The sequence below is a fragment of the Callorhinchus milii genome, unplaced genomic scaffold (assembly GCF_018977255.1).
Source record: "Callorhinchus milii isolate IMCB2004 unplaced genomic scaffold, IMCB_Cmil_1.0 Scaffold2, whole genome shotgun sequence".
NCBI lineage: Eukaryota > Metazoa > Chordata > Chondrichthyes > Chimaeriformes > Callorhinchidae > Callorhinchus > Callorhinchus milii.
In genome coordinates this window covers 115814798-115958976 of record NW_024704743.1, presented here as the reverse complement: position 1 = coordinate 115958976, position 144179 = coordinate 115814798, and the positions used below count along the sequence as shown (strand labels likewise).

Genomic DNA, 144179 nt, shown 5'->3' with positions numbered 1-144179 from the left:
TGTTGGGCCAAATGGCCTCCTGTTCTATAATACTGGCTTACCTTCCCTGTAATATTGACAGACTTGAGAAAGAGAAACCTTATCCACGGTACTTGCAAAGATGACTGTTGCTTTAAAAACAAAACCTAAATTAAGCCCATGTTACAATGGTGCTGTAGCAATATACCATCAGTGTTAGAAGAGCCTAAAGAAACATAAAACATTGATGGGGAGAGTGATGAAATGTGGCGACAGACAGTGATGATTACATTGATTGTTGTCTCTTGCGGCAACATTTCCACAACAATAAATTTCAGTCCTTAAGAAACACGATTAGGGTTAACAGTCGAGACCGGGTTCAAAGCTAATTTTATTAAAAAAAACTGGGGCTAGGGACTTTGGCAGAGGTTAGCCATAGATTTAAACGTTCGGTAATTTGGTCCAGGTTAGCCATCCTTTCCTCCTCCAAGGCTGGTCTCAAGACCTTTCTCTTTGACTGTGCCTTCAGCTCCCCTCTCGACTCTCTACCCCCTCCTCACCCCTTCCCTCCCCTCGCCCTGACCATTTCCCCCCTGCTCGGCTCCTGACCCAACTGTCCAGCGCCTTGGGACGTCGTCCCGACGTGAAAGGCGCTCTATAAATGGAATCTTGTTGTCGTTGTTGTTGTTAAAGGTTTTGGGTTAGGTTTTAACAGAACAGGCTTTTACCTAAGGGGGCTCTTTCAACATTTTATGAATTTAGTTGATAGTACTCTCAACAACATGTAATGCTTTCATATTGGAGAACATGTCAAAGTGCTTCACAGAGACAGAATGGGAGAATAGGCAGGGGATCCATTTTCGATTCTGGGTCAAACAATTGCAAGTTCCTGCCTTTCATTGGGACTTGAACTCGCAGTCTAGGCTGACACTCCAGGGCAGTGCTCTGCACAGTTACACATTAAACTGAGGTCCCATCTGGCTGTTTAACAGATGGGCGCTGAAGAAGATCCCATGGCGCATTTTAAAAAGAGGAGGGAGTTTCTCCCAGAGACCTGACCTCTAGATTAATTGGTCATTTACCTCATTCCTGAATATGGGATCTCACTGTGCGCATAATGGCTTCTGTGTTTATTAAGCTGCTGATAATAGAGGTTACTATAAGATTAATTCACCATATATTTTGTGTGTGAATGGATCTTACGCTACAGAAAACTGGAAGTACACATGACATCAACAATTGTAAAATGTGTTTTGAGACATTTCAACGTGGCATGCGGGATCTCGCTCCCTCTGTTTAATTTTCCCCTCCTATCTTGGGAGGAGGAGGTACTGAGGTTTGTTCAGACTCCCCTCTGTGATACATGCCTGACATTGGTAGCTCACTGGATAGAGGTAGAGGGTGGGTTGTCTGCAATCTACATCAAAAGGCAGAATGTATTAATAATAATAATAATAATAATAATAATAATAATAATAATAATAATAATAATAATAATAATAATAATAATCCTTGCATTTGATATAGCGCCTTATCACATCTTTGGGATGTCTCAAAGCACTTCACACAATATACTGTAAATTACATTGACTATAATAATAATAATCCTTGCATTTGATATAGTGCTTTTCACGTCGGGAGGTCGTTCCAAAGCGCTTCACAGAACACACTGTAAAGTGAATTGACTGTATATTTGTGGGCGAACGCGGCAGCCAATTGCGCACAGCAGTGCCCCACAAACAGTCGTGGATTGAGTGACCAAATTATCATTATTATTATTTTTGGAAAAGATTATTATCCCCGGAAAAGCGATCCGTCAATCTACTAATAACCGGGTTCTTAATTACTGGTAGGTAAACATAGGCGCAAGCGAGTAAGGAAACTTGCCCAACATTTATTCTGCGTATTACTGCCTGCACTTGGAACTCACTTTATTCCCCCGTCCCCCCCTTCCTCTTCACTACCAATCAATATGCTCTCCTGGGCTCCAGCACTGTGGTGCTCAGAGCAATTCTAAGCTACTAATAACTTGCTGTCGTGTACAGAGAAAGAGCTGGGAGAATTTCAAAGGAGACCTTAAGCGGATTCTGGAAGGTCTTTTATGACTTCTTCCTGCCACAATGTCAGAGCACTAAGAGCTTCCCCACCCAAAAAAGAAATGCAGTTTCCAGAGAATGAGTGTGCTGAATTGTAATTTTAATCTGCCTGGTTCAATGGAGGTTCAATGAAATTCAAAGCCATTCATTTGGACTGGAACCTTTATCTGAGGAAGAATTCTTTTAATGAGGTGTGCAGGTGCAAGGCAAGTAGTTGTTGGTTTTATGTATTGTCTCAAAGTTCACTTATATAACCTGCAAATTCCCTTCAGTGCCAGTCAGCCTGACAGTCCAAGTCACACACCCACAGGTGAAAAGCCTTGGTGGCTGCATGTAATTGAAGCCCCGGGGGGGGGGGTTTAGGAAGCCCCCACCCGAGAGGATGGGGAGGCATTGAGGTGAATTATAGCCCCCCCCTCCCACCACTTACAATTACTGTCATTGTTGAGATCTGCTAACACAGCACTAGGGATCATACAATTATAACAATAATATATAATAATCCTTGTATTTGATATAGAGTCTTATTACATCATTAAGACGTCTCAAAGTGCTTCATAGTATATACTGTAAAGTGAGTTGATTGTATATTGTGTGGGCGAAACGCAGCAGCTAATTGCACACAGCAGTGTCCCACAAACAGTGTGGAATGAGTGACCACATTTTTTTTAAGGGATTATTACCTCTGGAAGGCAATCTGCCAATCAACTAACAATTGGGTTCCTACTTAATGTTAGGTAAACAGAAGAGTGTGGAGTAAGGAAACTTGCCTATCCTGCCTGGGGATCGAACCTGGGTCCTCTCGCTTGCGAGGCGATTGCTCCAACCAATATGCTACAGGACTCCAAAGAGGACTCCAGTTATAATAAAATATGCACCCAACTGCAGCTTTGGCTGAGATCTGATAACTCAACACAAACTGGGATTTGAACCCGGGGGCTTTCCTGGACCTTTTGGCTCACATCCCTCAGTAAGTGGTACATTTATCCACTAACCCCTCACTGCTCCATTCTGAGAATCCGCAGTTTAACAATCAGTCATTTCCTTTGGACCTTAGACTGTGTTTCACTGCGAGTCACTCGTAGAAATGATGAATGGGAGAGTGCAGTCAGTCCTCCCATGTATGTAATATACAAGTAAATCCATTCATAAAGTTTATCGGCGTTCATTCATTACTGTTAACTTGATGATTATTTCAATATTAATGACATTTTGTGGCATGTGTTAATTATACATGCAGGCTAACCCCCATCACTAACAACTTCATCTCAACCCTCGGCGCTATATACGGTCTCCACGGAGATATGTTAATTAAAGAAGCGCATCTGCACAGGAAACAGCAGTCTTATTTCCACCTGAATATTCCTTGAGGAGTGCGTTTCCTGAATAAATTAGATATGGTTTACCTCTTGTGGTTAGATGGGTCCTGCCGACAGCTGTATTTTGGGGATTTTCCATAATTTATTACAACGACTTTAGCTTGGCTCAGTGGGTAGCACTCTTGCCTCTGATTCGGAAGACAGGGACTTCAAGCCCATGTCAGGACTTTGAAGTCACATAGTCTAAACTGACACTCCAGTGCAATGCTGGGGGTGTGCTGCATTGTCAGAGGCATCGAGCTTTAGATGAGACGTTAAATTGAGGTCCTGTTTGCCGCATCAGGTGGATGCTAAAGATTCCCTGGCACTATTTGAAAAGAGAAGAGTTTCTCTTTCTGTCCCAGCGAACAATCCCCCAGATAAAATTGATCATTCACTTCATGGCTATTGGTGGGACATTGCTGCACAAGTTGGCTTCCGGGTTTGACTACAAAATATACAGTCACTGCAGTTCACAATAAATCCTTTTGGGATGTCCTCCTCATGTGAATGACGCAAAATACAATCCAATAATGATTGGAATTATTATATTATTATTATTGTGATCTCAGGTTTGAGTTGATCTGAGCCAGAACAATAGTTGTGGATAAAGAGGGAGGAAGGAGTGAAGGGCTGCAATTAACTCAGTGTTCGCATCCCCCATTAGAGAGTAGCGAAATCCCAGTTTCTGCTCCTGATCAATAGCCACTGAACACCATCCTCGACATGACCTATCCCTTCGTTGCAATCTCCTCCAACCTTGTTCTTCTGCCTCTACCTTCTGCTCTTCTATTGCTTGTTCCTCATTTCCTCATCTCATCATTAGTGGCTGAGCCTTTCGCCATTAATCTCCACATTTCCCCCAGCCCTCCACTCTTTGTGAAAGTGCCTTTGGTCAACAGTTTCCCCTTCCTTTCAACAACGCAATTTTTAGATGATTGCCCTTTGTGAAAGGTATCAGGAGATATTCCTTCACACAGAAGGTTGTGAAGATGTGGAACATTCTGCCCAGAAAGCTATAGAATGGGCAGCCTCAAGGGCCTGAATGCCTCTTTCCTTATGTTCCTAAGTACAAGTTGCTGTTGACCACACGTGCAGTGGTCAGATGGGGACAAAATCTTGTTACTTTTAGCAATAAGCATGTGATGGAGACTCTACTGTCTAGGCTCACCCAGGAGGAATGATCCAGTGGACAAGGAACCAGAGGACAGCAGGACCCCTCGGGAAACCTTAATCCACTGTGAGTTAGCAACAGTAGAGAAAATTGGAGAAAAAGAAGAGGAAAAGTCTAGTTCAATTCCCTACGGAAAAAGTCAATTTGCATGAATCCATATGCAATAACACCAACACCTATTCGAACTTGACTCATATTTCAATCTCTATCCTGTAAGCTACAGCTGGCTGCTCACTCAGCCCGGCTGAACCCATTCTTGTTCACGCACATCTGCTTAGATGATACGAATCAGAACGCAGACACTGTGACCCATCCTGGGGAGAATTTTAATATTGTTTTCAGAGGCAGTGGTAGCATAACAGCAATTGTTAACCCTGATTCTAACAGGAATAATTAACGTGTCTGGTAAGAAGCTATCCTCTTTAGAGCTAGTGTTAGCAATAATTCACTACAGTTAGTATTCATGCCAGTGGTAATAGGAAACACTACAGTGATTATAATAATAATCTTTGCATTTGATATAATGCCTTATCACGTCAACAAGACATTTCAAAGCGCTTCACAGAAAATACTGTAAAGTGAATTGACTGTATATTTTGTGGATAAATGCAGCAGCCAATTGCGCACAGCAGTGTCCCACAAACAGTCATGGATTGAGTGACCAAATTATTTGTATTTATTTTGAAGGAATTATTACCCCCAGAAAAGCAATCTGCCAATCAACTAACAACTGGGTTCTTACTTAATGCTAGCAAAAATGGAGGCTTGTGGAATAAGGAAACTTGCCCAAGTCAACCCAGGTCCTCTCGCTTGCGAAGTGAGTGCTCTAAACACTGAGTCCCAGGAATCCACCATTAATGATTCACCATTAATACTGGCATGAATAATAATAATCCTTGCATTTGATATAGCGCGTTTCACGTCTTCTAGACGTCCCAAAGCGCTTCACAGAATATACTGTAAAGTGAATTGACTGTATATTTGTGGGCGAATGCAGCAGCCAATTGCGCACAGCAATGTCCCACAAACAGTCGTGGATTGAAAATGACCAATTTATTATTGTTTTTGGTTTTGGAGGGATTATTATTAGGCGTGTGGAGTAAGGAAACTTGCCCAAGGTTTCGCCCTGCCTGGAATTGAACTCAGGTCTCTCACTTGCAAAGCGAGTGCTTCTAACCACTGAGCTACAGGAATACTACCTGTAGTGAATACTTACTAGCTTATATTCACTTAACAGTGTTAATTGAATCGTGAATCACTAGAGCCACTATTAGTACCAGTGTCAATAGTAAATCACTAAAGCTAGTATTAATGTCAATGCTAATGGTGAATGAATGCAGCTTCTATTAGTGCCAGTATTAATAGTGATTTTTAATCCTAGTGTTTTTTTCTCTCCCATTTTCTCCCCTCTTCATTGCCTACTGGACTCATTTGACTTGTTACAGTTCCTGTGATACCAAATGACCATTCTCCAAGTGTGAATAATTGACAGCGAGTATTGCCAGGCTATTGCCAATACTGGGAAGAGTATTGTCTAACAGACATCAAAGCTAAACCTGATGTTGCCCCTCACAAGAGGACAGTAAGCAACATAGTTTTAGCTTTAAGACTATTGTTTTAAAAAGAACTGCCTGAAAATGGCTTCAAAAGTGAGACTGAATTGAAGAATTTTCCAAGATTCTTCTTAATCTTAAAATGTTAAGTTAAAGACCTTAAGGATAAGACCATGAGAAATTTGGAGGTTTGTATCTACACTTGTAGGGAGTTGGGAAAACGGTTGGGGGTTGGTTAGTGGAAACAATTGAGAACAGGAATTCTGGCTAATTTTCCCTACCAAAGCTACTGGGACCATTTAGGATGACTCCCACCCCTCGATTATTGTGGGATTGTTTAACAATGATGCTTAACACCAATAGTCAATTTTACCACGGATTACAGCGAATAGGGTAACAGGGATATGTTTGATTATATCAGTGAATGACCAATTTTATTTGAGGGATTATTCACCGGGACACCAGGAGAAACATTTTTCTCTTTCTAACATTTTTGCCATGAAATTTGCAGTGTCCACCTAAACAGGCAGCCATTGGTATAATACCTCACCTGAAGGAAGGTACATCCAACAATGAGGGTTGTTAGGTTGTGGACTGTCTATGATTGGACATATTGTTGTAATGTGGCAGGAACCACATTATATCAACAACAATTTGCATTTATATAGCACCCTTCACCATATGTAGCATCTCGGAGCATTTAAAAAGGAATTGGAAAAGAAAAGGAATAAATATTATATCAGAAAAGGAGAAATAATAAAAGCGTGTGGGCGAGGGAAAGCAGGAGAATAGGACTAAACAGATGACTCTGTTCGCCAACAAGTATGGACACGATGGGCCGAATGACCTCCTTTGCTTGGCAGACTGAAGAAGGAAAACCCTTACACAGGTTATTTACAAACATGACAATTTCTTCCAAAACAAAAACTAAATTAAGCCAATGTTACAATGGTGCTGAAGCAATATAACATCACTGTTAAAAGAGCCTCAAGAAAGATATAAAACATTGATGGGGAGAGTGATGAAATGTGCTGACAGACGGTGATGATTACATTGATTGGTGTCTCCTGTGGCAACATTTCCACAATAATAAACTTCTGTCCTTAAGAAACAAGATTCAAGGTAATTTAGACAAAAGCTTTTTTTGTTGTTATTTATTTCAAATTTTAAAACAATCATTTCTCTCCTCAGTAATGTTTTTGTTTTGTTCTATTTGTCCCAGATGGCATCCTCCAGCAGAACCATTAGTTTCTTGCATAAATATGTTACTGATGCTTTTAACCCATGGTACTCAACACACACATTCAGATTGTCAACTGAGCCTGGCTGATGCCTTTATCAGCTGAGCTATTGGTGTCTTTCCTATTGTGGAATATGTTGATACACAATAAATATTTTGATGTACATCATTAATAGTAGGTGCACTCTCCAGCCATCCCAAAATATTTCATTAATAATAAATAACAATCCTTATATTTGATATGGATCCTTTTACATCAGAAGGTTGTCTCAAAGCACTTCACAGGATATTACTGTAAAGTGTAGTGACTGTATATTTTGTTAGCAAATGTGCAAGCCAGTTTAGGCACAGCAAACTGTATTGAAGTAAGTGAATTATCAATTTTAACTAGAAACTTGTTGGGTGGGACACTGGGAGAAACTCTCTTCAAATGATATTTTGGAAACTTTAACATCCATCTGAACGGGCAGTCGAGACTTCTTATTCGAAAGAAGACACCCCTAGCACTGCATTGAAGTACTAGACTAAATGAGTTCAAAGTCCTGACATGGAGCTTGAACCCACAACCTTTTGACTCAGAGGCGAGAGTGTTCCAATTGAAATAGGTTGACACACAATGATTGTGAAAGAAGGGGAAATGCTACTACAGTACATTATTTGTCTTTGGATTATGTTATGTCATGTCATATCCCAAAGGTGGCACTGTTTAAAATTATATTGCTGTGAATCTTTGTATAAATTCTATCACATTGGCTAGCTTACATCAGTGGTGCAGGAATCATTTTTCTTGCACCAGTGAAAGAAAAGTATCATGAACCCCATGCTGTCCTCAGCTGGTAAAGGCACTATCTTGTCAGATCTCAGTCAGAGTGAGAATAGAGGTACGTACCACTGACAAAGTTACAAGATTAGTTTGGTTTTGCTTTTTACATGAGATCAATGACACAGACTCAATCATCCTTCCTGGTACCCTATTCCAGTCACTAATTACCTAATAAGTAAATAAAATCTTCCTGGTATCATGGCAGTGCTGGGGAACGCTGCACTGTCAGAGGTGGGTCTGAGCTGGGAAGATTGTTTGCGGTAGGAACAAGGCTGGATGATCTGAATGGCATACTCTTTTTCATCTATTTTTCTTGCGTTGTTATAAGAAAAGGTCAATGTATTTACTGACCCTCTTTGCAGTGAATGGTATAAAATAGTCAGTTCTGCAGGGAGCGCCTTAAACCTGCCGAGTTATTGTCAATTCTGTAACATAGTGGTTACCGTGCTTTACTCGCCTCGCAAGCAAGAGGACCCGGGTTCAATTCCCAGGCAGGGCAAAACCTTAGGCAAATTCTCTTACTTCACATCTGTAGCTCCACTGAGCTACAGCACTTCCTACAGTGGAGTCCTGTAGCTCAGTGGTTAGAGCGCTCGCCTTGCAAGCGAGACACTTGGGTTCTATTCCAGGCAGGGCAAAACCTTGGGTAAGTTTCCTTACTCCACACGCCTAATAATAATCCCTCCAAAAAACAATAATAAATCGGTCATTTTCAATCCACGACTGTTTGTGGGACACTGCTGTGCGCAATTGGCTGCCATGTTTCGCCCACAAATATATGGTCAATTCACTTTACAGTTTATTCTGTGAAGCGCTTTGAGACGTCGGGAAGACGTGCAAAGCGCTATATCAATTGCAAGGATTATTATTATTATTATCTATGTTGACCTAGTGATATGTAGGAACCCAGTTGTTCATCGATTGGTGAATCGATTTCTGGGGTTAATAATCGCTTAAAAAAAAATTGGATCACGCAATCCACTACTGTTTGTGGAATACTGCTGCGCGCAATTGGCTGTTGTTTTTCGCCCACAAAATACAATCAATCCGCTTTACAGTATATCCTGTGTTGCGCTTTGAGATGTGTCGAAGATATGATAAGGTGCTATATCAAATGCAAGGATTATTATTAAATAAATAAATATTATAATTTTCACAGTTTCATGGGAACCCAAGTCCTTGATTCCTCTTTGATGTGGCTCCACTTGAAAGTTAGTGCTGTGGTTTGGTCACTCTGGCAGGATTATGGCTGCAAAGAATAACATTAAATTGGATTCCATGCCTTTTGACCCAAACCTTATTTATTCCAAACAAACGCAGGGTATCTATGGAGGATTGATTCAGCATTCTGGGCTGAGTTAATTACTTACTGGTGAAATTGCAGTTCTTGTGCTCCCATATGTGAAAAATAACTCGAAACAGAAAGATCCTAGCCTGCTGTTATTAAAAGCACACTGCAAAGCTGTTCAGAGTTACCTCAATCTCTTAGTTCATTTTAGGAGGAGTTGAGGGTTTATTATTTAAAGATGGAGTACTGTAGCATATTGATTAGAGCATTCGCCTCGCAAACAAGAGGACTCGGGTTCGATTCCCAGGCAGGGGGAAACCTTAGACAAATATCCTTACTCTACATGCCTCTGTTTAAAGCAGTAAATAAGATCCCGGTTAGTCGACTGGTGGATCACTTTTCCGGAGATAATTAACCCTTCAAAAAAAAAAATAATAACAATAATACGTTGATCACTCAATCCACAACTTTTTGTGGGCCACTGCTGTGTATAATTGGCTGCCGCGTTTCGCCCACAAATTATACAGTCAATTCACTTTACAGTATATTCTGCATATATTGAGTCTCATGGATGTGATATGAAATGCAAGGATTATTATTATTAAAGATGGCAGAGGCCTGAATTCCCTTGGATCTTAGTTAATTCCATTTGCTTAACATTTAAGATTGAGGAGGATTTAGGAAAACTCTGAAAATCACTCTTAATTCAGAAACTGGTTATCCACAATATATTTTTTGTTTACTGCAGATGAACAGCTTGCAATTAGGAATGAATTTACAAATTTTCTAAATTCCTGCACAATCCTAAATTTTACGGCCTAAGTTTATGAGAAGATTTGAGGCTTGTGCTTTTAACATAATACAATAAACTCCTAATAAATCAACCCTGGCTTAACTTATCACTACTACTTAAGTGATCATTGCTGTCAATATCCCGGCAACATTTATTTATGCATTCATACATATGTCTAACTCGCCACTCCTGATAATTCATCACTGGGCTCTTGGCATGGTCGAAGAGGAGGGTCTTGAGGCGGGACTTGAAGGAGGCTAAGGAGGGGATGAGGTGGAGTGACTGGGGGATTGAATTCCAGAGGTTGGGTGCAGAGCGGCTGAAGGCTCTCCCACCAATGGTGGGGCGGGTGGGTTGGTGGAGCAGGCCGGAGCCGGCTGAGCGGAGGGAGTGGACAAGTTGGTAGGGGTTTCGGAGGTCGCAGGGGTAGGGTGGGGCGAGGCCATGGAGGGCTTTGTAGGTGAGGACCAGGATCTTGAACTGGATCCTCTGAAGGATAGAGAGCCAATGGAGTCGGGCGAGAGCGGGGGAGATGGGGTCATGGAGTTTGGTGCAGGAGAGGACATGGGCTGCAGAGTTCTGGATTACCTGCAGCCTGTGGAGAGAGGAGGTGGGAAGGCCGACAAGCAGCGCGTTTGCATTGTCAAGCCTGGAGGTGATGAAGGCATGAACAAGAGTTTGAGCGGCCTGAGGGGTGAGATAGTGGCGGAATCGGGCAATATTACGGAGGTGAGGGAAGGCAGAGCGGGTCATGGCTTAGATGTGGGAAAGAAAAGACAGTTGAGGGTCGAACAAGACACCTAGGTTCCTGACTGGCTTGGTGAGTTGTAGTGTGCAACCATGGAGGTCAGAAAGGCAAAGCAGATTTAACTGCTTCATGCAGACGTGTGAATATGGGGCAACAAATTGCCCAAGGATGCAATGGAGGCGAATAATGTTGACAAATATAATTAGATATGTTTATGATAGCAGTGAGATGCAAATGGGAAGCGAACAGATAACAGGAAATGACTGCAACAGTCTTGTACACTCCTTTGATCTCTGCAGACACTGTTTCGAACAGAAGTGATGTAATGGTGCATCTATAAACCTTAGATTAAACTACTCATATTTTCAGACACATTGAGGTCCAACATTTCTCATAATCTCAGCTTCAACACAATTGCCTTCAATTTTAAAATAAAGTCAAATTATTGGGAAATCCATAAACTTGGTCTCAGTCAGGTTTTCTGCCATTCTTTTTTTAAAAAAGCTGGCTTCCAAATCAACACCGAATTTAAAATGTTTCCAAAATTATGATGGGCTCAAGACTCCGACTCTGAGAAATGTTGAGACCCAGTAGTTTTCCTCAGATGGAAAAAACAAAAATAAATGCGTAGCCTGTTCTCATGGGGAATGTGATATGTGGTGTCTGGTCACTTAGTGCGAGGCTCTGAGTGAGATCAGTGTAAAGCTAATCACGGCATCAGCCGATCATGGGAATGGCACAAGCTGCTCGTGAGAGTGTGAAGCATCTGCTTATATCAGCCACTGTGCCCTTCTCTCTGTAACACTTCCAGATTCCCTTCACCTTTTTTCTCTCTCTATTTTCAAAGCTCTTAAAAACCTGTCTCTTTAGTGCCTTTCGTCAACACCATAAACGTCCCCTTCTTTCCTCCTTGCCCTGTGATTTCTATCACCTTTGTGAACTGTCTCAAGACATGCATTTGATGCAATGTTAACCCAAGGTGCTGTCTGCCTGTTCAGGTGGACGTTAAGGACTCACAGTACTATTAGAAAAAAGAGAAAGAGTTTCTCACAGCGTCCTGGCCAACAACCCCCTCCCCCATAGTAAATTGGTCATTCACTTTGTAGTTGTTTATGAAACACTGCTATACGCAAACTGGTTGCTGCTCTCATTTACAAACACACAGTTACCGTGGTTTAAAGTAAAATCCTGTGGAAGCACGTTGAGACATTTTAACGTTGTGTTACGGCATTATAGCAAACGCGAGGATTATTATTATAAGTGCAAGTTATTATATCCTGGAAGCACTTTGTGAAGCGGGAGAGGAAATCAGACCCACTTTAGCTAAATAAAGTTTATTAAATTTAAGCAAGTGTGTTTCAAGTTTATTCCATGTTGTTTAATGTTTATACATGCCGTAACTTAGAATCAGTTTCCTAGGGTTTAATGCTGCTGAGATCCAGGGGGTTTGGTTTGTCAGGGTAGCAGCGTATATGCAATTGCAGACAGACCCAATCAGTTGTCCCTGGGAAACCTCATTGCTTCTGCTTCCTCATGTTCCACAGCTGTAACGTTCATGTTGAATTCTCCGTCCTATTGTACTGTACTGTAGTAGGCTAGGAAAAACTATCAAAACTGATGAGTGGAACAAAACCGAAACTGCTTCTTATTTATTGGCCTCAGAGCGTCTCAGATAATCAAAGAGCGATTCCAGACCTTCATCCAGCAGCTGGGGCAGCGGCTTGGCCAGAGGGTTACCCTTGACGTGCAGCCCCGTGTCCAGCGAGTGGCAGGCCACTCTCACCAAGTCGGTCAACATGGGGAGCGTCACAGGAAGAGATTCAATATCGTTGTGGTTCACGTTCAGCAGCTTAAGGGACCGTAACAAAGAGATGGATTTAGGCAGATATTGGAGTCTGTTCTCCTCCGCAATGAACACGCTGACCCGTTCCAGCTGCCCCACACTTTCTGAGATGCTCCTGATTTTGTTGTGACCCACATCTAGGAAGACTAGTCTCTTTAGTCCGTAGATACAGGGGGGAAATTGAATAAATTGGTTGTTGCTTAGGTTGAGCTTTTCCAGCCTGTTCAGCTCCTCCAGACTCTCAGGGAGAGATGAAATCAAATTGTTCGACAGGCTTAATACCTGGAGTTTCTTGCAGCAGCTCAGCTCCACCGGTACTTCCTTCAGACAGTTCCAGCCTGCAAATAAGACCTTAAGCTTCTTCAGCGATCCAATCTCCTTGGGCAGAACAGCCAATTGGTTTCCCAGTAGGTTTAGAACAACCAAGTTCTGAAGGGTTTCAATGCCGGGCGTGATAGTGATGAGACAATTATGTGACACATTGAGTTTCTCTACCTCAGTTACCGCCCAGATCATTTTAGGGATTTCTGTCATGTCCATCATTGCTAACCCTAGTGAGAGGCATCCATAAACCATCTTCAATTGGCTCCTTATCTCAGCAACCAAAAACAACGCTTCATTCTCCGAAGGCTTTGTTCCTTTCTTTATTGATTTTCTCAGGTTTTCCCTTGAAACCTTCCTTGACACGCAAATCCCCATCTGTATCGATCTGCACAGATTTCCTCTTAAATCCTTTTCAGTTTTACGGCAACCTCTCTTTGGATTGACCTGTAAAATTAACATTGACAGAGTCATCTGTGAAATAATGAAGTGAGGTTTAGGTAAGGCAGAATAATTATCACTGTCCAGCTAACAGAGCTGCGTTCACTGGTATTTGGTGAAAATTTTAGAACCATAGAAAGTTACAGCACAGAAGGTGATCCATCATGGCTGTGCTGGTTCTCTGAAACAATAATCCATTAACTCTCATTCTCTCTTGCCTTTCCCTGCCCTCCCCCCCACCCCACCACATACTCTTTTATATTTCTCCCTTTCAAATACTTATCTAATTGCCTCTGAAAAGCTAATATTCTATTTCAACCATCATTCTAGGGTAAGGTGTTCCATGTCCTAACATAATTATACTTGCATTTGGTATGGCGTCTGTCTTTCATGCCTCAAAGCACTTCGCATGGTTTACTGTGTAGTAAGTGTAGTAACTGGATACTTTGTAGGCAAACGCAGCAGCCAATTTCCATGCAGCGGTGACCATCATAGAGCTATAAAGTGAATCATTAACTTTATTTGAGGAACAGACGGGACCCCAGTTTAACATGGGACGTCCTCCCGAAGTGAAAGGCGCTCTATAAATGGAATCTTGTTGCTGTTGTTGTTGAAGGACTGCGTAACTAACAATGCAACTCTTTTCTCAGTTGGGTCACTGTGGCTGTGATATTGTTGAGAAAAGAGAGGGCGGGAATAAGATTAAAGAATTGTCGTAGACTTCGTGGCAGTACAGCCTACCTCTGTCCTATGTTCTCATGAACAGCAAAACTCACTTCATTTCCCTCTCTTAAAAGTGAAAAAGCATGTTTCTGGTGATCAATAGCCTCCCTGCTATAAGTTTCACCAAGTTTTTGCAGCATATTTTGAATCATTTTGGTCGAGTTGCCTAGTATATCACTAAAGGAAGATCTTCCCTCTGTTGATCAGTCTCTGCAGTGGATTACTTTCCAGTTCTCGTGTGCGTGTATTTGTATTGTGTAACAATGTGTTCACCAATCTCTCCTTGTTTATGTGAAGTTTAGCTGTTTGGACTGCATTGCTCAGTGAGGATGAAGTGGAATGCTTGAATTGCCAATCTCTGGTCAACCTCTTGAAGTTTTCAGCAGTAAACTTCAGATCATTCAAGTTTCAGCCTGAAAAACACATGGTTAGCATTTCTTACTGCATTCTGTGTAGCAGTGTCATGTAGCAGTATGTGTCTTTGTAATGTGGATAGGGTATCAGTCTGGCTCAGTTGAGAGCACTCTCGTTAGAGTCAGAAAGTTGTGAGTTGAAACCCCACATTGGGGCTTTGAGCTCAAAGACTTTGAGTCTAGTCTCTGTGATTCTACATAAAATTATTATCACTATTATTATTTCTATATAAAATTAGATTTTTTAAAGACAAAAGTGACAAAACATTCTAGTTTATTGACAAACTGTTTTGTCCAAAGACTCAAATCAGTGTTAAAAAAAGAACAATTTTCCATCCAGTAATACTTCCCTTAAAGGTTTTGACTCCAGTTGAGTTTGGTTTCAAAGAGTGTTTGATATCTATCTACTTAGCACTTTATCCATGTGGCAGCTTTTCATGCATGTGTCTGGACAGTGAGTGCAGTGACGAGCATTGAGATGTTATCCTACGTGAATCATGCAATGCAAGTGTACATTGTATAAGGTTTGTAGGTGTCATCTTAACTCAGTTGGTAGCACTTTTGCCTCTGAATCAGAAGGTTGTGGGTTCAATGTTCCACATGGAGACTTTGAGCTTACAGTCTCGGCTGAGACTCTGGTGCGCACAGCAGTGTCCCACAAACCTTCGTGGATAAAAATTACTATTTTTTTTTGAAGGAATTATTATCTCCCGGAAAAACAATCCGCCAATCACCTAACAACCTGGTTTCTACTTACTGCTAGTTAAACAGAGGTGTGTAGACTAAGGAAACTTGCCCAACATTTCGCCCTACCAGGAATCGAACCCAGGTTTCTCGCTTGCAAGGTGAGTGCTCTAACCACTGAGCTCCAGGACTATATAGAGATTGTCATCACCTCTAGAGATGAGATATTTGAGAGGGGACCTGATAAAAGTATTTAAAAATATGAAAGGGTTTGATAAGGTGCACATAAATAAGTTGTTGGTGAGTTCGTAATAAGGAGGTGTAAATATAAAAAGAGCAAGTAGAGTTTAGGAGGAATTTCCTTATACAGGAGAATGGCCTGAATATGGAACTCGCTGCCAGAATCTGTGGTTGAAGCAGAAAGTGTCAATGCAGTTAAGAGGGGGAGAAGGGAATAGAGGGATATGATACAGGTTAGAGAGAGTTTATTAGGATGGGTGGAGGCTCATGTGGAGTATAAACACCAGCACAGATTATTTGAGCCAAATTACACTCTACGTAATTCTATTTGGATGTTAAATCAAGGTCTCATCTGCTTGTTCATGGTAGACATTTAAGATCTAATGGCACTATTTGAAAAGAGAAGGCAATTTCTCCTGATGGCTTGGAAACAGATAAAATTGGTCATTCACTTCATGGCTATTCATGCGATTTTGCTGTGCACAAATTGTCTGCCACTACGCTTGCCTACAAATACACAGTGACTATGTTTGAAACGTTTTGACAATGTGTCTTTTTATATCTAGCATTTCTTATGTTCTTATCAAATGTAAGAATTATTATATATTAGGTTGTTGTCGTGCAGGCTTTTCAACCCCGGAAGGTGAGCCCAATCCTGTCCCCAATTTCTTTCCACACACCACTCATGTACTTTCCAACAGGAGTTGCTGGACAGAGATCAGGAACAGGATCACCTGTTTGATCATTTTCCTCCTTTGACCACCGCATTGAGGCCAACTGTAGCACCATCCCACCAACAATTTAGTTCCATTAGCTTAGATCAGCTAACTCTCACCACAGACCTGAGTGAGACACTGCAGCTCTCTTTGCAGTCCATTTACAGTCACAAGTGCCTTTATCCATTGGAAAAATTTAACTGTGTTTAAAAGTATCGGCTGCAATTTAGTAGAACCGGTTTTATTAATAAGACAGAGTACTTACAACCAAGAAAGTCAAGGTGTCTTGTTCAACTCCATTCAGCTGCAGAGAGTGCCACAAAGTTCCCTTGAGCACAGCCAAGAGCTACTTAAAGTGATAAGTGTATTTCAGCTCACAGCTGCCTCTGTCACTTTTACTTTTTATTAGACTGACGTGTGGCCTGTAAACTGATCGCTCAGATTACAAATGTTTTTGGCTTGCTTTAATATCGCCTTTCATTTTCAATTAGATGAACAGGTCTCGCAAGGGATGGCCCTCAACCTCCCGACTTCTTTTTTTAAGTTACAAAACCGAACCGTATCCTGTTAGGCTTCAGTCTGACTCTTTTAAATGTCAGGAGACAAACTGGAAAACTTTGTCTGTGATTTTACACTTCTTTAATGCTCCACTAATGTCCTGTCTCACTCACCTCTCCTCTCCTCTTCTATCCTCTCCTAAAGGTGATGGACTTTGTTCATATTGTACATGATTTATAATAATAATACTTGTATTTGATTATAGGATTTTATCACAGCCAAGATGTTGCAAAGTGCTTCAAAAGATTTTTCCTGTAAAGTGTGTGTATATAGGCGAACGTGGCAGCCAATTCTCGTACAGCAACAATCCACAAACAGCCATGAAGTGAATGATCAATTATATCTGGGGGGATTGTTGAAGCAGAAAATCTTCTCTTTTTGAATAGATCCATAGGATCTTTAACGTCCACCTGAACAGCCAGAAGGAACCTCAGTTTAAAATTTTGTGTGAATGACAGCAGCTGCAACAGTACAGTATTCTCCCAGAACTGCAATGGAGCGACAGCCTAGACTGACGAGGAGGCCGTTTAGCCCAACACGCCAACATGCCTGTGACATAAATCTTTCACGTGCTGAGGTACTGATGGGTTCAAAAGTACGGCCAGTAGTGGAATTAACTGCTCTGTTTAACTGCGTAAGCCTGGGACAACAAGGTGTGGCCAGAAAAGACCATCTTATTCTGTTACACTGAAATTTTAAAAAAGGAACCCGGGGTCAGAGGAACCAAAGTTATTTGTATTTTATGTTCAACAGTTAATTTACTTAATAAGGCAGAAAGACATATAAGCATTCTTTAGCACCCAAGGACTGATTCTGATTAAAACAGTACAGGACCAATATATCAACAATTAACAAGACAATTATGATCAATACACTTCTTTCTTCTGAACCGATTAACTCTTCATGGCACATCATTCTAACGTTTTCCCATAACATGTTAGTTGGAATCATGCTAACTACCCTATAACACATGTCGCTTCTACAATTCAGCTCAATTTAATGAGGTAGGCTTATATTTCAATAAGTCATTTTGATACTGACTAATAAGCATAAGCAACTTTCACTCAATCAAAATAATTAATTTATAATCGAGATTGTCATTCCACAGCTTGACACAATAATAATAATATAATCCTTGCATTTGGTATAGCGCCTTATCACATCAGAGGTTTGTCTCAAAGCCCTTCACAGGAATAACTGTGAAATGGAGTGACTGTGTATTTTGTAGGAAAATGTCCCACAAACAACCATGAAACAAATGACCAATTTTATTTGGGGGATCATTGGCCAGGGCACTGGGATAAATTCCCTTCTCTTTTCGAATTGAGCCATGGGATCTTTAAGGTCCATCTGAACAGGCAGGTGGGATCTTGGTTTAACACCTCATTCAAAGCTAACTAGTTGACAAGCATAAGAATTCCTAACTGAACTAAAACTATTTTAAACAATAATCTGTTTCTGATCACAGCAGTATGGCTCCACAGATGCCCTGTGGTACCCCATCAAGGTTGCCATTATTTGTGTGTAAGCCTTGACAGTGAGTGTGAGCAGGTTATTCTGTTATGAGGTTTGGACTCACTTCACAGCCGAACTTCATCATGATCTCATTTGTTTTGAGGGGAGGGGAAAAGAGGTCATGATCTCCATACAAGGATCAGGAGCAATAACCCTGGATGCTTTCTTCCCCGCCCCTCCCTTCTTAACCTGGAGGTTTAGCAAGTTCCGAATTAGCATACTTTGTGCAGTAAACTAACAGCAAGTCTGGCACTGATAGGATTAATAAGAGAATAAGATAGCAAGAGGAGACTCATTGAAACAATAACTGGATTGGGTTACAAGAGGCTCCATATGCAATGGTGAAGGCACTGGGATTGTTATCTCTGAAATACAGGAATGTGGAACACAGTTTGGGGACGGTAGAAGATAAGAAGAGCTTCTGTTAAGGCTGAGTGATGGAGAAACAAAATTAGGGCAGAAATCGCTTAATATTGAATAGCAAAGCGTCAAATGGAGGTTGACGCAATGCTCCTCCTAATGCAAGTCAATGAGTTAGACTGAGGATTGGATCAGCAATAACAAAGAGATACAGCACGTAGAAACCGCTTTGCTAAAATACTGAGAGGCATAAGAATGTGACCTGAGCAGGTTATTAAAAGGGAAAGGGTAGACTGCAGCCTTACTTCCTGTTTTAAATTGTAGAAAAAATAATATACAGTGCAAATGAAGAACCAAAACCTTATGTATTTATTATGTCTTGTATCATAAAGTCTCAAAGTGCTTCACAAATAATTTACATCAGTGATAGTTATTGTAGTTATTTTGAGCCAGTAAGTTCTCACAAACAGCCATGAATTGAATGACTAAATTAATCTTTGGATGAGTTGCAAAACCAAGGACCAGTCTGCCTGTTCAAGTGCATATTAAAGATCCTATGGCATTATTTGAAAAGAGAAGGGAGTTTTTCCTATAAGTGTCCTGGCCAACAATACCCTATATAAAAATTAATCATTCACATCATAGCTGTTTATGGGACATCACTATGCGCAAATTGGCTGCTGTGTTCACCTACATTTAAAAAAAAGTTGCCACATCCTACAAAGTAATTTGAGAGGTCCTCCCAATGTGAAAAACATTATATCAAATGCAAGGATTATTATTATTTAGAGGATTGTTGACCAGGGTACTGGGTGAAATTCCATTTTCGTTTCAAATAGGGTTCTCCTGAACAATAATCTCTGGTGTTTTGAGGATGCAAACACAGCAAAATACAAAATTACATTTGGAGAGCATCTTTCACATCAGAAAGAAGTCCCAAGGAACTGGACAGTCAGGGATTTGAACCCGAGCGGGGGGTCGGGGTTGGAATCAGGGAAGGTGGAGGGCAGGGAGGGTAGGAAAGTGGCCAAAGGCTAGGTCGAAGAGGATGGTCTTAAGATGTGAGACAAAGAGAGGGTCTTCAGGATCCACATACCTGGCACCTACTCCATTGTCTGGGAGTCACTAATGGAGTGAGTCACTGATGGAGTGATCCCATTTACTTTAACATAGGTCAGTCAATGCTATTCAGTGTGGAAGCTGATTCAGAGATCCAGGAATGCAAAACACCAGTCAGGAAACTGGCTGCAGAGAGCCTCAAAAACAAAGACACTTACAAAATACAGTCAGTACACTTCACACTCCCCCCATCTAACAAAACCAGTGATTACAGAACTGGAGGGAACAAGTTGAAAATAATTAGCAAGGTTCAAGCAAAACAAACTAGGGACAAGAAGAAATGCTTTTAGTGCCATGCCAGACCAGTGGAATGGTCTCCCATCAAAATAAGTTAGTTATGTTGCTTAAACCCTTTGAAAATTAGCTGACTCTGGGCTTTTAAGTGGGATTGAAGGTTATACAGATAAGATCGCATGGATGATAGTCTGCCTCTTCAGGTAGACGTTAAAGATCCCTTGGCACTATTTGAAAGGAGAAAGGAATTTCTCCTGGTGTCCTGGCCAACAATCCCCCAGATCGAATTGGACATTCACTTACTTCATGGCTGTTTCCTGGACTCTGCTGTGTGCAATTGGCTGCTGCAACACTTTATAATATTAATAATAATCCTTGCATTTGATATAGCACCTTATCAAGTCTTTGAATATATATACTGTAAAGTGAATTGATCATTTGCTTTGAGGCGTTCTCCTGATGTGAAAGGCACTATATCAAATGTAATTATTATTATAGTTATTATTGATATTATTATCAAATAACCCTCTGGATCACTTTGGTTCTAGTTACCGGAGACCATTGGGAATGTTATTGGGGGATTAGCAAGTGGCTGGGATTAAATCATGTAGGTTGTAGAATTCACTGGATCCCTGTCCACCAGCAATTTGACTTCACAATCCTCAACCTAACCTTCAAATCTCTTCATGATCCTGTCCCTACCTTTTCAGTCTCCTCCAGCGCTATTCCTCTGTCCTGGCATTTCTACTTCTCACTCTGGTTCTATGGCAATTTGCACACAGCAATCGTCCCACAAACAGTCAAAAAGTAAATGACCAATTTTATCTGGGGGCTTATTGGTCAGGACACTGGAAGAAATTCCCTTCTCTTTTCAAATAGTGCTCCTGGATCTGAGAGGACATTGGGTCAATATCTCATTGGTAGGATGGTATCTCCGACAATGCAGTGCTCCTCCAGGACTGTGCTGGAGTATCAGTTTTGAACTCAAAGTCCTGGCATGGGGCTTGAACCCACGATCTTCGACCAAGTGAGTCAGAAGCTTGGCTGGTGAATCCACAGTCCTTTTGAGTTCAATCAACTTCAAAGGAGCTCTGAGCACAGCTGTTATCAGTTAAACTCTGAACTTTTTAGAATATATTGAAGATACCTTATCCTCTTGCAATTAGTTAAAATGATATCCTGACAACCTGGTGGCTTTCATCTGTGTACGAATGAGCAGATTATTTTTCTATAATTCTCCTGTCCTGTCATTGGAGTTGCTTTTGTGTTCTATCCCTGATGTCACCCTGACACCATGGAAGAAATCTGTGGGGACAAATCCCACCTAGGGCTAGATTTACTTTTGGCAAATAGTTGAATTCAGTCTTAACTTTGAAGTTTTTTTTTGTAATTTCTTAAAAGAAAAAAAAGAAAAACGGCTTCAAAATTAAGGCTGCACTTAAGAATTTGCCAAATTCAGACATTCTGAAACTCTAAATCAAACTAGACCCAGGTGGAACTTTCTCCACATCAGTTGCCAAAGAGGCAAAACAGTACTTCTGCCAATTGGATAAGTCATTTAAACCAGGTTCCATCTCCCTGTTGTTGGATGGAAATTAGAAAATAATATCTCAGGATACAGTATATCGTGTGGGACACAACATGTCAAGCGATTGCCAGGATGGTGGAAGGTGAACTAGATCAACCTTGGTCTTCTTTTGCCTAGCAAATTCTTGTGTTCTTATGTTCTTATTAAAGATACCATGACACTAATGAAAAGGTGAAGGGAGTTGCCCTCAGTAACCTGGCCAACAATCCTCCCCGGATCAATTGATCTTTCACCTCAGGAGAGAGAGAGAGAGTAACAGGTAAATATATACACTAATATACACAGTGTCCACACAGGAGAGAGAGAGAGAGTAACAGGTAAATATCGTGGAGTCCTGTAGCTCAGTGGTTAGAGCACTCGCTTTGCAAGTGAGAGACCTGAGTTCAATCCCCGGGGGGTCAGGGCCAAACCTCGGGCAAGTTTCCTTACTCCACACGGAGCCTAATAATAATCCTCCAAAACCAAAAACAATAATAAATTGGTCATTTTCTATACGACTGTTTGTGGGACATTGCTGTGCGCAATTGGCTGCCGCGTTCACCCACAAATATACAGTCACTTCACTTTACAGTGTGTTCTGTGAAGCGCTTTGGGACGTCCTCCCGACGTGAAAAGCGCTATATCAAATGCAAGGATTATTATTATTATTATTATTATGGTTTGAGTCCTATAGAGTAATGGTTAAAGCACTCGCCTCGCAAGAGAGAGGACCTGGGTTTGATTCCCAGGCTGGGCAAAACGTTGGGTAAGTTTCCTTACTCCACAAACCTCTGTTTAGCTAGCAGTAAGTAGGAACCTGGTTGTTAGTCGATTGGCTGATTGCTTTTCCAGGGATAATAATTCCTTAAAAAAATAATATTACTAATCGAAGAAGCGATAAGGCCCTATATCAAATGCAAGGATTAGTATTATTATTATAATGGTGGTTTGCAGCACCCTACTGTGTAAAGCTATGGCTGCCACATTTACCTCTCCAAAAATACAGCTGGCATGTGACAGTAATTGTTTGGGAAATAATTTGAGGCATTCCCTTACATAGTGCACTTTACACAAAGTAATGGATGGTTGCAGGAGATAGTTGAGAGATATACCCCAGAGATTTCTTTATGCCAGAGAAACAAAAAAAATCCTATACACGTGTGGAACCCTCACCAAGAAGTGGCCCCCGAGCATCCGCACAAGTCTAGGTAAATCTGTGTTCAATCGGTAGTGTGTTTTCAATTTTTTCTTGATTGAGTAGATAATATAATAATAATCCTTGCATTTGCTGTAGCTCCTTTCCACATCTTTGAGACGTCTCAAAAGGTTGACCTTGATCTGCGGCATGAATCAAAAAATATTCAATCAAGAAAATGTATTTATTTTTCTTGATTGAATATAAAGTTTGGTCATCCCTGAGCTGGAGGACCAACCATTTGCCTGACAAGAGTTAGCTGACACATCAAAACACCTCCTAAAATTCACATCAAATCATGCCTGTGTAAAATGCATACAACCTGAGAGAGAGAGAGAGAGAGAGAGTAGAGATAATTTTTTCAATAGGAGATACTAATTCAGTACTTTGAAAATGAAACATACATAAAAACAATCAACTTGAACAATATAAGGTCTACTTCAAAGACTTCAAATTCTGTGGAAATTATGCAATAATCCTTATTTTTGATACAGCGCCTTATCACTTATCTCAAAGTGCTTCCAATGAATTTATTGAGAATTGTAGTGAGTGTGTATTTGTGGTAAATGTAGAGATGTAGTCAGATTACATGTAGAGATATAGTCAGAGATGTAGTCAGATTACATGGCACCTCCTTTAAGGGTTTAGGTGGTGTAATATTTGTTTCTATTTGTTGCATACATCAGTAGAATACATTTTCAAGGAGTAGTAAGAATGTAGTTGTTGCAGGAAAGCAATCTAGAAAAATATTTGCAATGATGCAAAGGTCAGGACTAATTCGAACCAGTTAGAAAACATTGCAACATGTGGAATTTATAATATGTCAGTCAGGAATCAGGACTTTGCTGGTCTCTCTCTGCCTGGAGCTCATACAACTCAATGGCTTTACTTGACTTCAGACGGAAACAAACTATCTAAATTATTTTTAAGAATCAAATGAACACTTTAGGATTAGTAACTGTACAAAGGCAGGGATATTTGGATATTTATTAATTCTTCCATTTGATGGAGCAACCGTAACATTGAAACGGCTTAAAGTGCTTCACAGGCAATTGCTTTAAACAGAAGTGACTATTATTAGGTGGCCACAGCAGCCAATTCACCCCCTGGTCACTGACGCCCTACCCTACTTCTGTAACCTGCTTCAACCATACCATACCAACCTAGGCCATTCCATTTACTTGGCTAACACCGACCTACTCCATGTCCCTGCTCTATCTGACCTACCATCAGCAGTTGGGCTTTCAGCCAACTGGCACCCGCGCTCTGGAACTCCATTTCCAGCTCCCTCTGACTTGCTCCCTCCTTCTCTTCTTTCAAGGTGCGTCTCAAAACGTATCTCCTTGAATGTGCTTTCGGTCATCTTTCCCCTCCTACTGTTCCCCACTCCCACCCACACCTCAGCCAAAACTGTCAAGTGATTTGGGACATCTTTGGGACATTTTTGAAAGATGCCATATAATTGTAGATTGTATTCTATAATTCAAAGCAAGGATTATTATGATTATTATAATAATACTTGCTATTGGTATAGTGCCTTATCACATCTTCGAGACGTCTCAAGGCTCTTCACAGAATATACCGTAAAGTGAATTGACTGTATATTTTGTGGGCGAAACACGGCACAAATTGCGCACAGCAGTGTCCCACAAACAGTGATCACTTTATTATTTTATTTTTTTTGAAAGAATTATTACCCCCGGAAAACAATCGACTAACAGCCAGGTTCCTACTTACTGCTAGGTAAACAGAGGTGTGTGGAATAAGTAAACTTGCCTAACGTTTCACCCTGTCGGGCATCAAACCCAGGTCTCTCGCTTGAGAGGCGAGTGCTCTAACCACTGAGCTACAGGATTCCACAACTTATTATTATAATTTGCACAAAGCAATGTCCTACAAGCTGCCTTGCAGTGAATGATCAATTTATTTCATTTTGACTCCGTCCCCCTCTTCAATTTCTCTTCTCCTCTCCTGACAGTGCTGGTTCATACGACATTAGTAAGTGATGGGAGTATAAGCCCCATCCTGTCCCAAGCCTGTGATAACCACATACACGCACACTATCTAGGGGTGATCACCGGATGGCGATCAAGAGTAAGATCACTGATGGTTTTTACCCCTCCCAAGCCAAGTGCATTGAGGCCAATTGAAGTCCTTCACTGCTGTCCTGGCTTAGATCATCTAACTCAGTACAAATGGGAACAAATCTAGGACTTTCTAGATATGATGTATATAGATTCTGTATATAGTTCTCTTTCACACTCCGCTGTGATTTTGCTAACTACGCCATCAGGAAGCTTACAACACCATAAATAACTTACACTTTTATAGCATCCTTCACGTAGAATACCATTTCGGAGCACTTTACAATGATGGAGATGGTTGCCGCGCAGGGAGTGGGACTGGTGACCATAGGCACAATCGAAGAGGTAGGTCGTAAGGTGGGACTTGAAAACAGATGAGGGGGTTGTAGGGGTGGGGGTACGAGATGGGGGGTGGAAGGGAGGAGTTCCAGAGACGAGGAGGAAGATATGGAAAGGTCATCCACGGTTGATGGCATGAGTAGGGCAGGGAACACAGAGCAAACCTGAGTTAACTGAGCAGAGGGGCCAAGCAGAAGACTGGGGTATAGGAGGAGGTCAGAAACATAGAAAGGTGCAAGGTTATGAAGGGATCTTTATGTGCGAGTGATGACCTTAAAATCGATTTGCTGTTAGAGAGGGAGGCAGTGGAGCCTAGTTGGACCAGTGGAGTTTGGTGCTGATAAAGATGTGAGCAATGGAGTTTGGATAAGTTGAAGTTTATGGATTGTGGAGCTAGGGAGACTGGCAAGGTGTGTATTTGAAAAGTCCAGTGCAAGGTATTGAAGTTGTGGGTAAGGGTTTTGGTGGCATTTGGCACGAGATAGGAGCTGAAGCGAGTGATGTAGCTGTGACAGTTCCAGACTGGTTTTGGTAAGTGCAGTTCCATGAAGGTGAATGATGGAGGAGGATGGAGTGGTTGACAATTTTTATTGTACAAAGCATACAGAGATTATATTTCTTTATCAGAAAATAATTCAATAAAAGAGCAGAGTGATTTTGCATTTCCTCCAGGATCTGATATCTCGCCACAACTTTGTAGGATTATGTATGATAGTATTACAATATTGCTATTTCACACATTGTTCTTATGTATGATCTTACTGTATCATACATTGTTTCTGTGTACAATACCACTGTCAGCCCGTTCATTTGGATGTTAAAGACCTTGCAGGGACTACAAGTAAACTTGAATAAGTCATCTCAGTCGTGACCATAACATTTAATACGATTTACATGAAGTACAAGTTATAGGCAAAATCGCATAAATTGTATCGGCCGACTTAATACGACTTATGCAAATCTAAGTTCATCTTTTGTGACATGATGACAGGTCTAGACCTTGTTTTCCACATTTGTTTCAAATGCAGCATAAGTGCACGTGCAATGCTTCTTCAATGCAGCTGGTAATTGTGCTTTATCAATGCAACCGGGATTTCCCACGCTTGTTTCGAATGCAGCACTGAGTATATGGTACTTCATCAATGCAGCGGGTAAGTGAGCACATAGCAATACGAGTTAAGAGATGATTTGCATCAGAATTTAGGATTATTTGGAATGCAGAAGTGTTACGATTTAGCCATTTATCTGCCTTGTAAAATACTACTAGTGTAAAGAAATCTAAGTGCTTTATTGTTAAAAAGAAATTAATGAGACTCAGGTGCATGTATGGCTGAGGCCAGTATACGATTTGTAATGGGATGACTTATGTGAGGTTGCCTGTGTCCTGTGCCCTGGACAACAACTGGCTGAATAAAATTGATCGTTCACTTCATGGCTGTTTGCATGATGTTGCTGTGCACAAATTGGACCGCCAACTTTGCATACAAAGTACACTGAATAAAGACACAGTCAGGCGTACAAAAGAAGTCTAATGGTAAGACGTGAGTAACACTGGATCTACAGTGTCGCTGAACGCTCACTATCGTGCTTTCAAAGTGTCTCCTTGTTTGTGTAGAATTCGCCGCAGCGACTAATAATAATAACGATGATAATAATAATAATCCTTGTGTTCGATATAGCACCTTATCGCATCGTTGAGACGCCTCGAAGCGCTTGGCGGGATGTCCCGCCGGGTGAAATGACCGCGTGCTTTGCGGCCGAAATAGTTTGCTTCGAGCATTTCTGCGTCTTAAAAGCCAGGTCGTTTGTACGGGCATGAAAACAGAGCGGTGGGGGGTGGTGAGAGATGGGTGGGGGGGGGGGGGGTGGGGGGGGCAACAGAGGAATGTTAAGCCATACCCTCTGCTCACTATTGTCTGAGCTTTTTAAAGCCCCTTTTCCCTGTGGGTCTCCTGGAGCCACAGTACAGCCGGACCATACCAAGTGCAGGGAGGGGGAGGGAGAGAACTGAGTGGGCAGAGCTTGTGCCGGACAAAAGAGAACTTTTTTTAACCAAGAGGTGGAAAAGTTACTTTAGCAGCTCGTGGACAGGGGGGAGAGGAGGGGATACGCTTGAGGCGTGGAAAGGCGAAGGAAAAAAAGGAGGGGAGGCAGTGGTCCTCCCCTTTGGCGCGAGTGGCGGTGGCTGAAGATGCTGCACTGATGCGGGTCGCAGTCCAGTCCCTGCACAAAGGTCCTGAGGCTTGAGAGGGGGAGAGAGAGAGAGAGAGAGGGAGAGAGAGAGAAGAAAGGAAAGAGAGAGAGAAAGAGAGAGAGAGAGAGAGGAGGATAAGCTCTTGGCTCTCTTTGACACTTCTGCAGTTTATTCCTCCACCAACAAACAGCAAGAGCCAGTGTGGAAGGGTTTGAGAATGAGGTGCTACCTGGTGCTGTTACTGCTGTGTGTGTTGGAGGCATCAGAGCAAAGAGGTGAGTTGTTTTATTACTCCCTCACACACACTCACTCACACACACTCACTCACACACTCACTCACACACACACTCACTCACTCACTCACACTCACACAGACACACACTCACTCACACTCTCACTCACACTCACACACACACTCACTCACACACACACACTCACTCACTCACACACACTCACTCACACACTCACACACTCACACTCACTCACAGTCTCACTCACACACTCACACACACACTCACACTCACTCACAGTCTCACTCACTCACACACTCACTCACACACACACTCACTCACACACACACTCATTCACTCACTCACACTCACTCACTCACACACACACACACACTCACTCACACTCACTCACACACTCACTCACTCAGAAACACATGCTGATGAGAGGAAAAGGAGATCTGCAACTTGTGGGGAGGAGGGTGGGGGGGGGGGGGTGGGGGGAGAAAGAGAGAAATTCTAACTATGTGCAGGAGGTTTAAATTGGGGGCAAATCCCTCTGTGAAAAAAAATGCACTGAAAATGCACCACTGAGAAGTGTAACTTGGAAGAAAAGTGGATGGGAAAGTTGGAGGGCAATTGCAAACTTGTGTCTTGGAGAAATACTCAAAAAGTCTTAGGAGGAGGGAAAAGCATGGATAAAACTATGCAATGGGGTGGGGGTGGGGGGGAAGCAGTGAAAGAAATTGGAGAATCAAGAGCAAGGCTGAGAAAATTGCTTTTATTTGTGGGAAATGCACAGAAAGTTTGTGTTAAGAGGAGGGGGAAGGAAGGCTCAGCTCAGACTTGGGTGTGAGGGGAAAAAAATGATTGCAATTGATAATAATAAGTCAGACAATTGAGTAAAAATGTACAAAAAGGGTAAGAAATTGTGAGTGAGTGAGTGAATGATTGAGAGAGAGAGAGAGAAGTCACAGTGTGGAAGAGTTTGCATGGGACAGGCATCCAGAGATTGTGGGACTGGGAGAAAAAGTGAGAGAAAAGCGAGTCCCTGCAACAGACAGCGTGAAAAACTTTCTGGAGGAGAGTTTGCTGAGAATAGAGAAGTTTCCCAATGAGCGAGAGAGGAGTTCGGACTTGTTTCTTGAAGGGGACATCCAGAGAGCAAGAGAGATGCGCACTCACAGAGCTATAACCAGTCCCTGTCCCAGTGCCATGCTTTGTGGGTGTGCTCCCCCCTCTCTCTCTCACACACACACAAGCTCACCTTGCACCCACCCATCTCTCCTGTGGGCTTTATAATAATAATAATAATAATAATACTAATAATATTATTTCTTTCCAGACATAAAACTTTTAATGAAGGGGGAGAAAGTTTTTGTGTGTTGTTTAAGGTAATTCGTGTATTTTTGCTCCCACCACCATCATTTACTGGAATCTCCTTTGGCTTGTCAATCACGAAATTGACAAGCAGAAGAAAATGCTAATGAATTTCGTGTGTCTGGATGTTCCCTGATTCTGCAATGATGATAATAATAATAATAATCCTTGCATTTGATATAGCAAATATTCCCATCGATCTCCGATCCTTTACTGTAGTTTCTTACACACAGTAAGCAGGGGGCAGGGAATGGATGGTGTGTGGAGATGGCGAAGGGCACTATATGAATGCAAATTATTGTTGTTGTGGAATTACTGCAAAGATCAGGACTTGGGAAGGGGGTAGACAGAGACATCCCCTTCCTTGTCCCCTGTCGCTCACCTCCTCCATCCATCCCTTGATTGACCTTCACATCTCAATTGTTAGAAAATATTCAAGCCATTTTGTGCACGGGTGTAACATTTCAGAGGGGTGTATGTGTGTGTGTGTGGGGGGGGGGAATGTTAGACAAAAGCGTTTTAAGGAAGAAATTAGCATGATCGTTGCTCCTCGCTGCTCATTCCCTTTCCAAATGTTTCAAGTTTGTGACTTTTATGTGTGTGATTTTTAACAAGTGGGAGGTGGGGGGGCAATGGCTTTGTATCCTGTCCGATCCTCTGTTTTTGCTCCCGAGTATCAAAGCAAACAAGTTACCAAGCTAATGCCACTTTTTTTCTTATTTGTACACCTGCACCTACTTATCAAGCTTTTCTTTTGTTTACTTGGCCCCAGAGGTTAATGAGAATCTGTGAAAAGGCCAACTGGTCCTCGCAGTTTCATTTCACCTCCTAACCTCTCCTACGGATGTGAGGAACACGCATTTATATACAGCCCTTCACATAGGGTAATATATAATAATAATAATCCTTGCATTTGATATAGCGCTTTTCACATCTTCTAGACATCTCAAAGGGCTTCACAGAATATACTATAAAGTGAATTGACTGTATATTTGTGGGCGAAATGTCTCCGAGCAATTCACAGTGGCGAGATGTGGCGCCCAGTGAGGGAGAGTGCGTGAGTGAGTGGCTAAGGGGAGAGAGGACCATAAGCATTGTCGAAGAGTGGGCTGGTTACACAGAACTAATCTAGCTCTTTTCACATGGAATAATCGCCTTGAAGCTCTTTCCACTATGATTGCGATAATAATAATCCTTGCCCTTGATATAATAGAACCTTTCATGTCGTCTCAAAGGGCTTCAAAGGATATACTGTAAAGTGAATTGACCGTATATTTTGTGAGCGAAACACATCAGCCGGTTGTGTACAGCAATGTCCCACAAACAGCCATGGAGTGAGTGCTCAATTTTATTTGGGGGATTGTTGGCCAGGTAACCAGGAGAAACTTCCTTCTCTTTTCAAATAATGCCATAGGATCTTTAACGTCCATCTGAACAGGCAGATGGCACATCGGTTTAAAGTCTCATCTGAAGGACAGCACATCTGACAATGTAACAGCCCCCCAGCAATGCATTGGAGTGTGAACTTAGACTATGTGATTCCAAGTCCCGATGTGGGGCTTGAACCAACAACCTTCTGATTTAGAGGCGAGTGTGCTACCAACTACGCCAGGGTGATACAGCCCACATCACAAAAATGTAGGTTAGGAGAGGTTAATGTAAAGATGTTGTCTGAACGCACGGTCTAGAGTTTTTGTTAAGAGAGTTTTGAAGGTGTAGAGAGAAGGCGAAAGGTGAAGATGAATTTTGGGAGGGATTGGGGGCTTTGTTTGTTGGCCACCAATGGAGGGAGTGAGGAATCTCGTTTTGCTTGCCCAGAGTCAGTATAATAGTGAACACAGGCAAGAGAATAGGAGTGAAGGACGTTGCAGTGGTGGAGAGAGACTGAATTGTGTATCAGCCTGGCTCAGTCGGTAACACTCTCGCTGCAGAGAGAAACTTGTGGGTTCAAGCTCATTGTCAGGCCTTTGAGCTCATATAATCTGGGCTAATACAGTACTAAGATTACGTAGAATTGTGCCTCCTTTTAGGAACTGCAGTAAACCGTTTCCAATTTGAGACCGAGTTGGAAGAATTTTGGACAGTTTCACGCAATCTTACATTTTAAAGACAAAATGGCCCCACGGGCAAAGATCAGGTGGAACTTGTGAAGAAAGAGCCATCTGCCTTTAACAAATTAAATTGGTGGAGCAAACCCCCGAGTTGCATGGACTCCTGTTGCTATGTTGCCAGTACAAGCTTGTTTTAGTGTCATTGAAATGCAGTGCTGTGGTCAGAAAGGTTAACTGTGACTCTGAATTGTTGACAAGTTAACTCTTAAAGCTGTTGTCGGGAGACGCTTTTGTTTCCACGGGATTCAGTGCCTGTTCAGTGTGAGGGGCATTAGGGTTGGCTTAGGGTTAAGGAAGGGATTAATCGCTCTGGTAGAGGAGTGAGAGGAGGAGATGAGATGTTCGCAGGGGGAAATGGCACTTCACCATTTTCCACCACATTCAGTCAATCAGTCATCAGTTAGTCAGTAATATGTCTTTCAAAGTACTTCTTCAGCCTTCAATATGGACTTATTTCTTTTCTTTGACCTTCCCCGAATAGAAAGTGTCCCGCATGTTTCCAATGTTGAACTCTCTAGAGTAGAACTGGAAACTTAGCTGCTTAATTCAATCAGCTACAAATGTCCATCCTTCAGATGAGACGTTAAACCGAGGGCCCATCTGCCTGTTCAGTTGGATATAAAAGATGCCATGGCACTATTCTCCCTCTGTGTGTCCTGGTCAACAGTCCCTCTAATAAAATTAGTCACTCACTCCATGGCTGTTTGCGAGACATTGCTGTGAGCAATTCTGCTGCCACATTTACTCACAAAACACACAGTTAATCCACTTCACAGTAAATTCGTCCACACAACATACAGTCAATCGACTTTACATTATATTCCGTGAAGCACTTTGAGACGTCTAGAAGACATAATAAGGCGCTATATCAAATGCACGGTTTATTATTATGAATCCTGCGAAGTGCTCTGAGAGGTCCTTCTGACAACAATCTTCAAAGAGGTAAATTTATCCAACTAGGAAGATTGTTGACCAGGTTGCTGGCAGAAAATCCCTTCTTGTTTCAAATATTGCCATAGGATTCTTGATATCCACCTGAATAGCCAATAGAATTTTCTTCCTTTCTCTCCAGCCCCACCGACCCCTCCCTTTCCCTCCACCCACCCACACTTCACCCCAACTAACTTGTGAGACAGAAGAAAGCTTACGAGTAACTCCATCTCTCAGCTCAGATTTTCTTGGTCAGCATTATTCACCCACCAAAACCTTGAAGTCCTATTGTCACTGCTGACCACAAAGTATTGCCTCTTTCCTCCCACCCACCCCCTCATCCAAACCTGATACAGTGAACACAAAGTAGAAATAATTGTTTTTTTTGTATAGCGGCTTTTATGGACAGAAAAGCTCAGTGTGGACTAGCATGAATGATCCACTTTATAGGGAGTATTATAAATGTCAGTAATGACTACCAGCAGTCTACAGAGGTTATTTTTGCACTGAGCATTCTGCATGAGTAGCCACTGCCCTTATCTAAGCTGTACAATGAATGATCCAACACTTTTTGTGCAAAGGTGGCTAAACAGCTGCTGGCCCCCAGGCACCCTGTGCCCTGACCGTGCGCTGCCCCAGTCACTGCAAGAACAACAATGAGCAGCGGCTTAAATGTCACATTAAAAAAAGGCTGCCCACAGCAAACATTCTTCCCCTTTTAAAGTTTAGTGCTTTGCACCATACTTTATCCATCATGTATCTCTCGACTGCCCCATAACTGATGCTGGTAACTGACCGAGCCTTTGATTCTGCGGTTTTGTCTTGTAGGAATGGCCTTGGAGCTGATCAAACGAGCGCAGAATGAAACTGAAACCTGATCTGATATCACCGCACTCCCCACCGCGCTGCACAAACTATGAATATTTTAAACACTTGAGAGCAAGATCGTTTTCTTTGGTCAAAGCTTCTGAATGATCCTTGATCTCCTGTTTTTCCTGATAATAATAATTCTTGCATTTGATATAGGTTCTTATCACGTCTTCTATACGTCTCAAAGCGCTTCACAGAATATACCGTAAAGTACATTGATTGTATATTTTGTGGGAGAAACACGACAGCCAATTGTGCACAGTAGTGTCCCACAAACAGTCGATTAAAGAGACATTTTTTTATAATTTGGGGGGAAAAACAAGCGTTAAAGAGCCATTTCACTGATTTGCCTTAAAAAACTGAGTTTTCTGTAAAGGTTTTCAAGGGCCTTTTTTTTGCACTGTAGCTTAGAGGCAACATAAATGCATTGACTTCTGAACTGAGCCTCTCTTCCCCTCTCCTTCGAGCCTTTTGTTTCTGACAGCAAGACTTTGTATTGAACCACAGGATGGTTATTTGGTGAGAAAACACTCATAAAGTGTCAGCTGTCCTGCAGCGGGTGTGAATTGCTGTGTAGTTACCTCATCTCCTTTAACTTTCATCTGTCTGGATTGCTCTGGGCCTGTCTGAAGAAGCTTTCTTCAATTACACTTAAGCCGTCTGGGACCCTACCTTGGTGAGGAGTGCTATATAAATGCAAGTTGTTCTTGTTATTCTAACTGTGTATTAAAACAAGAACAACAATAACTTGGATTTATATAGCGCCCTCCACACCGTACGGCGTCTCAGAAGAAGAAGTCCTGGAGCATAATTTGTGTAAGGAGCTAATTTCATAAATAAATAATCCTAATAATCCTTGCATTTGATATAGTGCTTTTCACATCTTCTAGGCGTCTCAAAGCGCTTCACAGAATATGCTGTAAAGTGAATTGACTGTATATTTGTCAGCGAAAATGCATCAGCCAATTTTATAACTAATAATCCTTGCACTTGATATAACACTTTTCACAATGGGAGAATGTTTCATAGCGATTCACAAGATTTACTCTAACTCTACGAATTTGGGGGACAAATACACCAGACAATTTTGTGCATTTATGTTTGGTCAACCAGGTGGCTGACACATGTGTTGGAAATCCATCTCCAGGCTTAAGAATATCCAAACCAAACTTGAGGATTCCATGTATGGAAATCCCAGAGATAGATTGTTGGAATGGAATGCACACTCTCTCCCTGGAGGGATGCGTTTTGCTTACCTAATTCCAGAAAGTATTAAGTGCAGGTTGGCAGGAGCCAAGGCTTAGGGCCCCCAGAGTGCATGTTGTGGTGGCTGCTGGAATCTAACCAGCTAATACTACATAGCTTGCCATTGACAGCACTGTTTGGTAAGCTTTCCCGCTGCTACCCGGGTTAGGCTTTAGCTTGCAGGGTTAACAGGAGCTGAGTGTGAGGATTCCTTGCTCCCAGTGACTGGTCTGCCCTGCCAAGTCCTGCCGATGAGCCAGGCTAGCTGTACCGTCATCAGCAGTGCCCTGGAGCACAGCAGACCCGTCTGGCTCAGGAACTGGACTACTGAGCTTGTCACCAAGGGCTGGCTGGACTCCGACGTTCAATGTCGGAATCCAGTGATGGGTTTTCAACGCGCGTGTCAGACACCTGGTTGACCAAAAATAAATAATAATAATAATCCTTGCATTTGATATAGCGCTTTTCACTTTGGGAGGACGTCCCAAAGCGTTTCACAGAACACACTGTAAAGTGAATTGATTGATATTTGTGGGCGAACGCGGCAGCCAATTGCGCACAGCAATGTCCCACAAAAAGTCGTAGATTGAAAATGACCAATTTATTATTGTTTTTTGGAGGGATTATTATTAGGCGTGTGGAGTAAGGAAACTTGCCCAAGGTTTCGCCCTGCCTGGAATTGAACTCAGGTCTCTCGCTTGCAAAGCGAGTGCTCTAACCACTGAGCTACAGGACTCCACAAATTTGCGCAAATTTGCATAAAAATACATAGATTTACAGTAGATCTTGTGAATCACTATGAAACATTCTCCCCTTGTGAAAGGTGTTATATCAAGTACAAGGATTATTATTTATAAAATTAGCTCCATACACAAATTGTGCTGCCAGGGCTTCTTGTTTCAATACGTCACCTTGGAGCCAGTTCAGTAATTCCCACGCACAGCCACAAAGTGAATGGACAGTTTTTATTTTGGAGGATTTTTTGGTCAGGACATCAGGAGAAATTCCCTTCTCTTTTCTAATCTTTAACATCTGCCTGAACAGGAAGGTAAGACATCAGTTTAACGTGTCCTTTGAAGGATAGAACCTCCGACATTTCAGTGCAATCCCAACACTGCACTGGAGCGGTCTGCGAGTTCAAAGTCCTGATAAGGGGAGTTTGAACCCACGGACTTCTGACTCGGAGGCAAGAGCGCTACCAACTAACTGAGTCAGGCTGGTTTATTGTTTGCTAAGTGTGACACGATGTTGGTAACAGGCGTAGCTGATTATTCCCTTCCCTCTCTTTCACTGTTTTTAAGACTGGTCTTTTTCTTTCCCTTCCCCCCCCCACTCCTTTTGCTCTCCTTTCCGCCCCACCCCCCAACCACTCGCCCACCTGCCATCGCTATGTTTCCTCTTGTCAGCGGAGGGTCAACCTGGGTCATGCAGTCATTCACATTCATCAATGCTGCTCTGTTCAGCACTGCAGAAAGCAACAAAGGTGTTCCCAAACTAAGAGATCGCTTTATTCCTGCCCTGAAAATTACAGTGCACTAAAGTCTTTTAAGTTGATGAAGTTAAAGCCTTCCTCCTCTCCTTCCCTCCCCCACCCGCAACAGCATTCTCCGCTCCCCCCACCCAGGACGCTATCGACGCTTTGCAAGCGAGAGACCTGATTCTGACGGTGTCCTGCCAACAATCCCCCAGATAAAAAATTGTTCATTCACTTCATGGCTATTTGTGAGATACTGCTCTGTGCAAATTGACTGCTGATGTGTAGCAACCACCCTTTCACAGCATTGTTCCACCCATAAAATACACAGTCACTCCACTTTACAGCATATTCTGTGAAGCATGTTGACATGTCTCAACGACGTGATATCAAATGCAAGCATTATTTTATTAATATCTTTTGAGAGCATCCAGAAATGTGAAGCTTGACGATCACTTACCTGTCAGAGGCCATGTAAAAGCTTAGGATTGATCCATGTTTTGGTGCAAGACTTCGGGAAATTGGAACTACAAGGTAAAAGCAAAGTATGAGTTGGCTGAGAAGCCTTTGGTAAAGTAGTGCCTTGCTTTCTTTGCCTTGCCACAAATGGCTGCAGTAAAGCAGATAGCTCATTGTGACTGATAATCATTTCCTGCCATTGTAAAGTGATACAAAAGAATATGTGAAAGAGACGGAGAACTTTAAAGGGGAGGGGAAAAGACTCCAGTGATTGTGAGCCAGCTGTGTTGTGGGTACTGTCTGATACATTGAGGAAAACGTGCATTGAATGTAGTTAATGCATGATGTGGAGTGAGCCAACACTGAATGACACTGCAGCTCCTGCTGGGAAAAGACAGCACGAAATCCCTGTGCATTTTGTGCTGTGCTGCACTTTGGCAAAGCCTTATGGTTGGCGAGAGCCATCCAGTATTTGTCACTTGTAACTGATGCAATTGAACACAATTCGCACCGCTGTATGCAACTGGAAAGCGACAGAGTTTGGCAAACACGTTTTCACAAAGGTGGCAAATGTAAATGATTATTGTTCCGTCAATCTATCAACCACAACAACTCGCAATTATATAGCGCACTTTATGAAGAATAGTATCTTGGCTCACTTTATAATTACAGGGTGGGATGCAAAGCGTGGGAGAGGGAGAAAGGAGGAGGTGACAATAGCCACATGGCTGAAGAGGTCGGATTTAAAGGTTGCCAGAAGTGGGTTGAATGCATTGGGAGAGGAAGGAGGTTAGGGGTACAATTGCTGTCAGCAAACATATATGAATTGCTTTGGAGAATCTCAAGGGTGAGATATGAATGGGTGGTGTAATATCCCGTTACCAAATGGTACATTACTTTTCTCGCCAAAGTTATATTGATTTCCTTTTAATAGAATGGCTAACGAGAAGATATTTTGAGGGACTACAGCATTTAAGAGGAAAACAGATAAATATTTGAGGAAACTTAATTTTAAAGGTTTTTGGGGAACAAGTTGGAAGTGGGATTGAAACACTATAGGTAGACACAATGCCCCTCTACACCTCCCCTTTACCCCCTCCCCCTTGTTCAGTACCCTTGTGAAGCGCTCTAAGACGTTCTTTATTCTTCGTGACAGGCGCTATATAAATGTGGTTGATTTGAGCTTCTGTCACTGCTCCCGCATCAGATCGGCAGCGGGAAGATTTACCAATTGCCAGTAGCGGTGTGATGGGTGTGTTTGTGTATTGTAACGTCTTGCCATTGTATCCTTTAATTGGGTTTGACTATCTTCAATGGAATTTGACAGTCTAACAGTCAGTCAACAGAGATAGTACTTTGGCAAACGCAGCTTGAATTGTAAATGCTTTTGGGACATGTTGTCCATCCAAAGGAATGTGCAGAGTGCCAAAAAAACAAAAGTGGTGAGGGGGAGGTGGGGAGTGTGTGGAGGGTGGAGAGGGGGATTCAATTCTAACTTGTCACAGTGTTCCCTGGGCTCCTGCAGTTTAATTCTTTCAATATCACAGTTTGAATAACCCAGTAACATGTCAATTTAGTTTTAATTTGCAATACTTCAGAGTCCGCGAGACTGAAAAGTGGGGCGCGTGTAATGGGAACCATTTGTGCCAGATGGTGTCAAACGTGCAAATAATGTAATAAGTGAACGCAACTGCAGGTTTTAAAGAGCCCTTTGAAAACTGTTTCAAAGTCGGTTTCGGTTTTAAAACAGGAACCTGTCAGGTCACGGAATCACAAAGATAATTAAACATTTTTCTTTTGCTTGGATTCGTCAAAAAAACATTTGAATAAAAACATCTCTGTCTGTGTGAGCGTGAAACTTGCAGGGTTTCCAATAATGTTGTTTCAAATCGTGCCAATGGGATCTTTAAGCTGAACAGGCAGGTGGGACCTTGCTTTAAAGTCTCAGTAGGGTGATGATGCCATTTGGTCCAGCACTGCAATGGAGTGTTAGCCTAGAATATCAGGTCAAAGTCCTTTAGATAGGGCTCAAAACCCACAACCTTCTGACTCCCAAGAGGTGAGAGTGCTACCATCTAAGCCAGGCTGACATCTTTCAGTTGTGCATCATGATAACAGTGTGAGTAAAAATAATCCTTACATTTGGTATTGCTTCTTTCACATCGGGAGGACCTCTGAAAGCGCTTCACCGGATTTACTGTAAAGTGTAGTGACTGTATTCACAGGGAATTGTGGCAGCTCATTTGTGGACAGTGATGTCCCACAAACAGCCATAAAGTGAATAATCAGTTTTATTTAGGGGATAGAGGAAGGGAGAAGAGAAATTCACTTCTTTTTGAATAGTATTATGAATTACATGTGTTTCCTATTCTGTCTTACTTTGTAGTATCTTGCATGTATTTGCATTGGACATTATTTGTCAGCCCATGTACATCTCCTATCAAGCTCACTTCGTAAGGTGTTTGCAATCTCCTCTGATTCCACAAGAACCCCACCCCACTTGACACCATCTACAAATGTAACTACTGCCCACAAGATATACAGTCAATTCACTTTACAGTATATTCTGTGAAGCTCCTTGAGACGTCTCGAAGACTTGATAAGGCGTTATATCAAATGCAAGGATTATTACCTTACGTTGGGTCTGCAAATCCTTTGTTAATGTACACAAGTTCTTAAATTCATGTGGCAATGTGGTAGCTGTTTTCCGTTGTTTAAAGTTATTTTTAGTTTTGAAGAGCTATTGACCTTCAAATTAGAAGCAAAGCACTGGTGTACAAAATTGCAGGAACCTTTCTAAAGTTGGAAATCTCGAGCAGGGTTGTCTTCTCCTTGGTTTCATCTAAAAAGATAATAACTTGTAATACCCATCGCAACAGCTCTGCTTAATTATCAGCCCAAGGTTGTATTGTGCAGGATTTCAGGTGTCGTTCCGTTGTGAATCTTTGTTACTATAATCCACCCCCCAACACCCCCAGCACACCCACATCCCCTTCGAAACATATGAGAGAAGGAAATATTTGTAACCTGCGATCTTTTTATTTTTGGATACATCTTCGTTCATGCATTGAAAAACACCCCGCGTGCTTGTCAAATTGTATTACTGGTGCAGCGAGCCAGAGTTGGTTTCACATCCGCTATAAAGGCCAGGAAGAAATAATTAATGAATGGAGTCAGATTTAGACCATTTGCATAACGTGCGGATACTGGGTCTTCTGTAAAAAAAGCTCGGACGCCTCGAACCTTGAGAACCCAAAGCGTGAAATTTCTCACCATCTTCGTTTTTAAAGAAAGATCACTCATCGTCTTGAGAATCAAGATATTTCAAGATTTTGGAAATGTCTCAAATTCATTCTTTGTTTGGAGGCAGGTTTCCTGCAGTTCCGATTAGTAATTCTCCCGAGATCTTACATTTTAAGGAAACAGACTACTATCCAAGATGATGGGATCTAAGCCAGAAGAACGTCCTCCTGCGAGAGGGCCCGATAGGCTCTGAGCCAGGACAATGGACTTGGGCCAGGATTTTGTGAGGGTTTTTAGATCTCAGAATGTTTGTTCGAGATCTGACCCAAGTTCAGGTGCAGAGTTTGACCCAATGTCCTAAGGAAGCTCTACGATGAGAATAAGCATCATCTGTTCAGACAGGTGGCTCTAGAGTGCTAGACAGTCAGAGTGCTGTAGAATTCATGGGGTGTGAGTTTTGAGTTGACTTGCCAGGAATAAAATGTCCTTCGACAATAAGATGAGTAATTATAGGGTCAGATTTCAGGAAAAGCGAGTTCTACGTATTGTGTTGAACTAAGCGAGGCAGTGATCTGCATTACACAGGCATGCGGATGACACCGTTCTTAACACACAGGTGCCTGCAGTGGTGGGGGGTGTTGCATTAAGCTGCAAATTCAAGGCCCCTTTTCCTTGAGAGTATTCTCTTCCAACGGGAATTTATTTCATTCATTTCAATTCATTTAATCCGTGGCTGCAGTGGTTACTTTAACGCCTCTTTTTTTTGCACAAAGAGCTGAATCAAACAGCTCAGCTCCTTTGCTGTGAAAGAGACCTTTCATTTCCTCCCAGGATCTTCCATCAGAGGGTCACTTTGCTCGAACAAAAGAGCCGGCCGGCCCTATTGCTTCAGTTTCAGCTGAGCTGGTTCCCGCGGGAAGAGAGGTGCAAATGTGCTTTGTTTCAGCCAAATATCCATCAGACCCGCTCTGAGGCTTTCAGCCGCACAGAGTCTCAATTTACAGCAGCAAGACACGGATTCCTCTGTATCTTTTACAGATGGAAATCCTTCCTTTGATGCTTTGCTTCTTCTTTTTCTTCCCTCTCGAGCTGTGTGTCAGCCTGGCTCAGGTGGTAGCACTTTCACCTCTGAGTCAGAAGGTTGTTGGATTTAGAACTCATATAGTCAAAGATGACACTGACAGCGCTTGGGGGAGTGTTGCACTGTCAGAGGAATAAAAAGTGAAACTGAGGTCCTGGCTGCCCATTCAGGTTGGACATTAAAGATCCCATTGGCACTATGCAAAAAGAGGAGGGAATTTTTCCCAGTGTCCTGGGCAACAAATCCCCCAGATAAAATTGGTCATTCACTTCATGGCAATTCGTGGGAGACATTGCTCTGCGCAAATTGACTGCCGTATTCACCCACAAAACAGTCATTGTGCTTTGCAGTATAGTCTGAGAAGCGCTTTGCGATGCCCTCCTGACATGTAAGGTGCTATATTAAATATGAGGCTCATAATTATTATTATTAAAATTCCCATTTTAATCTAATCTCTCAGAATGATTCATTATCATGTTGATGGGTCATGATTTTGTTTAATTTCACTGCTGTGGGGGAGAGGAGGGAATGGGGGTGGGGGGGAGACAGCACTGCAGTGTTGGAGATGCTAACCTTCTGATGAGATGCTAAACCGAGGTCCCATCCGCCTGTCCAGGTGGACATTAAAGATCTACTCTAAAAGACAAACAATTTTTTCCCCACGTCCTGGTCACCAATCCCCCAAATAAAATTGGTCATTCACTTCATCACTATTTGTGAGATATTGACTGCCATGTTGACCTACAAAAACACATACAGTACAATAAATGCTGTGAATCAGTTGGACACATCCCCTCTGCCTTCAAAGGGGAGGATGTGTCAAATCTTATGCAAGGATTATTAACATTTAGTGATAGGTTTGTTCATTTAAATGCAGCAAATTCTTCTGAGCGAATGATTAGAATAATGGACTCAACACACAATAACTATAAAAAGCTTCAGGTTATTTCATCTATTTGCTGGAGGCATGGCTTCGTAGTTGCTGCTTTAGTTTTATCATATAATGTATGTACACAATCAAGAGAACAGATTGCTTTCATGAGGAATGCTTGACCCTGACAGTTTGGCAGAGAGTAAGTAGCCTTTGTATTGCCGTCCAATGACAACTGCCCTGAGACTGTTTCTAAGCCCAATCCATTGCACTGCATTGTTTTTCTCTACTTCAAATATTGACTACGGTGCCTTCAGGTGTTGCACTTGCGAGGGTAACAATTTGCAGCTTGAGGACCTGCCGTTTTGTATCGGGCACACGCAGTGTAGTGTGTCCTTGAAAAGACTTTCTTTTTCTTACCAATTGGGATTTCCGCAGAGAGAATGTCCACCTGGGTCTAGATTGACTCTATTTGTGTTGCATTTCAGTCAGAAGAGTGTCCAGAATTTGGCAAATTCTTAAAACGGAGCCTTGATTCTGAAAGTGCTTTTCTGTAAATTCTTCCGACGAACTACAAAAAAACTGGCTTACAATACAACGCAATTTACGTTTATATAGTGTCTTTCAGGAAGACGTCTCATAGCAGTTCACACAGCTGACCTGAGCCGGGGGAGAGGGGAGAAAGCTGAGTTGGGGGATTGAGTGGGAAAGATGACTGAAAGAACTGTTGATTAACTGGTGATTTGTAAAAGTGGGGAGCAAAGGGGCAAAAGAAGAGGGATGGATGCAGAAAGCAGGGGTAGGATGGCTGAACTCTCACCTACTGACGGTGGGGAGGATCGGGAGATGTGAAGCAGGCCAGTGTTTGCTGAGTGGAGGTAACGGCTGGGTCAGTAGGGTTGCAGGAGATCGCAGAGGTATGGTGGAGGGAATTTGAACGTGAGGACGTGGATCTTGAATTTGAATGCCTCGAAGGTTAAGACTGAATTCAACAATTTGTCAAGTTCTGGACCTTCTGAAATGCTATATAAATAGTCTATCTAAACCCAGGTGGAACATCCCCAGGGTTCCCGTTTGCTGGACTTCTAACTCACAGCGCTGTAGCAGCAAAGGCTAATGTTGTTGAAATTTACAATGACATGAATCATTTTGCAGTTTTTTACCATTCTTTTTAATTGAAGAATTTTCCAAATTTGTTTACAGTTTAAGAACAGAAGAGTCTAGGTTAAGACTAGGTTGATTGATTGTTTTTTTGTGTATGTGTGTGTGTGTATATATATATATTGGGGAGGGGGTAAGGAGATTGTATGCTGTTTATATTTTCAGTGGAGAAAATTGTTAGGGAGGGCTTCGCAGATCTTTAGATCTTTCCCATTTCAAACATACTGCTGATCAGCCACAGATGGACGATAGCACTTGCTGTCTCGTCTGCGATTTTTAATCTAAATTGTCAATCTGTACGCATTTAGCTTTGAGTCAGCAATTGTAATAAAGTTGATGAACTATTGATTAGATCCAGATAAAATTCCTTTGTGACATTCCTTCATGCATATTGCAGTTCAGGCCCTGATATAAATTTGTTCCCTGCGCCTGTGATTTTGTTTTCTCCCCAAACAGAAACCAGAATCGGAGACCAGTCAACGAGCCCCTCAAGTCGCTGGTTTCCTCTTTTGTGCCAGAAAACCCTAGCTCGCTATGAAGTTCATCCACAGCTTGACCTATCTATGGTCCAAAATTCCACTTGCTCTTAGTCTGCAGCCTGTTCATTTTGTCCTAAAACTGAAGATTTTATCCAATTAAAGATTGGACAAAAATGGTACACGTTTTATGCATTTGTGAGGGCTTTTTAATCTTCAGCCAGAATGGCCTTGTAGGTGACGACCAGGTGGAATTACAGGCCCTCCTCCCATTGCTGAAAAGTAAAGAATACGTTTTGTTCTGTGCGGCGAATGGAAAAGTCCCATGTACGTGAACAGTGATGAATTGAAATCCAAACTGTCTAACACCATCATTCATTATGTCAGATCCTCACTTTTGTGGAGATTCTTAATGTCCTCAGTCTTCCCTCCCCTCCAAAAGCTAAAATCCAAGCCAGGTCTCCCTTGACCACTTTTTCATTTGCCAAGCTTTGCTGCTGCTCCTTTTTAACCATAGTCTGTCACCAGGTTCTCTTTAAAGAGATTGTTTCAATCAGGGAATATTCAGACTGTTTAGACCTTGCTGTGTCCTGCTCTGCCATCATCTCCTATCACATAAAGCTTTAATCACCAAAGGAAATGCCTCTGTGGATTTTTTTTTTTGATCTAATATATGATAATGATCTAGACTCCCAAGATATTTCTGCGGCTTTGACTACAAGTAACCAGTGCAGCAAACCATCTGTACTTCATTTCCTTGAAAGATGGATTACTCCAGGAGTACAGTGACTCAGTGTTAAATGTTATGACTGAGACCAACTTCAACCCAAGTTGGTTCAGCTGAAATAGGTTCTCGAATGGGCCTTTCACCACTTGTTTTGTTTGCAAGAATTGTACTTCAGTTTACTTGAATTAGCTGTAGTCTTTCTATCCTACCATTATATGGTCAAGATCCCATTACGTGTAGATAAGACATAATAATAATAATAATTCTAACAATAATAATCCTTGATAGGAGGTCTCACAGTCTTTCGCAAGATTTACTGTTAAGTGCAGTGATTGTAAATTTCATTGGGGAAATTAATCATTTTGTGTGCATGAAGGAAGCAATAAGGTGGGAGGGAGCAGTTAAAACTGTTTCTACCACAGATTATATTGGGAACATAAAGCATTACATTATGGGTTTGATACAAAACCCAGAATAGCAAATATCTGGTGGGGCAAAAAGGTAGAGAGCGAGGAGGCGGATAATACGCTGTCATCAAATCTGAACATTTCTGTGCATACATTGGTGGCTCCTTTATAGAAGAGAATTTATCCTGGTATCCTGGTCAACAGTCCTGCAGTTAAATTGATCAACCGCTTTGTGGCTGTTGTGGAACAGTACCTTACGTAATTTGATCATCGTGCTTGACAACAACTCTCCATAATGGCGCTTTGTGACTTTATTGGTGCTCTTGCATATGCATAGCGCCCTTCACCCATGATAGCGTCTCGGAGTAAATCAGAGCAAGGGGGGAGGGGAGGTGACCAAATTTACAGTCAAAGGTAGGACTTGAAGGTAGATAAAGAGAGGGGCGAGGTGGCGAGACAAAGGCAGGTAGTTTCAGAGATTAGGGAGATAGTCTTTCTATCATTTTCAAATAGAATTATTACACCTTTCATGACTTTTAAACATGGGTTGGCCATGGGCTATTAGCCCAACTTGTTGCGTGCAAATTGGCTACCCCATTCGCTTACAAAATACAATATAGTCAATTTACTTTACTGTATATTCTGTGAAGCGCTTTGAGACGTCTCGAAGAAGCAACAAGGTGCTATATAAAATGCAGGGATTATTATTACAGTAAATCCTGTGAAGATCCTTCAGATGTCCTTCTGACATGAAAGGTAGTGTATCAAATGTAACAATTGTTAATATTATTATTATGTCGATGTTTGGGGTTAAGATCATAGATTCATAGAAGGTACAGTTCAGTAACAGGCTATTCGGCCCATCCAGTCTGGCTGCTGTTTATACTCTATCCAAACAGCGCAGTGCAGAGAGCTAACATGCTTTTCCCAGAGCCACCGGAGCAGTTGGTCACACTGTAAACTTGTGTCGCACAGCAGGCAACTTGAAACATGTTTGGTCCCGAACCGGTTGGCAATCTTAGAATGAGAGCTGGTTTGCACGTAGGAAAAGACAGACCATCTGATGCTGATTTGACTTGCTCGGGGTATCCCAGCTGGCAGTACGGATTGAAGCTTATTTAATCAAGATTCCTTCAGAGCCCTCCTTGTCAGTAATGGAGTTCTTGCCTGCAAACCTATAGTCACCACGCTTTACAGAATACCTCTTGTGATGCACTTTGAAATGTTTTAATGTGACGATGCACTATATCAAATACAAGGATCATTATTATTATTGTTCGTGTGTCTGCGCAATAGGTATCAGCATAGACTCTATGTTTTTCATCCATACTTTCCAAGAGTGCAGAGTCGGTGAGGGCAGTCCATGCCCCACATATACTTTTTATCAGTGACTCTTGGTGGAATGCTGCATGTCCAGACTTTGATCCATGTGGGGTTTCCATTAAGCCCAGTTGAGAAGTGTATGCAATGGGTTTCAAGTAAGGGCCAAATTGGATTCATACACACACTACACCCTCACGCTGCCCTCTGGTCAATTAGCGCCGAGACCCACTGACGGGAACAGGGCTCAGGTACAGAGATTGGAAGCAGACCTCACCATGAGTCTGCTCTCAAGGAGAAGGGATAAAGGGGGATAAGTTTGGGAGTGAGAGAGGAGTTTCATTTTATTTTACTTTTCTGCTGCACTTTGAACGTAAATCACCAAGACGACCATACATTTATGAGTAGAACAAATACTTACTCGCAGCTTCAGAGATGCGTCTCTCAGGCAAGCCAGAAGGGTTGGAGTATGTACAGTGTACAAAAATGTGCAATACGCAGCAATCAGTTCACTTGTGGCATACATAGGGGGAGAAGGATATAGGGGTACAGGTGAAGGGAATAGGAGGCGTGGGGGGGGCTTGTGTGGATTATAACCACTGACCAGCATGGATTAGTTGGGTCGAATGGCTGTATCTTTCTATGTGTCTATATAACTTGTACGAGAATTTGCTGACGATGCAATTCGCCAGCGTTAGCAGCTCAGGGACTCTCCTGTGCTGTTCCTACAGCAGTGTGGGTAGTGAGTGAGCTGATAGCTTAGAAATGTAACAACCAGCAATTTTCAGATGTAAAAGTCTTTGTGAAGCTGGTTTAACACTTTACATGTAGTTTTCCTCCTACTGGGCAGTTTGTTGGCTGTGCTGATGTTGTTTGTATCTTGATCTTCCTTTTCTTTTCCCCCCCCCCACCACCACCACCACCACCCACACACACACTGTTTTTCTTGTTCTCCGTCTTGTTCTCCCTCTTGATTGCTCATTCTCTCTCGCTCTCACTTTCACTCAGTTTTCACTCCAATTCTTGTTCTCTTGCTCTTGCTTTCACTCTAATTCTTACTCGTCTCTTGCTCTTGTTCTCTCACTTGTTCTCTTTCCCTCTCATTCCCACTCTCACTCATTCTGTCTCTCTCTCCCTTGCTTTCTTAAAGCCACACACAGCTATCCATAGCTTAGTGGTTAGAGCACTCGACTCGCAAGCGAGAGACCTGAGTTCGATTCCTAGGCAGGGTGAAACATTGGGCAAGTTTCCTTACCCCACAAGCCTCTGGTTACCTCGCAGTAAGTAGGAAGCCAGCTGTAAGTTGATTGGCGGATCAGTTTTCTGGGGGGGGTGGGAATGATCTCTTCAAATTAAAATAATAATAAAAATATAATAATAATCTTTTACAGAGAGTAAGTGTTTGCTTCCTTGCAAGCAGCCACAACTGGTGATGCTGGCAGACCTTTTAGAGGCATTGAAGGTGCTTTAAAACCTAAATCCTTAAAAAAGGAACGTGGAAAAGTCTGCTCAGTAGAACCCATGCCAGCCGTTCATCACAAGCCCGGTCATTCGCTACTTGTATTTGGAAGCTTCTCAGTGCAACTAGCTTAGCACTGTCCCAAAACCCTCAGTGTTTCAAGGATATTCCATCCGTCAGTCAGCCCAACGTTGGTTTGGGAACTAGACTGGCGAGGAATTGAGCTGAGCACGTTAGCATTCTGGAGTGTGGTCACTTAACCGTGCCTCTGACCATGCAATATCCACACAGTGCTCTATATTCCACCAGTTTAGGAAGCTATTCCAACATCGTTTTGTTTTTGGAAGATAAAGAAGAAGGGACGTTAGAGTAGTGGACACAAACTGCCGCCTTTTTGGCCACCTTAAATTATGATATTGTTTTGCAAGCCAAAGCGTGGTTTATCGCTGCTATGGCAATTATATTTTTTGTATATAAATATTTTAGTTGTCATTGTAATGGGGAAACCTTTGCACAAATGTCTCATCTCTCTGAGGAACAGACCTTAGAAATAAAAGATAACTAACCCTGTTAGCGCTCCTACTAGTGTAACTACAACTTACTGACAATAGAGGAAAAGTAGCCCGACTCTGGCATATATTGGTGGGGGATATTGTGTGTGATGCCAAGATAACATTGACTTTTCATATAATAATGAAATAATCCCTTCAACAAAAATACATGAATAAAATAATAATAAGGTGGTCACTCAATCCACGACTGCTTGTGGGACACTGATGTACGCAATTGGCTGCTGTGTTTCCCTCACAAAATATAAAGTCAATTCAATTTACAGTATAGTCTGTGAAGCACATTGAGATGTCTGGAAAACATGATAAGCGCTATATCGAATGCAAGGATTTATTTTTATTATGTTAACTTGCAATAATAACTATTGCAATGGATACAGCACTCTATCGTGTCTACCCATCGCAAAGAGCTTCACGTAAGAATTGCTTTGAAGCGTAGTGACTGTTGTTATTGTAAACAAATATGAGAATGAAGCAGGCCTGTTTCTTGAACTTATCGCTGCAGAGAATCAGGTTAATCGGTACCAGATAACTTTCCTTGGTGGGGTGGGGGTGAGCACGGAAAATTGTGGGTAAGAAGAGAAATAGGGAGAACTGTTTCATTCGCAATGCTGTCCTTTCTGAATGGTTAGTGTGTCCTGTTTCATAGAGTTACACGGAGTGATACTCCACAGAAACAGACCATTGTTATCTTTGCATTTGATATAGTATTTTCACGTTGGGAGGATGTCTCACAGGATATACTGTAAACTGTAGTTACAGTGTGTTTGCAGACAAACACCATTCATCCTAACTACGTTATTATTATTTCCGAACAAGTGTCCTGAGGGATACTTCAGGCTAATTGCTGTCTGTTGGGTTGATAATAATCGTGCATTTGGTATATCGCCTTTCGTTAGCAGGATGTCCCAAAATGCTTCACAGGATATATTGTAAAGTGGAGTGACTGTTTTCTGAGCAAACACAGCAGCCAGTTTATGCACAGCAATGTCCCTCAAACAGCCAAGGAGTGAATGACCAATTTTATTTGGTATGAGTTGGCACCGTACAAAAACTGTGTTGTGGTAGCACTTGCTCACACACAAATTCCCTTGCACTTGCGGAATGGAGAAGTTTAACATGTAATGTTCACGGTCTCTTTGCAGATTTGTTTGCAGTATTGTTTTGACCTGGGGCTCAACATTTTACCCAGTCTTAACCTGTTAGTCCAAATTTGTCTTGAAATTTAAGATGGCGCTAAATTGTTGAAAATTTTCCTATTTAATCTTAAATTAGAAACTGGGTTTCTTTTTTAAGAGACCGGAAGTAACTGACTTTTCTCCATCTCCCTGCAAATCATTAACATTTTTAGATATCTATCTAGTTCCCTCTTGCCAGCTCACATGGATTCTGCCTCGATCACTGTACCCAGCAGAACATTGCACATCCTAACAACTCTCTTGTGTGTAAAAAAAACCTTAAAATCTCCCCCTTTGATCTTTTGTGTTAATTATCTTAAGTTGATATCCACTAATCATTGACACACCGATCAGTGAAAATAATTGCTCCCTATCAACTCTTATCAAAGCCTCTCTTCATTTTAAAGACCTCATATTAGGTCTCTCCTGAATCTTTCCTGTTTCAATAAGAATAGGCTCCAGTCTCTGCCAATGTGTCAAAATACTCATCCCAGTAAATCTCCTCTCCATCTTCTCTATGGTCCAGACTTCTTTCCTAAAATGAGATGACCAAAACTGGACACAGTGCTCTATTCTGGTCTAAGTAACAATTTGTACAGATTAAACATCACCTCTTTGGTTTTATATTGTATTGGCCCTATTTATGAGACCGAGGACCCCATTAGCTTTCTTCTCGGGTTATACCCTCAGAGGACTTTGGGGAACTCAGACTCTTCCGCCTCTCATCCTCACATTCCCCCTCCCTGCTCGGAGGTACTTGCACTCAGGAGAATCCCCTGAGTAAGTCGTGCACATCTGGAGACTAGATATAGAGAAGTATTGTCTAAGCTCTGAGCGCAGGTCACATGCCTTCCTGCCTACTCAACGGGATATGGAGTGCTTTCCCTTTACTGTGACCTTCAGTGTCAGTCAGCCTGGCTCAGATTGTTAGCACTTTCCTCCCATTGTCAGAAAATTGTGGGTTCAGGTTCCACGAAGTTTGAGTTCATAGTCCAGGCAGACACTCTAGTGCAGTGTTGGAGTAGCATTGCATTGGCAGACTCTCCCTCTTTCAGAGGAGAAGTTAAATCGAGGTCCCGTCTGTCTGTTCAGGTTGACTTTAAAAATTCCATGGCATTATTTGAAAAGAGACCAAGAGTTTCTCCCAGTTTCCTGGCTGACTATCCTCCAGATAAAATTGCTAATTCACCTCAGGTTGTTTGTGACACTTTGCTGTTGGCGAATTGGCTGCCAAGTATGCCTACTAAATCCATGCAGTCGTTATATTTTATAGAAAATCATGTGAAACATTTGAGATGTTTTGATGTGATGAAATGCCAAATAAAATGCAAGTATTATTTCTATTCCTTCTTATCTGATCAACTTGGGGGTATCAAAGGGTTAGGCATCCCATGTCAAACTCTTCACATAACTGCCAGAGGGGATTTCTGGAGCAGATTAGCAGCCTGCAGTCCAAATGTCTGTTCACCTTATCTTGTGGTAACCGTTAAATATGCGTGTGGAGCAGAGAGGGGAGAGGCAGGGGAGCAAAGCTGAGGAGGAACATATTTGTGCTGCGGTTGCCTCAGGGTATTGGCACCAGTTATAGATACGCTTTAGTGGGCATCACTGTTAGATCAACAAGACACCCCTGTTTACCTTGGAAGCACGGAGTAATAGAGTAGGTGAGCATGGAAATGCCACATAACGCTTATCACATCAAAACGCCACTGTAGCGTGCTTTCAAATTCCTCACACTCGTATTCAAATCACTTCACGCCCTTGACACCGCCCTACCTCTCTGACTTGCTTATTCCCCACTCCCCCAACTCAGCTGGCTCTGGCCTCCTATTTGTCCCTCGCCCCCTTCACTCCACCACTGGCAACCATGCTTTCAGCCACTTCGCCCCCAAACTCTGGCACTCTGCCTCAATCCCTCCGTATTGCCCCTTCTTTGCCAATCTTCAGATCGCACCCGAAGACCTTCCTCTTCCAATGTGCCTACAGTCACCTCCCCTCTCGCTCTCTCACCTCGGTATCGAGCTTCTTCATTGTTAACATCATTGTTAATCGTAACATCGCCCGCCTCTGCCACTACCTCACCCCTCAGGCCTCTGAAACTCTTGTTCACGCCTTCATCACATCCAGTCTCGACTATGCAAACACCCTGCTTGTCGGCTTTCCCAACTCCTTCCTCCACAGGTTGCAGATAATCCAGAACTCTGCAGACCGTGTCCTCTCCCGCACCAAACTCTGTGACCCCATCTCCCCCACTCTTGCCCGATCTCCGTTTCAAGATCCTGGTCCTCACCTACAAAGCCCTTAATGGCCTCGCCCCACCCTACCTCTGCGACCTCCTAACTCCCTACCAACCTGCCCACTCCCTCCGCTTAGCCGGCTCTGGCCTGCTCCAAGTCCCCCGACCCACTTGCTCCACCATTGGCGGGAGAGCCTTCAGCCCTCTGCCCCTGACCTCTGGAATTCCATCCCCCAATCACTCCGCCTCACCCCCTCCGTAGCCTCCTTCAAGTCCCGCCTCAAAATCCTCCTCTTTGACCATGCCATCGGCCACCCCCCTTCCCCTCCGCTCCCTTCTCCCTCCCTGACCCCAGCTCTGGTCTGAAATGCTGTCCAGCGCCTTGTGATGTCCTCCCGATGTGAAAGGTGCTATACAAAGGTAATAATAATAATAGTCCTTGCATTTGATATAGCGCTTTTCACGTCTTCTCGACGTCTCAAAGCACAGAATATGCTGTAAAGTGAATTGACCTATATTTATAGCGAAATGCCCATTTTTAATAATCATAATTAATAATCTTGTTGTTGTTAAGCACTCCGAGATGCTACCCAGTATGAAGGATGCTATATAAAAGCAAATTGTTGTTCTAGACTAATTACTGTCAAGTGTAGTGGCTGTTTTTTGTTGGCAAACGCAGCCGCCTTTTGCACCAGAAAGGCATCAGCACGAGAAGAAGCCCAGTCCTCTTCAGACAGAGGTTTGCTGCAAAGAGATCAATTGTCAGCAGTTTCCAATTTTATTTTATCACGTTTTGCAAATTTTGGATAATTCTTAAATTCAGCCTTACTTTTGTTGCCGGTTTTATGTATTTCAAAGTAGACCCAGAAAGAATATCGTCTTCCGAGGATTCTTGAGTGTCTTTACATGTTTGTGTGTGTGTGTGTTTGTGAGCAAGTGTTTGGTGGAGTAGGGAGTACAAAGAAGTGCGAAAAGCCTGTCTAATCAGACGGAAAAGGCGGCAGATGATGTTTGCTAGCCAGAACAGTAAAGAATAGGCTAGACAAGACAGCCGCAACGTTTCACTCGAAACATTAACATGCCTGTCACATGCTGATTGACTTGCTGTGAATTGCCGGCAAAACTTGCTTTTTTTTCCCTGTTCCTTAAAACCCTGGCCGATCTCCTCTGCTGCTCCAAGCCGCCTTCGATGCACTTTATTTTGAGTTGGGTTTTGCGTTCGATGCAGCCCCTTGTTGTGAGTCAGCCGTGCGAAGCCTTAAGGACCTGCCGTGAGCAGCTCGCTCTCACCAGCCCCTCACATTATTCAGCAGTTTTGCGCTTCATTTGCACTCAGCGGTGGGAAGATTCAGTTCAAACCCTCCTCCTGGCTTAGTGCTGTAAGAATCTAGTGGGCACACATCAATTGCTAGTCTACTGTGTGCCCAAAACCATTGTAGGCTGCCACAGATCTGTCTGGGAATCTGGAATAGAGACAAAACAATTTTGGGTGTGTGTTTGTGTGCACATGACCACATACACGTGTTTCAATCTAAGCATATTGAAAAAATTCCTCTGTTGCCGTTTTGGTTGCTCCTCGACCCCCACCATCTCCAGCACACAATTTTTTTTAACTCCTTCCCCTCCGTAGAAGCAACAAGCAGCGGGATGTGATTTTGCCACAGTTAGTTATCGGGAGTTCTTATCCTGAAAGTGATCAGGGCAAACCTGCATTGGGTTACACCAATGCACACTTTGAGGTCTCCCAAGCCATGGCTCTCAACAACCTGTGCCTAATGTTCTCTGGGATTAGATAAATTGGGTGTGTCCCTCCAGGGAAAGTCTGCATTCCATTCTTCCAGTATGGAAATTTCCATACATTAGTGGATCAAACTCCCAGTAGTTTAGATTGGATACTCTTAGGCATGACGATGGGCTTCAGTATGTGTGTGTGTGTGTGTAAGACACCCGGCTGACCAGAAACACATGGTTGCATTGCTTCAGGAATGCCTGTGTTTCCTCATTGATATTCCCGAAGAGGTAAAACAGAGTCCAGAACATCGCTGGTGACTTAGAGGGCATCATTTAAGATAATTAGCAATGCAGGAGGTCAGGAGGAATTTTTTAGGACGTGGAATGCCCTGCTGGGTGTGCTGGTCAAGACTGAATCCATATTAGCTTTCAAGAGAAACTATCATTTCTACCGTGCTTTTGGTCACCTGTCCTCTTTCTCCCCCCCCCCCCCCCCCACATACACACACACACTCACTTTCTTCCCCCTCCCCAGCTTGTTGTTGTTCCCCAGGCAGGTGTGTGAAGCCTTTGGGATGTCTTCCCTACATGAAAGATTGTGTATACATATAAGTTGTTATTGTTGTGGTTAGGTATCCTAAAAAGGATTAATTTTGCTAGCATGAAAATAATAATCACTTAAATGTGCAGGGTTAAGAGCAGGGGAATAGGATTAGTTGGATAACTCTTTCAAGAGCCAGCACAAGCACGATGTGCCGAATAGCCTCATTCTGTGCTGTAAGATTCTATGATTTTATGAATAGTGGACAGTGTGATTTGTAGGCAAATCAGACTGAATTGATGGCTCTTTCAAAAAGCCTGCATAGACACATCAGCTGCACGACCTGCTTCTTTCTATGGTTCTATGGCAGAACTGTGCATTTCTTCTTAGAAGCCAATGAGTGGTATGTCCCTCTCCACAGAATTACTATGATTGTCTCTAACCTGGAGCCAGCAATAAAGCAAAGTCATAGGGGTTGAGCATGTTTACAGGGTGGAATTTGCAGCATTTCAGAATGCATGCCTCAAGATACTTCCTTGTGAATTCCATACATTTCACCCCATTGTGTAGCGTCTGGCCCTGGAACAAATTCTGAGTGAAAACTCTTAAGTAGGTTCCCCCCCCCCACCCCCAGCCCTTACTGGATGGTCAGCTTGGACTATGTGAGTTCAAAGTTCTGATTTACAGCTTGAACCCACAACCTTCTGACTCAGAGTCAAGAGTGCTACCAGCTGAGACTTCCAGATTTGGTGCATTTCCCCAAACCCATTCGAATGCTGTATTTTTTTCTGCCCGCTTCAAAAAATTCCGCACAGTATCAAAAGTGGCGAGATTAGATCGAAGCGTTTTAAAGTAGCCGGGACGATTGAGCATTCTCTGCTGCTTAAGTGCTTGAAATTGCCATTCACTCGACTGTAATGTAAAGCTAAAATGAAATGCATTGAAGAGAAATCTATTAACTCCCGAACAGAAAACACTGTGGTTACATATTTTAAACTGCTGTCAATCCAGAACTTGCACATTTACAAATTAGATTATCTTCGCTGACTCCATCCCCAAGAGGGTATCTGACAGCAGGATCTATCACTTAAAATACCAAAATGAAACGTGCTCTTGCCAGCTATTGGCACTCTCCGTTTCTTGTGAGTTTTTTTCTTGTGAATTCCATGGCTATGATGAATGGCTCTGGTGGCTGTCCTTTTCATTGAACGACAATGGAAGGATCGTTGTATCAGTCTGGCTCAGTTGGTAGCGCTCCAGCCTCTTGAGTCAGAAGGTTATGGGTTCAAGCCCCCACATTGGGACTTTAAACTCACATAGTCTAAGCTGACACTCCAGTCAGTGCTGGGGATTGCTGTCCGTCTAAGGTTAAACCAAGTCTGCCTGTTCAGGTGGACTTTAAAGATCCTATGACTATTTGAAAAGAGAAAAGAGTGTCTCCCAGTGCCCTGGCCAGCAATCCTTCAGCTAAAATTGATCATTCGCTTCACGGCTGTTTTTGTGGGATGTTACTGTGCGTAAATGGCCTGCCGTGCTCACCTACAGTAAAATCCTGTGAAGAGCTTTGAGGCATCTCAGCAACGTAATAAGGCATAGTATTAAATGTAAAGATTATTATTATGATTTATCGAGTGACGAAGCACTGTTCGCGCTGGTAGTTACAAGCGCTGCGTGCTTTATTTGTCCCGTGACATAGAGCCATATTCCAGGGAAGAGACTTTCCTCCTTGCTTGGGAGTGGGACACACACATCACACCTGAGGGGAGGACAGGGGAAGAGCTTCTCTGCAGTTTTTTTTGTTAAATGTTCCCTTGCTTTGAGGCTCGTGCTCCACAGATTTATTGAGATCTTTTCCTGTGTGGAGCACTGACAATTTCCTAAAACAGGGACTGCTGCAAAGTGAGTGTTGCTGAGAGTTTCCAGGTCATTGTAGCTGTGGAATAGCCATTGTTTGTGTTCAGGCTTCAGTACAATGGACTCATTTAAAGAGCAGCTTGAAGCTGTGATGGTGGCCATTCTGGAGGGATAAGATCAATAGTGAATCCAAATCGTTACTTTAGGATGCAGCAAGCAGAAGAACAAGAGAACATAGGTTTAGAATTGTAAAGGGCAATTTCAGGCCAGACACCAAGAAGTTTTTCTTTATGCAGAGGGTGATCTGTAGTTTAGTGGTTAGAGCAGTCACCTCACAAGCGAGAGGACCTGTGTTCAATTCCCGGCAGTACGAAACATTGCCTGTGTTTACTTAGGGGTAAGTAGGAACACGGTTGTTAGTTGAGTGGCGGATCGCTTTACCGGGGGTAATAATTCTTTCATAAAAATTAATAATTATAAATGGGTCACTTCAGTCCACGACTGTGTGTGGGACACTGATCTGTGCAATTAATTGGCTGCCACGTTTCACCCACAAAACATACAGTCAATTCACTTTACAGTATATTCTGTGAAGCTCTTTGAGACGTCTAGTAGACATGATAAGGTGCTATATCAAATGCAAGGTTATTATTTTATTATGTAATTAACGCTTGGAACAGGTTGCCAGGAAGGTGGTGGAGGCCAGGACACTGGGACTCACTCAAAAAGCAGCCTGATGTGTGATGAGGGGACAATAGGGTGAGTGGTTCTGGAGGGATGAGATTGGATGGGCTTCATCCAAACCAACCCTTGTGAAGGATGGTATCTAAATGCAAGTGTTAATGTTGTAGAAAAATGTTAGAGACTGCAGACGTGGTTTGATGTTGAGGCCAACAGGCTTGCAAAACCCTTCGGACCTTCTTCAATTTTGTAAAAGTGAATTCTTCCCTCCTCTGTGTGCAGGTCTTTTCCCAGCTATCCTGAACCTCGCCAGCAATGCCATGATCTCCACCAACGCGACCTGTGGTGAGAATGGCCCCGAGATGTTCTGCAAGCTCGTGGAGCACGTCCCCGGGAGACCCATACGCAACCCACAGTGTCGCATCTGTGACCTGAACAGCACAAACCCAAGAGGTAACCGATGGTGTTCAACATCCACTGGCAGCGTTACAACCCTCTTCATTTCACTTGTTCAGGGTAGCACAGAAAGTTTGCCCAGTCTTAGCTCCTGAGACCATTTTGAGATTGAGATTTGATTTGAGATTGTGCAGAAGTGTGGAAGGTTCTTAAACTCAATGTTAGGTTGGAAGCGGTTTCTCGTTTGGAAACGCTCATGAGAACAGCTGTGTCAGGAAAGCGGGGTAATGCCGGGCAAGGACTGTACAGCACAGCTGAAAACACAATCTGTCCCAAACATCCATTATAACTCAGAGTCTAGTATTATAGATACGAAAACACCATGTCATAACAGGATCACCCTGCAGGTGCAACTCGCTATGAAGGTTTCTGTTGGTGGTGGTGGTGTTGTACTTTATCTATCTTTGTGTCTTTATAGAACGACATTCAATAATGTATGCCATCGATGGAACCAACAACTGGTGGCAGAGCCCAAGTATCCAGAATGGCCGGCAGTATCACTTGGTGACTATCACTCTGGATCTGCGACAGGTGAGCCACAGGGAAGCAGAAGAGCTCCACAATCCTTCTAGTTTTGCTCACAAAATACACTGTAGATTCACTTTACAGTGTATCCTGTGAAGCGCTTTGAGGCGTTTCGAAGACGTGATAAGACGCTAGATCAAATGCAATGATTATTATTATTATTAAGCATCTTATTTTAATATTCAAGGAAGGACCATGGTTTAACCTGCCATTCCAAAAGATGATGTCTCTGACAATGCTGCACTCATCCCATCATCACCCTGGTACCACAGCAGTCTTACCCGAAGGATGGCTCCTCTAACATTGCTGAGCTTCTCCAGCATTGCTTTGGAATCTCAGCCTAGATTATAACATCAAAGTCTTTAACATGCGGCTTGAACCCACAGCCTTCTGACCTGGAGTGCTGCCAAATGAACCAGGCTAACATTTTATATGGGAGACCTATTGATTTACAGCTATCCCCACCCCCTTGAACTCTGCATCTTTCAAATCCTTTGCTGCCTTTCCCAGTGCTTTCAGGAATCCCCTGAGGTCACATCATCTATCTCCTATCTCTTCAACCGTGCCTTCAGTCACATCACCTACTAAATTTATTTCGCTTCTTGCTCAATGCCCATTGTCATTATTATATTATAATATAATACTATAATTAATAAAGCTCCTTATCGTGTTGGCGAGGCGTCTCAGAATTTTAACAGTGAAGAGCAATGATAGTGTATTTTGTGGATGACCACAGCAGCCAATTTATGCACAGTGATATTTTACAAACAACCGAGAAGCGAATGATCAGTTTTACCTGAGGGATTGAGAGTCAGGGAACGCACTTTGAGGCGTCATTTTAATGTGAAGGCCAATCCTCAAGTGTAAGATATGTGCGGCCAGCACAAAGGTGGAATTTCTCATGCACGTGGAATCAGGAATTACAGCGTTTTATTAACTTGGCCCTCATGGTAGCATCAGGGGGATTGAGTCTGAGGAACACCACAAATATCATATCACCCCATTGTCCAAAGCCTTCAACCAGACCACAGACGAGACCGTACAAGTGGTAATGAGTAACACTGTTGTGCACAACTGTTGCCTCAAATGTCTGCTGTGCTTTATCTGACCACAAGTGCTTAGTATTAAGATTGAGATAGCCCTTCAGACAGTGCTTGAGATCTGGCAGAAACCCCTTGAATATCTGTGAACATAACAGAGCCGATGAGAATGAATGCCTGAAGGGCTTCTAAATAATGGGTTATGTGTCCAATTACATGTGGGCTTTGATGTACACCAATCATGATGGTTTAGTTATTAAAATGAAAGAGACATTGGATAGTGACCCCTACCAGCCCCTTGATCAAAGCAGCATTGACTTAATGAGTAGTGACAAATATTCGTCCTCAGAATCTGACCTTTATACTCCTTAGCGTCTCAACTTGATTTTTGTTTTGCATAATAGATTTATCTATTATATATTATATACACGGCATTTACACTGAACACGGGGTACAGAGGCGTTCAGCACCAAAGTAAAATTGTCTCTCTGGCCTATTGGCATTGCCATGTCTGGACAGTGGTGCAAAGAAGTGTTGTTTTGCTATTTGGAGGCATTTCTAGCTACAATCCTTACATTTAGATGTAGTAGAGTCTACAATGTCGAAACGTCTCAAAGCACCTTGCAGGGAAATGCTGACAAGTGTAGTGACTTAATTCAACGTGTACGCAGCAAGGTCCCATAAAGAGCCATGTGAATGACCCAGTTTCTCTGGGGGATTGTTAGCCAGGATACCAGGAGAAACTCCCTTCTTCTTATCATATGGTACCACACAATCTTTTATGGCCACCATAATAGGCAGACAGAAACCCAGTTTAATGCCTCACCTGAAGGATGGCACCTCCTACAAACACCACTCCCTACCTCCACCCCTAGTGCTGCACTGGATGTGAGTTTGTCCTGATGTAGAATAGAGAAAGAAAAGATGAAAGCGCCTTCCAAAACGAAGGAAAGGAAGAGCGAAAATCATTATGAGTTATCTGCAGTCAATCTCAAAGCCTCTTTACTTCTACTTAATACCTGTTACCATTTAAAAGTTGTACATCAGGTCCCCCTCCTTCAAAGCTCTCTAATGAAAAAGTCAAGATTTCATTTTTTTTTTAAATCATATAGGCACGAAGGCTACAATCATCCTCGTCTCCCTTCGTTGAACTCTTTCCAGTGCTTTGGGTGCTCCTTTGGAAGTAGAGCGACCAAAGCTGCACATTTATATTCCAATAGTGATCTTGCCAGGGATCTGCTCAGTGAATACTGGCCTGCTTCATCCATCGCCTTAATTGCCTTGGCATCAGTGTGTTGGGGGAGGGGTCTTTCACCCATTCTGCCCCTATTCTCTGGAACTACAGCCCAGAGTCCGACTACCTCTGCTAAGGCACATCTCAAAGCAAACCGTTTTGACCATCTTTTGGTCATCTTGCTTCTCCCCCCACCCCACCCTCCTCAGTTCCCACCCCCAGCTCGGGTGCCCAGCCAGCATTGTCAAGCACCTTGAGCCGTTCTTCCGCCAAGGAAGGCACTGTATAAATGTAAATTGTATCTACACACTGACATATTTTGAATTCTGGTCAAATTCACTCCAGGTGTATGACACAGATCAGATTTGCCTGGTTGACACTGGCACCCATTAACCGGATACGTTCAGGCAACGCCTCAGTGAATCGTGTCCGAAGCCATTTTCCTTTTCCCAGCTTTACTAACAGAAACACTTTCTGAGAGAAAAAAAGTTTCCAATTAAGACTTGAATTGAGTCAAGCACTTCAAGATGTCCTCCCAATGTGAGAGGCGGGGTACAAAATATAAATTGTACTGTAAATTGAACTGAATAATTTTCCAAAGTTCTGTATGGTCTTAAGTTTTAAGACAATAGACTGAGGACTGAGGCCATGAGAGTTTTCGGACCAGGAGCTAAGCAGAGCTGTTCTTCTCACCATGAAGCTAGCGATTCTGATGTTTACAGTGGGGAGATTCCCATTACACACGCACATGTCAAAGTGCCCCCTATCACACACTACATTGTGTTTGACATGAACATGCAAAGGTAATAGGTTTGCTGCAGAGGGTGTTTTGATATTCACAAGCTATTCTGACAAGAGCGACCCAGTGTTTGCACTTTTTAAATCGTGTTTGGACAGCGAGTGAACAAACAGGAAAAGATTGGCAGCAGGGAGAAGGCAGGGGGAGGAGAAGGGAATGTGTCTCTTGTTCCTCTTGCTCCCACGGTAATTAGACAAATGAGTCTGGGAAGATATTTGTACCTCTCAGGATCTCTTTCCCGTCGGCAGACTTACTGTTTCCTCTCAGCCCTCAGCTGCTACCACCCGCCCCCACCCTACAGGATCCCGTGTTGGTGGCTTCCTTTGTGTCTTTTGTCACTATGACTGTTTCTTCTGTCACTATGACCTGTTTCTTCTGTCACTATGATATAATTGAGCCGGCTATGAGCCTGTGCATTATGTATTTTAAACCCCACGTTGAGCTCATAGTTCAGGCTAACGCTCCATTACAGAGTTTGGGGGTTGCTGAATTGTCAGAGATGCCGGATGAGATGTTAAACCAAGGTCCATCTGCCTGTTTAGGTGCATGTTAAGATCCCATGGCTAATTGAAGAGAGAAGAGAGTTTCTCCCGGCAACCCGCAGATAAAAAGTTGGTCATTCACTAGATGGCTGTTTCCAGGACATTGTTGAGCGCAAATTGGCTGCTGCATTTGCCTACAAAACACACGGTCACTACACAGTAAATTCTGTGAAGCACTATGACACTTCCTCACCTGCAAGGCTCTACATCAAATACAAAGATTATTAATTATTATAATAATATTATGTATCGTATGTGAGCGTCTGTTTTGTTATATAACCATTGGAAGCCTTGCATGTCCTTCCTGCTGGTAATCGTAACAAGCTGCAGTAGTGATCGGGACCGCAACTTCCCTCACAGTGACACCAGTGTTCAAATGACCTTTCTTTAAAATACAACACATCCAGAAATGTATGTGTTAGAAAGTGGGTCATGTATGTCCTGCTGTTCGAGGGTTGGTTTGGCAGCGAGTCTGCGCTGGTTGTGCCAATTGGCATAGGTCAGATGCTGAGGTTTGGCCCGCTTAAAGCTGGCACCACCCGCAGAGCTTGGGTCAGTCTCCTTCCAATAGAAAAGAGAGCGCTTCTGAGCGGGAGGGAACTTGGGAGCAGGTTGCCCTTGTTAACTACCCTTCAGTGGGAAAAGAGAACAGTCACAGTGGGATAAGCCATCTCAATGTTGCTCTGAATGTGCCCGGCCATGGCACTGTTAACTTGGAATGACTGGCAGCCTGACTTGATCTCTTGTAACTGCTGCATTGTGCTGATTGAAGTGAGTAGACGCTGAAAGGAATAATTTGTTTTGACTGATTGTTGAAAATGGGATTTAAAAATGAGCTGCGTCAGCTGGTGTTTTCAATGGTGCGATCATGGCATTTAGTCATTGGAGGGAAAGAGGAATCTGTGCAGTCAGAAGGTGGCTTATTTGTAGCTCAGCCAACTGTGTAATGAACAAGAAGACAGCTCAACAGACTGTGGTAAAGGAAGGGTGAACACTTCTACACAGTCACTAAAGGGCTCTCGCTGTCTGCTGGTTTCACAGGAAAGACTTTCCGTGCCTGTACTTAGAAAATGTTGCATTTAATCTAAAGCAAGGCACGACATATTTTCCATGAGATGGTAGCCTGTACTTCTTTTCTTGTCCGTTAGTCCTTGCAGAGTCCAGCTTGGGGGTTTTGGCTGTGCCCTTTCAGCCCCATCCCCCTGGTATCCTCCCTCACTCCTCGGCAACTCTCCCCTCTCACTGCACGTACCTGCACCCCCCACCCCTTGGTAACCCCACCCCATGCCGCCACCCCTCGGACATGTCTAGCTGGTCTCTCACACCTCCTAGTGGCTAGTTATGTAGTAGCACTTGCAGAGGTTGGGTCATGCTTTGCTGGGGAAGGAAAGATATTAATAATATTAATCCTTGCATTTGATGTGGCACCTTTCACGTCAATAGCAAGTCTCAAAGTGCTTCACAGAATATACCGTGAAATGTAGCAACTGTGTATTTTGTGGGCACACCTGGCAGCCAATTTTGGCCAGGACACCCAGAGAAACTCCCTTCTCCTTTCGGAAAGGTGATGTTTAATGTCCACCTGATGGGACCTTGGTTTAATATCTCATCCAAATGACGGCACCTCAGTCAGTGCAGCATCTCCTCAGTAGTTCATTGGAGTCTTCACCAGACTGTGAGCTCAAAGTCCTGATGTGGAGCTCAAACCCCAAACCTCCTGACTTAGTGTCAAGAGTGCTATTCTCACACCTGGCTTACACCTGGCAGGAATATTGCCTACAAATGGTGGAACTCTTTAAAACCAAATTGGAAGGAAAGGAGGGGGCGAGGGGGTGGCTGTGGTATGTAAGCATGGAAACACTGAACGAGCACTGCTGTTTGCACTCATGCACGGTCTGACATCTGTTCTCTTGCTGAAGCATTTCCTGGGTTTTGGAAGTAGCTCCTCTAGCAGAGCAGAGGTCATCACCGTTTGCAAACAAAACTCGTCTTCAGGATCTCAAACTCCACTGTAAAAACACGAAGGAAAATGATTCCCTGGACAAATTTGGGTTTCAAACAATAGTTTGGATGAGTTGGCCAATTTCAGGGGGAGCGCTTCATTTAAAAACTCTTTGTTGAGTTTTTTTTTGTCTCAACCAGTTCCGTGTCAGAACCCGAAATTCCAGAGGATTTTTCAACCTCAAGACCACGGCTTAAAGTTTTTAAGGTCGTGTAGAATTTGGAAAATTCTTGTGTTCAGCCTTAACTCTGGGGATAAGGCATGGCAGTGAGATAGAATGAACACCTTGCTCTGAGACCGAGTGCACATCCAAAGGGCCGAATGACCTCCTTGTCTGCTCTAACAGTCCATCTGCAGATCTGGCTGGACCTTATCAAATCTTACCTCTCCGCCCTCGCTCCGCTAAAACATTGTTCTACTCCAAGACAATCTTGGAGGCCAGGGACAACCCTAGGCTCCTCTTCTCCATCACCAACCGGCTCCTCCGCCCACCCTCTCATGCCTCACCTATCCTCACATCCAATGCCAACTGTGAGGTGATGCTGAACTTCCTTGAATCCAAAGTCGAGGAGATCTGCTCAGCTGCCTCTGCCCTTCTATCTACTAACCCCTCCCCATCTCCCCCTCTCATCCCAGCCCCTACTCATCCCATCTTTCGAACCTGTTTCCCACTCCTCTTTCACCACCACTATAACCCGTATGAAACCGACCACTTGCTCCCTCGACCCCAACCCTACTCCTCTCCTTACCTCCCAGCTTCCATCCCCTTGCCCGTCTACTCACAGACATCATAAACCTCTCCCTGTTCACTGTTACAGTTCCCATCCCTTTAAAAACGTCTGTCATCACTCCTATCCTTAAAACACCCTCCCTGGACCCATTCCTGCTCTCAAACTACTGGCCCATCTCCCAACCTCCCTTTCTTCTCCAAAGTCCTGCTTCCCAGCTTTGCTCATTCCTCTCCCATCACTCCCTTCACGAACCCCTCCAATCGGGTTTCTGTGCCAGAGCCCATCTGCGACCAGGGCTCCCTCTGCCTCCTTGTCTTCCTTGACCTCTTCCTTAAACACTGTTGACCACCCTATCCTCATCCACCGCCTCTCTTATCACCTCAACCTTCATGTTTCTGTCCTTGAATGGTTCAGATTGTACCTCTCACACCGCCTCCACTTCATCTTCACAAACAGTTTCTCCTCTAGCCCCCGCACCATTCCTCAGGGCTCTGTCCTTAATCCCCTCCTCTTCAACATCTATATGCTCTCCCTTGGTGACATCATCCGCAGACATGGGGTTAACTTCCACATGTATGCGGATGACACCCAGCTGTCCCTCTCTGCCTCCACCCTTGACTCCAGGACCACTGCTGTCCTGACAGAATGTCTGTCAGACATCAAGTACTGGATGAGAGCTAATTTTCTTCAGTTGAACGTCAACAAGACCGAGATCCTCCTGATTGGCTTCCGTCAGCGCCTCCTCACCTCAGGCGCTGACAGCATCACCATTCACGGTTGCACACTCCACCTTACTAAGCCAGTCCGGAATCTTGGCATCTTGTTTGACCCTCAACTATCCTTTCTACCCCACATCCGTGCCATAACCTGCTCTGCGTTCCCCCACCTCCGCAACATCGCCCGGCTCCACCACTGTTTCTCACCGCAGGGCCGAAACCCTCATACACACATTCATAATATCGAGGCTTGACTATGCAAACTCCTTGCTTGTTGGGACTCCCTCCCTTCCCTCCCTTCACCCTGACCATTTCCCCTCTGCTCGGGTCCTGACCCAACTGTCCAGCGCTTTGGGACGTCCTCCCAACGTGAAAGGCGCTCTATAAATGGAATCTTGTTGTTGTTGTTGGCATCCGCAACTCCTCTCTCCATAGGCTGCAGATCATCCAGAACTCTGCAGCTGGTGCCCTCTCCTGCACCAGGCTCTGTGACCCTATCACCCCCATCCTTGTCTGACTCCACTGGCTTCCCATCACACAGAGGATACAGTTCAAGATCTTGATCCTCACCTTCAAAGCCCTCCATGGCCTTGCTCCCCCCTACCTCGGCGACCTCCTAAACCCTACCATCCTGCTTGCTTCCTCCGCTTCACATCTCCTGCCTCACCCACCCCATCGTTGGCGGGCGGGCCTTCTGGCACTCCGCCCCCACCCTCTGGAACTCCATCCCACAGTCCCTCTGCCTCACCCCCTCACTTGCCTCCTTCAAGACTCAGCTCAAGGCCCTCCTCATCGACTGTGCTTTCGATTACCCTGCCCTCCATCCTCCCCAAGCCTGACCCCCAGCTCGGGTCAGTAACAGTGACTGTCCAGTGCCTTGGGACGTCCTCCCAAGTGTTCCCAGTGAATTCTGTTTTTATGTCAGGTTTCCAGCATCTGCAGTATTTTGCCTTTCATTTGATTTTGAATTTCTTTTTCTCTTTTTCCCCAGGTTTTCCAAGTGGCCTACATCATCATTAAAGCGGCCAATTCTCCTCGCCCTGGGAACTGGATCCTGGAACACTCCTCGGACGGTGTTGAGTTCAAACCCTGGCAGTACTATGCTACGAGCGATGCTGAGTGCCTGACTCGCTACAACATTGTGCCCAGGATTGGGCCGCCCACCTACAAGAGGGATGATGAAGTCATCTGCACATCCTACTACTCCAGGCTGATGCCCCTGGAACATGGAGAGGTACAAGGAGGTCCAGCCAAATCTCTAGTCCCAAGACCATCAAATAGGATTACGCAGAAGCATGCAAATAATAAGGATAATAATAATAAGCCTTTACATTTGGTATTGCGCCTATCACGTCGGGAGGATGTCCCAAACCGCTTCACGGGATATGCTGTAAAGTGTAGTGACACCATGTATTTTGTGGGCAAACACGGCAATCCAGATTTTTACACAGCAATACAATACAAATTTACATTTAGCTCCCAGGAGCACGTCGGGAGAACTATGTCACACAAACACCCATGAAGTGAATGAACAATGAATGTTTCGATGAAGAAGGAGCCCCCTCTTTTGGTCTCTCAACAATAACACTTGCATTTATATAGCGCCCTTCATGCAGGGCCTTAGCCATTGCTATGGATTTTAGACACCCATACATGGTCTGTTGGAATGAATAATCTTGATAGAACAAGTCACTTTTTAACCCTGCTGGAAATCTGGCAGTATTTTTGAGTGCTGCAGGGAATAGGCTTCTGAATCGAGACAAAATTTAAGGTTGTTTTCCCAAACTCCACACAATTGTTATAAAGAGAAGGTCTTAGGCATAAGAGAATGTGGAATTTATGGAACCCTGCTCACAGCCCACACACATTCCCTTTAATATTCCTCCTTTTCAAGCAATCATCTAATTCCTTTTTGAAAGAATTTGTGTAACTTACCTCAGCAACGTTATGTGACGGGGAATTCCACATTCCAACCCCCCACCTTCTTGCAAAGACATTGTCTTTCTAACCTCGCCATTAATTCCTTTTTTGTGCTTTGCTAGAATTTGTGCCCTTGTCTCGCTGAACATTACCAGACATTTTAATTACAATCGTTGCGTTTGATACAGCGCTTTTTGTGTCGTCGGTGTGAAAGGTCTCAAAAAGCTTCACTGTAAAGTAGAGTGACTGTTTATCTTGCAGGCAGTTGTGCCAAATGTCCCACAAACAGCCATGAACTTTTAACCATTTGCATGAAGCCCCCCCTAGGATCAGCCTCGCTGGTTTCTATCCAGGGTGGTGGAGAAATGCTTAGCCGGGTGACAGAAAGCCAGGAATGTTTGCGAAAGGACTGGGCACAGCTGGAATCCTGAGGCGAGGAATCTCAGCGCAGTAATTAAAACACTCCATTGTCGGGCTTCCCGACTCATTGTTCTTTGTCTAACTAGGGCGCATTCATGTCGCTTCTCAGTCACTCACTCATTGTGAGGCACGTGATGCAAAGCTACATTAAAATCCACAGTGGCTCAGCAGCAAACGTCAGCGAATCTGCAATGAACACGGACACTCAATTTCCCCAGCCAAGCATGTAGGCACCTCACTCTCTTAACTGTACATCCATTCACTAAGTTAGCAACTGGAGTTGAGTGAGCTTAAACAGTTTCCAGGACGTGGATGCCCTGTGTCTTTGTTTTAGGTCTCTGTTAGTATGGCACCTAAGTTGCCTTTAGATAGTCTCTGTAGGTTGAGAAGGTGAACAATAGCTGCTCTGTTACCCCTCCGGCATCCAATTAAATGGACTATGCTTTAGGGACTTTGCCACAACGTTTCGTCCACAAAATATACAGTCTGTTCACTTTACAGTATATCCTGTGAAACGCTTTGCGGCATCACAAAAGCGTGATAAGGCGTGATATCAAATGGAAGGATAATTATTATTACACATAGAAAGAAATGAGTCAAAAAGGTCGAGAGCCTAATGAGTCCATTCCTGGATGAATTTCCTCTTTTATGTCGTCCCATTGATTGATTGATAGATGGATGGATCGATTGATCAATCAATTGATTGGTTAATCGATCGATTGGTTGATTCATTGTGTGTGTGACAAACGTGAAAATCCATCACCATGGTTAAGAGTCTCCAACCCAAACTGAGAGTTCCCCATATGTATGGTTTCCGTTTATCTGGTACAGAGTGCACAAGAGCTAGGTAGAGGCAGAGATAGTAGATCAGAAGGGTAGAAAGAAACCCATGACAATTCCAACTGAGTTGTTCCTGCATGGCTGAAGCAGTCCACCTCCCAGGTGTGACATTCAATCATGTGTTGCAATACCTAACCTGTGACAGACGAGGTGAAAAAGTGCTATCCCTTTACTTAAGGGCCCAATCCACTGCATAATGAGAGGCATAAAACACTCAACACTCAGTAAATTTTGAGTGGGCTGTTCACTGGCATCAGCAATTTCTGCTGCATCTTAAAATCGCCCATGTGAGACCTTCACCTGGTTTATACAGTGCTTCCTTTTACCCATCATTTCAGTCTCCATTTGTTAGATATGTTGAGTATGATTTAATCTCCCAGTTTGCACGCTACAGTGACTTTAATGTCCAGTGGATCGGTCAAACTGAACAAGTTACTGTATGTAATGAAAGTTTCTATTCTCCAGTCAGCGTTTGAGGAAGTGCGGACATTTGCTCTGTGACCATTCTTCATTCATTCTCCCCTACATACCTTAGCTAATGACCCAAAGCCTCTGTGCCTCCTGGGAGGGTAGATGTGGGGTGAAGTCATCAGGAAGTCCTGCTTTCCATTGCTACATAAGCTCCTTTGTGGGACACTGCTGTGCTCAATTGGCTGCCACATTTTGCCTACAAAATACACAGTCAATTCACTTTACAGTGTATTCTGTGAAGCGTTTTGAGACATCTCGAAGACGTGATAAGGCGCTGTATCAAATGCAAGGATTATTATTTAAATACATAATCATGGTTACAGTAAATACCAAGAAGTTACAGTAGAATTCCAGAAAGTTACAGTAGAATTCTGGAGACAGTGCAAGCACGTTGCAGCATTTGGAAAACATGATAAGGTGCTACATAAAGTACGAGGATTTTTAATGTCCTCACCTTAGTGATTATACCAGCAGAGGGCTATCATTCTGGCCTGTGTTCCCTGTAGCAGCTTTGACAATGTTAGCTTCTAATGGAATGGGTCTCATGGTCCAAGCTACTACAAAGATCACAGACTGGAATTTCATCTCCACCCTTCGCACACTCCCCCCTCTCTCCCAACTCCTCCCCATAGTGCTAACTTCCTCAGCACCATTATTTCCCATAGTCTTAGCCTAAAGACTATTGACTTCAGAATTTTGAAAGCCTTTAAAATGTATTCAGTCTGAATTTGAAAGCCAATTTCCACAGCACCAGAAAAACGATGAGGAAAATCAGCTGCCAGATTCAAATTTAATTTATGACTTTGTTTTCCAATACATGATCCTAAAGTTTAATATCAACCATCTCAAGCCTAAGAATGTGAATGTAAGGAACTTCAGGCGCCCAGTTTGCCTAGAAATAATGTACTGCTGATCGACATGGATCACCAGGAATGAACCAAAATGCTCTAACCAATATGTTACACGACAGTGCAGTTCCATAGTGTATTGGTTAGAGCACTCGCCTCTCAAGCGAGAGGACCTGGGTTCAATCCTGGGCAGGCCGAAACCTTGGGCAAGTTTCCTTATTCCACACGCCTCTGTTTACCTGAAAGTAAGTAGGAAGCCTGTTGTAGTCGATTGGAGGATTGCTTTCCAAGAGTAATATCCCTTAAAAAAAATTAATTTGGTCACTTAATCCATCACTGTTTGTGGGACACTGCTGGTTGGCTGCCACATACGCTTACAAAATACACAGTCAATTCACTTTACAGTATATTCTGTGAAGCACTTTGAGACAACAACAACGACGACTTGCATTTATATAGCATCCTTCACACAGGGTAGAGTCCCGGAGACGTCTCAACAAAGTGATAAGGTGCTGTATCAATTGCAAGGATTATTATACTGAAATGGACTGGATGGCCAGTGAGGAATTTCAAGTTCCTTGATGATTTTTCGATGATTCTGGTTCTACCAGAAAGATGAACCTGGACTCCAGCCCTGTATCTGTTTGTACATGGTATGATTACTTGCTTTGCAAATGATGGACAGCACATTTGTATAGAACATTAAATTCATGGGAATTGCACCATTGAAGGAACCAAAGCTGGTGTCATCTTCTCCATTGGAGATAACCACTCCACCCACCCCCCCCCCACCACACAATTTTCTGCTCTTTCTTTGTACTCTTTATATTGGTTTCAAAATGTCCATCCAATTTTATTGATAATAATAATAGCTATCCTTACATTTGATGCAGCACCTTTCATGTTGGGACGTGTCAAAGCGTTGCGCAGGATTCACTGTAGAGTATAGTGACAGAATTTTGTAGACAAAGGCTACAGTTAGTTTGCGCACAGCAACGTCCCTCAAACTGAAATGAATGACCAATTTTATTTGAGGGATTGATGTATTTGTTGCAATACAAATTTTTAAATTGAGAATTGAGTAAAAGTTTTCATAAACTTGTGAAATTGTAATTGCTCTCTGCACTCCAGGAGAAAAATGCTCAACAATTGAGTAACGATTGCTTTCACTGTTTGTATCTGAGAATCGCTGAGCGTAGAGTTCCATCAGTTACTCGTTTCTGCCTCCCCAAGAGATCTATTAAACAAGGTCGATTTTTTTTGTTACATTCTCAAGATTTATGGAGCTGGTTCCTCTGCGCTGAGCATTTTCTCTTCCTACCTTAACATTGACAAGAAATCAGCAGGAATCTGGCCAGTGATGAATTTAACACAGCAAAATAAAACTGATGCCTACAAAAGACAGTAACTACACAAAATATGAATTGCTCTTTGAGAAGTTTTATATTACAGACCAAACTGCAAGCTTCTCTCTTTAGTTTTCTTTTACTTTGTTTTACTTTTTTTTTCTCTCTTCTTCTAGTTCTCTTGTTCTTTCTCTCTTTTTTTCTTTTTTTCTTTCTCTCTTTCGTTTCGCCCACAAAACATACAGTCAATTCACTTTACAATATATTCGTTGAAGCTCTTTGAGACATCACAAAGACGTGATAAGGCACTAATATCAAATGCAAGGATTTTTATCAGTAGTATTTTTCTCTCTCTCCCACATACTCTCTCTCTCCTTAAAAGGAAAACTTGATATTTTCAGATGAATATTCTCAGTGGTGAGATTGATCAAGGCTGGGGATGTTAGATTTGAGAATTTTTTTTACCACTGGCTATTGGGATCTCAGCGTTTCAGTAAACAAAACACTCAATAAACCCAACAGACCATGAGCTAGGCATTCAATTCTTCTCAGGACCTCACCATTGAGAACAGCGGGTGGAATGTGTGGATCTGGCACATTCAATGTTATAAATATGAAACTGGATCCCAGGCGGCCTTAAAATTCCACCCAATCTTAACCTTGGAGAAAAATGTGTTAAATTTTAAGATAACTCAGAATTGAGATTTTTTAAAATTCAGTCCTATTTTGAAAGCTGGTTCCTTTTAAAGAACTGTGAGAAAACAGCTTCCTACTTAAGATTGAATTTAAGAATGTTCCAACAATTCTTTGTAAATTTCAAAACAAATGATCTCTCGACCTGAGACTAGATAACTTTCGGGTCAATTGTTTCTGATTCACATATATTACCTGACACCAAAACCAATTGTTCTGCAATCAGATTTACTGTCAATGTAAAACTAAAGGGAGCAGCAGAGACGTGGATTGCAGCTAAAGATTTGCAAACAAGAGTGTTGACACTGATCATGCTATCAGGAAGACATGTAAGAAATGAAATATTACCTGTACTGTAGGTGCAAAAATACAGACATAAATATTCCAAGGAAAGGAATTTAATTATAGAGGGGACCAGGTCCAGACAATGATAGAATCAAAAAAGCTCATATAATCTCTACGATGTATGTCTAGCAAAAGCCTCACTGGCAGCAGCATAAACACAGCTTCACAGCTCACCATCCCCTACTGCCCCCGCCATTCCCTCTGCTCAGCAAACATCTGTCCATGTACCATTTGGTGGGCAAGCCTTCAGCCACTCTGCCCCTACTCTCTGAAACTAAAACCTGCAATCCCTCTGCTTTTCACCCTCCCGCCCAGCCTTCAAAATCTGCGATAAGACCCATCTCTTTGATTATACTTGCGGCCTCATTTCCCCCCCCCCCCCAGCTCTCCCACTTCCCCCAGTTTGGGTTCCCTGTCAGTTGTGTGAAGCACTTTGAGAGCGATGTGAAAGGTGCATGTGGCAGTCTGGTGCACAATTGTAGCACTCTCGCCTCTTGAGTCGGAAGGTTGTGGGTTTAGGCCTCACATTGAGTCTTGGAATCTCATAGTCTGAGAAACTTTGGGACGTTTCAATATTATTCTCATTAAATCAGGCGCAAAGATTATTATTAGCAGTAATTAGACTTGATAATTTCCAAAGAGATCACAAAATTGTTTTGGATGAAGAAAGCACATCGGTCCATTTCATCTCATTCTTCCAGAAGACCCAGCTTTACCATCTGTCCATCACGTCATCGAGATGATATAGAAGAAGAAAGCCCAGGGGGGTAACTTAATACAGTTTTACATGATACATCATGTAAAGTGGTGTGAATCTATGTGTTTTGTGCAGATTCCTCTAACCTCACTGCCCCTTTCATCCACTTATAGATTCATACCTCGCTGATCAATGGCAGACCCAGCGCTGACGATCCATCTCAGACTTTGTTGGATTTCACCTCTGCTCGTTACATTCGTCTCCAGCTTCAGCGCATCAGAACACTCAACGCTGACCTCATGACCCTGAGCTACCGGGACCCGAAGGAAGTCGATCCCATTGTTACTCGCAGGGTAAGGACCCCAAAAACGCCAGTGGCCATTCTTCCCTGCTTCTTGTACCGCAATTAGGGCGATTGTAGTGTTCTTACTGCTGTCCTGGACCAGGAACTGATCTGGTCTGGTTGAGCTCAGCTACTCGCTGGATACATTCACAGAGATCATCGGATGAAGCAACACTGACTTTTCAAACCTGCCCCGCTTGCATTTGGTTTTAAACGCCCAGTATGCGCTCCAAGACACTAACCCGTATGAAGGGCGCTATATATAAATGCAGGTAGTTGTTGATGTAAACCTACCACAAGACAGCAAATCTCAGTTCACCAGCTTGCTGAGTTTATTTACCCTTCAAGTTTAGCTTTTCACATATACTGTACTTCTGTGTGGGGAAGGAAGGAATATGGCTGAGTGGTGTTATCATGTGCTGTGTGCATTAATTCTCCAGGTTTTTAAAGATGACTGTCTTTGAGATGCTCAAGCTCTGTGTGTGTGTGTGTGTGTGTGTGGCGGGGGGGGTGGGGGCAGGCATCTGTCAGCACACAGCATCTCTGATCGTGATTATGCGTAATTTATCTGTTGCTCCAAACACCGTTGCATCTCTTAGCGTCTCAGTTCACGGTTTCTTTTCCTTTTCCGCAGTATTACTACTCCCTGAAGGATATTTCGGTCGGAGGCATGTGTATCTGCTATGGTCACGCACGCAGCTGTCCATGGGATGAGACACGAATGGTTCGTAGTAGCTTTACATTCCTAGATACACCAGTGGGTATATAATATACACAGGCTGAGCCTTTTACACTGCACTTTAATGGAAAATAATTAATCATCATGATTATTTATGAAAAATGCATCTTCTTCCCATCCTCCTCCCCCCTCCAACCCCACCCATACCTTTATACATTTGTGGCTAAATTATGAACAGCGGTTTGTGCCTTATCTCTGTACCGTATGATTTTTAATACTTTAAGGTAGATGGAGAAATGGTGAGAATAAAAGATCTACTGGTACATAATAAATTGGTGAGACAGTCTGGATTGGATTGGGCTGGAGAGCCTGTAGTTCCTGTGTTCCTAAGTCCCTCAGAGGACAACAGCTGAATCGTATCCACTCTGAAACTCGTGACATTTTGCGGGCCCAGCAGGTGGGAGAAGTGAGTGTGGGGAGGGAGAGTGTGTAAAAACGCAATCAATAACAGTGTCGCTGACATGCGACTGTGTAAGGAAATCCACATTCACTGAGGTTCACACTACGGCACTGGGGAAAATAAGGAGCTGATAGTATTTTCGGGCCCCGGTGATCGCATTCCTCAATCTGGGTTACATTAGGAATTGGCCAAATGCCCTTGGCAGTAACAAGAAGATATATTCCGAGCAATGAAGAAACCTCTTGGAACAATGGAGGGGGAGAGAGAGTGAGAAAAAGAGAGGGAAAGGTCCAAATACTCAGAAGGATGGTCTGGGGGACTCGGAGCTGGTTTAATTCGGGCGAAATGTTTTCAATCTGAACGTAATTTTACAAATCCAGTTTTGATGGGGTTCAGCCTCAGTGATGCCATTTTAGTCTCCACTCCTTCGACTGTTGCAGTGTACCCCAAATCTTTCATTTAAACTCTTTCTTTCCGTGCCATATTGTCACTGCCTCGCCTGCACTGCTCTGGGCCACCTGAAATGTGAAACATGAGTGGAAGGACGTGTCACTTTTGTTTTTTTTTAATGTTCAACAGCAACTAAAGTGCCAGTGTGAGCACAACACCTGTGGAGAGAGCTGCAATGAGTGTTGCCCTGGCTACCATCAGCACCCCTGGAAATCTGGCAACTTTACCTCCGAAAATGTCTGCGAGAGTGAGTATCGAAGAATTCACGATAAGCCTTATGTTTGGTATAGCGCCTTTCACATGGGAGAACTTCCCAAAGATCTTTGACTGGAGACCCAAGGACAATATCAGGCGATCACCCACAAAACATATAGTCACTGCGCTTTAAAGTCACTTTGAAGTACAGTGATTGTGTGTTCTGTGGGTGATCTCCTGATAGTGTTCGCAGCCCCCAGACAAAGATCATGAAATGCATGGAAAAAAATGGATAATAATAGCCATTTACACTCTTACAGCAACTTTCACAGAGGAAAATGTCCCAAAGTACTTAATAATTATTAATAATAATAAAGCTGCAGTGGTTAGAGCACTCACCTCACAAGCGGGAGACCTGGGTTCAATTCTCTGCAGGGCAAAATGTTGGGCCAGTTTCCTTACTCCACACGCCTCTGTTTACCTAGCAGTAATTAGGAACCCAGTTGTTAGTCGATTGTTGGATCGCTTTCCCCGTGGTAATAATTCCTTTAAAAAAAGTAATAATAATAAATTGGTCACTTCAATCCACAACTGTTTGTGGGACACTGCTGTGCGCAATTGGCTGCCGCGTTTCACCCACAAAATATAGTCAATTCACTTTACAGTATAGTCTGTGACGCGCTTTGAGACAGCTTGAAGGCGTGATAAGGCGCCATATCAAAGTAAGAATAATAATAATAATCCTTGCATCTGATAACGTGCCTCTCACATCAGAAGGACGTCTTGTAGCACTTCACAGGAAAAACTGTGAAGTGTAATGATTGTGAGTCTAGTAGGCTTCATTACAGATTGGATATATTTGTTTTGTGGTATTTTTGTAATGTGTTACGGATCCGTTAGTCTGCGCTCGGGGTATAAAGGTACGGGGTGCTGAAGGCAATATGTTTGTCTGATTCCTCTCATCAGAGTGCAACTGCCATGGTAAAGCAGAGGACTGTTACTATGACCAGAATGTGGCTGATCGCAACATGAGCATGAACACTCTGGGCCAGTACATTGGTGGTGGAGTGTGCATCAATTGCACCAACAACACAGCAGGAATCAACTGTGAGACCTGCATCGACGGCTACTACCGTCCCCAGGAGGTAAACTGCCCCCATTAGGCACCGGCATTCAACTACTTTCGCCCTTTGTGTGATGAGGTGGTGAACTGCTGGACGCCAGCGCACCTGCCAGTTTGGCTAAGTCGACAGCACTCTCGCACTCTGGGTCAGAAGATTATGGGTTCAAGCCCCACGTGGGCGAACACTCCAGTGTGAAGCTGAGGAGAACGCGCTCACATAATGTTGCGTAATCTTAAAAATGTACAGCTCAGCCGGTTAAGAGTGAAATGTGACATGGAGGGTTATGGAGATGAGGAATTCGCAACCCTCAAAAAGTTTATGGACACCAGGTTAATGCAAATATGTAAGAGGAAGATAGATGAATATGCGTTAGGCCAGGGTATGGAGGGATATGGTGAAAGGGCAGGGAAATGGTATTGATGAAGATAATAATAATAGTAATAATAATAACCCCCCTATTAATAATAATAACTGCCACCCCTCTCTCACTTCCCCCACCCCTCTCTCTCCTCCACTTTCTCTCTCCCCTCCCCCACCTCTCTCTCCCCCCCCTCTTTCGCTCCCCTCCTCTCCCATTCTCTCTCCCAAACACGGCTCACTATCTGCAGCGACAGGAGCCGGCGGTTGGTTGCTAACGATCCGGTTGGTGAGAGACGCACTTGCTTTCCTGTCAAGACTGCAGTAAAGGCTCTGCGACTGTGCTGCGTCCTCCCAACCGCCGGCTACCTCCCGCTGGCTTGGGAGGACGTCAAACGGGGGGGGGGGGAGGGAGGGAGGGAATGGGTTGGAATATTGGAAGTGGTCTCTGGCTGGATGTGGCCCACGGGTCACAAATAGTGCTTGTGACTATTGAAAAGTGCGTGGAGTAAGCAAGGTAATCAGTGGATTAACTCCAGTGGAGAGCTTCTCATGAGCTGAGCAGCTTCCTGTGTGGTACACATCGTCTAGTTGTATTTGTGTAATAGCAAGGAGATCAATAGAATTGGGATTAGCGTTGTCTATCTCTCAGTGTCCATCCTTTTGCAGGTGTCCCCGCACGAACGAGCTCCGTGCTTGCCATGCAGCTGTGATCTGTCAGGGTCAAGAAATAGGATTTGCGTGAAAGATGACATTCAAGCAGCCTCTGAGCACCGTGAGTTTACTATCAAACCGTCAGGCCCAGAATTCCACCTTCTCTTAGTCTGTCAGACAATTGTGCCTATATGATTGAGAAGGAGTTAGCTCTCCTTTCACTCTTCTTGTAATTATCTTATTATATCTATTGTCCTCTGGTTGCTGACTCCCTACCATAGGGAAGTAGCTTCGCCTTATAATAATAATAACAATAATCCTTGCATTGATATAGCGCCTATCATGTCTTTGAGACGTGCTTCACAGAATATACTGTAAAATGAATAGACTGCACATTTTTGTGGGTTTGGCCCTATTCACCCTGTCAAAGCTTAACTCAGATCCGCCTTTTGAGGGTTGTACAGTTTTCTCAGAAAAAGAAAGAAAAACAGAGAGAAAGAGAGAGAAAAAGAGAAAGACATAGAGAGAGAAAGAAAGAACAAATGAGGGAATAAACGTAAAGTGTTACTTTTTTGGTAACACATACAAACAGCCTTTATTCTGGCAGGATACCATGAGAATCTCCCTAGGCTTCTCCAATAGGGTCAGGAGATCTGTAACATCAACCAGAAGAACAGCAGATCAACATGCATATATTGGGCAGGGGTTGGAGTGAGGAACCTTCACTCCTTAACTTCTCATTCTCCTCTTGCAGCCTCTCTGGCCCCCGGTCAGTGTCACTGTCAGGAAGGCTACGCTGGGAGGAGATGTGATCGTTGTGCATTTGGTTTCCGGGGTTTTCCCCACTGTGTGCGCTGTAACTGCAGCCTGATAGGCAGCATCAATGAGGATCCCTGCTCTGAGCCCTGTCAATGCAAGGTTAGTAAACGTCAGGCTCTCCACATTATTTCCCAAAGAGTTGCTGCCCATAAATTTGCCAACCGACATTGTCGCCTGCACTAGAAAAGAGTGGGTTTCGAGGTGTCACCTCATAGTGTCAGACTAACATCTGAATATTTGTGAATTACAGACCAACGTGGAGGGAGAGGACTGTGACCAGTGTAAGGAAGGATTCTACAATCTGCAGGAGAGAAATCCTGAAGGCTGCACAGAGTGCTTCTGCTTTGGAGTCTCCAGTCTTTGCAAGAGTATTCCCTGGCCTATTACACAGGTGTGTGTGTGCTCGCGTGTATCTTTGTATGTGTGTATCTTTGCGTTTATGTTTGTGTGCGTATCTTTGTGAATCCGTGTCTTTGTGTGTGTGTGTATCTTTGTGTACGTATGTATCTTTGTGCGTGTGTGTATCTTTGTGTGTGTACGCATGTGTGTGTGTGTGTGTGTGTCTGTGTTTGTGTGTGTGTATATATATCTTTGTATGTGTAACTTTATGTGTGCACCCACGTGTGTTGTGTGTTTGTGTGTCTTTGCGCGCGCGTGTGTGAATAACAAAATCAAATAACTCGCTTTGTTTTGAAGGTTACAGACATTAAGAACTGGCGAGTGACTGATATCCAGGGTGTAAAGAGTGTGAAGCCTCAACAGGATTTGTTTGATGGCCTCAACCAAATCAGCATCAACAACACAGAAGCCAGGCAAGGCCTCCCCGCCTTGTATTACTGGACAGCCCCCGATTCATACCTGAGAAATAAGGTAAACTGGAAAATTCGCACTTCTCATTTGAAAGAAAAAGTTTTAATTTGAACCTTTGCTGTATTTTAAAATCAAGAGAGAAGCCTGTATCAGATCGTTGGTCCCTGGGTGGCACAGCAGCTGTTACCCAGATGTTACCGCAGAATTGCACAGGACATTGCAGCATGGAAACAGGCCGTTCAGCCCGACTAGTCCATGCTGGTGTTTGTATAGCACACAAGCCTTCCAGCCCCTCCAACTCGCAAGTGAATGACTATGGAATTGTGATGCACATCTTGGGAGGTTATCGGAGAGGGAAGGAAACATTAAAATCACAAAAGCATAGAATCATAACATTTTACAGCCCATCAAGGCCATGTGACCCTCCACTACGCTATGGGATTCCATGAAAATAATAATCCTCGCTTTTGATGTAGCACCTTTTCACATCGTCCAGAGTATTCAAATTTTGGCAAATCATTGCATTGAGTTTTAACTGTGAAGTTAGTTTTTGTAGTTCTTAAAAAGAAAACGTAATAATAATAACCCTTGCATTTGATATAGCGCCTTATCACGTCGTTGAGACGTCTCAAAGCACTTCACAGAATATATTGTAAAGTGAATCGACTGCATACTTTGTGGGTGAAACATACAGCCAATTGCTACAGGACACCAGAAACTTAGAGAAATCCCTCTTTCAAAACTAAATCCACACTGAAGAACCCGCCAGGCTCTGAAATGCTGAGAAAATAGAGTAAATCTAACCCAGGTGGAATTTTTAAGAATTATATGTTTTGGTCCCATTTACCTTGACATCATCCTTCACCTCCACCAATTACGCTTTTTCTGTATATATTTATACGGTGAAGCAATTGCCAATAGCAAGCTGAAAGGTCATCATTCAGTGCAGCGGGTAAAAAANTACTTGTTCTTAAATGCACCCATGAGCAAAATCCCATTGGCTTGTTCTGAATGAGATGACAATTTGACTTCCTGCTGTCTGCTGTGGTGCAGTTATTGACTGTATCCGTGCTAGATGATGCTTTATCGCACCATGACGGCAGAGTTTCGGTATTAAACGTTTAACTTTTATTATTAGGATTGATCATTTGAATACTTTTTGAAAATTGCATTGGGTGTTTGTTCTCGAGAGTGCTTTTGTATTTATGGTTCTTTAATGCTCAACTAAATTAAAAGTGTTGCAGTATTAATGTGATGAGAATAAGGATAGGTTCCTTCACAAGATCAGCCATCTCGCTAACGAATGTGCTTTCCCTTCCCCGGAGATCTGAAAGGATATTATTTATTGTGTTAATGTTTATTAAATTCCAGATCTTTTCACATTACCAATGAGTCAGAAAATAGAAGGAAATACTGTTGACTTGTAACCTCTGAAGTATAGTTTTACTCCCTTGCTTTCTCTCGCAGTGTATGTACATGCATGGGGGGGAAAGGGGGACAAAATTCCACCTGTGTCTAGATTTACTCAGAAAATCCAAAATTTATAATAATAACCCTTGGCTGTTCACATTTCGTGTAGCGCCTTTCAATTCAGGAAGATGCCTCAAAGAGCTTCACAGGATTTACTGTAAAGTGCAGTGAATGCGTATCTTATAGCCAATCTAGAGCATCATCCATTCGTGCCTTTGTTGGCTATCTGTAAGAAACATCCATTTCTCCTGGTGTCCTGGCCAACGATCTCTTTGTTGCTGCCGCGTTCACTTACAAAATACACAGTTTTACAGCATGTGCTTTGAAGTGTATTGACACATCCACCTGAAGTGAATGGCGATATATCAGATATAAGGATTTATTCCTGATTAAAGAATGCTATTTGAATTGGAAGCATTTTAGACCTCAATAACTCGGATGAGGGGGGTGGTAATTGCCATTAGATCCGGTACCTTTATTTAAACCTTATGTTTAGCTTCCTGACTCTCATGAGCATTGTGTTTCCTTCACAGCTGACTGCCTACGGAGGGCATCTGAAGTTCACGGTACTATACGAATTTCCAATGGAAAGCTTAGATAGCGAGATGACTTCTGACATTGATGTTATCATTGAGGTAAAGATACTAATAGCAGTTCCTCCAGTTTAACAAAACTGCCTCCTGTCTCCTACCAACTGAAGGATACAAGGCAATTTACATTTATATAGTGCCTTTCACGTCAGGAGGACATCTCAAAGTACTTAACAATACTAGTACCCAAGCTGGGGAGTGGGGAAAGCATAGATGACTGAAGGCACTGTCAAAGATGTATGTTTTGAGATGTGGCTTGAACTTGAGGAGCGTGGGGGTGAAGGAGTAATTCAAAGGCACTGTGGGATGGAGTTCCAAAGAGCGGGGCAGGATGGCTGAAAAGCCACCGGCTGATGGTGGAGTAAAGGGGACAAACTAGCCAGAGTGGCTCACCTCAAGCACTGTATTAAGTATTTGAAATAATAACCCTTGCAATTGATTTAGAGCCTTTGGAATTTCAAAGCATTTGTATAGAGTGGAGTGACTGCGTATTTTGTAAGCCAACATGGCATCCCATTTGCACACAGCAATGTTCAACAACATTAGGTGAGTGACCAATGCTATCCAGAGGATTGTCGGCCAGGACACCAGGAGAAACTCCCTCCCCTTTTAATATAGTGCCACAGGATCTTTAACATCCACCTTAACAGGCAGATGGGATCTCAGTTTAACTTTTCATCCCAAGCAAGACACCTTTGACGGTGCCTTAGAGTGTCAGCCTAAAGTATAGGCTGAAAATTCCAACATGGGGCTTGAACCCACAACCTTTTACGACGACAACAACAACAACTTGCACTTATATAGCGCCCTCCACGCAGGGTAGCATTTCAGAGCGTTTCTAACCCAGAGGCAAGAACCCTACCAACAAAGCCAGGCTGACAATATGTTGACAGTTTCTAATTTGGTAAAAATAGATGCAGAGGAAGAAATGAAATTACGTAAATCAATTTTAAAAAAATTGTAAATCCACATCTTATCCTACAGTCACAGATTCAAATCAGTATCACTGATAAATGGAAAAGCAATCTGCAAGAGATTGGTTCAGGATTGTTATATGATGGAATCAGATGGCAGTGAAATGAAACCTTATACGAGAACTGCTCATGGTTATTACGTTGTGAGCGTTGAGAAAGAGGCATTCGAGGCACACAATTCATCCTAGTCTCAATCTGTTGGACCATTTTGACTTAAAATTTAAGACATCAATAATTTATATTTACACAGTCGATGTAAATCTATGTCAATCTCACAGTCTAAAACGAGGTGGAGTTTTAGACTCCTTTATAAACTGTGTACTTGTCATTGTTCACACCCTTACAAAGCCCACCCTATGATGGCAGGCATTTAACTTTGCAATTGACTTACGGGGCACTTAGGTCACATACAGATCACCTCTTAAGCTTTCAGTCTGCCTCTTTAAGTAAAAGCATTAATTATGGATACACAGTCCGGCTGGGCAGAGTGCAGCATGATTTATAATCTTGCGTCACACTAGAAATTGGAAACAAATGCAAAAATGCATGTACTTAATGGTTAACAGTTTGAGTTTCCTAAATCCTAGTCAGAGTCTCTGTGGTAAGTCGCATCAATACCCTTCTTTTGATGCCAGAAGGCATTAGTGCCTTTTTGTGAACGACATCACATATCAAGCAGAGGGAGCATGCTGACAGCCAGCAGAAGCATAAGAGCTGCCTTAACACACAGCATTAACAGTTGGTGAGTTGCAGGTTTATATTCTCACGCCTGACTTTCGGTGGCTCAGTTTGTTGATGTGTGCAGATTGCGACTTGCAGACCTGGGAGGTCATGAATTTGATGCGCAGTTCACTGACTTCAGTCAGTTTGTTACTCCAGTGGGAGAGGCAGAAGGTAGATTGGCCTCTGGCACTGGCCTTAGATTCCTCAGGAGTCAGGAGGGGAAGTATGGGTGGTGAATGTATGGAACTCACTACCCCAAAGGGCTGTTGACGCTCAGTCCTTGAACATATTCAAGACTGAGATAGATAGATTTCTTATTGCAAAAGGGATTAAGGGATATGGGGATAAGGCAGGGTTAGGTTATTAGCTGGAGTTAGATTAGAAGATCAGCCATGATTGAATGGCGGGGCAGGCTCGAAGGGCCGAATGGCCTACTCCTGTTCCTATATGTTATGTTAAGTATCAGCCTGGGTTCCTGCTCCTGATCACTTTCACCAGAGACTTTCTGTGTGTGTTTAGGTATCTAGTAATGATGTGTTTGAGCCCTATTAATTAATTAATTGATTGATTGATTGATTATGGATACACTTCTATATGGTGTGATTAATACACTTTGGCTAGACTCAAGATTGAAATTCAATGGTTCAGGATTGTTACTTGATGGAATTGGGTGTCAGCATTGCTAATATGGTAGCACTCTCGCCTCTAGGTCAAAGGTTTGACACCAATACAAAGCTGGGGAAGTGTTGCATTGTCGGAGGTGCCGTCCTTCAGATGAGATGTTAAACGCGGTCCTATTTGCCTGTTTGAGAGGAGGTTTGTTTAATGATCTGGCAACACTATTCAAAAAGAGGTGGGAGTTTCTCCTGGTGTCATGGCCTACAGTCCTTTCAGAAAAATAATTGAGCATTCACTTCATGGTGGGTTGCATGAAAGGTGGGACATCATTTATGTCTGCTCAGAACCTCCATGTCTATCTTAGATCTGAGGCAAAGTTTCAAGACTGTGTGTCACACGGGGGGGATTCCCTGAAGAAAACTGTACAGTTTGCGGGTGCTGTTGCTATTTGCCACCGAGCACCAGAGACACAGTGGAAACGATTCTGATGCCCTCCTTTCTATTCAGGGAAACGGACGGACCCTGAGCACAGGCTCCGACGGCCTCCTGCTCCAGCCATATGAGGAACAGAGCGTCGCTGTCAGGCTGCTGCCTGAGAACTTTGTGGACCTGGTTACAGACAATCCCATAGACCGTGACAGGCTGATGACCGTCCTGGCGAATGTGACACGTCTGCAAATCCGGGCCAGTTACAATGTGGCCAGAAAAGCCATCTACAGGTGAGGGTCTGGGTCACCGACACACGATGCACGAGGCGAGAAGCAGGCACCCGGTGAGTGGTGGGCAAAGGGCTTTACACGGCTCCGCGCCACACCCTGGGCACAAGATGGGTCGGGTCGGAGTGCGACTGCCAGGAGCCGGGCTGAGTTAGAGCGAGAGGGTCAGATCAGGAAGAGAAGGAGCGGGAGGAGCGGGATCAGTAAAGAGAAGTAGGAGAGGTAACCACAGGACAGGAAACGATACAGAGTTACAGTTACATGGTGCGGAAATGGACCATTCGGCCCAATTAGTCCACACTGAGGCCTATACTCTATGCGATAACCTGCCCCACCTATTCCCTCTCCCTCCCACGTGCATCAAGTTTCTTCTTTAAATAAATTGATGTCATTTGCTTCAACTACAGCTTCCGGCAGTTAGTTCGACACTTTCGCCATACTCTGTGTATAGAAGACTTAATCTGTGTAACTTCCCTGTTAGATCTGGCTATGCAGGAGGAGAAGCAGAGGGGAACTGGATGAGCTATCTCTGTAACTGATGGCTCAGCTGAGATCAGCTGATGCACCACAGGCCAGGAAGGCAACCTGTGACTTTCTCTGTTACTGTATGGTTTAGAGCTGTGCCGGGTTGTGCCTTTACCCACTAGGCAAGAGCTCAATTAAATTGTGTTGCTCTTAAGCCTATCCAAGCGTGGAGCATTTATCGTGGTTAATCATTCTGTTGGTTTGATTTGTTTCCAAGCCAGGATGGTCTGACAGAAAGCAGGAGATGGGTTTGAGCAGCACTCCTCTCCCAGGCTTGAGCTAGACTTGTCCTCCCACGTGCTGGGGAGAGCAACAAGGATGATCCCCGCCCGGTGTTAGAGGAATGAAGTGTGAGCAATGACAAGGGCTCCTCAGCCTCAAAGAACAAGGCATATAAGAGTTTAAAAAGTAATCACTACAGTAAACAATACGTGTACATGTGCTCCAAGGCAGCAGAATAAGAGGGCACAGGTTCAGGGCTGTTAAAGGGTCGTTTTAGGACAGAGTCCAGGAAGTATTTATTTACAGTAATTATTGACTGAAACGGGTTACCACCAAGGTAGTTGAGGCCAGACACGAGGGCTCATTTAAGAATCAGCTTGATGCTGTGATGGGAGGACGGGCAGGTGGATGTTCTGGAATGATGGGATCAGATGGGGTGAAGGGCCTTCTTCATCCAAACCGCTCTAGTGATCTTTGTGATTGGTGTAGTCAGGATCACATTTTGGGGGATGATATTATCATATAGAGGAAATTCTGTAATGCCTCAATTGGCACCTCCTTTTACCTCCATCAGTGGCTTTGATGGCAGGAATGATGCCAATTATTTGTGCTTTCAGGCTGAGCTCGGTCACCTTGGACGTAGCAAACCCCAATGCCATCGATGTTCTTCCCGCTGTGGATGTTGAACACTGCGAGTGTCCGCCAGGTTACACTGGGATCTCCTGTGAGGTAATGTGCAATACTTTGCCAACAGTGCAAGGTACTAACACCTTGTTCATACTGCCAGATTGTCTTCAGGAGTAGAAACACTCGAGACCGGTAAAGGGATATATAGTTTCTGCTCAAAAATTGCTTTCACTGAGGTTTTAAGAGAGTTTGTTCTCTGAATGCACCAATAAGAGCTTGCGCTGCACACTGATAAATGAGCCTGGACATCAGTTAGTGTTTTCTAATATTACTGAAGAGTCTGCAGTGTAAACAGCTCTTCAATAGCATTGAAGCATTCAAAAATGGTCCAACCGCTGCTTAAAGGGTCATCCTTACTCCACACACCTAATAATAATCCCTCCAAAAAAACAAAACAATAATAAATTGGTCATTTTCAATCCATATGATTGTTTGTGGGACATTGCTGTGCGCAATTGGCTGCCGCGTTCGCCCACAAATATACAGTCAATTCACTTTACAGTGTGTTCTGTGAAGCGCTTTGGGACGTCCTCCCGACGTGAAAAACGCTATATCAAATGCAAGGATTATTATTATTATTATTTATTTTATAGTTTTAAGAATTCTTTCAAAGACAGACAGCAGCAGAGCAAACCAGATCTACACAGTAATTCCAGTGTAAACCTGATTTATATACTATTCCAGTGTAAACCTGGTCTACACGGTAATTTCAGTGTAAAAACAGTCTATTCGGTATTCCAATGTAAACCAGGTCTGAACAGTAATCCTGGTGGAAACCCAATCTATACAACAATCCCAGTGAAGGGCTTGGAATCGACTCGATGTATTTTAAACTGTGATACGTGTTGCATTGTTAAGAGTCTGTTCAAAGTGAAAACAAGATTGCATCGATGGTGGTCCTTTTTAAGAAGAACTGCGGGAAAAGAACTTCCAAATTAAGACGGAATTGAAAAATGTGCTAAATCTGTCCATGTGGGTTTCCAGGCCTCTGACATTTTGTGTGGGGGGGGGGGGTTGTTGTGTGAAGTAAGCTGGAGCACAAATATCGAATCCAGAAATCGTCACTTTGCATACTTACAGCACCTGGACAGCTTGTAATGCTATAGATCTTCACTGATTTTTTTTTGAACTTCAGTAACCGCTTGACGTTCAGAGATGATGTTGAATGATTATGAAAGAGGGATACAATCTCTGTGCTGTAACTCTCTGTGACAATCTTCCATCTGTCTGTGACACCTTGTGGCTGCTGCGTTTCGCCCACAAAATATATAGTTAGGTCACTTTTAAGTATAAACTGTGAAGCCATTTGAGACGTCTCGAAGACGTGATAAGGCGCTATATCAGATGCAAGGATTATTATCCGGTGGAGCTCCTTACTTTGTCATTAATGTTTTTTTTCTCCTTTCCCCTCTTGACAGTCTTGTGGCCCGGGATTTTATCGTGTGGGGGGGATACTGTTTGGAGGCATTTGCCAACAGTGCGAGTGCAACGGCCACGCCACACACTGCGACACGGACGGTGCCTGCTCAGTAAGTCCCACTTTAATACATCAACCAATGAAATCCCAAGTCTGGGAAGTACCTGGCCTGTTTACGAAGCTTAGATCTCTGTCACGAAATTTGTTGCGCAGGCTTTGTTCTGGTCACTGCAACAACAATAACTTGTAGTGCCCCTCATGCAGGGCAGCGTCCCAGAGCAATTATCCATTTACTGCTTCTTTCGCCTCCAAAATATACAGTCACTACACTTTACAGTAGGTCCTGTGAAGTGCTTTGAGATGTCCTCCTGATGTGAAAGGTGTTAAATCAAATGTAAAGATTATTATGATGATTATTATTATGCCTGTCAACAACTACATGTGAAGCGTTTGATATTTGATATATTATTGAGATGTTACAGTCTCAGCATAATAATTTCTGCATTTCATGTAGTGCCTTTTTACGTTGTGATGTCTCAAAGGGCTTCACAGGATTTACTGCAAAGTACAGTGACTGTAAGTGATTGCAACACAATGCCAAATTGTGCACAGCAATGACCCACAAACAGCCTTGAACTGAATGGGAGATTGTTGGCCAGGACACTGGGAGAAACTCCTCTTTACGAATAATGTCCATCTGAATGGACAGACGGGGCCTCGGTTCAACGTCTCATTGACACAACACCTCTTGACAATGCAGCACTTTCTCAGCATCGTATTGAGGTGTCAGCCTATACTGTGACCTCAAAGATGTGGGGCTTGAACCCACAACCTTCTGATTTGGAGGCCAAAGCGATATCGACTGAGCCAGGCTGACAAGGATCGTAGGGTAGGGTAGGGCTCATTTAAAATGATGACGGGAGTGTGTGAGCAGGGGGTACGAGGGGGGAGCATGGTGCGTCGTGGGATACCTGGGGGTTTGGGGAAGCAGGAGAGGGACTGGGCGACTGCAAACTCCGAGCTGAAAGGAGCATCCCCTTTCTCCCCCCCATTTCAAATCATCTGACCTCCCCCCCCACACACTATGAATGATGGGGCAATTGGGAAGAATCCAAAAGGGATTTGAAGAGAAGTAATGGAAGCAGCTTTACTGGGAGACACATGCTAGTTGAACAAAACTGGACTTTACCTGATGCCCAAGTCTATGTATACAATAAAGCTCAGTCTTTGTTCCTTATGGGCAACATTCTCAGCTCCTGAGGACAACAAGTCCCTTCACAGCATCTTGAGTTGTCTCCAGATCCAATATGGGTCTCAGGTTACAGTACAATTGCCGTTAAAGCATTGCTTTGTGTGTCCAGGTGTCCAGCTAACAGTTCCACTGATCGTGAGTACACTATGTCTCGTTTTCCTTCTTAATATCTTTTTTTTTCGATAAGGAATCTTAGATCACAGGATGTTGCACTGAATTGATGGATATGACAATGTCATTTTTTCCTCCTCCACCTCCCTCCCTATGTATTTCTCGATGAAAACTTTGCAACTGTTTTGTAGGACTGTCAGCACAACACAACCGGGCCCAACTGCGATCGTTGCCTGCCCGGTTTATATGGTGATCCCACCCAAGGGACCCCCGAGGACTGCAAGCCCTGCGCCTGCCCTCTGCTCATCTCCTCCAACAAGTAAGCGCATGGAGATGTTCGCCCCGCAACGTCAAGCCGCTGCAGCCATTTGTAAGCTTGCTGCCAGGAGCCAGCTCCAGCGCGCCTGGATGGAGAGCGAAGGCAGTGTTCCTTGCTCTCTTGTCGCAGGCGATCCCAGAGTGTATGGGGAGAGATCAGTCAGGTTGGGTGTTGCAAAGGCAGAGCGGTGCCTCGCTCCAAGAAAGGACTCCTCACAATGTATAGCGCCGCTTCTGTGGGAAAACCATGTTTACATCGCACAGGGTCAGAGTAGCGGAGGGTGATGTGCGCCCATGGAATCCTGGATCGGAGGGAGGGAGGGTGCAAAAAGAAGTTACTGTTGACGACCCACATTTTAATGAATTTGATACCTCTGACACGTGGGCCCTGATGTAAGCTTTTTCTTGTTTTATTCCTCTGCTGTGAGGCATTTCTTAACATTGTCTGCAAATTCTCCAGTTTCAGTCCCACCTGCCACCTAAACAAAGGCGGAGAAGTCATCTGTGACCAGTGCCGACAGGGGTATGCGGGGCCCAGATGTGACAGGTAAGTGTTACTGTCTCTGGAAGACCGACAGGTGAATGGTTTCCAGTGTATATTTGCCTCTGTTCACGCTTTTTTTTACATCCTGTGGTTTGCAAAATTTCTGCCTCGGTCCATCACCATGTGGCTGTCAGCAACTCAGCTTAGCATTAAACTCTGAGGCTCTGACATTCACCGGATTCTTTCTTCAAACCATTTCGCCTGTCAGCTTGGCTGAGTCGCTAGCACTCTGACTGCTGAGTGCACAGAGGTATGGGTTCAAGCCCCATGTTCGGACTTCGAACTCAAAGAGCCCAGGTTGCCATTCTAGCCCAGTGAGGGGGTGGTGGCACTACATTGTCGGAGGTGCTGTCGTTCAGATGAGATGTTAAGCTGATGGTCTGCCTACCTACCTGTTCAGATGGATGTTAGAGATCCCATGGCACTATTTTGAAAATACAAGGAGTTTCTCCCAGGATCCTGGCCAACAATCGTCCATTCACTTCATGGCTGTTTGTGGCACATTGCCCTTTGATACGTCACAACGACATGATCAAATTCAAGGATTAATATTAATTAATAAAAGACCAGCAGCTTCCATCTGAGCAATATATGATGGCCAGAAGGAGTTGTGTGACGGACATTTTCAGCAGCGCAGAAAGGGTTAAATGCCAGTGCGTGTGTTGCCAGCTGAAAGCCCACACCTGCATTTGAATTACATGACGTTCCATTGCTATACTGCTGTAATATTTTGGTTTCAAGAAAAACATAATAAATCAGATTTTTTTGACAGTTCTGCATAATAAAAGACCACTGATACAGCATTAGGGACGCACATTAGGTCAGGCCTACGGGAGTTTAAAGCCAGCAATGCCAGTTCTGATCTAATGGATTGGTCCAGAAATGTATTTTGTTGTAGGTGGTGATATATTGCCTTGAATGACATCCATTACATAGGATTACAGAATCCCTTGGAGCGTTAAAAGGCAATAACATTTCAGATTTCACATGATCTTCTGAAGTGCAGGAGTGAAGTTTACATTGTACTGAGATAGTTTGCTAATGACCCCACTGGGAGAAGCTCCCTTCTCTTTTCAAATAGTTCCTTGAATCTTTGTTACCAGATCTCAGTTCCAGTAAGCGCTCCGAGACCCAGCCCCGCGTGAAGGCTGCTATATAAATCCAAGTTGTTCTTGATCTTTACCATCCATCGGAACAGGCAGACAGAACCTCGGGTTTAACGTCTCATCTGAAGGATGGGATGATGGATCACATATCTCATTTTTTTCCCTGTAACCCTGTGGGCTTAAAGGAAGGGGTTCAGTGTGAGAATGAATTTTAAGCATTCAAACCTGGTCACAAATGTTCTCCCTAGGTGTGCCGACGGTTACTATGGAAACCCAGGCATCCCGGGAGGCTGGTGCAGCCCATGCTTCTGCAACGGTAACGTGGACCCTGCTGAGCCTGGGCACTGCCACCCCGTAACAGGAGATTGTCTGAAGTGCCTCGGACACACTGATGGCAGGCTGTGTGAGCGGTGCGCAGAGGGATATTACGGCGATGCTCTCGTCGCTAAAGATTGCCGTGGTAAGTCCTAACCTAGCTCACCCGATGTAGGTGCTTAACCTCATGAAGGATTCAATGAGGTGGATGTTCATGAAGCTGTTTCCATTTATTGGTGAGCCCAAAACTAGTGGGCATGAATATAACGTAGCCAGAGGTAGGTCCAGCAGGGATTTTAGGAGGAACTTTCTTCACACGGAGGGTAGTGAGAATGTGGAACTCACTGCCAGAAGCTGTGGTTGAAGCAAATACCATCAAAGTATATAAGAGCAAACTTCACACATGAGGAAAAAGGTTTCCATAGAAGAAAATTATTCCTCCTTCTACATTGGTCGCCTTCTGTGCTGAGCTTCCTATTGCTCTGGAGGGGAATGGGATGAAGAGTAGATGCTGAAATCGCTACGATTCTACATTGATGACACAGTGGAGCTCCAGTCTATTTCTCATGGCTGAGGGGGACACTCTTACTCTCTCCCCCACAAGATCTCTACTGCGTTCAGCTTGTCGAGTCAAATGGCTTTCATATGGAGTTACTAGAATTTGTATTAAAAGAGACTAGAGCTCGCAGAGGTGTATGTGGGTGGGGCGGGGGGTGTTCCAATAGGTGGATGTTTCTAATTCAGGACTTTTAGCTCTTAAATTGTGTCATTGTGACCTGCGAGAACTCAGCTCCAAAACTCGATGAGCTCAGAACTGAGTTCCCACAAGTCGAAATGACTTACATCTGTTTCCCCTTTGAGAAATCACTGCACATCACTGGTGTAGCTTTACCAGCCGTCCTCTGTCTTGTGGAGAAATTGCACCTAGGTCTAGATTTACTCTGTGTAGCGCTTTAGTGTCCAGAATTCGGCAAATATGGCCTTAAATTTGAAGCCACTTTTCTGCTTCACTGAAAGTTAATTCAACAATTTGCCAAATCCTGGATGCTCCGAAATTTTATATAAATCTAGACCCAAGTAAGATTTCTCCAAATCTGTCTCTCTATCTCTGTCTTTGTCTCTCTCTCCGTCTTTCTCTCTCTTGGTTCTCTGCCCCTCTTTCTTGCTCTGTCATTTTGTTGATGTGTAGTGCCATCTGGAGGCACAGTTTGAATGGTGCTTTACTTTCTCTTCCAGCGTGTGGCTGTAACGTGAACGGATCGTATCACATGGCATGTGACCGTCAGACCGGCCGCTGTGAATGTAAACCAAACGTGGTGGGAGTGCAGTGTGACCGGTGCTTGGTATGTACACGGTTGCGCACAACCCCACCCCCATCTCACGGTTCTGCTTTCATGTATTTTGCACAGAAATGAAATGACAGAGAACTGAGCAGAGCCATTGAATCCAGGTGGTTGGACCAGCAAAGCCTTTCTATGTCATTGTTAGGTCAATGTTAGTTTCACATTCTGAGGGGAAACCTCATCTAAGTAACTATGAATCATGGGACCCCCATCTCTAATAAAAGAACCACTCCGCCCTCCGAGGTGTTTTTTATGGAAAAATCTGTCCGGGCTGTTCCAGGCTGGTTGTTAATGGGGGTGGTTGCTAAATGGAGGTGGCTGTTTGAACAGGTTTGACTGCAAGGATCATCCTGCCTTTTTGAACTAGTAGGAAACTGGAAGCTGTTGTTTGGTGGAGACCTTTAAATTACAGGAATGCAGGTGTGTTCGAGTCAGGAGCGCAGCTTGATGTTTAAAGTCACGTCTGCACTGAGCAATGTGAGGTAATGCAATCGGTAACAGCACTGGAACAACCTGTAACCACTGCAGAGAGACCCACACACCACAAAGTGTGTTCTCCAGTGAACGGAAGGGGATCCTGGATTTGAAGTCTGGGGTCATGTGAGGGGGTGCACGTACATTGTATTTCCACTGTGGAATGTGCAGTTTACATCGAGAGGCACATTCTACAGGAATTACTTTTCAACCTCAGTTCCCATAATGGTTTAAGTAAATTATTTTGATGTGCTGCAAAATAATCCCAATTGATGTGTGTGAGGCATCAGCTAAACTACATTGTCACTACCCTTAGGTTTGCAATGTGTTTAATAAAGGCTCTGATTGGGGAAAGGATCTGATTCCGTAATGGAATGCTTTGACTTTACTTCAGACAACCTGGGCAAAGGCTCATTAGACATGGCTGTAAGCTTTGTAGCCGTGCGAGGAATTTAAATGCAGGGAGAATCATGGATACCTGGGAGGGATTACCGGGCGAGTAATCTCAGTTGAAATAAAGTGTGAAGGTGAAGCTGTGTTTATAAACCACTGAACCTCAAGGTGAGAACTTTCCCTGCAAATCACTCTTAATGTTTCCATAATTTTGCTCATTCATTCTCTTCTGGGCGGGAGCTTCCCAGACCGTTAAGCGATGCAGAATCAATTGGATGGATAGGTAGATAGAGAAAGCATAAGTGCATATATACATATGCATATACATGCATGCACCTACATGCAATCATACATAAAATACATACATATGCACGCACCTATATATATATTTGGAACATACCAGCTGAATGGCCTTGTCCTGTTTCTGTGGCATTACAATACAAGACAAAATTACGTTTGTAAAGCGCCTTTCACATCAGGAGGATATCCCAAGGCGCTGGATAATCAGGGACAATACACCATCTCCAGCCCCCGCTGCCCCTACAATACAAATGTTACTGTATCTTGTTTAAAATCCCCTGTAAGAAATACACTACCACTTACGACATGGTTGTCATTACCAATTTATTTATCTTGAGCTCACCAGCAAGGCACTGAAATTTCACTCAGCCTTAGCTGCGAAACTTTTTTGTGTGTCTTCCAATCTAAGATGGCTCAGAATTGTGGAAACTTCTTAAATTCAGCCGGTTTCCTTTTTTAAGAAGTGTGTGCAGGAACCCCAGCTTCCAAATTCGGAGCAATTTTCCACAATTCTGCCTCGGATTAAAAAATCTCAAAAATTCCCGAATCAATCGAGCCTGTATCATGGTGGTGACGACACAGGGCTACAGCGAGCGGTACATTTGGTGACATGTGGCTAACCTGCCTGCTGCTTGCTTTTACAAGTCTTACATTAAAAAAAACACTTGACTCCTGGACCTGGACGGTGTGTTATTTTTAGTGAGACGTTACATTTGCTTTCGCCTCGCTGCTCTGATGCCTAACCCAGGCTTTTACTGTACCTAACAGCATGGGTATTTTGGCTTGGGCACTGGACTGGGCTGCGTCCCTTGCAACTGCAGCCGATTGGGCTCTATCTCTGAGGACTGTAGCGAAGACGGGCAGTGCCGCTGTGTGCTTGGGGTGACAGCAGAGAAGTGTGACCGCTGTGCACACGGCTATTATGGATTCCAGAATGGCGGCTGCAAACGTAAGTATATTATTGTACACGTTTGTGTGGTGTGGAGAGCATATTATATTACATTATATTAAGTTGGCTGCCACGTTTTGCCCGCAAAATACACAGTCAATCCACTTTACGATATATTACTGTGAAGCCCTTTGAGACGTCTCGAAGACCTGATAAGGCGCTGTATCAAATGCAAGGATTATTATTACCATTGTTATACTGGGGAGAGAGCAGGAAAGGATACGCGGAGAGAGCAGGAAGGGATATGGGGGAGAGAGCTGAATAGGGATATGGGGGGTTGGAGTCAGAGGGGCTCCGGGATGGAGTACCAGAGAATGGGGGCAGAATGTCTGAAAGCTCATCCAACGACGGTGGGGCTTTTGAAACACCACACTGTGTGACGGGCGCCTTGTAAGTGCAAGTTGCTGTTGTTAGTTGTTGAATGCCTTCCTCCTTTTCCTATGTTCCAAAACTCTTTTCCCATTGAATCCCAATGTGTTTTTTCTTTGCCAACAGCCTGTGACTGCGTCCACACTCAGAACAACTGTGCAGCCGAATCCGGCCAGTGCATCTGTCCACCACACACCCAGGGAGCTAAGTGTGAACTTTGTGCTGCTAACTCCTGGGGTCATGATCCTGAAAGCGGATGTAAGGTACGAGTTGGGTAGTGGGTGGGGGTGGGGGTTGGTCAGCCAATTCTGATCAACTGTGCCACAGAAACACATCACCCACTACATAAAAAAGTATTCAAACCAAACTACTGAAAGAGCAATGTAAGCAGGGGAATTTCCCCATGTCAGGAATAGAATTAGACCACCACTCTATCTGGGACAGACTCGCCCCACTCCCCTATTCCTTTCACAGAGGCTCGGGGGACCCCAGAGTGTGTATTGGGGCCATGCTGGGGTTTAACCAGCTAAAATCACAAAGCCCAGGAATGCTACCGAGAGTTTCTGAAATAAGTCTTCTTTCAATCCAATGGGAATTTATGTAGTGTTCTGTCATAAATGTAGCTTTTAACCCTCCTTCCACTCACACCAAGAAACTCTTCTGTTTGTCTGCCTAAACCAAACACAGCGTTGTTGGGGAAAGGGCAGGAGAGTGGAACTAAACGGACTGCACTTACAGAGAAAGGGATAGGCACGATGGGCCGAATGGCCTCCCGAGTTGTAAAATTTGCTCACATCTAAAGGTTTCTCCCCTTTTGTTTCCGTTACTCAGCCCTGTAACTGCAGCGAGGTCGGTTCTGACAGTCTTCAGTGCAATGGAACGAGCGGCCAGTGTCCGTGCAGACCAGAGTTCGGAGGTGGCGCGTGCAGGGAGTGCGCGGTGGGCTACAGGGACTACCCGGAGTGCATTGCCTGCATGTGCAACATTAACGGCACCCAACCAGGAAGCTGTGACCCAGCACGAGGCGAATGCAGCTGTGCACAACACACTGGGCTTTGCCCCTGCAAGGTACCCTCAGCACACATTCACACAAGTACTTCAGTCATAAACAGGGCCTTGTGGATATAAGCTACAGCTGCTTGCAATTATATAATGAATAGAAAATTCATCCCACGGGGGTGCACCAAGCAGGGGGGAGAGAGTGATTTTATTGCGAGATATCAAATAATGAAAGGAAATGATAGGTTAGATAGTGAACGACATTACAAGGGGGGGGGAATCACCATAAAATCAGAACCACAATGTTCAGTGTCCACCTGAACAGGCAGATGGGATCTGGGTTTAACATCTCAACTGAATGCCGGCCCTCAGCCCTGAATTGGAGTAACAGCATAGACTGTGTAAGTTCCAAGCCCCGATGTGGACATTGAACCTTCTGAGGTGAGAGCGCTACCAACTGAGCCAGGCTGACACCTCATGTAATGTAAAACAAATGCCTTCCGATGAAGACCCTTTAGCGTATTGGTTAGAGCACTCACTTTGCAAGCGAGGAAACCCGGGTTTGATTCCCGTGCAGGGCCAAAAGCTTAGGCAAGTTTTCTTACTCCACACGCCTCTGTGTACCTAGCAGTTAGTAGGAAAACGGTTGTTAGTTAATTGGCGGATCGCTCTCCAGAGGTAATAATCCATTCAAAAAAGTAATAATGATTTGGTCACTCAATCCACAACTGTTTGTGGGATGCTGCTGTTCCCCTGTTTCGCCCACAAAACATACAGTCAATTCACTTTCCAGTATATTTTGTGAAGCGCTTTGAGACGTCTCAATGATGTGATAAAGCAGTATATCAAATGCAAATTTTATTATTATTCTTATTAAGATCCAGTTACTCTGCACTTGCAAGTTTAATGCACTCCTATTGGTGTCCGGTGTTGTTTCAGGAGAGTGTGTCAGGCGTGCGCTGCGACGAATGCAAGACCGGATCCTTCGCTCTCAGTCTTAGCAACCCGGCCGGCTGCAGCCGCTGCTTCTGCTCTGGAGTGTCAGATTCCTGCTCAGAACTCCAGGGACTGGTCCGGATTCCCGTAAGTAACGTTCACTCCATTCATAACTCGTGAAAGATTTTGTCAGTGTTCCCAGCACCTCACCGGGAAAGCAGAGCGCATTTAAAAGAGCTTTCGCACGCATGGATAAAAACTGATGTCAAGCACTGATGGGTATTAACGGGCACTGCAAAAATTATACTGTTCACATGAGATGGGGAGTGGGGAAGGTGTTTAAAAAGCAGTCATCAGGAAAACTCCACCACCTAAACAGATCCCAATGGATCTACGGACCAAATTTACTGTAAAGCATAGTGATTGTGTATTTTTTGGTGTGTGCGTCTTTGTGTTGTGTGTGTATTTATTGACTGTATTTTATCTGTACAGCTATCCCTCACTCCAGACCAGCTGAGCCTGCGTGTTGTCAGCCAGGGTAATCTGATTGGGACCATCGAGGGCGTCTATGTCCAACCCCCGGAGGTCCTTCTCGATGCCGTTCTGGTTCAGAAACACCTGAAAACAGAACCATATTACTGGATGCTTCCTGCCCTCTTCACGAGGGATAAGGTGAGGGAAGAGTCTGCAAAACCAAAGATGAAAACGATCAAGGCTTCACTTGTGTTTGTTTCGCCAGCTGGGTCTCTTGATGTTCTGGGGAAATCAATCACTAGAGTATCTAAGATACAGTAGGACCCCACTCCCCCATTATAACAGGATGTTTAGGTACTCTAAATTCTCAACCTGTGCTATCTGTAATGATGTACAATAGCCATTTTCACCCTGTATCTGCACAGGCCAGCTCCCTCCCTCCACGCTTTTTGGCATGAAGCACCCCCAAGACTTGGCTCTTGCTAACCAGCGCCTAATAATTAGATAAGCAGGATGTGTCCCTCCAGGGAGAAAGTGTGCATTGCATTCCAACAACCTATCTCTGGAATTTCCATGTGTAGGAGAAATGCATGGAATTCTCAGTTTGTTTTGGATACTCTTTATGCATGGTGATGGGTTTCCACATGTGTCAGGCATCCGGCTTTTACCAAAAATAAAAGGGCGCTATATAAATGCAAGTTGTTGCTGTTTTTGTTGCTCTGTGAAATAACATAGCTTTGTGTCTGGGCTAGGAGCTCTGAGCTCTTTCTGATTCTCTTTTCCACAGCTTTTGGCTTATGGAGGGACACTGAGATATGCCATGGCCTACTATGCTCTCGAAGGTTCAGGGAGCTTAAACCTGGAGCCTCAAATCCTCCTAAAAGGAGGCCAAAACAGCAAAATAGTCATTTATAGGGACATGGACACTCCTTCCAATGGGCAGCAAAGCCAGCACGAGATTGACTTGACTGAGGTGAGTCCGCTGCTATGTCTGTTCATCTTGTAAAATATTTTCCAGTGTGAGAGGAGCTATGTAAGTGTATGCTCTTGTCATTACTGAAATTTGTTGTCTAACCTCAGTTTCTTACCCTGCGTTTGTTCGCTTCCTGACCAAGATCGCCTTCCTACATCTCCAAAATGTCATCCACTCTCGATCTTCCTCCACCACTGAACCCCTGACCTTTCAGGACTACAGGGTTAGATTTCACCAACAGCTCACAACGTCTCTCACACTGAGTTCTTTTCCTTCCTGTCCAATACACCCATTACTCACCAAGCCAGTGGCTCCCAGGCCATCTGTTGTCCTTTATGAAGAATGGCCGCTTGACTGAAGCCCCAAAGTGTGACCATCATCTGCAGAACTGGGGATCGACATCTTCTGGAGAGGAGAAGAGAAGGAGTAAAAGAGAGGGGAGGAGGAGAAGGGAAGCAGAGAAGAAGGAGTGGAAGGGGAAAAGTAAAGGAAAGGGAGAGGGAGAAAGCTGTAAGGAAAATATGTTTGAAGTCGACTTTCACAAGTCTGACTCCATCCATCCTGATGCAGTTTCTCAGCTTACACTAAAATGGAGTCAATCCATCCAGAAGCCTCTGAGGTGGGGCTGGGGGTGGGGGCGGGTGGACGGGGAAGGAGAACTGGCTTCTTGTTTGAAATCTTATGAGATAAGAAACTGGAACTGTTGTAAACACTTTTTTTGGTGTAATCGTAATTTTAAAGTTTTTTTGTTTAAAAAAAATCCTTTGTACTTTTGCAGCACGACTGGAAGTATTTCAATTCCGTCTCCGATGCTCCCGTGACCCGTGCGGACTTCATGTCTGTGCTCAGTAACATCGAGTACATCCTGATCAAGGCTTCCTACGGCCGCGGCCTCCAGCAGAGCAGGTGAGAGATAGAGTTACTCATTAACAAACAGGAAGCGTTCTTACGACTAAGTAATTGTTGTTGATTGCTGCTGTAGGTATCTGGGAAGAACAGATTTCGCTTTGCTGAGTGGGCACCACAGTAAATAATACAGCAATGTAGATTTTATTTGGTCAGCCAGGTGTCTGATAGATTCATCACCGTGCTTAAGACTATCCAAACCAGACTGAGAATTCCACATATGTATGGCACCTACACATGGAAATTTCCCCTTCTTATCTAATCCCAGTGAGACACGTTGGCAGGAGCCAAGACTTGGGAACTCCAGAGTGGTATGTTTGGGGTATTGCTGGAGTTTAACCAGCTAAAACCACACAACTTGCCATTGAGAGCACTGAGAAGCTTTTCACTGAAGAATCCTTGCCCCCCATTGATGGTGTCTGTCCCTCCAAATCCTGTCAATAGCTGCTTTGTCCTCAGCCGTGCCATTGAGTAACGTGGACCTGCCTGGCTCAGGAATTAGACTGAATTAGCCACAGAGGATGTCTATATTTAGAAAGGAAACTAATAGAGCAACATTCCTGAGTCTAGAGAATAGTAAGAAATGTACATATTTAGAACAGTTCAGATTAAGAATTGTAAAGTTGCCAGCCTGGTTCAGTTGGCAGTGCTCTTGACTGTGAGTCAAAGGTTGTGAGACCATTGAGCTTCCTTACTCCCAGCACAATTGTGGTGAAATGTTCCATGTTCCAATAACCTTCCTATAAAAATAACTCTTCTAACCAACCCAACTTCGCTCTTCTAGTGATAGCCTTGAGTTTACATTCCTTTGTTGCCAAATTGCTAACCAGCTGGAACACTCTTTCGGTTTTTACTGTCTCAAAACCTTCTAGGACTGTGTAAAGCTCTATTTAGATCTCCATCCAGTCCAATCAAAAGAGACCCACTTTTTTGAGCCCATTCCCATAACCTTAAACCCCTTCATTGCCTTAGAGAGGGTGCAGAGGAGATTTATCAGAATGGTATCAAGGATTAGGGACTTTAGTTATGTGGAGAGACTAGAGAAGCTGGGATTGCTCTCGTTAGAGCAGAGAAGGTCAAGGAGAAATTTAATAGAGGTGATTTGATAGAGTAGATAGGGAGAAACTGTTTCCACTGGCAGGTGAGTCAGTAACCAGGGGACATAGATTCAAGATAATTGGCAAAAGAATCAGAGGGGAGATGAGGAGAATTTGTTTATCCAGAGAGTTGTTATAGTTTGGAATGCACTGCCTGAAAGGGTGGTGGAAACAACAACAATAACAGATTCAATAACAACATTCCTTACTCCACTCACCTAATAATAATCCCTCCAAAAAACAAAAAAAAACGATAATAAATTGGTCATTTTCAATCCACGACTGTTTGTGGGACACTGCTGTGCGCTATTGGCTGCCGAGTTTCACCCACAAATATACAGTCAATTCATTTTACAATCTATTCTATGAAGCGTTTTGAGACGTCTAGAAGACGTGAAAAGCGCTATATCAAAATGTAAGGATTATTATTATTGTCAACCTAAGCTAAACCCTCTCCAGGAAAAAAGTAATGGATTTCAAATGTTGATTCAAGTTGTGCAATGTAAGCAGTTGTCACGAGCCGATGCTCATTGCCTGCCCTCACTTTTATGCCAGGATTTCCAATATTACAATGGAGATCGCCATGGAGGAAGATGATACCCACGCAGGTAGAGAGCGTGCGCATCAGATCGAGATCTGTGACTGTCCCCCTGGCTATGCCGGCCTCTCCTGTCAGGTACGGATTGACATATCTGATTGCCGGTTAAATACTACTTCCATTTTGTCCTGGTGAAGTCTTAATTTTTATCTCCAACTCTTCTTCATCCTCAAATCCCTGCACACCATTGAGTTTCATTTTGGTTCTATTTCTAATGTGGGAATGGTATCTTCAGGTTCAGTATGGGAAGCAACAAAAGTGACTAAGCAAAATTCCTGCTTTTCACATCTAAGCCATCTCACTGAATGGCATTGAACTAGGTCATCATTGAATGCCACCAATCTAGGTTATTTTTGTTCTTTACCCCAGAGGTTAATCATGACTGGAACAGGTTACCAGGAAAGGTGGTTGAGGCCAGGACACTGGACGCATTTAAAAAGCAACGTTATGATGCTGTGATAGGGATAATAGTAGAGTTGGTGTTCTGGAAGGATGAGATTAGATGGGCTGAAGGGCCTTCTTCATCCAGACCAATCTTGTGATCCTGTGATTGTTGAATTTGACCAATCTGGATCACTACTGAATGGCACTGATCTAGGTCATTACTGAGTGGTACCAATCTAGGCAAGTGCACAGTATTTTCAAGTACTAGTGAGTTTATCCATCATGTCCAGCTCATCCACAAGACTTGATGAGGTTCAAATATGTCTTCAAACCTGTGAACTAAAGTCCTAATGAGCTGAGGGAATAAGATTTCCAGATCGCCTTCCTTGCCATAGAAGTGATAATCTCGCCTCAAAGAAATCATTGGAGTCCTGAAGCTCAGTGGTTAGAGCACTCGCTTTGCAAGCGAGAGACCTGAGTTCAATTCCAGGCAGAGAGCGAAACCTTGGGCAAGTTTCCTTACTCCACACAGAGCCTAATAATAATCCCTCCAAAACCAAAAACAATAATAAATTGGTCATTTTCAATCTACGACTGCTTGTGGGACACTGCTGTGCGCAATTGGCTCCCGCGTTCGCCCACAAATATACAGTCAATTCACTTTACAGTGTGTTCTGTGAAGCGCTTTGGGACGTCCTCCCGACGTGAAAAGCGCTATATCAAATGCAAGGATTATTATTATTATTGTTTTGTTTTGGCGGTACTGAGGTCTCAGCAACATTTTTAATTTAGAATTTAAAAACAATTCTGAAAATATCACCCTCAAGATAATTTCTACCCACAAACAATAAATGTAATTAATAACCCCAAGGAAAGGGCACACTACTATACAAAGCAATGATGTATTCCAAAGGTCACCGGCAGCGTTGTGGAGATGTTGTTAGTCACGGATCCTATATTTAATCCTGCCCATGTTGTTGCTTTTCTTTTCTATGAAAGGTGTGTGCTCCAGGCTTTTACAGAGAGATGACAGAACTCGAGGCTAATGTGCCACGTTCTCTCAACCAACCGTGCATGTCTTGTCAGTGCAACAACCACAGTAATGTCTGTGACCTCGATACAGGCAAATGTCAGGTAGGTGACGCTTACAGAATGATGGGTTAAAAGGAGTGAGCTCTCAGGCTCTAACCTAATCGCAGGGTTCAGCTAGGTTCAATGGACTCTTTCTGAATCCAATAATCCCAACAATTTCACATCCAGAAAGAGCTGGAAGTAAGCTAAATAAGGCTGGTGACACTTCAGACATTTGAAAATGGATCTGATGCACTAAGTCATCACATTGAATCAATTACGAAACGTTCACCCTGTTTGTTTGTGACTCCTTTCCTCCCCCCATCACCACCACCTCAATCATTTGCCACTTTTAACCATACAAGACAAACAGACATCTTCATTTCTGGACACCCCAGAGGGATGGGGGGGGAGAAAAACAGAGACAGAGAAAGGAGAGAGAGAGACAGAGAGATGGGGGTAAAAAAAAAACGTAGCACATGTAGTGGACTGGAAAAAAGGGAACTATTGATGGTTTAGTAAAAGATTTATTTTTAACATCTACTTGTGGGGCCTTACTGCCACTCATTCAATGCTGAGTAGCTATGTAGGCAGAACTGCACATGCAAATACTGTTGAAATATTAGTGCATTTGCACTGAAGTTGTGAGCTGTTTGAGTACAGGTTTGGGGGCTTTAACACTGCCTCAACACAGTTTGACTGGATTGTACTTTTCCCCACTAACTGGGACTGATCTGTTTGTGGTTTCTTTTTGTGTAACTCAGGGCTGCCGAGACCACACAGCGGGCGATCACTGTGAGCAATGTGCTCAGGGATACTATGGCCGAGTTAATGGATCCATCAATGACTGCTCGCTCTGCGCCTGCCCCAGACACAATAGTGGAAGGTAATGCTTGTGCATGGTAGTTTGTGGCATTGAAGGCACTATGGGGAGTGGGGTGCAGGTGGGTGGTTTGGGTGGGTGGGGAGAAGACAGAGGAGGAGGGGGAAGCTCTTGTGCTTATCTTGCACAACATGATTCAGTGTCAGACACAGTGTGTGTGTGTTGAGGAGAGGGGATTAGAGTCCAAACAGCCAAATGGGGGAACTAGTACCGCCAATTGGCAAATTGACCTTTTTCTGTGCTGTAAACTTCTTCTCATTTCGTGTATCTTCTAATAATAATAATAATGCTTGCATTTGATATTGCGCCTTATCATGTCATCAAGACGTGTCAAGAATATGTAAAGCCTTTGTGCTCAGGCTGAGAAGAATGTGCCCTGATTCGGGAATAAATTCCCCTTGGGTTTAGGTAGATTGACTCTAAACATGTAGCATTCAAAAGAGTCCAGAACTCAGCATATTCTTAAACCTGATGTTACATGGTTCCCGGTGCTGCATTGGGAATGTTTGATTGGCTTATATTTTTTGCAACCGTAATTGATTTTTTTGCCTTCTTGTATCTGTTGCCTTCTTTTCCAACCCTAGCTTTAGCCTGACGTGCGTGCCGGAAGGTTTGAGTGATTTCCGCTGTGATTCCTGTCTGCCTGGATATGAAGGACAGTACTGCCAGAGGTTAGTACACTCTTCACAGTGCCTTCGCACACAACCGATCGAACAGGGACTTACCTAGACTCGTGCGAGTGTTGGGGAGGGGGCGCTTGTTGACAGCCCTGCAGGCCACAGGGCTTGGCAATCGTGAGGTTCATTCCCCATCTCCGAGGCTCAAATACACTGGTTTTCCTGGGGTGGGAACACTTTCCAAACTTCTCTGCCTTTGTGCTCAGGCTGAGAAGAATGTGCCCTAATTCAGGAATAAATTCCACCTGGGTTTAGGTAGATTGACTCTGTACATTCAAAAGGGTCCAGAACTCGGAATATTCTTAAATCCTGCCTTGACTCGGAGGCTGGTTTTACTATAAGAGCAAACTTGCATTAATTAAATTTGATGTACATTAAATTTAATGTAAATTTACAGCCAGAATCAGTTTGCAGGAAATCCCCCCTAACCATCTTTCCCATTCAGTTTAGATCCCCAAATTTCACCCAATCTTGTCCTTAAAAGTTGCTTAAAACTTAAGATTGCTCAGAGTGGTGGAGAATTCTTAAAGATCAGGTTTATTTGGGAACTGTGAAAAACAAACTGGCTTCCAAAAAAGGAAGACTCCCATCATAGCAGGGTACTTTAACGTCCAAAATTTTATTTTTAGTGTTTTACTTAAGGGTGAATTGGAAGAATTGTCCATCTTTGCGCCTGATCTTTAATTTCAAGACTAAGTAGTCCGTCTCACAGGCTGAGACTAGATGGGACCTCAGGACTGTGTAAAGTGCAGGAAATCTTACAAATGGCTCAGGTCTCTTTACCATCTTCTGCCCCTTGCAGGTGCGCCCCTGGTTACTATGGTGACCCCAGGGTCCCGGGTGGCAGGTGCCAGCTGTGTGAATGTAACCGCAGCGGCTCCCTTCACAATAATTGTGATTCGCTGCTAGGCCACTGTCTGTGCAAGTCGGGCGTGATGGGACGTCTGTGCGACGAGTGTGAGCCCAGACACGTGCTGGTTGACAGCGACTGTATCTGTAAGTATGGTTTTACACAGCTGATTCTTTTATACCATAATTACAATCCTTGCATTTCATATAGCGCCTTATCACATTGTCGAGATGTCTAAAAACCCTTTGTAAGTTTTGACTGTGAAGGGCAGTGGCTGTCTTATTTGTAGGCAAACACACCAGCCAGTTTGCACCAAGTAGTGATGTTCCACAAACAACCATGAAGTGAGTGACCAGTTTTATTTGGGGGGATTGCTGGCCAGGACACCAGGAGAATAGTTTCACGGGATCTTTATTGTCATCCTGAACAAGCAGACCGGACCTCCATTGAACATCATAGAATCATGGAATTATACAGCACAGAAGGAGGCCATTTTGCCCATCATGTCTATGCCGGCTCTTTGAAAAGAGCTATCCAATTCAATCCCACTCCTCCGCTCTCTCCCCATAGCCCTGCAAACTGTCCTCCCCAAATAATTATCTACTTCTCTCTTAAAAGTTGTTATCGAATCAGCTACCACCACCCTTTCAAAGCAATGCATTCCAGATCCGAACAACTTGATGCGTGAAAAAATTTCTCCACACCTCCCTCCGTTTCTTTTAACTATTTTAAATCGGTGTCCTCGGGTAACCAACCCACTCACCAGCGGAAATAATTTCTTTTTATTCACCCTATCGAATCCCCTCATAATTTTGAAAACTTCCATTGAGTCTCCTCTTAACCTTCTCTGCTCCAAGGAGAATAATCGTCGCTTCTCTAGCCTTTCCTCATTCCTGGTACCATCCTGGTAAATCTCCTTTGCAGCCTCTCCAATGCCTTGACATCCTTCCTAACGTGTGGTGCCCAGAATTGAACACAGTCTCTAGCTGAACCCCTACCAGTGTTTTATAAAGGTTCATCATAACTTCCTGACTTTTGTATTCTATGCCCTTATTTATAAAGCCTAGTATCCCATATGCTTTTTTTAACAGCTTTATCTACCTGTCAAAGATTTACTTATATGAACCCCCAGATGTCTCTGTTTCGTCACCCCCTTTAAGATAGTACCATCAACTTATATCGCCTCTCTTCATTCTTCCTTCCAAAATGCATCCCTTCACATTTCTCCACATTAAACTTCATCGTGTCTGCCCATTTTACAGTTTGTCGAAGCCCATATGCGTTCTTCTACTATACTCCTCACTGTTTATTACTTTTCTTAGCATAGTATCATCAGCAAACTTGGAAATTATATTCCCGATACCCAAGTCCAGGTCATTTATATAGATCAAAAACAGCAGTGGTTCCAATACTGACCCCTGGGGGACACCACTGTACACTTCCCTCCAGTCAGAAAAACAACTGTTCACCACCACTCTCTGCTTTCTGTCTCCCAGCCAGTTCTGCATCCGTGCTGCCACTGTCCCTTTAATACTGTTGGCTTATATTTTGCTTACAAGTCTCTCATGTGGCACTTTATCAAACGCCTTTTGAAAAGCCATACAAACTACATCAACTGCACTACCTTCAACCACCCTCTCCGTTACTTCACCAAAAAACTCCCATCAGGTTTGCTAGACAGGATTTGCCTTTAACAAATCCATGTTGGCCCTCCTTTATTAACCCATATTTTTCTAAGTGAAAGTTTATTTTGTCCTGGATTATAGGCTCTAGAAGTTTCCCCACTCCTCGACGTATCTCCTCGTCCTCCTCGACGTATCGGCAGCATTCGATACGGTCGACCACGCTATCCTCCTCCACCGCTTGTCCTCCCACCTCAACCTTCAAGGCCCTGTCCTTGAGTGGTTTAGGTCATACCTCTCCCACCGTCTTCACTTTGTCTCCACAAATGGTTTTTCCTCCGGCCCCCGCACTGTCTCGTGCGGTGTCCCTCAGGGCTCTGTCCTCGGTCCCCTCCTCTTCACCCTCTATATGCTCCCCCTTTGGTGACATCATCCGCAGACATGGGGTTAACTTCCACATGTATGCGGATGACACCCAACTCTACCTTTCCTCCTCTACCCTCAACTCCACGACCACCGATGTCCTGACAGCCTGCCTGTCCGACATCGAGTCCTGGACGAGAGACAACTTTCTTCAGCTCAACGTGCGTAAAACTGAGGCCCTCCTGATTGGCTCGCGTCAGCGCCTCCGCACCTTAGGCGCTGACAGCATCAGCATCCAAGGCTGCACCCTCCACCTCTCAAAGCCATCAGGAACCTCGGTGTTCTGTTCGACCCTGAGTTGTCCTTTCTTCCTCATATCCGCGGCACAACTGGCACTGCCTTCCATCACCTCTGGAACATCGCCAGACTACGGCACTACCTCACCCCTCACGCTGCTCAAACTCTGGTCCACACCTTTATCACCTCAAGGCTGGAGTATGGGAACTCTCTCCTCGCCGGCCTTCCCGGCACCTCTCTCCACAAGCTGCAGGTCATTCAGAACTCTGCAGCTCGTGTACTGTCCCGCACCAGGCTTCGCGACCACATCACTCCCACCCTCACTCGCCTCCACTGGCTCCCCATCCCCCAGAGGATCGAATTCAAGATCCTCATCTACAAGGCCATTCATGGCCTTGCTCCCTCCTACCTCTCTGATCTACTATCCCCCTACTTACCCGCCCGTACCCTCCGTTCCTCTGGCTCCGGTCTGCTCCACATCCTCCGCCCCAACTGGCCTACCATCGGTGGCCGGGCCTTCAGCCTCTCAGCCCCTAGGCTCTGGAACTCTATCCCCCAGTGCCTTCGCCGCCTCCTCCCTTTCCTCCTTCAAGGCCGGTCTCAAGACCTTTCTCTTTGACCGTGCCTTCAGCTCCCCTCTCAACTCTCTACCCCCTCCTCTCTCCCTCCTTTCCCTCCCCTCACCCTGACCATTTCCCCCCTCCTCTCTCCCTCCTTTCCCTCCCCTCACCCTGGCCATTTCCCCCCTGCTCGGGTCCTGACCCAACTGTACAGCGCCTTGGGACGTCCTCCTGACGTGAAAGGCGCTCTATAAATGGAATCTTGTTGTTGTTGTTGTTGGTGTCTAAGGAGGATTGAACGATTGTGGCCAGAGCCTCCGTTATTTCCAACAATACTTCCCTCAGTAACCTTGGATTCATCCCGTCCAAACCGGGTGACTTACCTACCTTGAGCACCAACAACCTTTTTTGGTACCTCCTCTCGGTTTATTCTTATCTCATCCCAATTTCTCTGCCCTCTCCTCCGATACTGTGGCATTGGCTGCATCTTTTGTGAAGACAGATGCAAAGTACTCATTCAGTACATCAGCCATGCCTTCTGCCTCCACAAGAAGATTTCCTCCTTCGTCCCTAATTGTACCCACCCTACCTTTGACTAACCCTTTATTCTTTATATGCTTATAAAATACCTTATGGTTCAATTTTAGGTTACCCACTAATTTTTTCTCATGCGATCTCTTCGCCCTTCTTATTTCCTTTTTCAGTTTATCAACAACAAATTACATTTGTATAGCATCTTTCATGTTGGGAGGACACCCCAAGCTGCTGGGCAGTCAAAGATTTGGACCTGAGCTGGGGGTTGGAATCAGGAAGGGTGGAGGGCAGGGACGGTGAGGATAGGAAGGCGACCGAAGTTGCGGTCGAACAGGATGGTCTTGAGATGAGCACGGCACTGGACTGTCAGACTAGACTGGACCGTAAGCTCAAGTGCTGCTGTGGGGCTTGAACCCACAACCACGAGAGTGCTCCTGACTGAACCAGGCTGACATCACTATTAGCATTGTTTTTTTTCTGCTCTTCAACACATGTCTTGTTTTGCCCCCCTCCCCTATCCCTCTTGTAGCTTGTGATGATGATTGCACAGGGCTCCTCCTGTCAGACCTGGAAAAGATGGAAACCATGTTCATGTCCTTCAACATGACTGGGTTTGTTCCAGCTCCCTTTGGCCTCTTGTCATCTGTAGAAGACAATGCAATTGAATACAAGGTAAGGTTCTGAAGCTGTCTCCTACTGGGGAGAAATGCCACCTAGGTCTGGATTCACCTTGTTTAACGATAGCATTTTAGGGAGGCCAGAATTTGACAAATTCTTAAAGGAAGCCTTAATTCGGAACCCTACTTTTCTGTAAGTTTATTGTAAGAAACACAGAAAAAATAGTTCACAACAATAATTCAACAAATGTACATTTATATAGCGCCTTTCACGTCGGAAGGACATCCCAAGGTGTTTGGGATGTGAGGGGGCTAGGGAGGAGAAAGATGACCGAAAGCGCAGTCAAAGATTTACCTCTTTAGACGGACCTTGAACAAGGTGAAGGAGAGAGGGAGCATGTCAGAGGGATTCCGGGATGGAGTCCCGGAGAATGAGGGCAAATAATGGACAGATGGTTTGGATGAAATGCAACAGTTCCGGATTCTATGGAATGTCACCTTGGAGCCATCTGAGTTCCAAGAAGACCCCAATAGAGCAAATGGTTGCTTGTTGAGTGCACATCACAGAAAGCACAATAGTTTTTATTTGAGTAATTGGGTGGTAAAACTTCACTGAAATGGCTTTGTTTGTGGATTCGTCACAGACTGCTTTGTCGCGAGAACAGGACCCAGGTAACCTCATCAAAAAGATGGAAGAACAGGTGGCTGATGTTGCCTCAGAGATCAGTCGTGTGCAGCAAAAGGTAGTCCTGTCTTACTGTCTGTTCAAGGTAACATCAGTCGAGTTGGGGAGAGCGAAGCTTTTTTTTTGGTAACTTTCTATGTTTGCGCACAAGAATAAATAGTCGCTTACGTAAAGTAATTTGCTTTTTCTCTGAACTGTAATCCAACGTGTATCTCTGTAGTCAAGCATCTTAAACAATCATTGTGTTTTTGAAGGCACAGAAAATGGTCTTGGTGGCTTTGCTTTGATTTGGATTTGGTTCACCAGTGGTTTGGCAGTGGGGGTAGGATAGAGGAGCAGGAATGGAGGGAGAGGCAGGGGGAATGTAGTGTTTAAAGGCGAAGAACCTCGCCTCCTTTGTTTTTTGGTTCCCCAGAATCTCAGCACTTTGAACTCCTCACCTCCCTCCTTTGTTTTTCAGTTGGCTCAGGTTTTGGGTGACTGGCAGGACATGGACAGAGCGACAGCGAAAACGCAAGCCCAAAGCCAAGAACTTGAAGCTTTTGCAAATAACACTTTGAAGAGTCTAAAAGGTAGGATCAAGAGGAGGCCATTCAGCCCATCGAGCCTGTTCAACTAGTTTATTGGAACTTTGCAGATCTTTTGATCCTAATGCTCTGCCCTTTTTCATATCCATAATAACTCTTAACAACCCAAAAAATTCTTACTGATTCTACAGCTCTTTAGGGCAGAGCATTCCACATATTCACCATCCTCTGGATGAAGAAATGGTATCTCACCTCAGTGTAACCCTATGGCTCTGATTTTAAAGCTATTAATACCTCCCTTGTACTGGATCTCTCTACCAAAGGCAAGAGTCATCCACTATCTAACCTGTCATTTCCTTTCATGATTCTAAATACCTTAATCAATTCACCCCTTAACCTCCTCAGCTCTAAGGACTAATAGTAATCCTTGCATTTGATACAACATCATATTACGTTGTCAAAATATCTCAAAGCACTTCACAGAATTTACTGTAAAATGTAGTGACAGTGTATTTGCAGATGAACACAACAACCAATTTGCACAGCGCAGCAAGTCCCACAAACATCCATGAAATAATTTGGTCACTCAATCCACGATTTTGTGGGACACTGTTCTGCGCATTTGGCTGCCGCTATTCGCCCACAAAATATACAGTCAATCCACCTCACAGTATATTCTGTGAAGCGCTTTGAGGCGTCCAGAAGATGTGATAGGGCGCTATATCAAATGCACATTTTATTATTATATGTAAATGATTCTTGTCCTGAAATACAGTGAAAGGGAGACACCTGCTGGAAATTCAGGTACACGGCATCTTATAAAACATTTCACTTAAACACCTTCCTTGGTTATCAGTTTATTAAGATGGTTCTTAACGGAGCTGTTTAAACGTGTCTCATAAAAAATAAAAATAACCAACATGAGAACCTAAATGACTATTTCTCGAAATTGTAGCAGGAATGAGATGACCTTGTTATATACAATAACAACGTCACGTGCGGTGGCATCTCACAGCACTGGATATAATGAAGCCTTTCTTTCCAATTTAAAATGAAAATCCTCTTTATCTTCTGTATTCAGATTCTGGGCAAAGATGGAGAAAAGGGTAGGGATGGGAGTGAGGGATGGGAGAAAGAAAGGGGGGAGAAGTGGAGGGGCGAGAAAGAGAGGGTGAAGAGTAAAAGGGGAGAGAGGGAGGAGAAAAAGGGGATAGGGAATGGATTGAGAAAATGTCACAATATCATCATTTCAATGATGACAATATTCATTTGCAGTGAGTTGACGATTGACGAAACTTGGAAAATCCTTAAATTCAGTCGTCCCTGGCCAACAATCCCGCTGATAAAATTGGTCATGGCTGTTTGTGGGACATTGCTGTGTATAAATTGGCTGTTGCGTCAGTCAGTCAGTCAGTCACTCAGTCACTGTATTTTTTATAGTAAAATCCTGTGAATTGCTTTGAGACACTTGATGTCATGCAAGAATTATTATCATTTCAAAGTTGTTAATTTCCTGCAGTTATTAAAAAGTTCTGACAGGCTAAGACTAGGTGGAATTTTGGGTCCCCCTCAAAGTACAGACCTACCCTGACTGCTCTGTGTCCGCAGGTCTTGTTGAAGCAGCGAATCACCTGAACGAGACGCTGGGTAGTGATGTGGCTCTGTCCGACAGCAGTCTGCGGAGGCTTCAGAGCGAGATCGACAACATGATGGACATTCTGCGGCAGAGGACGTTTGACCAATCTAAAGCAACATCAGCAAATGAGCTCAGGTAAGTTCAACACCAAAGACTTGCACTCACAGGTCACCTCTCATGTCGGAGAGCGTCACAAACACTTCACAGGGTTGGAGGGTATGCAAAACACAGCTGGGAATGTGGGGTACGGAGGAGGTGACTGAAAGCATGGTCAACAGGGTCGGTATTATAGAAAGGGTGAGGTACGAATGGAGTCAGGCAATATTCCAATGGTGCAGGAAAACTGTTCTGGTCAAGGACCTGGTGTAGCATTTGGAAGAGACGGTTGGATTAAATCTACGGAACAGAAAGTGTAAATTCTTTCCAATGCAAATTAGATAGATTTCTTGTAGTAAATAATATTTTGAGATAGAGTATATGAGTAGTTCAGGACATGAACTGCCAGGATGGTGGAAGGCAAACTCGATGGACTTTGGTCTTTTTTCCTCTACCGTTTCTTATGTTCCTATTAAACAGAACACCAAGGTTGTACCACTATCTCAATGAGCTGAAGTGAGCAACTAAAAAATTGATGAGTTGCAGTATGGAGACGAGGGGAGCTAGGTATGGTGGCCATAGTTTGTTGACATTTCTGTTGAAGGAAGTTGAGGCTCAAAGTAACTTGATGTCTTGGGAGTCCCTGCACGTCTGAGAGTTTGAGCAAAGGAGGAATGCTCTTACTCTCTGTTTACGTGTATAAACACTTCAACCTTGTTGGTCGCTTTTTTTTTTGGTAGTGATTTACCTTGTAAATATAGCAATTTTAGCATTATCATCCTCAACACCTTGTGTGCATCTTGGTAGCTGACGAGATGGAGTCAGAGGACAGGTTAGAGGGGAAAGAGAGAGAAATATGCCATGAGATGTTATCTTATGTGAAGTTCGCTGTATAAATGTAAGTTGTTTTATCAGAGCAGAGCAGATCTTTTGTTGCCATTTTATTGGTTAGCGAGGGGATTGCAGCTGTACAGAAGGTGACTTCTAACACTGGGCTGAAGTACTGTGTGAGCGATGGGAACAATTTTCAAGTGATTGAATTTGGAGTCTTGACACACACTGGCACAAGATGAAAGTACGTTGGACTCAAGCGTGGTTCAGCATCGGTGCGCTGAGTAAACTCAGCGACAAACACTGATCTCACTGAGCTCCAGAACAAGAGACATAATCTTAAACCCCAGAGCTAAGCTGGTTAAAAGTGAATCCAGAAATAACTTGCCAAGAAACAAAGGTCATTTCTGCTCACAAATGGTTGTAAAAATGTTTCACAACCTTAAATATGCGAGGAAGCTGCAGATTGGGAATCAACCGAAGTGTTTTAAGGTCATGGTTGATGCCTGCTTGGGAAGTAGGATTACAATTCAATTGCAATACAAATGTGCATTTATATAGCTCCTTACAATATGTGACATGGTATTAGTTAAACACTCAGGTGGGGGTGAGGGGAGGGAATATTAAGGGGTGCGGATTAAGAGCAGGAGAATGGGATTAGAGTAGTCCAAACACAAAACTATTTCTAAGTGATTAGAGTTCGATGTTGTAATGGGAAAGTGCTCAGGTGGGTGTTCAGGTAGGATGAGGTGAAATCAGCCAAAGGGCAGCCTTCTTTAGCTGAACTTCTCTTGTACCACGATGATCCAAATTGCCTCTTTCTTTGTTGCAAGTCTGGAAGCTGTCTATAATTTCAGTGCAAGGTCCGACGTAGGAAGATAGGAACAGGAGTAGGCCTTTCAGCCCCCACGAGTCTGTTCCGCCATGCTATTAGATCATGGTTGATCAACAACAACAACTTGCATTTACATAGCGCCCTTCACTCTGGATACCATCCCATGTCTGCACCTCAACTCCATTTATCCCCCTTTACTCCATATCCCTTGATACCCGTACCTAAAAAAAATCTATCCACCTTATTCTTGAAAATTTTAATGGATCCAGAATCCACAGCCTATTGAGGGGAGAGAGAGTACCAGATTTCCACTATGCTTTGTGTGACGAAATGCTCCCCGATTTCACTCCGAAATGGCCTAGCTCTAATTTTAAGGTTATGCCCCCTTGTTTTGGATTCCTCCACTAGAGGAAGTACCATCCACAGCCTTTTGGGGGGAGAGAGAGTTCCTGATTTCCATTACCATTTAGTTAGGTCCTTTATCTTGTGTAGTTTGGGGTCTTCCCCACTGGGGGCCCACAAAAGCTCTTCCTCTTAAATCCTATGCAACGGTTTGACATCCGGTGTTGACTGATCGATACAGAGCGGCAGAACAGCTCCTGGTGCGGGTGCAGACAGAGTTCCAGAAGCCTCGACGGGAACTGGATGAACTGAAAGCCCAGATTGATGAGATCTTAGCCCAGCGCAGCACAGAGCTGCACGAGGCCCAGGACCTGGTGAACCAGGCGCTCGCAACAGCCAACGAGACCGGCCGGCTCCTCCGCAGCATCTCCAGCAGCCTGGCGGAGCTGAAGGTGAGAGGAAAGTGTATGACACAGCCCCTAAACGTGTCAGCTTGGCTCAGTCGGTAGGTGTCCGTCACCGAGTGGGGAGGTTGTGAGTTTAAGGCCCAGCATCAATGTTCCTGTGTCACACTATTGGAAAGGAAAAGGGAGTTTCTTCTAGGTTCCCTGCCGACAATCCCCTTGAACATTCTCATGGATTTTCTCTTAAATTCATCAATTTAAAATGTTAAATCGTACAGAATATTAGTTCATCCTAATTTTGAAAACTGCTTTTCCACAATTCTTTCAAACAATTCTTCCAGACTAACACTGAGTTTCAGGAATTTTCCACAATTCTGCACGGCCTGAAATTTTAATGTCATGGTGGTGAGGTATTGACATCAGGTAATTGTGTTGGGTCTCTGATAGTTAAAAGAGTGAGACAGTCTTTGAGACTTGTCAGTCGGGCTGCCTTTGCTCTTGTTGGCAACTCACACCAGACTGTTCAATGCACAGGATAAGAGTCAGAACATTGAAGAAGACAGGGCACTGGCTCTAACTCTGGTCCAGGATGGAAGGGAAATAGTGGACAGTGCAGCAAATCTGGCAGAAGATGTAGTGAACAAGACCAACGTAAGTATCAACGTGACTGCTCCTCCTTTTGTTCCAACCGTATTCCAACCAGAGAAGGTTCGGAAACTGATCAAAAGGAAGGATTGTTATTATTATTGTGTGTGACTGTAGATTCTGGAGCAGCACAAGGACAGGCTGTACATGTGGAACACTAAGCTGAGGATGCATGTGGACAAGCTTGTAATGGAGATGAATAAGAAAGGGGTGCTCGATCTTGTCTACAGGGCAGAGGACCACGCTGGTCACCTCAACAATGTGGCCAGTCTGCTGAACAGGTCAGTCCATATATCGGGTTGACCCATCTATTCAATGGGGCGTCCCAACACCATAAAAGGTCAGACCCCCATCATAAAAGTTTGGCCCACAGTCCGAACAGATCTGCCCACTCACACAGTAGGTCACCCTCACCACCACAATGTAACAAAGTAAAACCGTTTAGTGTTAAGGGGATGAGATAACATTCTCACCTTCTAACGCTGCGGCATAACTTGTGTGTGAAACCCCAGATTGGCAGTCACTGGAGTGAAGCTTTCCCCATGTTAGTGTTCTTTCAGACGTAAGGAACGTGTCGGTGAACACTACGGTAGCAGCAGGGAGCGAGGAACCAAGTGTGGGAGAGCTGCTTGAAGAAGCTGAAGCTGTTATATTGGAAGCTCAGAGCAACGCAGACGCTGCACTGACATTGGTGAGTCGCTGGCTGCTGGAGCCGCAGGCTGGTCTAGAGCTCGGAGACGAGCTGTTAAAATTAGTCGGGCTGAGAACGCAACTCTTACAGGAGGTAATTTGAGAGCTCGCTAACTAACCAGTTCAGAAACGATGTGCATGGCAGTTTGTAAGGTGCTTTAAGCTGGTTCAAATCATTGGCCACAAGCAGCTTTATACAAAACTGTTTGTACGAGGCTGGTGAGCTGGACGGGTGTGCTCATCAATGTCTCCAGGAACAGAGGGTTAGCTCTGTTTGCTCTGCTCTTGCATTCAATGGCCTCTGTCTCTTCTGTGTTGAGTGTCATATTGTGTTGTCTTACCTAGGCCTCTGGCTCACAAAACTCCCTTGAGAAGGCCGGGAAAGAGTCAGCTGAGCGCAGCACCAAACTTCTGAATGATGCAAACAAATTAAGACAAAAAACTGCTGGTGAGTTACTTGTCTCATTTAGATGCGCAATAGAAAAACTCTTCATTCCTCATTGATGTGCAGGTTACAACACACTATTCCTCCTCAGTGGTGTGGCCTGTCATGTGGGAGACCAGAGTTCAGAGTAGCGATGCAAAGGGCCAATTGGCCTTCTGCCTGGAGCATTTCTATATTAATACAAAGGACTAAATATGGTAAAGTTTGAAGTTTAATGCCTTTTAAAATCCTATCCTGTACTTTCCAATTAATCCATGCTTTTATTACTCTTTTAATAAACTTACTTTAGGGACATTGATTTCATTTCACTTATAAGAGACACGGTCAATCCATTTTACACTATATCCTGTGAAGCTCTTTTGAGACATCTCAACAACGTGATAAGGCAGAATAAGGTACATCATATTTACCTGTAAAATATACAGTCACTACACTTCATTGCAAATTCTCTTGAAGCGCTTTGAAACATCTCGGCGATGTGATAAGGCCCTACATCAAATGCTGGGTTTATTATATTATTATTATCACGTATGAGACAAGTCTTTCCGATGCTGAATGCCAAAATATAATGCAGGCTTGAGAAAGGCATTGAATACCATCACAGAGCACAGAGGGCACAGGCAGAAAACTGGCAACCCATCAAACAAGGGTAGTGATCAGGGGAATTATCTTTACCTGCCTGCGGGAATTGACTCCCGTCCAAACTACTTCATGCGGTAATATGTAAATCCCCTTTAAAAATTCAGTGTTTGATTTTGAAAGGGCGTGAAGATTATCCCACTGATCAACGGAATGAGCTCCTCAGGGAAGCAGCCACTAATACGCTATAAACAAAATATTGCGGATGCTGGAAATCTGAAACAAAAACAGAAGTCGCTGGGAACACTCAGTAGGTCAGGCAGCATCTATGGAGAAAGGAAAGTGAGTCAACGTTTCAGATCCACGACCCGTCGTGGACCTAAAACATTGACTCACTTTTCTTTCTCCACTACTACACTATGTCAGCTCGCACCTCTCAAGAAACAGCTGTCTCAATTATCTGGTCAGGTACAGACATGATGGTTATGAGGATATGGATAGCTGTCTGTTGATGACGTTGGAACCTGTGTCACTGGGATCATGGGAATATCATTAGGGAATGCAAGCAATCTGGACAGGGTTATAACATTAGCAATAATAAATAATAATAACCCTTACATTTGATATAGCACCTTTCACTTCAGGAGGAGGTTCCAAGTGAAACCTGTGTATTTCGGTATGTGAACATGGCATCCAATTTGCACACAGTCACTACAGTTCATGCCACACACAGCCAATTTTATTTATAATAATAATCCTTGCATTTGATATAGTACTTTTTCACATCAGTGAGACATCTCAAAACGCTTCGCAGGATATACTGTCTTTTGGGGAGATTGTTGGTGAGGACACAGGGAGAAATTCCCTTCTCGTTTTGAATAGTGCCGCAGGACCTTTAACACCCACCTGAACGTTCGCTTCTGAGGTGGAAGGTTGTGGGTTCAAACCCCTGGTTGGGATTTGTATTATCGGAGCTACCGTCTTTCAGACGAGATGATAAAACAAGGTTGTGTCTGCCTGTTCAGCGTTCAGTATCTCATGGTGTCGGCCAACAGTTCTCCAGATATACTATTCTTTCACTGTGGAGGGATGGGGCGGGCCTTGAAGGGGGTAAATTTGGTTTCCCTGAAAAGAGAAACCAAGACAGCAATGACTGAAGCGTTTTGAGACATTTCAGTGAGAAGGGAAACAATACAAATGCAAGCTCTTTTCTTCCCCAACTGACAAGGTCTTGTAAATCAGCTGAATGGGCTGAAGGAGAAGATTGATGAAATTCGGAAGGGCGCCCGCAACATAAGCAGACAGCTGAACGAGCCCCTGCACACAATGGCTAACTTACCGAACGGTCAGTCCACGTCTCTAACAGGCAAATTGTGGAGTTCCTTGGCATAGTGGTTAGCAAGTGAGAGGACTCAGGTTCGATTCCCAGGCAGGGGGAAATCTTAGGCATTTTCCTTACACCACACGCCTCTGTTTACCTGGCAGTATGTGGGAACCCGGTTGTTAGTCGATTGGCAGATTGCTTTCTGGAGGTAAAAAAAAATCCTCCCCAAAAAAATTGGTGACTCAATCCACAACGTTTGCGGGGCATTGCTGCATGCAATTGGCTACCATGTTTTGCCCCCAAAATACAGAGTCAATCCACTTTACAATAAAGTGGGCCCACAGTACTCTAGGGCACTGCTGCTGTATTGAAAAATGTGGTCACTCAATGAACTGCTGCTGACAGCACAGCCAATCTGGCTCATCAGCAGGATATGGAAATGCAGACCAATCACTTGGGGAAGAGATTCTTCCCATTCGACTCCTAATAATCCTGCAAGTCAAAGCCCTATCAAGAAAAGCAGCGGGAAGCTTGCCAGACAGAGTGGGAGAAAGTACTCTTTATATATAAGCTGGTTTAAGTGACCACAATTAACCAGCACTGAGTAGTTTGCAATGCAATTGTTTTTCTTGTGTCCGTGTGGCATAGACACCACAGCGAGGGTGCAGCAAGCGAAGGAGAGCGTCGCTACAGCCAACCTTACAGCGGCCGTCACTCTGGACAAGATCCAGGGGCTCAGCCTGCGGCTGCTGAACGCATCGGGCACCTTGGCCCAGGTCAACGAGACCGTCAGGAAAACAAATGAACTCATCAACCAGTCGGCAGAGACAGGTGAGCGCACCGTGAAAAAAAAAATATTAAAACCACCCCCTTTTGGTAAAGGGGGTTTCGTGGTTTTCCCGCACGTGGATGCAGAAAGGATGGAGTGTCGTGGTTAGCGATAAGGAATGAAGTCTCGTAACATAATGGTCACCGTTCTTGCTTTGCAAGCAAGAGGACCTGTGTTCGATTCCCGGGCCAGGAGAAACCTTAGGCAAGTTTCCTTACTCCACACGTCTCTAGTTACCTAGCAGTAAGTAAGAACTCAGTTGTTAGTCGATTGGATCGCTTTCCAGGGGTAATAATCCCTTAAAAAAAATTGGTCGCTCAATCCAACACAGTTTGTGAGACACTGCTGTGCGCAATTGGCTGCCTTATTTTGTCCACAAAATACACAGTCAATCCACTTTACAATATATTCTTTAAAGCTCTTGGAGACATCTCAACAACATAAGAACATAAGAAATGCTAAATGAAAAAAAACCAAGGTCCATCTAGTTCGCTTTCCACTTTCCTGGCAGTCGCATGTACATTTGTCCTGAACTACCTACGTACTATATCCCATAATGTTATTTCCTAAAAGAAAACTATCTAATCCGTGTTTGAAGGAATCAACATTTCCTGCTTCAACCGCCTCCCGAGAGAGCCTGTTCCACAGGTTTATTATTCGTTCACTGAAATAGTGTTTCCGTAGATTTATTCTGAATTTACTCCCCTTCAATTGCAGGCCGTGTCCTCTGGTTTTACTATTCTGGACCTGTCATGATGTACATTGTCTCGCCCCTTTAGAATCTTAAAGACAGCAATCTTCTCTCAATCTTCTCTTAAGACGCTATTTCAAATGCAAGGATTATTATTATTATTTAATCCTGTCTGTGCTGCTGATACCTCTTGTGTTTTTAAGTAGGGTTGAAGGCTTGAAGGCTGCTCTCTAAATGCAAATTGTTGTTGTTTCTTTTAATTAATCTCACATTCCCCATGTCCCTTTCCTGATTATTGGCACTGACTTGCCAAAATTAGCTGCTGAGTTTGCCTGCAAATACAGAGTCTGTTCCCTCAACGGTGATTACTGTGAAGAGCTTTGATATGTTTTGATGTTATAGGGCAAATGCAAAGATTATTACACCCTTCATCTTGCACTAATGATATAACGATACCTTTGCTTTCTGGAACGGAACTTCTGGAGATGTTTCCCTCCGATTTAATTTCCTCCCTCCCTCCTTCTCCACCCCCCCACCCCACCACCACTTCCTTCACTTCACAGCTGTAGCTGCTGGAAAGAGGGTCAAAGAGATTGAAACTCAGGCCAACTACTTGCTGGACAGACTGAAGCCTCTGAAGTTGCTGGAGGACAACCTGAGCAGGAATCTATCGGAGATCAAGGAGTTGATCAACCAGGCACGCAAGCAGGCTGCCTCGGTGAGTGTCCAATCGTTGTAGAGGAGCTCTGGCTTCCCATATTACCACCTCAGTTCCTACTTTGAACCATATTTCTGATGTCGAATTAAACCATAATCGAGCACAGCCCCATTAAACCTCTTGACGTCGGCCAGGCATTCTCTGTTGGTATCACTCTCGCTTCTGGTTGGGGTTTAAGCCCCAAGTTTGGACTGGAGCTCACAGTCAACAGCTCCATTGAATGCACTAAACAGCCAAATACAATTCACCCCATTACTATTACAACAGGCCAGTATTTGGTGCTGGGTGTTACACTCTGCACATTCTCCTGACCAGAGCCCTGTGCAGCAAGATGAATTAGGAGAGGCTGAGTATTCATCTGTTTCCTGCTCTGAGATGCTACCGCCCGCGAAGGCCGCTAAATAAATGCAAGGTGTTGTTGTTGTTCCTTCTGCAGCTGTAAAACAGCTCCTGTGCGATATTCCTAAACACTTCCCTTCTCCATTCTGTTACTTGATTGAAATAATTGAGAACCAGAAGGATGTTTATTTTTCTTCACTCAGTTCCTAAACGTAACCTTTTTGTCCCCCCAGATTAAAGTGGCGGTGGCGGCAGACCGGGATTGCGTGCGTGCCTACCAGCCAGCTTTGCACAGCAGCAACCACAACACTCTTACACTGAACGTCAAGACCTCAGAACCCGACAACCTGCTCTTTTACCTGGGCAGCAGCACCAGCGTGAGTAAACTCACCCTGTACGATCAGTTCTACCCGATCGTACAGGAAAAGGGACAACCCAGGGCCCAGTGATCGCTCAGAGACAGAGACATAGAATCAGCAGCCAGAGGCCCTGCAACAACAACAACAAGATTCCATTTATAGAGCTCCTTTCACGTCGGGAGGACGTCCCAAGGCGCTGTACAGTTGGGTCAGGACCCGAGCAGGGGGGAAATGGTCAGGGTGAGGGGAGCGAAAGGAGGGAGCGTGGAGGGGGTAGAGAGTCGAGAGCGGAGCTGAAGGCACAGTCAAAGAGAAAGGTCTTGAGACCGGCCTTGAAGGAGGAAAGGGAGGAAGCGGCGAAGGCACTGGGGGATGGAGTTCCAGAGCCTCGGGGCTGAGAGACTGAAGGCCCGGCAACCGACGGTAGGGCGGTTGGGGCGGGGGATGTGGAGCAGACCGGAGCCAGAGGGACGGAGGGTACGGGCAGGTAGGTAGGGGGATAGTAGGTCAGAGTGGTAGGAGGGAGCAAGGCCGTGAATGCCCTTGTAGGTGAGGATGAGGATCTTGAATTCGATCCTCTGGGGAACGGGGAGCCAGTGGAGGCGAGCGAGGGTGGGAGTGATGTGGTCGCGAAGCCTGGTGCGGGACAGTACACGAGCTGCAGAGTTCTGAATGACCTGCAGCTTGTGGAGGGAGGTGCCGGGAAGGCCGGCGAGGAGAGAGTTCCCATAGTCCAGCCTTGAGGTGATAAAGGCGTGGACCAGAGTTTCAGCAGCGTGAGGGGTGAGGTAATGCCGTAGTCTGGCGACATTCCGGAGGTGATGGAAGGCGGTGCCAGTTGTGACGCGGATATGAGGGAAGGACAGCTCAGGGTCGAACAGAACCCCAAGGTTCCTGACTGGCTTTGAGAGGTGGAGAGTGCAGCCTTGGATGCTGATGTTGTCAGCGCCTGAGGTGCGGAGGCGCTGACGTGAGCCAATCAGGAGGGCCTCAGTTTTACGCACGTTGAGCTGAAGAAAGTTATCTCTCGTCCAGGACTCGATGTCGGACAGGCAGGCTGTCAGGACATCGGTGGTCGTGGAGTTGAGGGTAGAGGAGGAAAGGTAGAGTTGGGTGTCATCCGCATACATGTGGAAGTTAACCCCATGTCTGCGGATGATGTCACCAAGGGGGAGCGTATAGAGGGTGAAGAGGAGGAGACCGAGGACAGAGCCCTGAGGGACACCACACGAGACAGTGCGGGGGCGGGGGGAAAAGCCGTTCGTGGAAACAAAGTGAAGACGGTGGGAGAGGTGCGACCTAAACCATTCAAGGACAGGGCCTTGAAGGTTGAGGTGGGAGGACAAGCGGTGGAGGAGGATAGCATGGTCGACCGTATCGAATGCTGCCGATAGGTCGAGGAGGACGAGGAGGCAGAGGGAGCCCTGGTCACAGATGGTCAGGATGTCATTGGTGACCTTGACCAGGGCAGTTTCTGTGCTATGGGCAGCACGGAAACCCGACTGAAGGGGTTCGAATAGTGAATGGGTGGAGAGGAAAGAGCGCAGCTGGGAGGCGACAACTCGTTCAAGGACCTTGGACAGGAAGGGGAGGTTGGAGATGGGCCGGTAGCTTGATAGCTGCGACGCATCAAGGGAGGGTTTTTTCAAGGTGGGAGTGATGGTGGCAGTTTTTAAGGGAATGGGAACAGAGCCAGAGGAGAGGGACAGGTTGACGATGTCTGTGATATGTGGGGCAAGGAGGTGGAGCTGGGAGATAAGGAGTGGAGTGGGGATGGGGTCAAGGGAGCAGGTGGTGGGTTTCAGGGATAGGATGAGTTCAGTGACAGAGGGTGGGGAAACGGGTACGAAAGTGTGTAGGGGAGGATGGGTAGGAGTCGGAGTGTGGGAGGGAGGGGGTGGGGGGTGGGTGGATGTTGGAGGGGAAGTGACCGCGGAGCGATTCCCTTGATTTTGGATTCAAGGAAATCCAGCATCTCCTCGCAGTGAAGGTTGGAGGAGATGACCTGCGCGGGGTGGCGGGGGGNACGGAGGAGTCGGGATGTGGTAGAAAACAGTAGCCTGGGGTTGTTCTTCGCCTCCAGGATTATCCTGGAGTAGAAGGACGATTTGGCCGAGGCTAGAGTGGAGCGGTAGATTTTGAGGAGGTCCAGCCAGATTTGTCGGTGGACCGTTAGGCCAGATTTGACCAGGTGCGTTCAGCGGCCCGCACCTGGCTCTTCAGTGAGCGGAGGTGGGTGGTGAACCAGGGGGAGGAGCGAGAGTAGGAGACAGTACGGGAGGTGATGGGGGCAAGAGTGTCAAGTGTGGAGGAGAGGGTGTTGTGGAGGAGGGTGAGAGGAGAAGGGGTCAGTGAGGGTTGAAGGCCAGAGGGAGAGGAGTTCAGAGGACTCCAAGGCAGCGGTTAGGGATTGTGGGGGTAACTTCTTCCAGGGGCGGTAGAAGATGGTGGTGGGTCTGGTGGAGGTGGGGAGGGGGGTGGAGGTGGTGAAGGAGATGAAGTGGTGGTCGGAGATGGCCTTGTCGGTGATAGTGACATCCGAGACACTGAGGCCCCGGGTGATCACCAAGTCGAGTGGGTGGCCGTGACTGTGAGTGGGGGAGTTGATGTGGAGGGAGAGGTTGAGCGAGGAGAGCAGGGAAGAGAAGTCTGAGGAGATGGAGCAGGAGGGGGTGAAGTGCAGGTTGAAGTCGCCCAGGATGATGAGGCGATCAGAGCAGAGGCAGAGAGATGTAAGAAGTGTCGAAATATCGGAGATGAAGGTGGGAGAGGTTTTAGGGGGCCGGTAGAGGAGGAGGATTTTGAGTGAGATGAAGGAGGGGTGGGAGAGGGTGAGGTGCTCGAAAGAGGGGAAAGAGCCAGAGGAGTAGGGGGAATAGAGCAAGTGGTGTCCTTGAGATAAGGGCTACACCACCGCCACGGTGGTTGGGGCGAGGGATGTGGTGGGAGGTGTAGCCGGGTGGTGTGGCCTCCGTGAGGGGGAAGGTGTCGCCTGGGGTGAGCCAGGTTTCCGTTAAGGCCATGATGTCAACGCTCTCATCAAGGATGAGATCATTGATGACCAGGGCCTTGTTATAGAGGGAGCAGACGTTTTGTAGTCCGATGTGGAAGGAGTGGTTGACAGAAGGGTGTGTGGGAGGGGAGGGGGGTCCCGGTTGTGAAGCAGGAGTGGGGGAAATGGGGATGAGGGAGGAGAGGTTGGCTCTCCGGGTCTGTGTCCGGGGTGGCTGGCGAGTGTGGTGGGGAATGGGGCAGTCGGTGTGGCTGCTGCTGGACAGCCAACGCCGAGTGCCACGGTGAGCCCGGCGGAGGATTCCCAGACTGGAACAGAGGGAGGTTGTGGGAGGGTCAAGTGGGGATAGAAGGCGAGAGGGACAGAGAGAGAGGAGGACAGAGTGGGAGAGATGCAGAGGGGGGAGGGTTTGGGGGTAGGGAGGAGGGAGGGAGGGGGTGAGGGAGCTCGGGTCAAAGCGGCAGCCATAGTGCGCACGCGGGGACCGGGAGCGAGCGGTCAGGTGGATGGCATTATCCTATAGGCTGGGGCAGCCAACCCAACAGGACCATGGTGGGCCCTGATGTGAGCCCTGGGGGTGGCGGTGGGGGGCGCAGAGGTTTTTTTTTTGTTGCACGCGCACACTCCTGAAAACTAAACTATGACGTCAGCGGTTCCCCCGCTCCGCCCCCACCCGTTCCCTCCTCAGCCCCGCTAGCTGCACTCCCTGCCGCCTCGTGCTTAAATACCTGGGTAGGTAGGCCCAGGTTCCTCCACGCGCTGTCCTGCCGCCGCTCCCCGTGTGGCTGCACTCCCTGCCGCCTCGTGCTTAAATTATGAATCTGCAGCCCATTGGCCCAGTGGAGAACATCTCCTCCACTGAAGCTACGAGATCATGATAGATCTTCTAATCCCATGTCCCCTCCTTCATGGAATCCCGTAGTGTAGTGGTTCGCGCACTCGCCTGGCAAGTGAGAGGACCCAGGTTCGATTCCCGGGCGTGGCGAAACCTTAGGCAAGTTTCCTTTCTCCACACGCCGCTGTGTAACTAGCAGTAAGTACCTTGTTAATCAATTGGTGGATTGCTTAATTCCTGGGCAAAAAACAGGGCAATAATTCCTGAAAAATAATAATAATAATAATAATAAATTGGTCACTCACGACTGTTTGTGGAACACTGCTGTGCGCAATTGACTGCTGCGTGTTGCCCACAAAAATATACTGTCAATTCACTTCACAGTATATTCTGTGAAGCACTTTGAGACATCTCGAAGACATTGTCGGAGGCCCTGCAAGTCTGCTCAGGGGACATTAGAGATCCCATGGGTGGCAATATATCAACGCTATGTGTGTGTGCTGACCCTGTGTGTGTGTGTGTGTGCGTGTGTGCCCACAGACTGAGTTCCTGGCCGTGGAGATGCGTCGTGGCAGAGTTGCCTTTCTCTGGGATGTGGGCTCAGGCACCACGAGGCTGGAGTATCCTGACCTTCAAATTAACAACAACAAGTGGCACAGAATCAACGCAGCCAGGTACGTCTCTGTCCCTCGAGCTCTGGCTGGGTTTCCCCCCTCTCCCGTCCCCTTACCCACATCTCTCCCGTGTCTGTGAATGCATCTCTGAGTAATAATAATTATTGTTATTATTTATTATAATAATTATAGATAAAATGCCTTTTCATTTCCACCCACCCCACTTCACCCCAGGCCCAATATGCTCACGGTTTTGAACCGTACCTCACTAATCTCTTGTGAGGTTAGCTTCCACTCCTCTCTTACTCATCAGAGACTAAGAGGAAGACAATGGTAGAGACTTGCCTCAAAAAGAGGTTGAGTTTCCTAAGCAATAAATGATTGAAGCATTATGAATCAGAAACACACTGGGTTTCTATCGGATAACTTGGTTGAATCCCAATTCCTTGCTGCTGTCCTGAGTCCCTCTGACATTCTCTCTCGTTCTCTCCATCACTTCTTCAATCTTTCTGTTTTTGCCTCTATCTCTGAATGACCCTGCGCTGTACACAAAATACCAATATTTAGCTTCCTGCTTCCCATTAGGAAGTTAGCACTTCACGTGTGCACATGAGGTGCAATGATAACAATGCACGTTATTTAGATTTTAATTGGTTACCGAGCAACTTCACACACGCACACTACTGGAGGTTTGTTTGTGTTGACTATCAAGGGGGGGGGGGAGATTCTTTGACTCCAGCACAGTCTGCCGAGCCGCTGAGGAAAGGCACCATCTGCTGTCTGTGAACCGTACTCAGGGTAGGTTGGTATCAACCTTCAGGATGGAAGACAACTGGGCACAAAAAAATTATCCTGGTGAATTTTCATTCAATATTTCCAATCAATGTGGATATGAACTGATTGATCATAGAATCACAGAAATTTACACCACACAAGGAGGCCATTTGGCCCATTAAGTCTGCACTGGCTCTCAGAGCAAATTGTTCATTCAATCCCACTATCCTGCCTTTATCCCCATACCTCTACAAGGCTCTATATTTCACGTACCTATCTTCTTCCTGCTTAAAACCGACAATAGACTTTGCTTGTACCATCGCATTTGGCAGGGCATTCCACACCCGAATAACTCTCTTTTTGCTCTTCCTTCAACTTATAACCATGCCCTAATCACTGACTTCCCTACCAGAAGAAATAGCTTCTCCCTATTTACCCCTCATAAAATGTTATACCCCTGTCAACCTTCTCGTAGAACCTAACCTGCTCGTGACTGAAGCCCCTCATCCTTGGTATCATTCTCGTAGACCTCGTCTACACCCACTGCAAGGCCTCATGGTGATCTCTCAGGAATGAATATCTCTATTATCCGCCAGGTTTGGAAGATTGGGCACTTTGTCGGTTCAGGATGTCAGTGTTTCCAGCTTGGAAAAGCCAGGGTTAAAAAAGACCACATCTCCTGGGATCTCCACTGTACTGGACGTGAACGACTCCACATTAGTATTTGTTGGTGGACTTTCTGGGCAGGTCAAGGTAAGTTGGGAGAGATGGAGTCTCTTGTTTTTCTCTCTCTCTCTCTCTCTCTGAACATTTTACTGTTTTTTGCATATCTTGTTTGTGTTAGAATTGACATGTTTCTCCCCTCACTCCAACACCCCGCCCACTCCCCACCCCCAACAATAATACTATTCACTTGTATGCAGAAGGCACCAGCTGTGAAAGTTACCCATTTCAAAGGCTGCATGGGAGAGACCTTCCTCAATGGAATGCCCATTGGCTTGTGGAACTATCGCGAGAAAGAAGGGAAGTGCGGGGGATGCTTTTCAAGGTAATGTCTTTGCTTGCTGCCACTTTATGCTGTTAAAGAAGACGCTGGTATGACTTTCCATTAACATTTAACTTAGCCGAGTGGGGGGTTAATTCCACAATCAGCCACACTATGATATCACAGTACAATACGCTTTACACTTATACAGCACCTCGCACATCCAGAGGAAACCTGAAAATGCTTGACAATGCTGGGTGGGCATCCGAGCTTGGAATGGGAGGTGGGGAGAGGAAAGATGACTGAAAGCACTATCAGAGTGAAGTAGTTTGGGAAATGCTTCCTGACGTGAAAGCTGCTATATAAATGTATATCTGAAGTCCTGTAGCTCAGTGATTAGAGCACTTGCCTCCCAAGCGAGAGACCTGGGTTCAATTTCCGGCAGGGCGAAACCTTGGGCAAGTTTCCTTACTCCACAAGTTTCCTTACTCTGCCTGATAATAATCCCTCAAGAAAAAAATAATAATAAATTGGTCACTTCAATCTACGACTGTTTGTGGGACACTGCTGTGTGCAATTGGCTGCACAGTCGATTCATTTTACAGTATGTTCTGTGAAGCGCTTTGAGATGTCTAGAAGACATGAAAAGTGCTATATCAAATGCAGGGATTATATTTTTATTTATTTATCTGCCTGATCAGGTGGATGTTGACAGATCCCATGACACTATTTCAAAAAAGAAGTTCAGTTTTTCCTGGTGTCCTGGCCAACAAACCCCCAAATAAAATTGGTCACTCACTCCATGGCTGTTTTGGGGACATTGCTGCTCAAATTAGCAGCCACATTCACCTACAAAATACATAGTCACAAACCACATAAAATCGTTTGAAATGCTTTGAGACCACACGATGATCTGAAAAAAGGCAAGGATTATTATCATTATACAGTATGTCACTAATAATAACAATAATGATTCTTGCATTTGATATAGCGCCTTATCATGTAATTGAGACGTGTCAAGGTGCATCACAGAATCTTTTGTAAAGTGGATTGACTATTTTGTGGGCGAAACGCGGCAGCAAATTGCACACAGCAGTGTCCCACAAACAGTCGCGATTGAGTGAGCACATTTTTTTTGACCTTGAAAAGGAAGAATTTGCAAGGCTTTGGGGTGAGAGCGGGGGAGTGGGACTAATTGGATAGCTCTTTCAAAGAGCTGGCACAGGCAGGATGGGCCAAAAGGTCTCCTCCTGTGCTGTAAGATTCTATGACCTACATTTGCGCGTGCATCAGTCAGGGTGGGAGGTGGAGGAAGTGGAGGGCAGTCACTGAGTGTCACCACTGTACCGTGTCGTACAGGCCACAGAATGAAGATCATTCCTTTCACTACGACGGCAATGGTTACTCGGTGGTAGAGAAGACCCTACGCACCACAGCCACTCAGATCGTCATGCACTTCAGCACATTCTCACCAAATGGCCTCCTGCTGTACCTGGTGTCAAGCGGCATGGTGAGCACTGCACGGTTTAGCACTTTTATTTGTATTGCGAAAAACGTGTGTGAGATGTTTCCGAAACGATTCATTCCATTTTAGGTAGCCATGCCTTAAGACCTTCCTCTTCGACGGTGCCTACAGTCACCTTCCTCTGGTTTGGTGTCAGACTTCATGGCTGTTAAGATCTCCGAGACACTACCTTGTGTTAAGGGCACTGTATACATTCAAGTTGTTATGGTTGTTTATCTATTGCCCTAATCCTGTCTCTTGTGTCTGTTCAGAGAGATTTCTTAGCAGTGGAGCTGGTCGATGGGAAGGTTCGAGTGAGCTTTGACCTGGGATCTGGAATTCTGGCCCTTACCTCTGAGAGGCGATACAACAACGGAACGTGGATTAAAGTCGCTTTCCAACGTAACCGGAAGATAGGTAAGGCACTGTTTGCACTGATTACTGATCATCACTGGGACGATCAGATGCTTGATTGTTTAAAACACATTTGATGTATTTTTCAGCTGATAATAATAATAATAATAATAATAATAATCCTTGCATTTGATATAGCGCTTTTCACGTCGGGAGGACGTCCCAAAGCGCTTCACAGAACACACTGTAAAGTGAATTGACTGTATATTTGTGGGCGAACGCGGCAGCCAATTGCGCACAGCAATGTCCCACAAACAGTCGTAGATTGAAAATGACCCAATTTTTTTTTTATTATTTTTTGGTTTTTTTGGAGGGATTATTATTATCTTGTTGATACTCGTCAACAAGGTGATGTCTCACCACTGTAATCATAGACAGACTGCAGACATGGTTGGGAAGAGATATGCCCCAAACCTCTGGGACTCCCTGCCTCAACCACTTCACCTTGCCCTCTTTTTGCCCCTCTTTGTACCTGAAGGCCTTTCTCTTTGACTGTGCTATAATCATCAACCTAGCTCAGCAACATGCTCTGCCATTGTTTGTGGGGTTTTGTTGTGTACAAAATAACTTGACTTTTTGGGGTACAAAAAACAGCCATAGAAATTACTGTCTTTATAGATGCTATAAATGTGCAAGTTCTATTTGTTTACAATGTGGTTTTAGGGGATTAAACTCCTTAGCAATTATTTTCCAGGGTTTGGCAATGCTTTGGGGTATATTGTTTCTATAATAAAGAAGTTCTCAGCAGAACATTCAAGTAAAGAACAGAACCAAATCTTGTGGAGTGCTTCCCAATCTCATGTGTATCCAATGTGTTTCCAGTTGCATTTTGGCCACAATTCAATTTGAAAAGGATATTTCACTTTTCAGCACCTGACCTTTGGAAATATATTTCATACAAGCACAAGCCAGGATAGTTTGACTGTCCTTTGCTTAAAAAGCTTAAAGGCATTTATGTTAAAGCACCCTACATGTATATATTCCTAGGTCTGTTAGCTGTCATGGATGCTTTTAATTCAACTGACCAAGAAATCAAGAAAGCCGAGTCACCAGGAGGGTCCTTGGATCTCAACCGCGGGACCAAAGATCCAATTTATATTGGGGGACTTCCTCGCTCTGGGAAGTACAGGTACGTTCATATCCTTGCCACTGGGTAGGGGATAGGGATTCTTCCCACTCAGCTCCCATCAAGCCTGCAAGCCAAAGCCCTAACATATAGGGTGTTGTTAGCTCGACAAGCAGCGAGTACCTTGCCAGACAGTGGCCTCAATGGCAAGGCACACAGCTTTAACTGATTAAACTCCAGCCCAACATATATTCCCTCAATGCATGCTTAAGCATGGTGATGGGTTTCCACATGTCAGACACCCGGCTGACAAAAAAAAAGTACCTGACCTTTAGAAATATATTTCAGATAAACTTACAAGCGCAACCCAGAATAGTTTGACTGTCCTTTGCCTAAAAAGTTTATACTTAATGCATTACCACATTCTAGGATTCCCAAACCTTGGCACTTGGAAACTTGTGCCTAATTACTCTCTGGAATTGTGTAAGCAGAGTGCGTCCCTCCAGGGAGAGAGTGTGCATTCTATCCCAGACACAGGGAGATTTCCATGTGTAGGTGGTGTCTGTGTATGGAGGTGTCAGTCTGGTTTGAATACTGATTTGGAAACACTGCGGGGTAATTTATTTTTACAGGAAAGAAGTTCTCAGCAGAACATTTATTGGCTGCTTGAAGAATGTGGAGATCTCCCGCTCTACGTTTGACCTGCTTAGGAATTCCTTGGGGGTGAAGAAAGGCTGTCGCCTTCAGGTAATGAAAGATTTTAAGACGATGAGAACTTTTTCTTTGGCAGTTAGCGATATCACTTTGCGTGATTCTGGAAGTGGCTGATTGTTATCTGGAAAAATCTGGGGGGGGTGGGGCGGTAGGATCTATCAAACAGAACAGGATGTTTCATCTTCTGATCTTTTTGCTGGATTTCCCGGCAGTTTTGCAAATCTCGCATATTTACAAAATCAGTCTATCAGGCTGTTTCTGGAACCATGTTCTGTACAAATTGCCTGTCTTGTTTACCTGGAAATACATAGCCTCTGTACTAACAGCAGTTATCTGTGAAGTGCTTTGAAATGTTGTAGGCACTACGCCAAACGCACAGCTTACAATATTTTAGGTGTCATCCTGGCTCAGTTGGTAGCAGCTTCGCCTCTGAGTCAAAAGGTTGTGGGTTTAAGTCTCACATCGAGACTTGGAGCTCCTATAGTCTATAGGCTGACACTTCAATACAATGCTGGGGGAACACCAACAACAACAACTTGGATTTATATAGCGCCCTCCACGCCGGACGGCGTCTCAGAGCGCTTAAATGCTCGATACTTAACGGTGCCGTCCTTCGGGTGAGATGTTAAACTGAACTCCTGTCTGCATGTATTATAAAGATCCCATAACCCTATTTGAAAAGAGAAGTGAATTTCACCCAGGGAGGTCCTGGCCAACAATCCCAAATAAGAGTGTGGTCATTCACATTGCTGCACAAATTGTCTGCTGCATTCTCCTACAAAACACACAATCATTACACTTTACAGTATATCCTATGAAGTGTTTTGAGACGTCCTCCTGACGTGAAAGGTGCTTCATCAATTGCATGGATTATTATCAATATCTGAATTAAACTTTTTTTAACCAGCCTATCCGAAGTGTGACCATCTTAAATGACGGTTATATTCAGCTGCGACCCAAAGCCTTGCCGGTGGTAGCGGATCTTATGGCAACCTTTGCCACGAAGAACAAGACTGGCATCATATTGGCCGGTTTTGGCAAGTCTGGCAGAAGCCGGAGCCGTCGACAGACCAAGCTGGTGAGTGAATAACATGAAACTCGGCCAGTGTTTGGCAAAAAAAGCAGTAAAGAGAACAGAAATACCCTGAATAGAGAAAAAACTCAAGCAGTTTACCCCAGTGCACACCCTGGGGTCCCCAAGCCTTGGCTTTCACCAGCCTGCACCTAATACTTTTCGGAATTAAGTAAGAGGAATATGTCTCTCCCGGGACAGAGTGTGTATTCCATTCCAATACACATGATATCTAAAAGAAAGATATAAATTCAATGAAAGACGTGCAGGCTAGACTGACAACATTGTTACCAGGAATGAGTGTTTTAGTTACAAGGAGGGCCTTGAGAAGTTAGTGCTTATTAGTGAAGCTGACAAGGTCATGGGGTGACCCAAAGGAGAGCTTTAAGATTACACGGGTTTTTGATGGGGTAAACAGTAACAGATTATTTCTACTGGTCAATGAATCAGTAACAGAAAGGCACAAATTCACAATAATGACAAACAAAGAGAATGAAAACATTTTTTTTAATTTCCCCCTCTGCCCTCTCCCACTTCCCCCGCCCCCAATAAATGGCCTTTAGCCTTTCTTCGCCATCATGTTGGTTGACGGGCACCTGGAAGTCCACATCAACACCGGGGACAGCATCCACACCAGAAGGCTGGTTGCCAAAGACCCATCGGGAACTTTAAGTGACGGACAGGAGCATTCGATTATCGTGAGCAGAAACAAGAGGTGTGTGCACTTCCCCAGTATTGATCTGCTTCAGGGTTTCATGGTTTGATCTGCTGGGGGTCAGGGTTTCAGCTTATCTCCCCCATTCTCTGGAATTCCATCCTGGAGTCCCTCACTCCCTCACTGCTTTCAAGGTCTATCTCAAGACCTTACTCTTCCCCTCTCCCCCAGCTCCCATCCTGACATGAAAGGCATTATATAAATGTAAATTTGTGTCATAGTTTGTACTGTAATGGGGAGAGGTTAATACAGTAGGACCTTGAAACTCCATTCTCTGGACCTTGTGATTTGTTTCCTCCCTAAGACTCAAAACATACCTCTTTGAGTGTGCTTCAGGTCAACTTTCCCTTTCCCCCAACCCCTCTCGGCTCCCACCTTCCGCCCTGGAGCCCGTCCAGAATTGTCAAGCACTTTGGGATGTGCTCCCAATGTGAAAGGCACTGTATAAGTATAAATTGCATTGTATTGTAACCCAGTTATAAGGTGTTTTGTTATAATACGAGTTGACTGATAACTTGGTTGGGAAGTGGATCACAACATTGCACAGAAAAATTTAAAATTTTGGTGTAGAAACCTTCTTGCTTCGTCTTATCTCATCTTAAATGGGAAGTTTCTGCCAGGGTCCTGGCCAACAATACCCATTTCCAGTGATTCCTGTGGGTGTGAATGATTTGAGCCTTTTTGATGATGTCATAAGGGACTTTGTCAAAATACAATGATTATTATTATTATTGTTATTTAACACACCGTTCACCTTCTCTCACATTAACCAAGGACCAACCTCTGGTCACAATTATCAGGTTGTTGCTAACGTCATTCCCTGTGAAATTTCCAGGGACATTCTTTACCCACTAGGATCAATACGATGCCTCCTCTTTTCCACATTGAACTCTTATCCCTTACCTCTTGCAGGATAGTGACTTTGCAGGTTGATGAAGGGAACCTCTCTGAAGTGAGACTTGGATCCTCAACAGATAACAGCCCGTTAAACATCACCAAACTCTACGTTGGTGGAGTTCCAGCAGGCGAAGGTGTTGCAAACCTGAAAGTGGCCAAATCATTCAAGGGTTGCATTAAGAATTTGGTCCTAAACACTGAGTAAGTTTGATCCTTGCTGGATCACTGGATAGAAATTGCGTACAAAAAAACAGTGACTACACCAAACACTAATTACTTTGAAGTGCTTTGAGATGTTTAAAAAAAAGTATATTCTTTGTTCTACGGTCATTTTGCCTACGGCGTCGTGTTCTACCACTATCAAGTGCTCTGGGACTCTACCCTGAGTGAGGGGCGCTATATAAATGCAAGTTGTTGTTGTTCTACATTTTTTTAAATTGTTGCAGTGTATTTGCTTTAACAAAAATGCAGTTCTATAAAAGTGGCTTGCTACATTTCAATCATACTTTTATGAAACAACAACTTGCATTTATATAGTGTCCTTCACACAGGCGAGGGTAGTGTCCCAGAGCGTTTAAACTGATCTGGGCACCGATTTCCGTGTAATCGAAATCAAGTATTACTTCAAGATTCTGGTCCTGACCTTCCAATCCCCCTCCCTGACATGTGCAGTTTCTTCCAGCCCTATTCTCCCTCCACTATTCCCAACTGTGAACTGCTGCTCTTTCCTCACCCTCTGTACCCTACCACAGTGACTCTCACCTACTATGGCCCCGCTCTCTAAAGCTCTACCAAAATCCAATTTGTCTCACCTTAAAGAAAACAGCCTCAAATTTCCCCCTCCTGCCTTCTCGTCCCAGTGATCCACATCGTCTTTGTAAAGTACTTTGCAATGTTCAACCTGTGTGAAAGGCTCTTGTGTAAATACAAGTTGTTGTTGTTCCCATTATTAATGCATTGCATATGATTTAAAAAAAAACCTTTATGAAGAATAACCCACAGAGTACTTTTTTTTAATATTTCCCTGCAGGTTGTTGGATTTCACTGGTGCTCTGAAGTACAAGAACATTGGTCTGGACAGCTGTGAGCTCTCAGAGAAGCCCAAAGCTGAACTGCAGCCAGATGAGAGAGCATTGGATTCCTCACCTTCCTTTATACCTACAGACAAAGCTCTGAAGGCAGTCCAAGGCATTCCTTCCCCTGGCAAAATTGTAAGGAGGCTGGGGTCAACTCCATTGTTCTCTAGAGAAAATGAACAACATTTGGTCAAACTTCACAGATCCCTCCTTCCTTCTTTTCCTGTTGTTAGGTGTCAGCTTAGTTCATTTGCTAACATTCTTCTTGTCTTTGGCCCTCGAAGATTGTGAGTTTAAGCAGTACTTGAGCTCATAGTGCAATGCTGGGGGAGAGGCGCCATCTTTCGGATGAGATGTTAAACCTAGGCTCTGTCTGTACTTTATTTGAATTTGATGAGGAGCTGGGCCACATTGAGGAACCAAATTGTCTATCATGGGCTTCATGTTTCCATAGTCAGATCCCTTCCCTATGGGAAGATCAGAAAGGGAGGTCGGTGCCTCACTTGCAATTCCTAACCGAATACAAATCCCTTCACACCCTGGCACCTCCCTACCTCTCCAACCTGCTTATTTCTACATTCCACCATCTGCTGCCTCTGCTCGTCTGTCTCATCCCCTCTGCTCCACCATCGGCCACTATGCCCCTTAAACTTTGGAACTCTTTTCCACAGCACCTCTGCCTTGCCCCCTTCTTCCCCCTGAAGACTTTCCTCTTCGTCCGCACTTATAGCTACCTCTCCCGGCTCTCCGTTGTGCTCCACCACTGTGAAGTGCTTCGAGACACTACCCTTTCTGAAGAGAGCTAGATAAATGCAAGTTGTTTTTGTTGATCGATAGAATCTTATGGACAGACTTTCTGCCCATCGCCCATGCTGGTGCTCGGGTGGGGGGAAAGCAGGGGGGAATGAGGCTGGAAGTAATACATTTTTATGCTCCATCAAATGACTTACTAGCTCTTTTTGAACGTGTATGTTTTTCTCCCATTCTGGCCAACAGGCACAGTGTGCTGTAGATGAACTGGCGAAGGTTGATTCCAATTCGTACCAATTTGGACTCACACAAGGCAGTCACATGATATTGTCTCTCGACGCGACCACAGTGAAGAGAAAGTAAGTGCAGGGTGTTGTACTATTGAGTGACTGTGAAGGCTGCGGGCTATTCGCACTGGAACATAAGTCACAGACTTGATGGTGAAGGTCCCATTGGGTGTCTGCCTGGAACAGTTGATAGCACTTTGAGCTTATCGCCTAAGACGACACTTCCAAGGCGGTGCTAGGGGAAGTGCAGTATTGTCAGAGGTGCCATTCTTTAGTGTCTTATCCAGCAATCCCCCAAAATAAAATAGGTCATTCACTTCATGGCGGTTTGTGGGCCATTGCTGTGTGCACCCATTGGGTGCCACATCGGTATATAAATACAGAGTCACTATATTTTTACAATAAGATCCTGTGAAGCACTTTGAGATGTTTCGCTAATGTGATAAGGCACTATATATAAGTTAAGTATGATGATTATTATTAGTAGTAGTAGTAATAAAGGGGCTCAAAAGGGTCCTGTCACTTTGAAAATCCATATTTAACCCAAAGATTACTGGGGAGAAGTTCCACCTGGATCTAGATTTATTCTTTCTATGTAACATTTCAGAGATTTCAGAATGTGGCAAATTGTTGAATTCAATCTTAACTTTAATTTCAAAATTGCCGAAGTTCTGAAATGTTACATAAACACCAATCACTAGTCACTTTTTCTGATTGAGGTGTTTAAAATAACAAAGGGAATTGATCAGCTAGATCATGGACGACTTTTCCCTTTTCCCTTGGCTAGCCAGATCCAACCAAGGGACATGATCTTAAAATCAGACCTCTAGGGGCTCAGAAATTAGATCATGAAACATTTTTTCACACAAAAAGGGATTGTGAGAACTTGGAATGCACTGTCCCAGAAAATCTTACAGGCATAATATTTGCCACGTTCAATAGGGAGATAGATAGTTTCTTCGGAATTAAGAGTATTATTAGGGGTGTGGGAACAGATGGGAAAATGGAATTAAAAGATCCGTCATGAACCAGTGAACTGGTGGAACAGACTCCAGGGGCTGAATGGCCCTGTCCCATTCCAATAACTATTGGTTACTTTTGTCTGCATTTTTGATTGCAATGGTAATATGGTTTTGCAATTTCAACCTCCCCTACCTGCACTGCTGGACAGTCGCATATCATTCCCAAATCCTTTAAGGAATAAACTGGTCTCTTCAAATGGGAAAAGTGGGAACCACCTTTCTCTCTTGTCTCCACCAGAGGACACCCTTGTCCCTCCGTGTGCAAAGCCATTGTGTAGGGTTTGGCTTTTCTGATTGGAGCTTTGACTGTTTGTTGCAAAGGCAAAGTTTATAGTTGCTGAGCATTAGGGCGGCTGCTAAATTGTTAAGCTCTGATTCATTAGTTCATTCTAACGTCATTAACGGAAGAATGCTTGTGTTTAGAAATAGCGATAAATAATGAAAACTGAGAGGTAAACAAGTCTTATTTATTACAGTGGGATTTTCCACTGTTGGTTTCTATCTTAGATTTGTGGACCAATTTATCTCTTCATTTACTGGTAAATCCGTTTTGTTCCCTGAATTTTATGCTTGAGGTGCATTGGTTCAATTTCATGGTATCAGCTTAGCTCCATTGGTAGCATTCTCACCTCCTGAGTCAGAAGGTTGTGAGTTCAAGCACCACATTTGGATTTTGAATTCAAACAGTGTTTGAGCAGTGGGTGCCATGAGATGTTAAACTCAGGTCCTGTCTGCCTGTTCAGATAGACATTAAAGATCTCATGGCGCTATTCGAAAAGAGTAGGGAGTTTCTTCCGGTGTCCTGTCCCTCAAATAAAATTTGTCATTAACTCCATGACTGTTTGCAGGACATTGCTGTGTGCAAATTAGCTGCTGCATTTGGGATTAGTGCCTTGGAACGTCCTTCCGATGTGAAAGACACTATATACAAATGTCATTTTTCTATTGTTGTTGCGATTGCCTACAAATCAACAGTTACTCCACTTAAAATAAAAGAAAACAATTCATGTGAAGCACTTTGAGAACGCCTCCTAACATGAAAATTGTTTTATTAAATGCAAAAATTATTATTATTTTATTAATGATAATAATAATAATGCTTGCATGTGATATAGTGCCTTATCACGTCTTCGAGACGTCTCAAAGTGCTTTACACAATATACTCTAAAGTTACTTGACTGTATATTTTGTGGGCGAAACGCGGCAGCCAATTGCGCACAGCTGTGTCCCACAGACAGTCGTGGATGATGATGATGATTTTATGAATCGTATTACAATTCAGCTCTTTCAGATCAGTGTTGCTTCAATGCAGAAACTACATAATCTCTGCCTGAAAAACAACTCACCCTCCTCTCCTCACTTCTCACTTGGTTCCCATCATCTTTGTGAAGTGGTTCAAGCGCTCGCGATTTATACTATCACATTAGAGGCATCAGACACAAGGAATCACTTAACCCCAACCGTGGCAGAAATTTTATTTCCTCCCCTCTCCCACTAACATAATATATTTATACACTCCACATATCCTCGTAATAACTTACATTTTAGCTGGCACCTTTCACGTCAGGGGGGACATCTCAAAGTGCTTCACAGGATTTACTGTAAAGTGGAGTCACTGTGTGTTGTGTTGGCCAACACCCTTACCCTAACCTGTCATAGGAGAGAAATTGGAATCAATTGACTTTATATTAAACCAGGACATCAGAGAACTCTAACCAGTAGTCAACGGGCTGGAAGTGGGTTTGGCTTCACAGGGGGAAGAATTGCAGGTCATGTTTCCCTGTGTCTTTCAGGTTTACTCTCCAGCTGAAGATCCGAACATTTGCCTCCAGCGGCCTGGTGTATTACATGGCCAATCAAAACCAAGTGGACTTCGCTGCTCTGCAGCTGTGGGAGGGACGGTTACGCTTCCTGTTCGATCTGGGCAAAGGTGCCGCCATAGCAATGCTGCCCAAGCCCATCAATGATGGGAAATGGCACATGGTGAGTCCAACACCCTTAAATTTCCTCTCCTCGCCTCTCCTCAGCGATTCCCACCATCATCGTGAAGTGCTTTAAAACATCAATCCTAAGTCAAAAGCGGTGTGAAACTTGTTGTATACGTGATTTCTGCAGTCGTGTTTTTAATGTTAAAGGGATCAGCCGTGCAGAATGACTGATAAGCTTGGGCTCTTCAGCCTTGAAAGATAAGGTCTCGGAGTGGCCCTTGCAGAGGTGTACAAGATATTAAAAGGAATTATGAAGCTAAACCCAGAAACATAAGAATAATATAATAATAATCCTTACATTGAATACAGGCCTTATCACATCATTGAGACATCTCAAAGCACTTCACAAAATATACTACAAAGTGGATTGACTAAATTTTGTGGGCCAAACGTATTTTCAGATATGCTTAGATAGGAGGACACGACCTTGGGCTAAAGGTTCAAGACCCCCTGCGCTCAAGTAACTCGGTCCTGCTATACATCCGCATCACCATTATGGCTGAGCCATCAGTCACTGTGACCCTAATCTCTAGAACTACTTTCATCTACCCCTCAGTCTGTCTTCAAACCCTGGCATAAAATATATCTCTTCAACCACGGCTGTAGTTGAAGAGATAGCTCCTACTCTCCCTTGTTCGGCTTTCAGCCCCGCCATTGTGAGCCACTCCAAGATGTTATCCTGGGTGAAGGGCACTGTATAATGCAAGTTATTGTTGTTTTTCTGAAGAGCAAATTTAGGACACATGCCAGGAAATTCACCTACAAAATACAGTCACTATAATACAGTAAACAACAATAACAACAAATTACATTTGTGCAGTGCCTTTCACGTCAGGAGGACATCCCAGAGAATCCTGTGAAGAGTTTTGAAACAACCTCCTAATGTGGACGGTGCTATATCAGATGCAGGGATTGTTATGATTAATTATTAGTTTTTTTTACAGAGAGTAATTAACATCTAGAACAGGTTACCACAAAGGGTGGTTGATGCCAGAATGCTGGGCTTCATTTAAGAAACAGTTCGATGTCGTGATGGGAATAACGATAATAATCCTTATATTTGATGTACCGCCTTTCGGGTTGAGGGAACATCTCAAGTGCTTCACTGGATTTACTGTAAAGTGTAGTGACAGTGTATTTGTAAGTGATGTGGGAAGGCAGTAGAGTGGGTGGAGTTCTGGATGATCAAATAAGCTAAAGGGCCTCCCTCACCCGAACCTTTCCTGTGATCTTTTGAATCGTTTTCACTAAAGAAATTATGCAACAGCCAGTCTTGCTGCTGTGAAGAGCTTACCCTGCCTTGCTTGCCTTTCCTCGGCAGGTAACAACAGAGTACTCAAAGAAGAGGGGAACGGTCAGCGTGGACGGGGAAGAATCCAGCCCGTCTATGGCAGAGGGAAACCTTTTGGACGTGGAAGGGAAACTCTACCTGGGAGGGCTGCCCCAGGACCTCATCCCCAAAAAAATCAAGAATGTAAGAACCGCAGTGGAGAGCGCAGAAACAGGGCCCTTGCCCAACCAGTCAGTACTTGCGTTTATACTTCACGCGAGTCCCCCATACACTCCTTACTCCCTCTCAGAGCCTTCCATTTCCTTCTCCCTCATGTGTATATCCCACTTCCTCTTAAATATGTCTATATCATCTGCTTCAACCCTCGCTTCGGGCAGTGAGTTCCACAATCAGCAAAAGGTCCATCTTTATCCTGAGATCCTCACAGGCTTGGAATTCCACCTAGGCTCAGGTTGCAGCACCACTTTCTCTTAAAATTTAAGATCGAGTGATACAACACGGAAACATAGGACTTACGACCCAACTGGTCTGCACTGGTGTTTATGCTCTACATAAAACCCCACCCCTCCTGTACCTCTCCATTCCCTTTTCCCTCATGTCAACATCAAGTTTTCTCTTAATACATTGATGGTTAGTTTCTTCAACCACAGCCCCTGGCAGCGAGTTCCACATACTCGCCGCTCTAGGCTTGAAGAGGTTGCTCCTAAACTATAGTGACCATATTTCGTAAACCAAATCTGGCGACACACGTATAGAAACATTTTTAACTGACCACAATTGCTGATGCTGGCAGTTACTGGAGAAGCTTGTTGGGTTAACGACTGTATTTCACTGATGAGTGTGTCTGTTTTAGAATGTTATTGTTCTTGCTCAGTTTGTTGCTGAACTTAAGACAGGGCAAGCTTTGCCCCAGGGACACAATACCTCAGCCCAGGTCACCCTATCCTAAACTCCCTGTTAGATCTACCACTGATTGCCTTATTTTCATTCATGTGCTCTAGTTATGGGCTCCCTCTTGGAGATTTGTGGAAAATTGCCTCTTCTTATGCAGACCTTTAATATGAGTAACTCTCTATTGTAACAGGTTACCCACAGTGTCCCCGCCTGCATCAGCAGCGTGAGCTTGAATAACAAGCCACTGGACACGGAACGACCGCTCTCTATACTGACTGTCGGCCGCTGTTACACGGTTGTGCAGGAGGGCACTTTCTTCGATGGCACTGGCTTTGCTGCGTTAGGTAAGACTGAGCTCCACAGTGCGAGGTTTTGGTCTGCCACACACTGATCTCCCCACAAAAGTGAAGCAGAAATTAGAATTTAAGATTGAACCGGTGGGGAAGAGAAGAGAGTTTGGGAGAAAAAACATTTGTGACCCAGAGTGCGACTGGAATGTGGAATTCACTGCCACAAACCTTAACGGAGGCACAGTCCATCAGTTATTTTAATGAGAGAATTTACATGGGTGTTTGAACATGAGGAATGTTGAGTGTTTTGGAGGGCAGAGGGGAGAAATGGGATGGAGTTAGGTGATTCGTGCGGTGGGAAACACCGGGCAGAGGCAGACTTGGGATGGAAGGTTTGCTTTCATGCTGTGATGTTTCCGGACAATCAGCCATCACCACCCCAGTCCTCGCCAGGCTCCACTGGCTCCCCGTGCTCGGTTCCAAGATCCTCATCCTCGCATACAGATCGCTTCATGCCCTAGGCATCTCCCAACCTGTCTGACCTGCTTATATCCCACTCCCCTGCCCACGCTCTTCAATCAGCTGGCACAGACATGCTGTGCATCCCCCCAACCCACCACGACACCATCAGTGACCAGGCCTTCAGCCACTATACCCCTAACCTCTAGAACTCCCTGCCTCAAACCGTCTACCTCTTCGACCACTTCTATGGTCACCTCCCCTTTCTCCCTTGCTTGTCGGCCAACAGCCACCACTGTGCATCGCTCCGAGATACTATCCTGTGTGAAGGGCCCTATATAAATGCAAGTTGTTGTTGTTGAGTGTTGCACTAATGCCTTCTTTTTTCAGTCAAAGGAGGCTACAGGGTGAGATCTGACATGATCGTTGAGTTTGAGTTCCGCACTACGCTCAGGAATGCCGTGCTGTTTGGTATCAGCAGCGCCAAAGTGGACGCTATCGGACTGGAGATGGTGAACAGCAAGGTGATGAAATCAGTAACTCTGGCCACTGGCCGCAGCCTCAGGCAGACAATATTATTAATAATAACAGCAACAATAATAAATAACTCTTGCATGTGATATAGTCTTACCACTTCGTCGAGATGTCTCTAAGAGCTTCACAGTGTTTTACCGTAAAGTGTGTTTCATTACTGTATTTGTAGGTGATTGATTGACAAGTTGTGAAGTCCAGTGAGCTGTTGCTATACACAGTAGATCCCCGCATTATAATACACTTTGTCACTTATTGAGGTGTGGATCCCTGATATAACAATAATAAACTGGTCACTTCAATCCTGTGTGGGACACTGCTGTGCGCAATTAGTTGCTGTGTTTCGCCCACAAATATATTCAGTCAATTCATTTTACAGTATATTCTGTGAAGCGCTTTGAGACGTCTCGAAGATGTGAAAAGCTCTATATCAAATGCAAGGATTATTATTATTTAATTAACCCCCAAAAACATTAAAATGGGCCTGCCAACTCGCAGCGAACAGGAAGCGAAGTCTGGGTGACCTGATGACCAGAAAATCAGACACTTGTGTTTTCCAACGCACCAGCCGGCGGTTTGAACCATCGATGGAGCTGACCAGTGATCATGTCCGCGATGTAATGGATCACGTGCCCTGAGACTACTGGTTGTAAGACCCCAGCTTCACTGTTATAGCAGTTATAGATTTTCAGGATTTGCTAATGGATTTTGTGTTTGCTAATTGATTTCTTAAATGAGGAGCTAGGCAGATCTGTAGCCCTCCAGGGGCACTGCTGGCGATTAGCCAGTGCAGCCACCACACACTGGGACTGGGAGAAGAGGTCAGACATGTTTGAACCACCTTCTATAACCAACGCTCTCTCCTTTTCCTTCCAGATCCTGTTCCACGTGAACAATGGGGCTGGGAGAATTACCGCCAGGTACGAGCCCAGAGATACAAACGGTCTGTGTGATGGCAAGTGGCACAAGCTTCAAGCCTCCAAGGGCAAACACCACATCGAGCTGACTGTGGACGGCATTACCGTTCAGGCCAATAATCCCCATTTCCAGTCAACCTCTGCAGACACCAACGATCCAGTTTATGTGGGAGGATACCCTGGTATGTCCTGCTCATGGAGGGGTGGGGATAGGGGTTGTCTAAGATGGGTGGGTGATGGATGGCTGGGGTTGTGGGGCAAGAAAGATGACCGAAAGCGCGGTCGAAGAAAATAAGTTGAATCAAAGTCTGCTTAAAGATTATTTTATATTTATTTGAATATTTAATTGCACATTTGGAGTAATGTGTCCAAAGACATGTAGGATATAGTGGGAATGGGAAGAGTATAGTATCAGTTTATGAGGATGATACCAGTGCTGGAATGTGACTGCTATCAAATTAGACTGGATATGTTAGCCTTTTTTTGCTAGAGAAGACATCTAAGATGTTTATGTTTGCCTAATAGAGTTGTTTAAAATTAGAGAAGTGTTTGACAAGGTCAACATTAATAGGGTGTTTCCACTCGTCCATAACCAGGGGACACAAATATAAATGGCAAACAGAGGATTAAAAAGAGAGTTTGGGAGGAAATGCCTCATGCAGAGATTGAATCAAATAATATAGAAGCATTCAAGAGGAAGCTAGACCTTCACCTGAGGGAGAGGGGAATACAAGGGTGTGGGAGGGATTAAGGTGGGTGAGATTCATGTGCAGTATAATCACTGACACAGACTCGTTGGGCTGAGTGGCTTGGTTCCGTGCTGCAAATCTATATAAATTCTCCAATGATTAAAAGTTTTTAAATTTACTCTAGGTATTTTGTTAGAGGTTTTAACCCAGCTAAAAGCACATATTAATGGTTATTTGTGTTTTGCAGCTAACGTGAAGCAGAATTGCCTAACCCTTCAGACACCATTCCAAGGCTGCGTGAGAAACCTCAAGCTGACGAGAAATCAGCAGACCGAAGCCTTTGACCTCAGCAGAGCGTTCGACCTCAGGGGAGTCTTCCCTCACTCCTGTCCTGGAGCTGAGCACTAATCTCGAGGGGACAAACTCCCCACCTCCCCACCCCGCCCCTTCCCATCACCCGGAGATTGCTAACAAAGAAACTGGAGTCGACAATTGCCCCCATCCACAATATTAATTGCAAACCCCCACCCCAACTCAGGATCAATGTGCGTTTCAAGCCAATACCATGTTCACATACACTTCAGTAAACCTGTAAAGGGTTATGTACTGTACACAACAGGTACCTCTGCTTCCAACAGCGAAACAATATCACAATGACTCTTATGGTTCTCCCCTTCCCCCATTCCATGTTTACAATCAATGTTTCAGTATATATGTATATTTTTCCCCCCTCCCAACAATATTTACCGAAGTGTTAAATCTTTTGTTCATGACTTTTAACATCTTTGCAATTAAAATGTAAACGTGATTGGATTGTGTCCCTGTGCGATCTTTTCTGTCTTGTGTAATTAACCTTTTGTGGCAACCCCAAGTAGGTACAGGAGGAGGCCATTCTGGCCCACTCCACCAGTTCATTAAATCAAGGTAGAGTCCTGTAGCTTAGTGGTTAGAGCACTCGCCTCGCAAGTGAGAGGACCAGGGTTTGATTCCTGTCAGGGCGAAACATTGGGCAAGTTTCCTTACTCCACATGCCTCTGTTTATCTAGCAATAAGTAGCAATTTATTGCTAAGTTGTTAGTCAATTGGTGGATTGCTTTTGCAGGGGTAATAATCCCTTCCATAAAAATAATAATTTGGTCACTCAATCCACAACTGTTTGTGGGACACGGCTGTGAGCAATTGGCTGCCGTGTTTCACCCGTAAAATATACAGTCAATTCACTTTCAGTATATTCTGTGAAGCACTTCGAGGCATCTCAAAGACATGATAATGTGCTATATCAAATGCAACGATTATTATTATTATTTTAATGCTATTTCCCTGCCTTTTCTCTACACATTAACATGTGGTTTATCTTGCTTTCTTTCAAGCTGCCCATGTCATTCTGGCTCTCTACTGCCTTCTGGGGTAGCGCTTTTTACATTCTCATAACCCTCACTCCTGATATCTCACTCCTGTTTCCTGATATCAATTCTCACCCGTTCAGCTCTGATGTTTAAAATCGCTGTCCCACCTCCTTGTTTTGCATCCCTGCACCACAGGGAAGAGGTGTCCATCCACTGAGAAGCCAATGCAACTCCATCTCGTCCAATGTACCGTCACCAGCTTACACCATAATGCCCTGATAGGTTTGGGCACTTCACATAAACCAGTGAAGCACTTTGAGATGTCCTCCTGAAGTGAAAGGCGCTATATTAATTGTATCACATGGTCACTTCACAATAAAATCCTATGAAAGGCTCTACGGATTGATAAGGGTCCATATCAACTGCAAGCAAGGATTAATTGTATACTATATTCACTCAATAAAGTCAGTCGGGTTGATTTTATTGAATGGCCCTATGTAAGTAGAGTGCCCTGGTTTCCTCTCGACATGCAGAGTGCTGCAGTTTAGAATAAGTAAAGTTACAATGAAAAAAAATCCAACACGTGCACATCAGTGCTGCACCTCCATTCTCTATTCCAGTGAAGGTGAATCCACTTTATAGAGTCTCACCTCATAAATATACTACCATCCCTGGTATCATCACAGTGAATGTCCTCTGTATACTTTCCATGGTCTTGACATCCTACTCAAAAGTGAGATGCCTGGAGCTTTACACAACGATGACGTTTACATTTATGCAGTACCTTTCACGTAGGGAGGACATCTCAAAGAGCTTCGCAGAGCTTGCTGGGAGCCTGGATGAGATGGGTAGAGCTGAGGAGAGGACAGGTGGCTGAAAGCACAGTTGAGCAGATAGGTATTAAGGTGGGTTTTGAAAGTAGAAAGGAGGAAGAGGTGGAGAAACTTCATGATGAAGTACCAGATAGTGAAGGTAAAGTGACTGAATACTGGATCAACGTTGGCTGCTGCATTTGTCCAGTAAATACAGTCATTACATGACTTTACTGTAAAGTGTTGTGACTGTGTATTTGTTGGCAGAAGTGGCAGCCAATTTGCACATAGCAAACATATCTTGCAGCATTATTAGTACAATACCAAGTGCAACAATTGTCATTAATTCTTCCCGGCAATCCATTTACCAGAGATGTGTGGGGAAGAGGGAAACAGGAAGGGAGAGGGTTTCTCTTTTTTCAGTCTCTTGTTGCAGCTTTTAAATAACAAAGGCACTTGTAACACACTTTGTTAAAAATTCCAGCACCAAAGTAGTTTACATCTGTTTGTTTTGGGTGATCAGATCAGCTTGAGTGCAGCCAGTGCCAGCCTGGCGCCTGGGATCCTAATCATGCTGACGGTTGGCTGCTCTGCAGGCAAATAAGATGGAACAAAACCTGATCTTTCAGATGGGAGAACGTCACTGGTTCTTCCCTCCTGACATTCCT

General features: G+C 44.2%; 2 protein-coding genes across 2 annotated transcripts; one reads left to right on the top strand and one right to left on the bottom strand.

The window, feature by feature from the left end:
• Positions 1–12349: 12349 nt before the first annotated feature.
• Positions 12350–16726, bottom strand: LOC103181057 (leucine-rich repeat-containing protein 30). The gene is made up of 2 exons (XM_007897259.2): positions 16678–16726; positions 12350–13642 (listed from the first exon to the last, which is right to left on the bottom strand). The coding sequence occupies exon 2, from the start codon at positions 13571–13573 to the stop codon at positions 12677–12679; it is 897 nt and encodes a 298-aa protein (XP_007895450.1). The 5' UTR covers positions 13574–13642; positions 16678–16726; the 3' UTR covers positions 12350–12676.
• Positions 16727–27672: 10946 nt separating this feature from the next.
• Positions 27673–142161, top strand: lama1 (laminin, alpha 1). The gene is made up of 63 exons (XM_007897260.1): positions 27673–27852; positions 56091–56261; positions 56683–56795; positions 64845–65087; positions 71607–71786; positions 72411–72500; positions 73495–73612; positions 74527–74705; positions 75711–75816; positions 76450–76613; positions 76765–76905; positions 77211–77384; positions 79328–79429; positions 82207–82418; positions 83780–83891; positions 85268–85378; positions 86821–86948; positions 87408–87494; positions 88846–89057; positions 90149–90255; positions 92191–92371; positions 92867–93003; positions 93572–93808; positions 94679–94822; positions 95168–95347; positions 95937–96122; positions 96901–97028; positions 98681–98801; positions 100107–100241; positions 100943–101064; positions 101646–101732; positions 102541–102734; positions 106494–106636; positions 107226–107324; positions 107727–107838; positions 109402–109564; positions 111775–111985; positions 112472–112588; positions 112700–112863; positions 113132–113273; positions 113618–113720; positions 115525–115641; positions 116269–116451; positions 117704–117858; positions 118431–118574; positions 122945–123078; positions 124389–124545; positions 124716–124840; positions 126137–126287; positions 126554–126698; positions 127683–127824; positions 128394–128508; positions 129383–129553; positions 130111–130262; positions 131175–131360; positions 132190–132370; positions 133232–133344; positions 136088–136277; positions 137604–137756; positions 138658–138811; positions 139607–139740; positions 140624–140846; positions 141601–142161. The coding sequence occupies exons 1-63, from the start codon at positions 27795–27797 to the stop codon at positions 141759–141761; spliced, it is 9300 nt and encodes a 3099-aa protein (XP_007895451.1). The 5' UTR covers positions 27673–27794; the 3' UTR covers positions 141762–142161.
• The last annotated feature ends 2018 nt before the right edge of the window (positions 142162–144179 follow it).

Excerpts from the sequence above, each read along its gene's own strand:
- LOC103181057 (XM_007897259.2), bottom strand. The coding sequence starts at position 13,573 with ATGGGGATTTGCGTGTCAAGGAAGGTTTCAAGGGAAAACCTGAGAAAA.
- lama1 (XM_007897260.1), top strand. The coding sequence starts at position 27,795 with ATGAGGTGCTACCTGGTGCTGTTACTGCTGTGTGTGTTGGAGGCATCA. Across the intron at positions 73,613-74,526 it reads CTCCGAAAATGTCTGCGAGA|AGTGCAACTGCCATGGTAAA; the intron begins GTGAGTATCGAA and ends TCCTCTCATCAG. Across the intron at positions 112,589-112,699 it reads ATGTAGTGAACAAGACCAAC|ATTCTGGAGCAGCACAAGGA; the intron begins GTAAGTATCAAC and ends GTGTGACTGTAG.